This window comes from Dermochelys coriacea, chromosome 5 (genome assembly GCF_009764565.3).
Source record: "Dermochelys coriacea isolate rDerCor1 chromosome 5, rDerCor1.pri.v4, whole genome shotgun sequence".
In the NCBI taxonomy this organism is placed as follows: Eukaryota; Metazoa; Chordata; order Testudines; family Dermochelyidae; genus Dermochelys; species Dermochelys coriacea.
The window spans coordinates 121,118,705-121,226,371 of NC_050072.1; the positions used below are offsets into that span (position 1 = coordinate 121,118,705).

The 107,667-nt window shown below is 42.0% G+C and overlaps 1 protein-coding gene across 1 annotated transcript; it reads right to left on the reverse strand.

Moving 5' to 3' along the window:
- Positions 1 to 5,586: 5,586 nt before the first annotated feature.
- Positions 5,587 to 98,442, reverse strand: MUSK (muscle associated receptor tyrosine kinase). The gene is made up of 17 exons (XM_043515032.1): positions 98,267 to 98,442; positions 93,563 to 93,689; positions 85,110 to 85,261; positions 78,099 to 78,226; positions 77,379 to 77,520; positions 49,762 to 49,886; positions 40,707 to 40,866; positions 38,942 to 38,948; positions 36,327 to 36,593; positions 30,915 to 31,090; positions 29,898 to 29,921; positions 26,447 to 26,535; positions 25,423 to 25,582; positions 24,325 to 24,508; positions 22,105 to 22,296; positions 13,270 to 13,418; positions 5,587 to 10,830 (listed from the first exon to the last, which is right to left on the reverse strand). The coding sequence occupies exons 1-17, from the start codon at positions 98,343 to 98,345 to the stop codon at positions 10,148 to 10,150; spliced, it is 2,844 nt and encodes a 947-aa protein (XP_043370967.1). The 5' UTR covers positions 98,346 to 98,442; the 3' UTR covers positions 5,587 to 10,147.
- Positions 98,443 to 107,667: the final 9,225 nt, after the last annotated feature.

Below are 107,667 nucleotides of genomic sequence, written 5' to 3' on the forward strand. Positions count from 1 at the left end.
ATGTGCAGTTACTGCTGGTGGACAGTGCTGGATTGACAGCTCTTGAGATCTATGTCCTGCCTCAATCTGGCCTAGAGGACCTACTTCTAGGGATGAGCAAATAGCACACCCCCCCATGCTCCTTTTGTCCTTGATTTCCCTTCTGAGACCACCAGTCAGCATTCCAGTAGCGCTGTTGCTGGGTTTGAGGTGGAAATTGTCTGCTGGACACTGAACTGAGCCAGCAATACTCATTTCACATAAGCCACTACAGTCATTAGATGATAACAACTTTGAGTCACTAGTGAATGGTGCTGTGTTCTCACACCAACTAGATAGTATTGATTTCCCACTGGGAAAATCCCAGCTCTCTTTTCATAATCCTAGAAAGGAGCAAAATCGGAGAACCAGGCAGACAAGAAGAACCAGTTGCCAGTCAAATTGCATCTATGTCCTTCACCAAATCATCCAATTAACTCACCAGACCAACCCAGCACAATAGACTCCTTATTCCCCCGCCTTACAAAATGTATGTCTGTATTCACTGTAATGTTAATATAATACCATAACCTTCCGTAGTGGACAAAGGTTATTTGAATAATCCAACAATGGGGGAGTTCTGATCCAGATCCAAATTTTGTATGTTAGGCCAACTTGGACTTAAATAGCACCTTCCATGTATGCATTTCACAATAGCATGAACCAGTGAACATTTGAGGACTTATTCTCCAAAGTCAGTTGAATAAAATCAGAGTAATGTTGTGGTGACTCAGGTCTAGAGAACTACATTAACCTACTGAGAATGAACTATGTGTAAATTTTTTTCTCATAGTCAACATATAGTTATCTTATCCGTAAAGTGTTATCAAAAATTATTTTTAAACCTGTCAAACCTTTTGTGCTCATTTAAAGTCTAGGATGGCATAAAAAGGCAAATTGTTTAGTAGCAACTACTTAATTGTATGGTGGCATTCCAAGAAAAATATTTGTACAAAGTCATGTGAGTCAATGTATGTTTCAGAATAAAGAGTGTTCTTTTCGTGTACATGATTTAAGTCATGCAAGTCGCAAGGTGGGGGGGGGGGAAGGTTGTGATCAAATCCAAAATGCTGTTGACCTGCACGCTTGGAGAGTTTCCAGCACCAGGCTTGCAAAATAGACAGGGACCCTGTTTGTTTAGCACAATTTACCAGTCTGAGAGTGCCATGTACGCATAGGGGGCTTTATACTGGGAAAATCAGAAGAAAACTTACTGTCATATCTAGAATGGTGCCACCTAGTGACCATACATTAAACAGCAGTTTTTACCTTCCTTAGAAACCTGAAGGAAGCAATCATTAGAGATTTGCCATTGACTTCAATGGAGCCAGCATTTCACCAGGAAAACCTATGAATATTAGATCATCTAGTCCAGTGGTTCCCACACTGCTTGCTAAAATAATCCACCAACTGCACGTCTCTTTTTTTCTCTTTTTTTCTCTTTTTTTCTCTTTTTTTCTTTCTTCCCACCATTACATAAAATGCACCCTATGCCCCAGGACCTCAGCCCTGATCCCGGACCAGTGCGGAGGGGAGAGGAGATGTTGCAGAGTGAGTCCACCCCACAGAGATGTCTCTCAGTCTGGCTCTTCGCTCTGGGCTTTGTGACCTGGCACACAGGGTCACAGCCCCACTCAGGTTTGGCCCAGCCACTCCTCTGTCATGATGGGCCCAATTGGAGTGAGTGGCATTGCGCCATCTCACAATGCCCAGAGCGAGAAGCCAGGCCAAGCCCCGCAGGACAGGAACTGCGTCTGCCTGGTGACGACAGGGCAGGCTTGCTCTCTAAAACACCTCCATCTGCACCAGGCCAGGAGTGCATGTTTACATAGGCCAAAGCCCACTGATGGTTTAATCCATCCCTGGATATGGGGACCCATCTATGACCTTTCCCCAATATGCTGGCTGTTGCTAGTGTGTTACTGTGGCAAATCCATAAATCATAGAATTGGAAGGGACTGCGAGAGGTCTAGTCCAGTCCCCTGCACTCAAGGCAGGACTAAGTATTATCTAGACCATCCCTTAAAAGTCCCCAATGATGGAGATTCCACAACCTCCCTAGGCAATTTATTTGAGTGCTTAACCACTCTTACAGTTAGGAAGCTTTTCCTAATGTCCAACCTAAACGTCCCTTGTTGCTATTTATCCCATTGCTTCTTGTCCTGTCCTCAGAGATTAAGAACAACAACTTTTCTCCCTCCTCCTTGTAACAACCTTTTATGTACTTGAAAACTGTTATCGTGTCTCCCCTCGTCTTCTCTTTTCCAGACTAAACAAACCCAGTTTTTTTCAATCTTCCCTCATAGGTCAGGTTTTCTAGACCTTTAATCATTTTTGTTGCTCTTCTCTGGACTTTCTCCAGTTTGTCCACATCTTTCCTGAAATGTGGCGCCCAGAACTGGACACAATACTTCAGTTGAGGCCTAATCAGTGCAGAGTAGAGTCGAAGAATTACTTCTCATGTCTTGCTTACAACACTCCTGCGAATACACCCCAGAATGATGTTTGCTTTTTTTGCAACAGCATTACTTTGTTGACTCATATTTAGCTTGTGGTCCACTATGCACCCCAGACGCCTTTCTCCAATATTCCTTCCTAGGCAGTCATTTCCCATTTTGTATGTGTGCAACTGATTATTCCTTCCTAGGTGGAGTACTTTGCATTTGTCCTTATTGAATTTCATCCTATTTACTTCAGACCATTTCTCCAGTTTGTCCAGATCATTTCGAATTTTAATCCTATCCTCCAAAGCATTTGCAACCCCTCCCAGCTTGGTATCCTCCGCAAACTTTATAAGTGTACTCTCTATACCATGATCTAAATCCTTGATGAAGATATTGAACAGAACTGGACCCAGAAACAATTCCTGCGGGACCCCACTTGTTATGCCCTTCCAGCATGACTGTGAACCACTGATAACTACTCTCTGGAAAAGATTTTCCTACCAGTTATTTACCCACCTGATAGTAGCTCCATCTAGGTGGTATTTCCCTAATTTGTTTGAGACTGTCATGCAAGACTGTATCAAAACCTTACTAAAGACAAGATTATACCACATCTGCTGCTCCCCCCCCCCCCCAAGGCTTGTTACCCTATCAAAGAAAGCTATCAGGTTGGTTTGACATGATTTGTTCTTGACAAATCCATGCTGACTGTTACTTATCACCTTATTATCTTCTAGGTGTTTGCAAATTGACTTGCAAATCAGCCCAGTTTCACTTGAAGTGGAGCCTAGGTCCAGCTGAAAGGCTCCCAAAAACCTTTTAATGAACTGCTCTGAGCTAGTAATGACACCCACAAGCAGGCGACTTGGTGTGGTTTCAGGTTTTGTTCCGAACAGTTTGTACAGTTCTAGTCAGGAGTACTTTCCAAATGAGGAGGAGCCATGCAAACCCACTGAGAGCTATAACTCTGTTATGCGATATGCATAGTCAGACACCACAGTGAGATGGGAATTCCTGTTTCACAACCCATAACTGAATAAGAACTGAGCAGAACCCTATCCTTTAGCATGTAAATTCATTCAGGGGGGGACCATCTTTTTGTTGTGTGTGCATACAGACCTTGCACAATGGGATTGGGGCCTCTCGGGTCTACTGCAATACAAATAATTCATCATGACAATAACAAACAATGAACTATAAGCAGAAGCTACTAGACTCCAAATAAACTTGGAGTTCTGGCTGCTTTTAGGCTGGGGGTGAGTATGTTTGGCATTTCATCCATGAAGAAAATGTCATGTTCCTCACGTGCAGAACTTCCAGTTCCCTGATGTTCCTTCCTCACAGGAATACTGTGTCATCCTCCTGCTTTTCAGCAGGACCCTAGAAGCTCCCCCGTCTTTGCTGTAACTAAAGTCTGCCTGTTCTCTAATATCATTGCTCTGAAGTTAATATACCTTTACATAAGCAGATAAATTTAGCCCTGAGTGAGCTCACCATCCCAGAGAGTGAATAACCCTCTTTCATTCATCCAGTGATTCTCAATTCAATGCAGTCCCACTCTTCCATGGAGTTGTTTGTTTACGTAAAAGTTTTCTTGCCTAAATAAATTCATGTGCTATCGCATCTCATTTACATGAGTCCTGGGGGACAGCAGATAAACATACAAAGTTGCATGCATGCTCACTTACACACATTCAGTGCTTGCACGCATGCTGCAGGATAAATTTATTGGTCTATAAATCGTATTTGATTTACAATACATCAGTAAAAAGATGCCTGGTTTTCAAATATTTGTAATTTTTATTTATTTTTTAATAAATGGCTCTCTGGTGTGTTTTTAGTTGATTTATTCTGGCTGTTGGATGCTGATACAATGTTTGTTTACTTAGTCCTACATTTTGGAAAGGGTTACAAAATAAGGCATTAGCAACACAAATGTACCCTAAATATAAAGTGTGACCTTTATTTCAGATAGTACCTCTGTGTACTGGATACGGGTTTTTAGCTCTATCATTAGTGTCCTACATTAACACTGAACTATAGTTTAATATGAACGTAATAAACCCTCTGTTCTGACATGAAATAGATCCTGTTTCAATAACTTAACCAGTATCAAAACTCCAAAGCCATGAATTTAGGAGGAGGGGTGAAAAAAAGAGTGCCCCATGTGCTTCCCCTCCCGCCCCCATGATATACCTTTTATTTTATTAAATACTACACACCAGAATGACACAGGCTGTGCCAGTGTGCAAAATTTGCTGTGAAATATACATTGCTGCTTGGGATGTCATTCAGAAGCATCATTCATGAAATGCACATCAGATAATTACAGGAAATTATAAAAACAGAACATGTGTATATAGCCCGTTAGAAATAATCTGATTTAGATTAACCAATCAGGTTTAGTCCATGGATATGTTTGAGGCACTTCTTCTTGGCCAAGATTGCATCATGTTACTGACTGAAAGACCATTACAAATATGAATCCAAGCATGCAAAATGTATTTTAATCATACTTTTTAAAAAAAAATCTATAAAAATATGAATAGGTGGATTTCTGTATCCCTTGGATTTTCTGGTTAGTCACTTCACACTACATGTCCTCAGTGGTATAGCTTCATATATGCTCTGAATGTTTTTGTCAAATGTGCTGTGAAATCAAATCTACTTTATTTTACTACCCTCTTCATGAACACTTAAATCCAAACAAGAAACAGCAAAAAAAAAAAAAAAAAAAATTTCAATTTTTTTAAACAAGAGACTACCCCCCCTTCAACCCACATGAAAAACAATTTGACTTTAAGTAAATTAACAGAACACTCTATATCCCTCTTGGTAGCAAACATACAGTAACAAAGTTGTAATCTCAAACAAAGGGGAAATACAATTTCTGTACAGCAAGCTGAAAAATATACAACAGCCGGGAATCCTCAGGATAAAATTCACCCACGTGCACAACACCAATGCTAGGTCTATGCACCACTTACATCCCCAAAATAGGGAATCATTTAAATGGCCTATGTGCTGGTGGCCCTCTACACAAGGGTGAGTTCTACCCATGTCGTGAGAAGTTTTGCTAGGAAAAGATCTTTTCTTTTCTTTCCCCATGCAAAAAGGTGGAAACATTCTTTGTTTCATTTAAAAGAACAACTGCTAACTACCATAGATTTCAGGCTCACACTTATTTTACAAAGGCTGGAATGCTGGACAAGGACAACCAAATTCTCCTCTTATTCGCACCGGTACATCCCTATTGACCTTAATGGGTCTGAAACGGTGTCGCTGAGTGAAGGACTTGGTCAGGAAAGTGCAACAAAAAGGGGTATTATTCCAGTGAGAAGGCGCTTTCTCACTTGTGGGGTGAGGAAAGATTATAGCACGTGCCATTATGAGCTTTTAACTGGACGGGCTGGAAATATCATTAAGCAGCATGGAAACAGCTGTCAGGGTTGGAGGACTTCCTATGACAGGTGAGGGGAAAGGAGGAGGGGTGATTAGCTGAAGGCAGCACTGGAATCATAGAAAGAGAAAAATGCAAGTTCAATCTCTCAAGCTTTACATGTATTTATTTGTTTAGAGTTCAGCCGCTCTGTAAATCTAAATCCGCTCTTGAGACCTTTAGGGAGGAGTTGCACCTGGGATAGAAAGAGGGGCTTGCTTCACAGAAGTATTTACTTAGAAGAGAGGATACTGACTGTCACGCAGGAAGTATATAACAGAGCCAGGGACTGAAATTAGATTACCCGAGTCCCTGGTCAGTGCCTCCACCACAAGACTTCTCCTTCCTGTTTAGAGCAGGAAGGATGGTCCAGCGGGCGGGGTGCCAGGATGGGACTCGGCAGACCTTGGCACTAGTCCCTGCTCTGCAGCAGACATCCTGTGCAACTTGGAGTAAGTCACTTAGTCTCTTTGTGGAGTCTGTGCCTCAGTTACTCTACTATAAAATGGGATAATAGTATTTCCCTAGCCTCAAATACTATGGTAATGAAGACCATGCAAGTAGCAGAGATCGTTCTTCTAGTGGAGCGGTGATACTTGAGATTATATCAGTGTTCCAAGCTATGTAAACAGTTCTCGGTCAACAGGGTGGCTGTGAGACTTCTGAGCATACACACTGCTGCGTTGGTAACTGTATACAATTTACATGTGCCCTCGCACACTTATCACAACATCCCCTAGCATGGACTGCAGCTCCCTACTGTGGCCAGAGGAAGCAGCTTATTTCTTTTCACTGTTTCTGGTAATGGTGAGCTCCTGGGTTAGGTGAAATAAGCAGCAGTGGTTTATAAACACTAAGCCATGCTCTTGTGGCTGTATCCAAAATGTTTTGAGTGATGGTTATGTGAGAAAATATGTGACTACAGCACAAAGCAGAGCTGAAACCGCAGTTTATAAAAACCTAGCACATTGCATTGCTTTTCTTATTGCTGGCTTTATTTCTGGTTATTTTTCCAACTAATAAATCCCACTTTTGAGACCTGACTTCTGTGGTGACTCCTAGATGAAAGCAAACAGCTTGACAAAACACAGAAGTCACGCTGGCCCATTAATGGCTACTCTAAAGCTTCCATATTGCTGGGATGAACCATGGATTGCTTTCTGATTACATATTAGATATAACTATGGGATCCCGGATTCTAAGCTGGATAACTTTCCTCTCTCTCTCTCTCTCCTCTGGAAACCAAGAAATTAAAAAACTGGTTCAGAAAATATTAAATTTTCCTCATGAAAAACACCACGTGCAGGGATCTTGAGCAGCTTTACCAGAGAAGGAATTCTAGGGCTATGTTTATGCTAGCACTTACTGTGCTATAACTTATGTCGCTCAGGGGTGTGAAAAAGCCACCCCCATGGGCGACGTAAGTTACACTGACTAAGTGCTGTCCACACTGGCACTTGTGTCTGTGGGAGAGCTTCTCCCGCCAACACAGCTACCGCCACTCAGGGGGCTAGAGTAGTTCAGCTGACAGGAGAGAGCTCTCCCATTAGCTTAGGGCGGTTACTTTAGAGAGCTTATAGTGGTGCTGCTGTAAACTTTCTAGTGTAGCCGTAGCCTATGGCAGAGATGTCTGCAGGCTGGATCTGACCCACAAATAACTGATGCAGTGTTGTCTTCCTGAGTGTGCAGACAGCCTGAAACAATAGCTGCCTTGTGCCCCAATTCGTCTGTAGTCTCCCAATGACACTCTGCATATCAGCACTATTTCCTTGCTGATAACTTTAGCACAAGGAATGTGGGGTTGGGAGTGAAGCCTACATATGGGAACTGGGATCTCTGGCACAGAAGGAAGGAGAGAAAACACATGGGGATGAGAAAGCAAGAGGAAACAGTGGCATTGCTAAAGGAGAGGGTATTTTCTTACAGAGTGATGCTGGATGTGACAAGAAGGCTCTGAAGCAGTAACAAATGATAAGTAAGAGTTTAGTTACTACATTGCCACATTTTACTCTTGGTGCAATCTATGAAGTCAGTGGGAGCTGTGCTGTGGATTGAGGGGTGTATTTAGGCCTAAACGTACACCCCAGCCCTTGTACCATAATTTAAAATTGAATTTGTCCCTCTCCGCAGGATGACACTCTTGCTCTATAGGTGCTTCCACTAACGGTGAAATTCACCACTATGCACAAGACATGTGAATCTGGGCTGTGATTTTTTTCACAAGTGGTTAGCATTTGCCTAACTGCTGTCATTGTGATCAATGAGAATTGCGTCATTGACATCAACAGGAGCAAAATCAGGCAAAAAACTGAGTGCTTGTGAAAATTCTCCCGCCCCCTCAACAACCCCTTGTTCTTGGAGATTAGATTTGAACACCATCATTTTTGATCGAAGGCATTTAAAAACGTATGGTGAGCACCTCTAGTGTATAGGTACAATTTTCAATCGGAGTGTAAAACTAGTAAATAACTGACTGGGAACAGGTTTAGAACCTAATCATGCCCTTTCTGCATGTAGAACTCCTGAACTCCTATTGAGGTGTATAAAAGCATGACTCAACCTTTTTGAGTTATAAACTCATTCTAACACAAATTATACAACCATCCAGTATGCATTGACAAAGATTGTAACATCATCAGAATAATATTTCAGTGTTACTTGTACACATAACAAAATGGACATGTTGTGAAACTAATGAAGCAGGGTTTTAAAAAAAGTGTTCAATTTCTTTGTGAATTCTCAGATAAACAGAGTATTTCATAAGGTCATACCAGGGCCCACTGGGACAAAGAGCGAATAGAAAATTTCCATCCTCCGCTCCCGAGTCTAACTATTTTTCTGTTTGAGCTATCATCCAAGCTGTTTCATCATATTGTCTGCCAAGGGCAATCTGGAAGTTCATTTTAAACTCTTTCCTTTGCTGAAATAGCCCAGCCGGCTAAAGTGTTCATCATTAGATAAATTTGATGTTAGCAAAATTTTGAAGGGCCAAATACTAAAGTCTTTATTGAGGGCTCAATTGAGCCTGTGAGGCCCAGTCCTTAGTTGGAGGCTATGTAGACCCATTTTGCCCTACCTGGAGCACAAAGAGGAATTTCACCTTGGAGATGCAGCACTCCTCCCAAAGCAACCCAGCATGCAGGAGAAGTGCTCCCACTGCTGGATCCCTTCAGGGGAGGCAGCCTACTCTCTGCTGTGTATCTGGCCTGTTCCCTCGCCAGTGCATAGGGGTAGGGGAGGGACCCTACCTCTTGAGGGGTTTCTTATCTGGGAGGTACAGAGCGGGGAGCAATCCCTGTGCTCCAAGAACTGCAGTGGTGTTGTGCTGTGCAGGGGCAGAGATTTATACCCTTCCTCACCCTGCCTCACACAGCCCCACACACCTATGGAGCAGCAGGCCCAATCTGGCCCTCCCTTTTTATGTTCAGCTTTACTCAGGCAAGCTCCCATTGACTTCAGTGGCAGCTCTCAGTGCCCATTATGGGAGTTTACCTTCCTCTGTAGCATCCATGTATTGGCCATTGCTCGGGACAGATGTGACAGGCTAATGGTCTGATCTTGTGCGACAAATATTATCTCAGAGTGTGAGAGAAGAAGGAAATTAAAGGGGAAAAAAAGGGATACATTTTTTTAAAGAAAGTGAATATGTACAAAAAAATTTAAAGGAAACAAAGATTTTAAAAAGAGATTTGAAAGCAGAAAGGGAAGAGGAAAAGAGGGAAAGCTAAACGCATGAAAATGGGATAAGGAGAGAATGGGAAGACAGGGAAATTAAGGTCAACAGAAAGTTTTGCTTTGAGGGGAGTGTTTTGTTTGTCCTTAGAAATCATAAACGGTAACTTTTGAACTAATTTGTAGTAATAAGGACTGGACTCACTGGTTTTCGAGGGAGTCTAGGCCTTGACTCAACTGCAAATTTAGTTCACTAGTTCAGAAGCTAAATCCGGTTTATAAAGATAAAATGAGAACTTGCCCCTTGATTGATCAGCAAGATGCTTCTGCTCTCAGCAAAACTGTCCTCCTCTAATGTAGCCACTACTCCCAAACATCCCACCTGGCACATACAGTCTCTCCCCTTTACCTTTTCGTTTTAGCAGATTAACCATACAGATTAACCATGCAGCCCGACCCTGCAGCCCTCACTCAGAAAACTCCCCTTGAGTTCAGCTTGGGTGTTGTGGCTGAGGAGTGGGCCAGCTGCACTGGGCATAGGATGGGGGTGAAATGTCATGCCGCAGTACACGCCTCACACATAGATAGCAGCCACTGCCCTCTCGTAAATACGCTCCAGGATGCGATGGATGCTGGCAAAACTGGGCCGGTCAGCAGGCAGCTTGCTCCAGCAAAGGCGCATCAGGTTGTAGAGCTCCAAAGGGCAGTCGTCGGGGCAAGAAAGGACGTTGCCATCTCTGACGTAGTAAATCACCTCCTCGTGAGCCATCCCATAATAGGGTTGCATGCCATAGGAGAAAATCTCCCACAGGACCACGCCGTAGGCCCACACATCGGACTCAGTGGTGTAGCGGTTGTAGAAGATGGATTCGGGGGGCATCCAGCGAATGGGAATGGCATCATTCTCATTGGCTTTGTAATAGTCTGCTGAATAGATATTCCTCGAGAGGCCAAAGTCAGCGATTTTTACCACTCTATTCTCGCCCACCAAACAATTTCTGGTGGCCAAATCCCGATGCACAAACTTGCGCTCGGAGAGATACGCCATGCCCGCTGCCACCTGCTTGGCAATGCCGAGCTGATCAGTGCAGCACAGAGCGAGGGGATTGGGATTGGAGAGCCTGATCCTGGTGTCAAGGTTACTGTGGCTCAGGCCGCAGAGGTTGTGCGGCGAACGGGTGCGCAGGTACTCATTGAGATCCCCGTAAGCCATGTATTCGAACAGCAGGCACATGGGTTTCCCAACAGCACAAACCCCTGAAAGAGAGAAAATACACCGTCAGTCTTGTCTTTTTTTTTTTTTTTTTTTGTATGAGGAAGATTTTTTTTAAAAAGCACACATACAAATTAGGCTCTCAAATCCCCCTGACTTTCCTTGTGCCTTTGTTAATCTTCTAATGTTGAACTCCAAGAGGAGGGAAAAAATGTAATGTTCTTGGCTGATTTACTCTGATTCCCCAAAATAAAAAAATCGGATGCCTTCATTTGACTACGAACCAAATCTTGGTCACATTCATGTTAACAAGGAGTTTGCCATGGACCCCATCATGCTATAGGTACCGTACAAAGGCAAAACAGACAGCCCCTCCCTCTAAGAATTTACAACCAATATAGCGGAACTCTCATAAACCAAGCTTCCGTGTGCCTTGCAAAAATTCTAATTTTTCCTTGACATTTCTTTATAAACTACTATATTTTTGCCCAACTCAGGTACACCTAACAAATTTCTACCGTTTTACCAACTATCTTATGTTGTCTATCCTGGAATAAAAGCAAGTCTCCCATGTTAAGACAAATATCTGCGAACCATTTAATATTTTAATTTTGCGTGTTTTCCCTTGGGAGTTATAACGAATTTCAAACAAATTTATAACCAGCTGAATGACATGGAGACAAGTACCCAGTACATTTTGATCGTATATCTTTTGTATCTTAAAGAAAAAAGCATTATGATTATGACAAGAGCCAGGTGTCAGATGCAAGAAATGATCAGCAAATATTCCTTTGAATTTGAAAGTGAATTATTTAAGGAGGCCAGGTTTCCTAAAAGGCTATTATTCTCAATTGGAACTACTGGATGCTGGGCACTTTTGAAGATCTGGCTCCAGATTCTTTATTGTGTGTGTGTGTGTGTGTGTGTGTGTGTGTGTGTTTTTCAACATTCAATGAATGAAAGAATTATTCAATTAATAGATTTCCAAATTATTCACAGTTTTACCAAATAAATAACAATATTAAACCAATTTTAGAGCTGGGCAAAAAGACACAAACATTACCAGTATTCCACTGCTTGCCAGGCACTGAAAACCAGTGCAACCGGCATTCAAATCATACACACTTTGCTTTCTTATAATTGCCATTCAGCACAGTCAATGATATGGCTTATTGTGAAATATGAAATTCTTGCCAATGACCTAACACTTGTCTCTCGGAGAAAGAACAGACATTTCTCAACGTGATAACATCTGGTTCTAGCAAGAACAAGCAATGTGAAAGGTTTATAGGTCAAATAGTGTTCATTTCCTCACACCCTTGCAATATAAAACCAGTTAATTCCTGTATCTTTGGCCTTTCCAAATTTATCCAATGTGTTAACAATAAACAAAAAGTTGATTCTAGTTTAGGGCACTTCCTGTTCTTCTTTTCTGTTGCTGAAGTACATACGCCAGGTCAGCTTTCATGAAACCAGATTGTCTACAGAATTCCCTGATGATGATCCTATTGATATGACAAAGGCCAAATCTACCTCCAGGGAGTTTACAGAAGAACCCGAATTGGTTAATGACCTCTACCACTGCTGAAAGATGACGTTTGCAGGGCCAAAATTCTTGTGGTCAGATTTCTTGATGGAAGAATGACATGGGGGCCCACCATGGAGGTGGTGCCCTCTAAGAAGCCCAATAAACTTATCAAGCTATTTTCAGACTGTCTGCTAATGGGAAGGAGGAGAGAGAGATTATTCTTGTTCTTTCTATTTTTAAAGACTCAATGAGTTATTCAGGCAATACAGTGATGGGAGCCATATGAGTAACAGACACAATCTGTGTGCTCAAAATTTGCACCCACCGTTTTGCGCCTGCAAAATGAATAGCAATTCTGAGTTACTGCATCTCTAGCCAGTTCATTTGTACGTACAGCAAAGTGGAGGTGTAAGCAATAAGATTTTCACCCACATCTTTCAACTGCAGGCTAGAAAAACGTGTATGTACTGACCTGTAGTCTCCCTGAGTTTCATCCTGAGTGAATTGACTCAGTGGCTTCAGTTCAGTTCTTATTGCAAAAATCACCAAAATTTGGAACTAACTGGTGTCTATGTTAAGAGTCTTAGTAAAGAGAGACTGATGTAAGTGATGCAGGAACCCCAGTGCAGGATTTGGATCTTATTTACATGGCCATATATAAAAACTAGTCTGCCTCGGTGTAATGAAAATGGCATTAGCACTAAATATTCAAATGTGTGCCAATAGAGAATGCAAAAAAAAATGCAGTGGCATGTACAAAAAGCCCCCAACAACTAGGGCCTTACCAAAAGCAAATTTCAGTTGCCCATTCCTTAATTTGCAATTTCCACATAACTGCAAATCCTGTGTATGCAACCTTAGGTGTGTTACATTTTTGAAAATTTAGACCCAAAATGACAACAAATGGATTGCTGGAAAGATCATACCCCAAGAGCTTAGCATTTTGTTTTTGTACCTAACAGTTTGACAATATTTGGGTTATCAAATTCTGCCATGAGAGCCGCCTCCCTCTGGAAATCAGCCTGCATGTCTGCCGAAGCTTCTTCCTTTAGCATTTTCACTGCCACCATTGTGAATGACTCAGAAGGAAGCAATCCAGGAGCCCTAGGAGAAAGAGAGAATTTCTAAATAGGACTAGAGGTTTTGCATGCACGCACACGCACACAATGTTAGCCCCATATCCGGTTAGAAACCACAGACCAAAAAAAGCAGGGATTGGGGGAGGAGTCTCAAAGCGGTGACCTGCAACTGGAATTATTTTGCAGCCTTTTTGGGCAATCTCCGGAGAGGGCAAGCACTGAAGGAGAATGAAAATCAAACCCACCTCAACTTTAGAGATGACTCCTCCTTGGCAGGAGTGTAAGACACATGGTCAGTGTGTGGGAAAGGTGACGCTATTGCTGCCCTTGTTGTGTCTGTTCTGTGGGTGTCTGAGGACTTTAAACCCCCTTTAGTCAGTCCTGCATATTTTGCCACCTCTACCTTTTTGAATATTTTTGAGAGGACAGTAGCATCTGCTGAGCTTTGCTTGCTTCCATGCCTACCCAGGAGCAGCTGCTGTAACATACTATAAATTGAAGATTTCTACAGCTTAGAATCATAGAACTGAAAGGGACCTCGAGAGGTTATCTAGTCAAGTCCCCTGCATTCAAGGCAGGACTAAGTATTATCTAGACCACCCCGACAGGTGTTTGTCTAACCTGCTCTTAAAATCCCCAACGATGGAGATTCCACAACCTCCCTAGGCAATTTATTCCAGTGCTTCACCAACCTAACAGTTAGGAAGTTTTTCCTAATGTCCAACCTAAACTGCCCTTGCTGCAATTTAAGCCCATTGCTTCTTGTCCTATCCTCAGATGTTAAGAACAATTTTTCTCCCTCCTCCTTGTAACAATCTTTTATGTACTTGAAAATTGTTATCATGTCCCCTCTGTCTTCTCTTTTCCAGACTAAACAAACCCAATTTTTTCAATCTTCCCTCATAGGTCATGTTTTCTAGACATTTAATCATTTTTGTTGCTCTTCTCTGGACTTTCTCCAATTTGTCCATATCCTTCCTGAAATATGGCACCCAGAACTGGACACAATACTCCAGTTGAGGCCTAATCAGCGCAGAGTAGAGCGGAAGAATGACTTCTTGTGTCTTGCTTTCAACACTCCTGCGAATACACACCAGGCTGAGCTTTGCTTGGGAGGCTGCATGGCCTAGCAGATAGATCATGAGGCTGGGAGTCAGAGTTGGGCTCCATTCCCAGTTCTGTCACTGACCTGCTTTGGCACTTACGGAAAATCGCTGTCTTGTCAGCTTAGTAAAGCTACAGTAATAATATTTCAGAGTAGCAGCCGTGTTAGTCTGTATTCGCAAAAAGAAAAGGAGTACTTGTGGCACCTTAGAGACTAACAAATTTATTAGAGCATAAGCTTTCGTGAGCTACAGCTCACTTCATCGGATGCATTTGGTGGAAAAAACAGAGGAGAGATTTATATACACACACACAGAGAACATGAAACAATGGGTTTATCATACACACTGTAAGGAGAGTGATCACTTAAGATAAGCCATCACCAGCAGCGGAGGGGGGGGGGAAAGGAGGAAAACCTTTCATGGTGACAAGCAAGGTAGGCTAATTCCAGCAGTTAACAAGAATATCAGAGGAACAGTGGGGGGTGGGGTGGGGGGGAGAAATACCATGGGGAAATAGTTTACTTTGTGTAATGACTCATCCATTCCCAGTCTCTATTCAAGCCTAAGTTAATTGTATCCAGTTTGCAAATTAATTCCAATTCAGCAGTCTCTCGTTGGAGTCTGTTTTTGAAGCTTTTTTGTTGAAGTATAGCCACTCTTAGGTCTGTGATCGAGTGACCAGAGAGATTGAAGTGTTCTCCAACTGGTTTTTGAATGTTATAATTCTTGACGTCTGATTTGTGTCCATTCATTCTTTTACGTAGAGACTGTCCAGTTTGGCCAATGTACATGGCAGAGGGGCATTGCTGGCACATGATGGCATATATCACATTGGTAGATGCGCAGGTGAACGAGCCTCTGATAGTGTGGCTGATGTGATTAGGCCCTATGATGGTATCCCCTGAATAGATATGTGGACAGAGTTGGCAACGGGCTTTGTTGCAAGGATAGGTTCCTGGGTTAGTGGTTCTGTTGTGTGGTGTGTGGTTGCTGGTGAGTATTTGCTTCATGGAAAAGAAGCTCTTGAGGAATTCCACCATGATTTCAACAATTTCCATCCCACCATCAACCTCAGCCTGGACCAGTCCACACAAGAGATCCACTTCCTGGACACTACGGTGCTAATAAGCGATGGTCACATAAACACCACCCTATATCGGAAACCTACTGACCGCTATTCCTACCTACATGCCTCTAGCTTTCATCCAGATCATACCACTCGATCCATTGTCTACAGCCAAGCGCTACGATATAACCGCATTTGCTCCAACCCCTCAGACAGAGACAAACACCTACAAGATCTCTATCATGCATTCCTACAACTACAATACCCACCTGCTGAAGTGAAGAAACAGATTGACAGAGCCAGAAGAGTACCCAGAAGTCACCTACTACAGGACAGGCCCAACAAAGAAAATAACAGAACGCCACTAGCCATCACCTTCAGCCCCCAACTAAAACCTCTCCAACGCATCATCAAGGATCTACAACCTATCCTGAAGGACGAGCCATCGCTCTCTCAGATCTTGGGAGATAGACCAGTCCTTGCTTACAGACAGCCCCCCAATCTGAAGCAAATACTCACCAGCAACCACACACCACACAACAGAACCACTAACCCAGGAACCTATCCTTGCAACAAAGCCCGTTGCCAACTCTGTCCACATATCTATTCAGGGGATACCATCATAGGGCCTAATCACATCAGCCACACTATCAGAGGCTCGTCACCTGCGCATCTACCAATGTGATATATGCCATCATGTGCCAGCAATGCCCCTCTGCCATGTACATTGGCCAAACTGACAGTCTCTACGTAAAAGAATGAATGGACACAAATCAGACGTCAAGAATTATAACATTCAAAAACCAGTTGGAGAACACTTCAATCTCTCTGGTCCCTCGATCACAGACCTAAGAGTGGCTATACTTCAACAAAAAAGCTTCAAAAACAGACTCCAACGAGAGACTGCTGACTGGAATTAATTTGCAAACTGGCTACAATTAACTTGAGGCTTGAATAGAGACTGGGAATGGATGAGTCATTACACAAAGTAAAACTATTTCCCCATGGTATTTCTCCCCCCCACCCCACCCCCACTGTTCCTCTGATATTCTTGTTAACTGCTGGAATTAGCCTACCTGCTTGTCACCATGGAAGGTTTTCCTCCTTTCCCCCCCCCTGCTGTGGGTGATGGCTTATCTTAAGTGATCACTCTCCTTACAGTGTGTATGATAAACCCATTGTTTCATGTTCTCTCTGTGTGTGTATATAAATCTCTCCTCTGTTTTTTCCACCAAATGCATCCGATGAAGTGAGCTGTAGCTCACGAAAGCTTATGCTCTAATAAATTTGTTAGTCTCTAAGGTGCCACAAGTAATAATATTGTTACATAGCCCTTTTCATCTTCAGATCTCAAAGCACTTTATAAAGGAGGCCAGTATCATTAACCCCATTTCACAGATAGGGGAAACTGAGGCACATGGCAGTGATGTATCTTGCCTGGCAGAACCTGAGACCCCTGTCTCTTGAGTCCCAGTCCAGTGCTCAATCCACGAGGCTACATTGAGGCCTTTTTCTGAGTCAGCCTCTAGCCACCACTGTGATATAAATAATAATCATGAATATTTTTCTTATCCTTGGGGCACTCTTCCCTTAACACTTTTAATTATAGATGCTGGGTCCTGAGCTTGTCAAAGACTTAGGGATATCAATTCCCAAAGCACAGTAACTTTCCATTCTTTAAACACTGGTCAAACCTATGGGAATGGTGTACATTTTATTACTCAAGGTAATTCCTACCCATGGAGATATATGGAAGCCATGCCCTCAGTATTATGTTCCTGGATGTAGCCATCTAATGCCTATAAAAGGTAGCATCCATTTGTGAATTCTGTTACTACACCTGACCCGCTGATCCACCATTGCTTAAGTGTCAGGTTATTTTACTGTTCAGTAGCCATGAGAGGTTCTAGTTTCCAAAGCAAACTTCCAGTTTCCTTGTCACCTATTGCAGACTGATGGCATTGCAACAGATGCACTTGGCTACTGTAAATGTCACATCATTGTTAAATGTCGGAGAATGGCAAAACGCCCATCTAAAAAGAAATCTCCCAAGGCAAGCCAGTATTACAGCTGAAAAGTTTGTCTGTTGAGATCCAGAACGTAGGAGCAATAAAACTTATTCTTCTTTTTCGCTACAATTGCCTTCTTTAAAGCAAAATGCTATTTGTGTCTTCTGGTGGGTATCGGAACTTCCACTGTGCTATTTGGGACAATACTCTTTTCACGTACCAGTCAGTGGCATGTGTCTCAGTGCTTGAGAAAAGGAGAGTATGATCTGCAGTTACTGATAGATAATGTGAGTGTAAGAAAGATAAGGGGGCTCACCTCTTCTGATTAGCATCAAGGGTTCATTAAACCTGATCAAAAGCCTAGAAGGGTTTATTCGGAACAGAAATAAGAGACAACACGGGTTTCACATGGTGTTCTTTTGAGTGAGAAATTCACCCCTGTGCAGAGGCTGGCAAGAAGCCTAGGTACCTCTTAAATCCTGAAAGCATAAATTAAGTGGGATTTAAGCAGTGCATGAGTTTTTTGCACGAAGGTGAATTTCACACTGAGCAAGTTCTTAGCAGACAAGTCTCTATGTTGCAAAAATCACCATGATTTGGAACGAAGTAGTATCTTTAACAGTTTTAGCAGAGAGGTATAGAGACAGAGCCCTTTTAATCCACAGACTGATCTTTCCAGGGCAGTATTTGAAAACAACTTATTTTGATATTAAACAGGAGTTCAGTTTCCAGGGCTGAAAATTGGGGGGCCTCCTAACCAATAGATTATTTCCTACTGGGACCAGGTTGCATCAGCTGATATTTTTGCTAGTACATGTCTCTCCAGTGCTTGGATTAAATGTTATGCTGCCAATGCACGATGGCGTATGGGGTGGAGGAAGCTGTCTATGCCTTCTGCCCACTATGCATCTGAGCAGCACAGGATAGAATGTGGTTCTTAATGCAGAGTTTGGCTCATAGCTGACAACCAGCACAAAGGACTGACCAGTAATGCAAACAGAGTTACCCACAGATGGACCCAGGAGCTATGTCTGCCCTTATGGTAAAAGGTCTTTTGTGCCTGAGAAGTGCAGTTGCTGACTGCGGTCTTAATCCTAGAGTTTTAGGCAATCTGTTAGATATGCCGGCCCATGGCCGCCGAGCTCAAACTGAAGAAGGCAGCTGCATGCTGATCGATGTAGAATCATGTGGTTTGAGAGCTATAAAAAGAATATCAGCAATACATAAGATAATGCTCAAAACTACTTTTTATTAGGAGGTCTTGAGCTGGCCCTAGCTTTGCTTAAGTGGCTGATTTGAGCCGGCAACTGATCTTGTTCTTAAGACAGATGTGACGGTAACTTGTTACATCCTCAATTCCCACTGCAGGAGACAGTTCTTAATACAAATGGCAGTCTTTCAGAGGGAGCCAGTAAATAACAGCCAGTCACTTCCGGTCCTGACATGCTGCTTCACCCAAGAATAAGTAAACAGTGAATCAGAATTTTAAGGAAGCCAACTGGCAAAGAGATTATTGGCACTGTGTGTAGAATTTATGTTTACAGGGATGAAATATTATACAAGGAGAAATAAGAGGCTTACTAAATTTACTCTGAGACAGCCATTAACATACATAGGACAGTGAATTTAGTTTTCCTTCTGAGAACAGAAAAAGATTATTTCTCATGTGGTAGCTTGAGTGTTCCATCCAGGTATGGGTCTGGCAGTACTGGAAGCTAATAGAACCATTATTTTTTCTCCACCAACTCTGTGCAGCAATGCCAACTGCGAACCTTTGCCCAGGAAATGCTCGGCTTCTGAGGCATTCTTGATGAAGCTGCGAAGTGAGAGGATAACGCCAACAACAGGGAGGAAACCCATTCAGAAATCAGGATGGCTAGAGCTTCTCCATCAAGCCAAGTCGTTCCCATAGCACAGGATCTTTCTATTTTCTGTTCATACACATCATGCTCTTTTCTAGTTTTTTAAATATCGCTTAAAAACTTTCTATTAAAAGGAATTGCAAAATGCAGTGAAAATTACATGTGGGAATCTGGAGGGATGAGGATCGTTCAGAGGAAACTCACCGTGGATAGAATTCACCCAAGTCAACAGGGCCTATGTAAAGATCTATATACCATTTAAGGCTCACTTTAACCCATAGCTTAAGTAGGGTTTGAATTGCCTTGTATGTGCCATTCTGTTTGGGTCAACTTCACCACTGTGCAGAGGGACAGCCTATACCCTCAAAATAGAGCTCAAGTGGTCTTAAGTGGGGCATAGTCCTTGTGTTGCCTGTCTGCATAGATGTGAATTTTACCCAGTATGAAATAAAAGTGAATATAGCCCATCACAGTGTGTCCCAGATGCTTGGTTTAGCTAGGCAGATACACTGGGTGTAGGGCTGCTTTGCCTCATCAGAGTGGCACTTGGCATCCAGCACACAGTTATGAATCTGGTCCCATGTGCTTTGTTGCTTCAAGCTCAACTCCTCTCGTTTAGCCAACAAAGCTAACAGTCAATCATAAGCTAAGCATCTGTGATTTTGCTGTGTGCCCTTTAAACTGTTATTTTTAACACTGTCTATATAAATAAATGTGCACTTCCTCCACATCCCTTCAGGGGGACAAAAAAATGCCTCATCCATGAGAAGTATTTCCTCGCTCTAATAACAAATTTAACCTACTACATAATTCATTTCCTAATAAAGTTGTCCATGGTATAACTGACCATGCCAGGGCAGAGTATTACCACGCTATTAAACTTTTAAATGTCTGCTCTTGTAACCACGACTTGCAAGAGGAGTGCTTTGACTTAGCAATCAATGAGACTAGTCCCACAAGTAAGGTTTGTGGCCGCATGCCCATGCTGAGGAGCATGTACGTTTTATGTTCATTTTGTTTCTCTCATACAATTCTACATATAACCTCATTAACCAGTCATGTTCCATCCTGCAGAGGCGTCCCAAGTAACAAGCACATCACTGAAACGAACCATGAAAAGAGGAAAGGGAGCCAAAATAAATACACACTGCAGCCTTTCTACTTCCTTTCAGCAATTCTGGGGTAGGACTTTCAAAACTTCTCATCGCTGACCTAATCTTACCCCACTGATGGCAAAGGGGGTGTTACCACAAACTCCACTGCAGCCAATGGAGGTGGAGCAAATTCGGAGTTCTTTTGAAAATCCCACCCATAAATTCTTGAAAACATTTAGAGAAACCAATACTGGAAAACACTTCAGAGTAATTAATATCCATGAGAACTGGCACTGGGGTACTATTTCTATCCTTTTATCTTCCCTGATTCACTTGTAACTTACATGAGCCTTTACCTCACTGCTCATGATTTATGGTCTTTCACCTGCAAAGTAGTGACTGCCCTCTCCTCCCATCGGAGTCAATAGAAACAGGATTGGTTCTTAATTCCTTGAATTCAGAATAGTGCCAGGAGTAAGACCCTGCAGCTGCACCTGCTCAGTGTTCCTGGCACCCTGATGAGCCAGCTAGAATGCCTGACGGACCACCCTGCCTGTCTGGCTGAGGAAGCCAGCAGGCCAGTTCTTAAACCCAGCAGCAGCAGTAGCTTGCTGGCTGCTCAAATCACATGCTCGGGGACTCTCTGCCTCCCTCTGCTTGTGTCTCACCAAGCCCTGCTCCTGATCTACTCTTCCATGGCTTCAGTCCAGATCCTACCCTGCACCTAGCCTTGTTCCCATCCTGTCCCAGCCTTGTCCTGCCTCAGAACCAGCCCTGCTCCTGCTTTCCCTGATTCCTGGTAACCCATTTCTGAGCCTCGGCTCCAATTCCTGACTCCAGTTCTGTCTTGATCCTTGTCTATGGCATTCAGACTCTGATTCTGGTTCTGACCCTCAGCTCTGATTCCTGATTCTGTCTTGGGCATGTGAACTCTGACCACTAGGCCTGATTCCTGCTCTGACCATCTATGACCTGGTCTCCTGGCAAATAAGAAAAACTGTTGTCAATTTCAGGAATAAGGACCCGCTAAGCAAGTAAGGGTATTTTTGCAGGATCAGGCCTAACTGCAAATACAGTAGGGGGGTAACCACCAGCAAATGTTGGGGGTTTTTTGTTTTTGTTTTGTTTTTTTAAATGCTGGCTGCCATGTACCAACATCTTAAACAAACATGAAATCCTGGGAAAATTTGAAAATTTCACAATGGACTAGTCACAGGAAAAACAAGCAAAATTCTTACTGTTCTGAATGCATCATAAACTTAGCTGCCACATTCAGTTGGATTAACAGGAATAAGTGAGATACTCTCTCTAATATATAGAAGATGACTATGGACATTTGTGACATTGTTTTACCAAATAACAATTGAAAGTGGGAAACAGGATTAAATTAGCCTACTTTTTATCATTAGTTTTGCCATACTTTCACACACACACTTCATTCTAGTTAGAACAATTAATTTCTCCATGACAGTTAGAATAAATGAACAAACATTTTCCTTCTACCAGAACTCTAGCCAGATGTTAATGTCTTCCAGGTATCAGTATTAAGGAGCACTTGCTAGCAGGACACTTACCTTGCTTGAAAGACCCTTCCAAATGCTCCTTCTCCAATATCTCTCACGTATTCAATATTGTTTCTCGGATATTCTAGGCTGAGTAATTTAGGATTCAGGAGAAGGGGTATGCGCTGATACATGGGGTTAGGATGAAGTCTGTCCAGTAGGAGCTCTGATGGAAGAGTGGTTAGCGTTGGTGCTTGTGACTCCCTGAAATGATAGATAAGGAAATGATCAGTGGGTTAGAGCATGTAGGGTACTATGTCAAGAGTGAACATTTTGTTCACCTCATTTGCAGTTTGACTCTGCAAGGCTGAAAAAGGGAAGTGCAGAAAGACTGTCCACAGGGCCTCTTCACACCATAAAGAGTGGTTTGCCAGCCTTGCACAGACAGCCCACCTGCCCTGCTGCTGGAGTAGTGATTATCTACGCAAATGGCTGCCAGGCCATAGCATGCCCTGAATACATGTTCTGCCTCTTTGCTCCCACCATGCCAACACCCTCATTTTCAGCCCTGTTTGCCCTTGTGGAACTACGTGTAGGAAGGGTCTCAGATGGGTGAGTGTGAATGAGCTCCTTAACACGGGGATATGTGCCTTCAAAGTGTACAATGTGCCTGCCTGGGCATTTTGCTACCTGCCTCCTTCTTACCAGTTGTGCACTACCGTGTGTCTCATGACATTGTATTGTTGTTTCTGGACATTTCCAGTTTGCCTGTTGTTTCTAGGGATCTAGGCTAAGTACGTTGGTCTGCCAGGTCGGGAGCCAATCCAGCAGGCCATTGGGTACAGAGTAGTCCTTCGATGAGCAGTTGCAACAGAACTACCCATGTGAGCCAGGATTACTCATGTGATTAAGAGTTTGCAGGGCCTCAGTCAGTAATCTGGGGCAACAATATATAGAGAAAGGAGATCTAACATGAGAACCTACAGCAAAAAAAGGAATGATGCCCTGGAAACATTATTCTCACCCCTCAGCCGAGCACTCTGCAAAGTTACACTTTTCAAAAACCAGCGTCCTTTTCAGTTTTTGAAAATTGAAGGAATTTAGTGGCTGGAAAAATTCTCTTCTGGCCTGTTCCACAAACTGTTCAGGCTGTTAACCATAAACAGTAGGGTTGGGGCTAAGGAATTTGCTTTAACGGCATGAGGGTTTTGAGGAGGGAGAAAACCCACAAATATTATTTTCAACCACATTCATGTCCAGATAACTTCTTATATATTGACTAAAGTCTCACCATTAAGAGTTTGTAGGGTAATGCTTGGGAACAGAAGAAATTTCATTAAGAGTCTCCTTTTGTTTCGTTTTTGTTTTATTGGAAGTGGGTGGGGCTGGAGTTGCTCCTTCTTAATTCCCTTTGACCATTCAATTCTTAACAATGTCTAAATATCTACTGAATACTTCACATCTAATCTCCCCAAGGAGGAAAGTTTCCTACATCTAGATTGTCTAGTAATGGCCTACCATAGTATGTCCTTACATTCTAAGCTAAACTTGAACTCATTCTCAAATCTGTTAATTGCCTGAGAAACCAGAACAATTGTTTGCTATTCAGAATGAAAGCAATTGACCTGCTTAATTGTGCGCACACACGTTTCCAGATGTCTGTCAAGTGATTCCTCAGGTTACATGAGGTCCTATGTAGTTATGAACTTTGCTGATATTCGTGTGACTTAGTCATACAGTATATAAATCACCAGTACCTTGGTTTAGTGTGATGAGAATTCAAAATGAAACATTGCTATCCTCAACTGGAAATGTGAAGGAAAGGACAAGCACCAACGTTTTGTCCTGATTTCTAGGTCTCATGGAAGAACATGAGAATTTTTGGCCTGCATTATGTGGTGTTAATGTATGAATAGTGCCCAGAGGGTCCAGTTAGGATTGGAGCCCCAGGGTGCTAAATACTGAACAGACATATAAAGAGACCTCCCTGTTCCAAAGAGTTTGTTATCTAATATTTCCCATTGCCCTATCGGCCTTAAGAGTTGAAACAGACATTGAACGAAAAATACAAGCTGTCAGCCAAGAAGAAATGATCCAAGATGAATTTAATCAATTTAATCTAATCTTTTCTGCCCATATAATGGGAAACCTGACCTTCCCTGTGGTCAATTTAAGTTCCCTCCTTAAATTTGAATTTAGTGAGTACTGGAATGTCCATTCCAAGCCCATGTCAAAGCTGTATTTGCTGGAACAAATCCTACATGGTTTTATTTATAGATCTCTAGGTCTTACCTCTTTTTGTTTTTCCATTGTTTTCGCCTTCGGCAGCAAACAAGAGCAATGATAATGAGAATCACTATCAATGCAAAGCTGGAGATGATGGAAATGATGACAGTCATCGAGTATGTAGGGGAGAAAGAAGAAGGGAGATTCGGAGTCTCTGCACTTGTTTTTTTTGTTCCTGGTGATATGGATGCTGCAATGAAAACAAAAACAATTATTCCATCCCTCTTAAATTCTACAGAACTTTTTGTTAAAGGATATTTCTGACATCACCCCGTTGTCACGGTAATTACTGTGATGTCTACAAATTCCGCAGAATGACTTCACAGCAGGATCATACAGGAGAAGGTCGTTTGGAAGGAAGAAACCCCTTTTTTATGCCAATAACTTTGGTAAGAATCAAAGTGATTTGAAAAAAATCTGATAGGTACAAATGTATTTAAACTTTTTAGTTTAATTATCTCTCTCAAAAAGCATCATAAATATAAATGTAAGCATTGGTTTAGCTCTTTCAGGGCTATGCTAGCAATCTGTTGGTTTGTATGTGTAATGGCCAAGACTAAAAGGAAAGCTAAATCAGGCTGTTCCCTTCATTCCTTTTCAAGTGCAGCTATGGTGACATATCTTTGGTTCTCTAGAGCCTTACAATGCTTCTGATCTCTGCTTAGTGAAAGTGGAAGTAGTGAAAAGGACTTTTGCTAAGGTATATTTTGAATAGTACAGTATTTCTGTAATGGACATTTAAAATCCTGACATCTGTGAATAAGAGAAATGTGTGCCTGGGCACCAAACTGGGAGGCAGAAACTCTAAAATTCTTATCCTGCCTCTGACCTGGATTTCCTACGGCCTTGGGCAAGAAGTCACTTAGCTTCTTTTCTATCTTCATCTTCCCTTATCTTTTTATGAGAACTTGCTAGTTTGTAAGGCGCTCTGAACATTAAGGCCAAATCCTGTTCCCACTAAAGTCCAAAGAAACTGGCACGACTGTTGGAATTATCATGGTGGCTATTAGGATATGACAGTCCTGAACGGTTATGTGGATCAATGTTTAATGATGATCTAAAACTAACAGCTACTGTGCGAAGTAGTTAGCTGCTGTCTCTTACCCTCTCCACAAAGAGGCACACTGCAGTATTCCCAATTTACAGAATGGTCCTTTGTGTAACACCAGGGACGTTCATTTTCCCCTCCTGGATTACGGCAAGAATTCTCAGCATTTGACAGCTCTGGGAAAACCTGAGGGGTCCTTCTGTGCAAATGGGGTACCTGGTGGGAAGGAATAAGTTAGCATTAGTGTTTCTAGAGTGCACTTCTTCCTGATGTTTTTAGAAACGGCTGATGGCTGCAAGTCTGCAACAGCTTGCCAAGAAACATATGACATCCGCATCTTGTGAGGGGGCAGCCATGAGGGTGAAATGCTAACATACCTGACCTTTTAACCACACTTTCCCTGGCTTTCTGTCTCTGAGGCCCTGATCCTCCAAGGTATTTAGGCACATAGCTCCTGTTGATTTCAATGAGAATTGTGTCTAAATAGGGCCTGAGTAATTTGCTGGCCATCTCGGTATCGTTTTCAATAGGTGGGATTTTATTCCAGTTACTTGTACATATTACAAGAAAACACAATCGCTTAAATGGATGGCTCCTGTGTCGTGTGACCGTTGTGCTTCTGGGGGATTCCTGCACTAAGCCTGAGGTGCCAGCCAGGGAATGATTGCCCCAGTGTAGGCAGATCTTTCAGCAACGTGCAGCTAGCTTTGTGGCTTCTGTGCTACCATCCTCCCTTTCTTGATGCTGATAGAGGGACCCAGGAAGATCTACCCAGTTGATCTGCAGCTGCCATAACACCCCTTTGGGGTCATTGGCCTTTGGCACTATTTAAACCAGTTTTCAGGTTGCTCTAACACAGGGGAGATGCCTAGCACATGGCTGGCTCCTCAGATGCCAACTTTGCCCCCACTACCCTCTGGACTTGTACACCCAAGATAGTGTACTTAGGCTAGGATTTTCAGGGGATTTTCAAGAGCAGAGGCCCAACTTCCACTGAGTTTCTGTTCGACTCCTTTGGATACCCCAGCATTAGACTATAAATCCAACCCCGACTGTAGATCTGAATAAACTGATGCTCACCTGTTCACTCCACTTCTGGCAAGGAATGCCTGAGGTTGTGACATTGACAAAACCCTGGTAGAACCTGCCATTGCCTTTGTAGCAACTTGCTGTGGGGAAAAGGCCATTTAAACAAGTAAAGTGAGACAATGGACTGCAGCACAGTGAATCAAAAATATGTAAACTATTTAATAAAGTAGGAGTAAATGACCACAGTTGCAGATTAGAAGCAAAAAAAACCACCCTTGAGAACATTAACACTAGTCCACACGGCTAGTCTGCCATCAAGAAACTATCTAGACTTCTGTTCACACCATTGAATAGATTCTGAACTCCGCTACACAAAGGTAAAGATGGTGTAACTCCAAAGGAGCTAGTGGAGTTATTCCAGGTTTACATCATTGTAACATGGCTTCAGATTCCAGTCTAGCCATTCTGCCCATCATCCATGCATCCATCCATCCATCCATCCAATTCACTCCTCCTGTTACAGAAAATGCAGCACAGAACCCCTCTAAACAGCCAAGGAGTATCTTTCTACTTTTTTCATATGCAGATATGGTAAGTAAAGCTGTATGGAATATACAATTAGTTATTCCTTTTTTCCTGTAAAATTGAGAATAAAAAGAGGGACAGCTCTTAGAACTGTACAATTAAATACCATTCTGTTCATCAAAAGGTTTGCCGATCTGATTGGAAGGAGTTGGTTCTAAGGAATGAAGGGGAAGATTTTCAAAAATACATAAGGAATTAAGCACACAAGCCCCCCTAATAGTCAGTGAGACTATTCTGAATTCCAGGGCCAGATCATGCCAATTGGAGGCCCTAACACAGGACCCCCGTGGATCAGCCTCACACCCACTTAAACTGGCAGCGACCTAGGGCAGTCTTCTCCCCTCAGGACTTGCAACAGATGTCCCCACAAGCCCCTGGAGAGGCAGGGTAGCAGCAGAGTGTCCATTGGCTTCAGAGGGGAGAATCAGGCTCTGTGACTGTGCCCCTCTTCTCCAACCTCCATGTGGTACTTGTCTTATGAGAGTGTAAGCTCTTCAGGGCATAATGTGTGTGCACAGTGCCTAGACACTGTAGGTGGTACCTGCACACACTGATACTGAGAATAATAAATAACAGTTTAGATAGATCCAAAGCTTATTCACGCTCGAGTTAAACTGAGCAAGAAATTTGTGAGAATAGGCTTAAATGCAAGATTTCTTAAACTAGTTGCTTCTGGGAGGGCTGGAAGTGCCACAAGTGTCACCTCTCACACTATTTCAGTACCATTTCTTTCATTCCTGGCCAGACACCAGAAGTGCCAAGAAAGGACAACATTAGGAAACAGTGTGAAAAGTTACACTAATGGTTTTGAACTTCGGGAAAGATTTGTTTGGGGTTCAGTTTGAGTTTGGGGCAAAAGGTTTGGCCTCTTATTTTGTCTGAATAGATTTTTATCCATTCCTCGTCTGTAGGGTAAATGTAGTTCATGCAGGCCTAGGTTGCAGATGTAAATATTTAGGGTGGACATCTATAGTACAAGTTCAAAAGGACCAATGGAAGTAGTGCTATTAGAGTAAATCAAACGCATCATAGATCATGTATCCCTTAATCTGTTGCATCCCATGCCTCAATTACTACAATAGTTTCTTTTCTATAGTCCCTGAACACCTCATACAGGGCTCCCTGCATTACACACTTGGCAAAGGAAAGAAAACACACGCCAGACCCGACAATGACAATGTCCTGGTAGCACAGAATGAATATTTTAGGAGCTTCCCTTTCAAAGGCAAGGTGAATAATATCTGAAACTTGTTTAATGATTGATCTGGCACCCAGATGCCACTAAAGCATTAGCCTGTTTCTTGACAAAAATAAAAGCCTTGCACAGTGACCAGTGCCCTCCAATTTGGTACTATCACCACATGTCTGAAATAAACATCCATATATACAATATAATGTCTGAGAGACACTTTCTAGTGACCTTTTGGAGTCAGAAACAATTACCAAAAAAGTAGCCCCTGCTTTCTGTCTAAGGGCGATGAGAAACTGGGAAACAAAGATGCCACTCGCATGGCAATCTTCCCATAGGAAGGAGCAAGGAGTAACAGAGATTCTATATTTGGGATTTAGTTAATAGTAACTCTGTTGATTATGCATGAGTTGGAATACAATCCAGCTCACTTTCCCATAGATGTATGGATTGGCAATAGTATTGTAATAATAAAGCTTTAAAATCGTACTTTTGTCCCTAAAGCCAGAAGATATGACTAAATGGACATTGCGGAGGGTTATCAGCTGAATAAGAAGGTGTCCTTTGGTAAAATGCCATTGATATTAGACAGAAAGGTAGCATTTTTACATAGTCTCTCTTCTGACCTGCCACAGCATTTACAACCCCTGTGGCCCAAAAATGATCAGGAAAGGGTTAATGCTTACACACACACACACACACCCTTCCTCTGAGAAGGACTACAGCTGTATGCTTTAAATGCAAAGATTTGTGTCAAAGCAGCACAACTGGAGCAGCTGTAATGAATTAAGCTGTTTCTCGCAGCACACTATGATAGGGAAGTGCTCTGGGGATTTGGATGGCTACTTCTGGAAGCCAAACCCTGAGAGAAGCAAGAGATTATTATCTGGAAAAGCTTATTTTTGTCTCCCGGATTTTTCCTCTGTTTCCTGCTGGGCACCCAGTGCATAGTATCTGAGCACCTCCCACGGGTGGAAGCAAAAGTACACAAGATTAGACCTCTGGGTTTTGTTTGTTTTGTTTTTCTCTCTCTCTCTCCCCCCACCCTTCTACAGCTCCTTTCTTCTCCCTTCCTCTCCTTTGCCCTTCCATATTCTTTCTTCCTCCTGGCTGTGTTTAGTTTGTCTGTGGGAATGCTAAACAGTCAAAGAAGAGAGTTTAACTCAGCCTTTAAGAAGAGTTTTTGGCATCACACTGAGGAGTTGCATACACACATTTCAACCTGTGCAAAGGCCAGACCATCATGATTTATCAAATCAAAAGCTCCACAGAAGGTATGAACCACCAAAGAGTTGTCATGCTGCAAAATCTTGTCTTATCATAATGAAAAAGTATATTGCAAATATTTTAAACGTGAAACATCTTTGGATTTAACCAACCCCCCCACCCCCAATTGTTCAAAAACCATGAGTCAAGGCCACCCAAATCATGAGACTGGCTTTAAAAAAAAAAACCCACAAGATTTAAAAATGAATTATTTGTTTTGTTCTTTTTATTTGCGTCCTGATGTTGAAAAGTTTGGGGATCACATTTTCTCCCCAAGCCTGAGAGCTATTTTTTTTAAAATGAAAGCTGAGATTTTCAGGTAATTACCTGATTCCAGTAGGTAGGTAGGGCTGAAAGAACCCCCCTCTCCTCCCAAATATCATGAGAGTTGGCAACATGGCATCTTAAATAACTAGATCAAGTAAAGGATTCTAGTTCTAAACTGCAAGGGAATCTACTTACTGGTTGTATTTTCTGTCTTAATATCTGGAGGGGAAAAAAGACAAACAACAAGTAAGCAACAGATATTCTAACTGAAATCTTTGTTCAATGGTTCAGCTACTATCAGTTCTTGCATGTGTTGTGGGAAAACATTCTTTCCCAGAAGCGCTCTGGGAAGTTTCTCTGTGAATACACCAGTTCTTCAAGTGGCAACACTATCATTAACGAAACTGGTTTTAGGTTTTGAGACCAGTGGTTCTAAAATAGGGTGGTTTGTGTTTTGGGTGGGTTGTACGTTGGAATCAGACCAGATAAAGGCTGTTGTTGCTATTGTTCTTTAATGCACAGAATTTGGCATTTCAAACACAGGGTAAAGTAGAACTAAAGATGTTGCAAGGCTACAATTTACTTCAAGAGCCTCTTCCAACTATATAGACTGATACGTAGGAAGCTGATTTCCTACCAGTTCTTATTTTATTTGTAAATTTTATATTTTACAATCGTCGTCTTCCTTGTCAGAGGGCATTTGACATGCCACAGTCTAATAAATACTTAAAGGTACCATGGGCCAAATCCAGTGTACCTGTGTGTCTCCAGTGATGTGAGTGGGATTCTTTTAGCTGGCCCCTCGCCCTTGGAGTCACACTGCCAAGGACTCCCCAGCCTCCTCCTGCCCCTTGTATCTCTCTTTAAAGGGGTTCCCCAGCAGAGAGGGTTTCCTTAGGAAAGCTATTACAGCTCCTGGGTGTATTTGGGTTTACTGCTGGGCGCAAGGGGGATGTGCTCTCCCTCCTCCATCCAATCCACAGATCCCCAAAACTCTGGAGAATCCACCAGGGAGTCCAAGGAAAGGGGGCAGGATCAACATGTCTGATTTTCCCCCTTTCCCTGGCAAAGAAGAGAGCCACATCTTCAGGGCATAATCTGGCCCACACTTTGGTCCTGATCACTCACTGGCCTCAGGCCTTCCCCTCTTCCCCAAACACTTGCTAAGCCTTGACTCCATTTAGCACAACAGCAAGCAGAATTCTCAGTTACCAAAATATGGAATCCTGGTGCAGGCCTTTGCGTCCTTGTGCAAGCTGGGAAGTCTGTTGCATTCAGGTAGAGCGAGCAGCATTAATCCTGGTTTGTAAATCCCTTTCTGGGAGTTCTCCTCCATTGAGAGCCATTCCTTAAAGCAGTAGAGATCCTTTACCGCAAGGCAATGCTCTCTACATTATTTTACAAAGAACAGTGAAATACACAGTCAATGGCTTGCTGACAAACACTGCATTAACAATGGTGTGCAAAAGTTAAGCAGATAGATCCTTAGCTTGTGGAAATCGGCGTGGCTCCACTGATTTCCATGGGGCCACGCTGATTTATACGAGCTGAGAATCTGGCTCATATACTGTAATGGAAACATTGCATGAAATTTAACAATTTGCTCTAGAGAAAGCCTTGAAGCTGCATTTTTTTTTTTTTTTTTTTTTTTTTTTTTTTGTAAAGCAGTATTCTGTTCAAAGCAGCACACAGGTCATTCTGTATCATGGGTTCACACCAACTAATGACAATGTGTCATGCCTGTGGGTCACCTTAACCTCCTCAACACTCACCTCTCTGTTGTAATACAGACAGAAAGCTGCAATCTGATACCAGGCAGTGAGCTGCCATTACTACTCCTGATTGGCTGAGAATTGTGCATATTCTATTTTTTTTTTTTTAAATCTCCTCTCCCCGCTCTGATCTCCTTCTCTCCTCCACCTGCTATGTCTTGTCTTTTTCACTGTAATCTCTTTGCGGCAGAGACCTCTATATAGCACCTAGTACAATGAAACGCCAGCATGGATGAGATCTCTAGGTGCTAAGTCAATAGAAATATTTATTATTAATAATAATAATAATGTTTTTCATCCCAGGTTACTCTTTTTGAAAGTAATTGATAGATAAATTATTTGAAATTCATTTACATTTTAAATAATGCTTATGGCTTTTCAGTTTCAGGAATCGTGTGCCGTCAGGAAAAGCTGTCTGCTTTATAAGAAAACCAGAACTGTCATACCCAGAATATTGGGAACAATTTTGATGGTGGTAATTAGTTAATTACCAGCCATTCATTTTTTCGAAACCTGGTCTGGAATACTGGCTTTGCAGTTACAAGTGGAGATGATTTTGGCAGACTCAGTCAAGTCTGTGGGACAGGCTTGCCTACTATTGAAAACTAGCACAGGCTTTGGCATAATTAGGAGTTGAGCAGTTGGCACATGATGATAGTAACTGAATCAGTCACCCCTAGAAATGTGTAACCTAAAGCACCACATTGCAATTTTGTTGCCACCAGTTTCCCTACTACTCAGTGAGGATTAATGTTAATAAGAGCTGGGGACATTGCAAATCTTTATAAAACGTTCTGCCCCTGTGGAGTCACAACTGTTCAGTGACAGCACAACTGAGGTGGAGTGTATTTTACCAAGGGATGGGGCAGCTGCTCTTCTGCAGCTGCAGGGAGTGCACTATCAGGACTCTATTTAGGAGCAAAGCTGTGTAAGAAGAATGCACAGATCCTGCCTGCACTGTGCTTGCCTTTAGCCAGTGCTCTCTCCTTGCTAACTCCCATAAGCACCAAGTTCAGCCACACCATATCAATTTTAATTAAACAGCACATTCCACAGGAGTGAGAGACGCACCCTAAGCTGGGGAAGATTGATGATCTTGGGGAACTGGGCAGGGAGTTGGGAGATGCGGGTTCAAGACCTACCTCTACCACAAACATCTCGCATGTCCCTGAACAAGTCAATTTAAGCTGTTTGTGCCTGTGAAATGGGGATGAACATCCTTGTTGAGGAGTATTGTGAGGCTAAAATCATTCATGTTTCTGAAGTTTTCTGATTCCCTGGTGAGGAGGCTATGTGAGCAGCAGTCCTTTGTACAAAACCTAATACTGAGGAGCAGGAGCTTGATGAGATCATATATAAAGATAGATGACATCAGACCATTGTTAGAATCCTTGTAATGTAAATGGGAGAGACACAAAATCAGCAGGCGGACAGATGGGCCGGTAACCTCTTACTGACCATTCGGACTAGGAAGAAAAGAACCTTAATTTAGAGAAGAAGCAGAGATGCCACCTGGTCATTCCAGATAATTTTTTAACATACAAATATTATTTACTGCGTGATCCACTAAGTACTAAGAACAGCAATGTCTCAAAAGGAATGAACTCATTCTTTTCCGGCCTGAGCTACTTGTCATACCCAGCCACCAAGACAGGGAGAAGGATGGCTCCAATCAATAACTATGTAAAATGAGAAGTTACTTTCCCTCAAAATATGGCAATTCACCAGTTCTCCCAGTGCTTCTTATCCAGGGACTCCAGAGTCAATTGGAAAGAATGAGAGACTCCCTGTCATTCATGATGTTTGCTGTTTTTTGCAACAAGTCATCCTTTTTGTAAACTACAAGATAAGTACCTGTACCTGGTAAACAAACATTAAACCAAGACTGCCTACTTGTTCTGAACGGATATCCGTGATGATCATCTAGTCCCATGGGAACCTAATCCTATGAAAATAAACTGTATAATGGATTTGGGGTTTATGGTTTTAGAATGACCTATGATTCCACAAAGAAGCATGACAACTGCCAACATTCATGACAGAGGATGACCAAAAGAGTAAGGATGAGGTTTTCCAAGCAGTCTAAACAAGTCAAGCACTCCAATCTCATTGAAAGAGAATGGTGGTTGGGTTTGAGACTCCCAGGCTAAGGTTTCAGTTCTGTCCTCGTTTACCTGAGTGTGATTTGTACTGAAGTTAACAAGAGTTGCACCCCTGTCACTGGGGTAGAGTTGGGCCTCATTAATTTTCTCTGTTACGCCTTCTACTTGTGAGATGACTTTTTCAGAGAAAGATGCCTGCTTTCTATCTTTCAGTTGAAAAGATAGAAAGCAGGTACCCACAATACTCAAATGCCCTAGTCAGTGAACCAGAGAGACTCTATATCCTGAACCTCAGAGGGGAAGAAAGAGTTCAAGACCCAGTTATTGGCAGAATTGCATTTCCATTCTTAACTGGCCAAGTATCACAAAGTGAGCTGTAGTTCACGAAAGCTTAATGCTCAAATAAATTTGTTAGTCTCTAAGGTGCCACAAGTACTCCTTTTTCTTTTTGTACTTGCAAAGGTATAAGTAGTTTTGGATAGGTCCTGAAGCTATATTTTAATCTAACTGAAGTGAGACAGAGCACACATTTTTGTTTCACACTAATTTATTCTACGTATCTATTGCTTCCATAAATGTGTAATGCTTCTGATATATTCAGAATATAAGCAAGTAATAGCTCAAGCCTGCTAGTGCCCAGCTGCAAAGAGTACAATTATAGGCCGATTTATTTCTAATGTCCCAATTCTACCATCAACTCCAGGCCCCTGGGACACTGTGGAAAAGAAGAAGTTGAGATGAAACCAATAAGATGGCACAGAAAGAGGAAAATATAAAAGCTGCAAGAGAGTCATGTAAGCTAACGCTCACCAAAAAGTAAAGGAAATAAGGAATGAGAGGTATTTTTTAAAAAAAAAAAAGATGGTAAAAATACTAGAGAGAAAGTAGTCTCTTAATAAAAGAGTAGGCTGGTGAAATATGTTTTAAAATGTTTGAGCTACTGAATTTCTTATTTAAAAATGGAATTTAACAAGATTTCAAAAGTGGTGAGGCCTGGCCAATTGCTATAGAAAGATAAACTGTTGATGAAGAGCAGACAATATAACTGGAAAAATTAATATATACAAATCCACAAGACCGTCTGAAATGCATCCAAGGGCTCGGAACCATTGACAATCACATTTCAGAAATCAAAGACCACAGAAGTAGTACTGGTATTGCAGTGCTGGAGAAAATCATTGTGGTATGGCTCCTTGATCTTTAGAACAGGAAGAGGGAGTAGTCTCAGGAATTGTCATTAATTGACTTCAATCCCTATTAAAATAAAAGTGTGTGTGTGGGGAGAGAGAGAGATAAAATTGTGTGTGAATCTACAGAGTGGATAATGAAACCACTGGTGGTAAGCAGCTGGGATTTTAAAATAGATCATTCCAGACAAATCTATTAATCTTGAATTCTCTTGCAAACCCTTAGGCCCACTGGGCCAGGGCCTCAGTTGGTGCAGGAACTAGGTTGGTTTACACAGCTTAGGCTGTGGCCCATCATTTTTCAAGCCCTCTAGGCATAGAACTTCCATTGAGTCACAGGGAGCTCTGTCCCACAGAGGACCACTTGTGGATGGGGGGGGAGAGGGGGGAAGGGAATGCAGTAGGTGTAATATTTAATACAGCGCCTCAGAAAGCCTCACTTGACAAATACATGGTGACTGGCTTGGATATAAATACTGTCTCATAGACTGAAAATAGGCTGAGAGGCTACTGTGTGGATTGGCAAATCTAGTATACAGTATATTCACTAAATTTAAGGCACACTACATCATCTTAATTCATACAGAGACTTCCCCTAAATGACTGACTTGTTTTTAGAGATGCTGAGGGAGTTGCACTGAAAGAGGTGAATGATTTTGGTAGGATGTCTCATTGACTGGGATAGTGGACCCCTATATAACAATAGAGGTAATAGTGATTAGAGAGACTGCTTGATTCGGTTTGGTTTGAGTTCAGTGGATCCAGTCCTGATCTCTCTACTTGCCATTTCTGCCAATCGGAGATTTGGTTGAGGCAAGACATTGGCCCACTGCTCTGATAAATGTTCATTTGAACCACCTGGGAGTCATTATCCCCTTGCCCCAAAAAACCTAGGTGCTATATGAACAAACAGTTACACCGGCATTAGCACGGATGCACCAATGGGCACTGATGCATGGTTCTCCATCAGAGCATGCAAATACGTATGTTGGCATTTGTGCCGTCATACCTGTTGTATTGTGTTTTGACATTTTTCTTTTACATGGTTAAAATAATTGTTTATTTTACTGGGTTGGCCAAATCCTGCAGTCCATACTCTGTCCTTACTTTGAATAATGACTTCATGATATGACCCAATGATAATAAAATACTTAGCATTTACATAATATAGCATGATTCTTCTTCAGATCACTTTACAAACATTAACTCATTCATTCATTAAACCTCTAGTGCAATTCAGATGGAAACCAATGGCATATTTTTGAAAGTGCTTTTGCTCTTTAATGCTGCCTTCCCTCCATATTACAAAGAGCTCTGGGCTGGATCCTATCCTCAGTACAGTCTAAGTAAGCTTTGTGATTGTGTTCAGTGGGCTGGGTTTGGAACCTCCATGAGCAGATGAACAAAGCTGAAACTGGGGCAAAGAAAAATGCCATACATGTATACTGTTTTAAACATTAAAATAATTTTCTTGTTCTTCCTTACAACCCCCACTTCTTTTCTGGACAAACTCCCCCTGCCCCACCCTCTCTGAAATCCCCCCAGCTGGTCAATGTTTTTTACCTGCACACGGGCTTTGGAGCTGGTCCAACTCCTGAGGGATTGCACTCCTGGAAGATGTAGTTACACAGCAGAGACTCAGCGGCCGGGTGGCAGAATGAACTCGCCGTTTTAAGTTCAGTCCAGGCAGTGTGAACAAGCAGCTCTTGGGTCTCCTCTGGGTCAGCATAGGAGGAGTTGAAGAAAACAAGAGCATCCTTCACCAAGATAGCACTACACACCTCACCTCTGTATGTGCTGCAGTAGCCTGTATCACCCTTGTACAGTTTGCTGGTGGGGGGAATTTACACAGGAGTAAGTGTATAGCGGTAATCTGTGCTAAAGTGCAAAGTTTCATCAGTAAGACAGTATTTATAAGGCTAATTAGACAGTGAAAAAGGAGCATAAATATAAGCATTGAAACAATCAGGTGCTATCCAAACATGGAACCAGGTGCAACTTACACAAGATTTCCGCTCTCTCTGGAGAGTGAGTGCAATGTACTGCAGGAGACATCTGTGCATGTGTAACCCATGTGCCTAATAGGGAGATATCTCTTTAAGAGACCCATTGGTGGGGGAGGTAGGAGTGAGTTGTGTCTGGGTCATTGTTGCTAGGGAACCTATTGGAGCAGACCCAGAACTACCACACCCAATTCCAGAAGCTTCTGGATGTGGAGTGCTAAATCAGCCTAGCAACGGTGACCCACACACAACTTGCTCCTACCTCCCTGCAATGGGTCTCTTAAAGAGATATCTCCTTATTAGGCACATGGGTTACACATGGAAGCCCTAGTATAGAAGTTCAAATTAGGCATGGGCAAAATGATTTGGGTATGATAAGAACCAATCTCAACCATAGCCCAACATTCAAACCGAACCCTAGTCCAATATTTTCTCAGATCAGGAAAAAATTGTTCTCTCTCTCTCTCTGATGCAGTTCTGGGTTCCAGTGCGGACGACAGGCAGAAGGGGCTAACCTAGTACAGAATAAGTGTAATAAGAAAGCATGACAATTTAAGGGGTTTATAATTATTATTACAAACAGCTTTATTTAAAAAGAATTAATTGAGCAGCTGCCAGATAGGCTGGGATTGCTGTCAGAAACTGCAAACGTGGAGTTTTGTTTTCATGTCAAGACATCCACACCCCCATGAGTCATCCAGCCAAGAGTGGTTAGCCAGCAGGAGGGGTGTATGAGCATGCACCTAGGAGCGTCTGCCTTGACTTTAACCAGAGAGCGTTCAAAATGCAGAGGGATTGGGCATGGCTGCAGCTGTCCTGGTTGCTCATTCAGTCAGTTTAACAGAGGTCAATGGGGTTCAATTCGCAACATGCTAACCATTTGGAAAAGCCAGTAGAGCTATTTGTATATTTTCCTTTTATTTCTTTCCCCTCCACAAATTACCCATTGTCAGTACAGCTTCAGGTTCCTCAAGGGAAAAGAAAAAGAAGCATACCGACAAGGGAATAAACAAGACAAATGAATAAGCCTTTCCCAACTGTAATTTCAGTGATTTTTCAGGTGATATTTTCGTAGCAATCTAAGGACATTTTCTGGCCATGTTATATTTCTAATTACACGGCTTTGGGGTCAATATCAAGCTTTTTTTAAAAAAATGTCTAAAAGAAAAGGAAGTAAAGGAATGATGGCAACACTGAACATTGCCACCCATAACATTCCTATGCATGCTCCATGGGCTAACCAGGAGACTTCTGCTTGCATGAGTCAGCCTTGTCCCATGAATACGCCATCTGCTGGTAAGCTGTTGCCCCTCCAAGAAACACGTTTCGGAGGGTAGGTTTCCTAACCAGCACTGTGATGTCAGAGGCTACGCTGAAGCAATGCTTGTCAGAATGAGAAATGTGGCAGGGTCTGCTCCTTTTTGGAGTACTTGTATTATTTTTTATAAAATGTTGTTTAGTGGGTGAGGGATGTCCTCCACACCCTTAACCAGAGAAAATTGAAAGCAATAAGTGCATGAATAGGATTGCATTGGTCAGCTGTGAAACCAGCAACTATTCTGGCAGGCGGCCCACAGGACTAGCTTGATAGCAACAATCAGTGCTACTATCATGTTTCCCTTGTGTTCAGAGACCTCAGAAGAATGTGTATGTGCCATCATCTTAAAACTAAATTAAAGAACCACAGACAGTAATCTAATCGTAAGCAAAAGCATGGTCATTTGGTGACTAGTCATGCAGTACAAAAAGTGAATTCTAAACAGCAAATGCTGAAAGGAACAGTTGCTGCAAAGAATTTGTGCGGCAACATGGACTAAAAGATGCACTCCTAAAATCTGCATCAAATAGCAGCACTGAATGACAAACGCTAACAACTGAACTCTGCTCATAGATTACTTGTGAAGAGAATACGAGGGCTGAATTCACAGAGTAAATGATCAGCTATGAATAACTTCCCCAATTCTGTGGTCAGTGACAGAGGGACCGAAATAGGTTTCAGTCAAATGTGATGAAGGAATTTAAAAAGGCTCACCGAATATATTCAAAAAATTTTCATTCTGGAAATCAGAGGGGAAATCTCAAATGAGGTTCTCCTATTACTTTCATAATTCATCTCCTCTCACAGCCTCCTTGGCCCAAACAAACACCTCAACAGACAAGAAAACATAGTCTTACCTCCATTCTATTGGAAAAGCACGTGAGCCAGCCGCAACAGGAGCCAGGTTTGGGAGAGAAAGGGAAATGTTTGTCAGTGACCTTTTACCCATTCTTGTTGAGGGCAAAACTTAAAGGTTCATATAGGAAATGAACTGCCATTCTCTTTTGTCACTGAGTTGTATTTTTCTAAGGGAAAGGGAGGCCAAGACTTTCCTTCCTGGATGTGTTTTGGGAAAAGGAAGGAGAATGAATTAGGAACAGAAAGGTGTGTTCTATGAAATTCTTGCTGAAATGGGGGATCGTGGTGATCCACGTGCCAATGGTGCTGGTTCTAGCAGGCCAGCAGATCAGCAGTTGGTGCCCACATAATGTAGCGCCTTGAATAGAGGCGTCAGCTTTCTAATTTCCTGGGGGATGCTTGACCCCTGCTCTGCCCTGGGTCTCACCCCTGCTCTGCCCTGGGTCTCACCCCCACTCTGCCCCTTCCCCCAAGGCCCCACCCCCCTTTCCTGCTCCCCGTTCCATCCTCACCCCATGTCTTCCCGCCCTGTTCCTCCCCCTCCCCCAAGTCCACCATGCCCTCGCTCCATCCTCTCCCCCCAGCTCCTCCAGCACATTGCTGAACAGCATCTGTGGCAGGTAGGAGGTGCTGGGAGGGAGGGGGAGGAGCTGATTGGCATGGCCACCAGTGGGGGGCTGAGCACCCACTATTTTTTTCCCATGGGTGCTGCAGCCCTGGAGCCCCCACTGAGTCAGCACTTAGGCTGAGCCACAATTTAATCTTCAAGGCCTATGTGCCTGTGCAGGACACCAGCACAGCATATGGGGAAGAGCATGAACAGCTGGGCAGAGAGTTAACAGGCAGAGGTCAAGAATGACTGGAGCACTATCTTTACCCCCCACAATATGCCAGCAAGCACAGCTGAGCTGGCAGAGAGAAAAGTAATTTGCTCCTGATAAGAGACTGACACAGATTACTTCCCTCCTGGAGCCAGGGGGAACCGTGGAGTGAATTGTGACTGGCTTTTTCCTTGGGCAGTACAGCTACAAACTGCCCTTTACTTGGGACTTATGATAACTCTGTCATCAAGCCTGAAGCGTTCTCTTTTAAGAAAGTCTAGGTCTTTTTGGGGTGATGGGAAAACAAACCAACTCCTGAATAGGGGAGGGGCAAACTGTCTTATTTTGGTCACTGTGTTAGTGCAAGAATGAATTGGGCCCTCAGTTTATCCTGCAATAATCAACAGTTCCTCCCTGGTTTATCGTACCCCAAATTTTCCAGTTCACAGCACAGGTCTCCCCCCAAAAGCACAGTTCAGTTAACAAACAGAGAGGTCACCTAAGGATCAGTAGCTGCATGGCCCTGCAATCTCACTCTGTGAGGAGGGGAACCTGTTCTGCCACAAAGCTCCATGGTTTCTTTCATATAACATAAGATGCTAGTCGCTCATTGAGGTTATTTTCATTTTGCACTTAGGTGATATTAATACTGTGACTTCCTCCACAAGGATGAACTTACACACCACTTCTAGGACACAGCATGCAAGACAACAGCAAGTAAGCAGAAAATGACAGCTATGCCAATCTCTGAAGCATAATGACATATAAGTAAATAGCCCAGAAGGGGGTTGCACTTATGGTCAAATTTAACCCACTGTAAATTATTATTAAATAGAGCCCCTCACATTCTCCAAAGGTCCTTCCCCTACTCTTTCCTCCTGACAGGAGAAAGTTAATGCTGGGTGGCAAGATGCTTAGTAAAAGCCTTTTCTTTTCAGCATACCTGACACACTGATAGTCGCTGCAGCTTTTGCAGTGCCAAAGGTTTTGCTGTGTTTGTTGGTGGCAATGCAAGTGAACAAGCCCGGCCTGCTGACGTACACTTGCAGTCTGGAGTCGATCACTCTGTCCTTCACGCTTTCGACTATAGATCCTGTAGAAACCTAAAAGATCAAAAAACAGAACAATGGCTTGGGAGTTGATTGAGGGGTTTTTTTTTTTTAAGACAAATTTTAAAATAACAAACAAAGCTGAACCAGGTGGATTAAAGTGGCAGTGAGTTAAAGTATAGCACGTCGGAAAAGGGACTGCATGGAAATGGCACCTTCGTAACTGCTGACTTTACGGGCAAAAGCAAGTTTTAATAGTCTGGATTTTCAAATCACTGGTGATTTTGGGTGCTTCCATTTTGGGATGCCCAATGTGAGACATCTTTAATGAGCCTTTTTCAGAAAGTGGGTGCTCCACACTTTCTAAAAGCAGAGCCTAGGATGTTTTATCCCTGTTAGCAGTGCAACACCAACGCAGGGGGAGTCTGATTCCTTTCTGTTTCATGCTATATCAATAACTATTAACTAAACTGCAACGTCACAGAGTCATACTGAATTTTGTAATTGAGTTGAGGATTTGGTCCAGGATCTGTCTTTATAGGTGATAATACATGAGCCACAAAGAACATAGCAGGGCTTTGAGATTGCAGGGCTCGCTGCTTGGGGAAAAAATCTTGTTACATGTAAACTGAGCAAATTTCCCTTTGAATTCACTGAATATCATTAAATATGGCAGCCAAGGATTAGGGCTGGGTGGAAAATGGTTCTCCTTCCCTGTGAGAATTGTAGAGATTTTGAAAATTTTCTTGTCCCAAATTAGGACAAAAAATCAAGACCTCAAATTTTCACAATCCATTTTCACACTTTTCAGAGTAGACCCATCCTTTAAGGTGGTGTTTGAACAGAGCAAGTGCTCTGGCTCCAATATAAGGAAAGGTCTGATAGACTTTTTGACTTCTAACCCCCAGTAACATGTGAAAGAGTTCAGACTTGGTGCTTCTCTTTGCCCATTTCAGAAATCCACGAGTGAGCTGGGAGCGATGTGATTTTAGGCTGGGATAATTTTATAGTCAGTCTTTCCTTGTTGATACAGCATTGGCACTCACTGCAATTGTAGATGACAATCCATTATAGCTCCTGCAAAGTCGGATCACAAAGTTAAAGCTGAGCAGTTAGCCTACTCCACCACTGAGAGCCAGAGACAGTGTCAAACCATCAGGAATAATTCAAGTGAGAGTGTTGTTTCTGGATCCCTAGTAGTGCTACCTGACCATGGGAATTAGGGCTAGTGATCTGAAACATCTTTTCACGGGCCCCAATTCAGCAAGGTACTTAAGCACATGTCTAACATGAAAGACAGGAGTAGTTCTACTGAAGACAATGGGACAATGCCCATGCTTAAAGTAACAAGTACCATACAGTGGAATATATGCTAATAATTCCTGAATCTTAAAAGGTTGTGTATTCCAGTGTAAATGCTTATTCAAAGCTAAGTTATACTGTCTGAATACTTCTGTCTGCAAAATTATGATCCACTACCCTAAACTCCCATTGAACTTCACTCTTCAACTGGATATCTCATGAGAAGAGACTTACTTGGGAGATTCCTAATATCTCCTGATTGCGATCAGGATGGAAACATTGTGGGTGAAATCCTGGTCCCACTGAAACTATTGGGAAACTTGCCATCAACATCAATGACGCCAGGATTTCACCCATCTTTGTGCTTTGTTAGCACTTGCACTTCTAGAGTTGGCCTAAAGAATTAAATGACTCTTTAAAGGTTGAGGTGTTTGGGTTAGGATTTTGAGTTGGTGCTTATTTTATCTGCCCCACCTCCCTAATCTGTACTGGTTTCTGAGGTGTGCAGATCAGCACTGGATCATCAGGAAATCCCTTCTTTACAGTTGGCATTTTGGGCCAGATTCACCATCAGGCTCTGGATACTTTGTGATACTCCAGTGACACAAAGCAGCTGTAAACTCACTTTAGCTGGGTGGTTAAGACAGGCTTATGGCTTCTTTTTATTGCTTGTGGATCTAGTCTATCACATTTTGTACCAAATTTTTAAATCAAGTGAAAAATAACAAACTTCAAACTGGTTTTGGATCCATTCTGATTCGAGGCGTGCAGCATCCATGTTTTTAGGATTCATTGGCTAATGGCTAGTGGCTCTGTTTCTGGTGTAAACCCATATATGCACAGGTTACTGAAAGCTGTTATGGGGAGGGAGTCAGGAAGCAGGAAGGACAAGTGAGGCGGCCTCTGGAGCCGGAATCAAACTGGAGAGGCAACTGGGCCAGGGAAGGTGTTGGGCCATATTTAGAATGGTTGCTGCCAGACGGCAAGAATAATTTTTACTATCAGTTATCCAGTGTGGTGATAGGAGTAAGATTTCTATTAACAGGAATCAGTTCTGGTTCAAGAATTCCTGTCATCCCAATCAGAGGTCTTGCCTGTAGAAAATATCTGGCAATAGCTTTAAGTAAATGTGCGTCTTCCAAATAGCACAATACTATTGAAACTTAATTGAGTCAGACACATTCAGTTTGGTTGCGCATTGTACTGCGTTCAAAATCAGCAGAAAGGAGGACTGCGGCAGGGGTTACTCACACCCAGAGCACCTTCTTGCATTGGTGCATGATGTAGCTGCTATCTTCAGCTCTAGCACCTCCTGCTGGTCACCTGACTCTGGCCCCAGTCTTCTGTGTCTCAGCCCTTTGTCCAAGTCACCTAAGTTCTAACCTCCTTCTGGGGTATTATAAACAAGCCCAAACAAAACTGAATAGTTCTTCTGCCCTTTTGGGCTACTCAAGTCTTCTCTACTTTACAGACACCATCTCAGAGCTTCCCTTGCAGGAATCTATGCTACCCTTGTACTGTGCTGGCACCCGTTGTCTCTGTCTGTGCACCCTAGCCTTCTCTCAGTCAGAAAGACCTGTCTTATCTGCCATCTCTTCCTCCTCCCCCAACTAAATTCCTTCAGTTTGTTTATTAGGGCTTATCTCCATCCCTTTTGGCAATGAGCCGATTAGCTGCTCACCTCCCCGGGAGGAAAGCATGACTAATAAGGTGCATTTTCTAGCCTTGCAGATGATGGGGGTATTAAGCCCTATCACACAGATGCATACAATTATTATCTATTTTTACTGCAGTAGTGGCTAGGGGCCCAAATTCTGGACCAGGACCCCACTGTGCTAGTAGAGGAACAAACACAGAACCAAAAGACATTCCCGCCCCTTACATCCATGACATCAGCTTCAGAGGAAAGGAATGCATTCTTTCTTAAACATTTACCTTTGTTCATGATTAGATAATTGAGCAAAGAGAGTTTGTCCTGCCCCTACTTTTTTGGATGCAAAACTGCAATCATTCTTGCTGGTATGGAAAAGGAATTTCTTCAGAGCCTGAACCCAGGTCTCCTGGATTTCAACCAGGTGCAATAATAGTTGAGCTAGTACACCGGGCTGACTGGGCTTTAATATGTTTCTTCCTTGAAATGCTTCTCTTACATTTTAGACTTCATCCTTAGACCGTGCTGTTAGCTTCTCTGCAAGCATGGAGCCTGTCAGTCATTTTATTTTTCACTGAAACTTCTGATCCATGGATCACTGTCTCGAAATAAGCCTCTCTCCCTTCCTCTGAACTCTTCTTCCTGTGTATCCAATCAGTGCCAAAACCATGAAAGGGTCTGAGTCAAGTCTGGGATCTTCTGTGGAGTTTTACTCAGCGTAATGGGCTTCAGAAAGGAAATCTGAGAACAGTGAGTCAGGACTGTTCCTTCTCAGCCTGGATCACACAATGCAAAATGCTTTGCTTGCCAGGTCAGTTGATAGAAATTTCAGGAACAGGGGAAGATGCTACAGTTGAAAATAATCCTATGACCAATTTCAGCTCAAGGCCTCTTTGTGTGAAAACGATCCCCTTTGACTTTGCTTGCAAACAGCAAGAGCATTACGAACTGTCTTTTGCATTATGTAAAACAGCATGAGAGAGCCTGGGGTAGCTTTTGCTGTGTTGTTGTAGCCATGTTGGTCCCAGGGTAGTAAAGAGACCAGATGGGTGAGGTAATATCTTTTACTGGACCTAAGTCTGTGGTCCAGATCTGAAGAAGCATTCTGTGTAAGCTTGAACACTTGACTCTCTCACCGACCGAAGTTGGTCCAAAAAAAGATATTACCTCACCCACCTTGTCTTTCTGATGTAGCTCTTGAAAATTTTAGGTAATTGTATTTTTAGACCTTACAAATTGTCTGTTAATTTTTCTACTTGGAACCTGAGATTGTCTTCATTAAATGTATTGATTCCCTTTACTTGTTAAAGACATTTTTTTTTCTTCCCCCGGTAGGATTTTCTTTAACTTTTTAAAATTCCATTTTGGAATCTAAGAAGGAAGAGGCTTTTACCATATCTTTGTGTTTAGCTTAATTCTCCTTGCAGTACAACAGAGAGCTATACTTCAGTCCCTTGATGTCTTGCAATGGCTAACGAGGGGAAACGGGATTGGTATTTTTGTTTGTTTGTTCATTGGGAAGTCAAGACAGCTGCTGTTTAGAGGAACTTTCATCTTTCTGTTCCATGGCAGTTTAATGACTACAGTGCTTTCATCTCTTTAAACTTCAGGACAATTACAGGTCAGCATTCAGAGACTATAACAACACAGACACTGCAGGGATCATAGCCTCAAATTACTCGCTGTTGCTTGCTTGCAAGTCAGTCTTTAAATACATGTGCTCGATTCCACCTGTTTCCTGGTTTAACTTTCCTAAAGGCAGGCACTCATTAAAGAAAGGTCTCCTTACCATATTTAAAGCTATGTGGTCGGGAAGGCATTCCTCTTGATTTTACTGATTGACTGATTTTACCTTGGAGGCATAGAGGCTGGAGTGGATCTGACCCCAGCCCAAACTGCCCAGTTAAGAAATGGATTGAGTATACAAAGTTCAGTCCTTGGCTGGTGGCCAGGTGTATTGATCAGACCCTCTTTTCTCTGGGATAAGTTTGTAGTGACTGGAACTACTCAGAACAAAGGCTACAGTAAATCACCAGGTCAGGCAAAGGAGCTGGAAGTTGATGTGGGAGAAGATATTGATACTACAGACAACAGGCATTTAGGATCCTGTGCTGAGAGATTCTTTGATATATTGAGGCCTATTTAGTGGTAAGGGGAGGGGAGATCTTGCTTTTTTGGAAGGCTCCTGCAAAGAAGGCAGAGAATTCTGTGGTTCTACTGTTTTCTCAGCTGTTCCGCCTCTCTTCCATAGGAGTGTGATCTCAGATATAAGAGCAGCAGAGAGTGGCCATGAAAGAATATAAGAACACACATTGCCCAGCACCCAGGAGAACACAACACAGAAATCTGGAGAGTGAATGTGAATGATGGGGACTGCATGAGATTCATACTGAATGCATGAATCGCAAGGCAAGCACATGGGAGTATAATGCCCCAAAGATGCTACAACTAGAAAGATAATGTAGGAGTCGTCAGTTAGTGCTGTTACACATGGTCTTACAAGTTCTCTTTTTTTTAGCATTTGGCCCCTGTTCAGTCTTGGACGCATTGTTGCTAGTTTGTTATATCAGTACCTTTTGGTGGAGCAGTTGCAAGCAGCAGGAGTGTTTGCTCTCTGTCTTAATCTCTGTAACTCATGTTAATCCTTGGTACAAATTTTCTTCCCAGGAACCAGGTCTTGGCATTTGAGCTGTGATTCCTGAGAGAGGAGATTGCCTTGCCTGGTGTTTGTGACCGCCTGTTTTCAAGGGCTGTTGTTAATTTTACACTGACTACAAGTTTTACTAAAAAATACCCAGACTCCACCTCATTGATTTCTCCTCCAACGGAAAACTGATCTGCAAGGCCCAGCATCTGCTAGCGTACTGCAGAAGGGCGAAGATGATGCCTACCTTTCTAGGTCATTACACAGTGCTCACTTCCAAAAGCTTATGCCATCAGAAAGATACACTGTCAGAAATAGGTCCCAATAACATTTGTCCCTGCAAAATGATATTAAACCCAGCTATAAAAAACAGTTGTGCTATACGGTCCAGAAACTGAATGCAGAAAGAGTCTGATTTTCATTCGGACCTCAAGCAAGCTTCCTCATGTAATATGTTCATCCACTTGGGTTCTCAAATATGTGTCCCTGCAGATGACAAAGTCTGCACATACTGAACCCAAATGGATAGAGGGGATCAATAGAAAAGAATATGAGGGTGAAAAGTACAGTGTCCCTAAAGATTTTCTACCAGGGTTACTAAAGGTGAATTAAAGGAATTGAGGATGCACAGAAAAGGCCATTTGACTACTCGTAAGATGATATACAAGTAGCCAACTAACAAAGCAGTTAAGGCAACATTCTGCACTTGCCATCCCTAAGCAGTGGGGTAATGGAGAGCAGAAGGTTCCTTAGCCATTCTGCCTGGAGACAGCAAGTTCGGTAGCATTCCTTGTGTATCAGCAGTTGTCATAAATATAAAGGGAAGGGTAACCACCTTTCTGTCCACAGTGCTATAAAATCCCTCCTGGCCAGAGGCAAAACCCTTTCACCTGTAAAGGGTTAAGAAGTTAAGATAACCTCGCTGGCACCTGACCAAAATGACCAATATGGAGACAAGATACTTTCAAAGCTGGAATTGGGGGGGAACAAAGGGTCTGTCTGTCTGTCTGTGTGATGCTTTTTCTGGGAACAGATCAGGAATGCAGCTCAGAACTCCTGTAAAAAGTTAGTAAGTAATCTAACTAGAAATGCGTTAGATTTCCTTTTGTTTAAATGGCTGGTAAAATAGCTGTGCTGGATGGAATGTATATTCCTGTTTGTGTCTTTTTGTAACTTAAGGTTCTGCCTAGAGGGATTCTCTATGTTTTGAATCTGATTACCCTGTAAGGGATTTACCATCCTGATTTTTACAGAGGTAATTTTTACCTTTTCTTTAATTAAAATTCTTCTTTTAAGAACCTGATTGATTTTTCATTGTTCTTAAGATCAAAGGGTTTGGGTCTGTGTTCACCTGTACAACTTGGTGAGGATTTTTATCAAGCCTTTCCCAGGAAAGGGGGTGTAGGGCTTAGGGGGATATTTTGGGGGGAAGACGTCTCCAAGTGGGCTCTTTCCCTTTTCTTTGTTTAATACGCTTGGTGGTGGCAGCATAGGGTTCAAGGACAAGGCAAAGTTTGTACCTTGAGGAAGTTTTTAACCTAAGCTGATAAGTATAAGCTTCGGGGGGGTTTCATGCAGGTCCCCACATCTGTACCGTAGAGTTCAGAGTGGGGAAGGAACCTTGACAGCAGTCTTGGGGCATCACTCATAAACCAGCAGAACATGTTTCCTTGGAGTTATGTCTAATACTCAGTGGAGCTGCTGGTCCATTGCTTGTTTTAATTTTCACAGTAGAGGACATTGCTCCCCATGCCCTTGTCCGGCTGTGTGCAGCCATTCTGGGCAGGCAAAAATTCTGTCCTTAATGCAGAACATGAGTGGGGGCAGTTCACAAATTTGGAAAGCATTTTAGGCAGGGTTTTTTGCAGGTTCTAGTGTACCTGCATTAATACTGACAGATTATAAAAGTTATTGTCAATGAGGAATCATCAAATAGGGCTGCTTCTAAAGGGATCGGTACTGGGTCTGATGCTATTCAATATTTCTATCAGTGATCTGAAATTAACTATTAAATCACTGCAGATCAAATTTGCAGATGACACAAGGATTGGTAGAGTGGTAAATAAGGATGAGGACAAGACAGTCATGCAGCGCGATCTGGATTGCTTGATAAGCTGGGCCCATTCAAACAAAATGCATTTTAATACAGCCAAAGGACATTCAGCTATGAACAAAGAATATAGGTCATACTTACAAAATGGGGGACTGTGTCCTGGAAAGCAGTGACTCTAAAAAGGATTTAGGGGATATAGTGGACAAGTAACTCAATATGTGTGATGCTATGGCAAAAAAAGGTCTGATGAGCTCCTTGGAGGGTCGTGAGTAGGTTTACAGAGGTGATTTTACCTCTGTATATGGCATTGGTGAGACTGGTAATAGAATCCTGTCTTCTGGTGCCCAAATTTTAAAAAGTATGTTGAAAGGCTTCTCAATCAATGTAGAAAGGCAGAACAAGAAACAAGACATTAAAACCAGACAAATTCAAATTAGAAATAAGGCACGCTTTTTTAATGGTGAGGGAGATTAAGCATTGGACCATATTACCAAGGGACGTGGTGGATTCTCCAACTCAGAATGTTTTCAGATCAAGATTAGGTGCCTTTCCAGAAGACATGCTTTAGCAAAACACAAGTTATTGGGCTTATTACAGGGGTAACTGGGTGAAATTTAAGGTTCTGTGTTATACAGGAGGTCAGACTAGATGACCCAATGGCTCTTTCTGGTCTTAAAGTCAATGAACCTATAAATATTCTGTGTGGGCAGATTGTTATAAAGATATCTTGCCCTAATATATCCTGGCACATACCCTCCTCACAATCTGTAGCTACAAGAACATCAACCTGGTACTAACATCTCACAGCAGTCCCATGCTCTGGTTCTCTCTGTAAACAGAGTCAGCATGTCATCTTTTTGCCCTATTATTATTGATATATTTCGCTACCTATCAAAGGGATCATTAAAAGGAAAGTCAGAAAAGATGGTGAGAAAAGCCCCATAAAACACTAAATCAAACCTGCAGATCTATTGACGTAGAGCACTATTACTAATAACCATATTTCACACTTTTACAATGCTTTGAATCTAAGGATTACCAAGCACTTTGCAATCATTAACAGGTCACTCAACACGACATCTCAACGAAGCAGGTAAGCACTGTACAATTATCCGCAGTTTACAGATGGGGAAAATGAGACTCAGCAAGGTTCGATGATTTGTCCAAGGTGGCACGCCACATCGTTTCAGACAGGAATAGAACCCAACTTCCTGACTCCCAGTTCTGTGTTTCGTTCATTAGATCATGCTTCTTCCTGATGCCAGCCCTCATGAGTCAGAGGTAAAAAAGAGCACTTACAGCTTTTCCATTTTCAAGCCACGTGACAGTGGGAACGGGAATTCCTGTTGCTGTGCACCGCAGAGTCACCACAGACCCAAAGGTGACATTGTGGGATTCTGGAGCCTTCAGGATTCTGGCAAAAACTGTTCAGAAGACAAAGGTACTAGTTAAGTGACTATTTAAAGATGAAGCCTCGGACACTCTTCCTCTTCAGTAAATCTTGAAAGAGGTGGCAGTCCAAGCCCTGCAGTGAATAAAAACATTGCACAAATTCACTAGTAAATGAGAGACCCTTTTCCCCCCAAGACTGTCATCTTTATATATACACTACACAATACTAGCCAAATTTTGCCTTCCGATTTTTGTGGGCAACTCCAACAAACTGCAGAGGTGCATGTGCAAGAATTTGGAGGGCAGAGTTTGGTGTAGGGAGATAAACCCATGTACAGTGCATTGATATGGGGCAATTTACAATAAATGCACAACAAGCTATGTTTCTGCACGGCATAACCTGATCTCTTGTCTACAAATAGTGAAACCTATTTTAAGCTATTGCCCAAGGAACCAGCAGAAATCAGTCATGCACACCATTAACAAGGCATGGGGGAGGTGCCTTTCATTAAAGTTCAGACAGAATTGTACTGGGAACCTCGGAGATAAGGTCTTACCACAGAAGATCCCTAGATCCTGAAATTCTCCACTCCCATCGTATTATCCTCCAAGGGAGGAGGGGCTGGCATTGCACCAAGAGGCAGAACTTGCAGAGGTCAAGGTTCTGTGGGAAAGCAGGGTCGAACCACATGGATCCAAGAGCAATCATGAGCTGTCTCTCTGTCCCCACACAGCTCTATACACCTGTGCACACCCAGCGCTGGCAGCATATCAGCTAGTGGTCACAAAATAGGCATTTTTCTGCAGTAATTTTTTACCTTTTTTGGAAAAAAATCCAAATTGAAATGTTTAAATTTTGAAATGCTACCCCATTGCCTCATGATCTCCTTGATTGGCCAGGCTCCCTCATCAGATTAATCTCCCCTGATGCACTACGGGCACCTCTCTTGGCAAGGGGAAGTAGTGCATCATGGGGGTCCCTGAACCTTGTGCATAATGGGAGAAGTAGTTTGGCTGGGGAGCCCAGTCCAGAGAGGAGAATGGGCTCATGAGATGTTTCCCAGATGAAATATTTTGGGTTTTGGCCCCAAATTGAGAATATTTTGAAGATCACTCCAATAGGCATCAAGGAACCCACAGGTAAAGAACTGCTCACAGGAGACTGTGTCGTACTATCAGGTTTTAAGTAGAAATCTCCACTGAAATCATCAGGAACTTCTACTTAAGAACTGATGGCATGAAATCATTAACTTGGGGTGCTTTTAGTAGAGTAGGATTCACAGTATGAGACAAAGTTCCCCAACAACCTTACGCACCCCAGACTCCCAGAAGCTTGCCAGACGTCCACCTCTTCCCCCTAATAGCACCAAGTTCTCTCCTGCCATTATGACCCAACAAAGTCTTAATGTCAACTGACAAGGGGGTGCAAAGGGGTACAGGTATCTCCTAGTTCTGGTAAGTACATTCAGATTCATCAAAGAATGCCACGTGAGGTCTCCAATGAAAGCCAGTGTCATGCTGGTCACCGGTCTCATTGTGAAATGTATGTACATGCACTATGCAAGGAGTTACCTATCGGTACCAGAAAATTGTTCTTAAGCATGTAAGTTAAGAACAGATCACCAAAAGGTGATATGCCTGAGTCTGGTTCCTCCAGACAAGAGGTAGGAAACATGTCTCTCCATCAGGATGTCAATGAAGCACTGTAAGCTAGCACAGCAAAGGCACATTTACATACAAAGTCAAATGTTAACGGAGATATGTGAACTCAATGAGAAAGGAGCTCACAGGAATAAACAAGCCATGGGGGTATCATGTCTAACAGTACAGACAATGAACTTTGGCGGCCTTACGAAAAGGCAAAGAAGACTCTGTCATCCAGCACCAAGGAAGTAACCAGACAGTGTGCTTGAATTCATGAAAGTGGGGTCTCAGCCTGCCTTGGTTGGAAATGCTGCATAGGACTTCCATTATCCTCACTCACCATCTCTTGAATCTCTGTCTTTGACCATAAACTTATTTGTGTATTCACTATAAACATATCCCAGTGCTGTGGTATTAAGCAAATTGCTGGTCCTGAATTTAATCTTACAAGCCAGTACGTTCTGCTCTTTTGGGAACAGCAGGCCTGTTAATTCTGTGAGTTGGATAAGGGGCTGGACCCTGCAGGGAACAGAGAGCGAGGCCTGTGGAGGTCTGAAAGGCAGAGGGTGGTGGTTTCAGGGAGCTGATCCACAATCAGGACAAGACTGATTCATGTTAAGGGCAGGTGATGGTGAGTAGCCTCACAACCCTGGGTACTCCTGGGGCAGAGGGAAACAGGACAAAGCTAATGGGAAAGGGGGATTGGGGAGGCTAAGGGGGAAAAGGGCAAAATGAGGGAATGTTCCCCACCGATCATATAGACTCCCTACTCCCATCTCCTGCAAGTCCTTCCTCCTTCTACCCCTAAGAACACCAATTTTCTCCTCCCCCTTCCCCAACAATCCCTGTTCCAGACTCTGCCCACGCACCCATCCCAGCAGCTCCTGGCTCCTTCCAATACCCTGGTCCCTGCTGGTTTCCTGAATGCTTATTATGGGGGGAGTTGTAATGAGGCTCTGAGTTCCTCCCAGATCCCTTTGCTTTGAGGTGAGCTGGAATAGGTTCCTGCTTCTTCCCCCTGTTGCTGCCACTTACTGAAGGACCCAGAGAGGGAAATCAGTGGCTCTCTCTCACCATGAAGGAATGTCACACATGGATCGAACCTGCAAGTATTTCAGACTCTGGGAGCACTGGCACACAAGATTACCAGACTGGATCAAACCGTCTAGTTCAGTATCCTGTCACCAAGAGTGGCCAGGAGTATGGTACCAGAAACCCCACAGAAGTCAATTATGAGATAACTTGCCCTCAGGGAAAGTTTTCTCCTAGTCCCCCATAGTAAGAGTCTGGCTTATGCCCTGAAGCATGAGGGTTTACAGCTGTTCTTGTTTATTTTTAAACAATATTTACTATAAAAGCTCTGGGTATTCCAGTTAGTCACAGAAATGTCTGCGCCTATGTGAACCCCGCTGAGCTCTGCAGAGTAGGAGACAGGCATGGAACTTGTGGGGATTCCAATGCATTCAGGCTGTGCTTGCAGGCCTTGCAAACTCTGCTGCTATTGAGATGGGGTTGATGGACACAGAACACTGAATGAGTAATGTTTGAACATGGTCTAAGGTCTTGATAATGGCAGTTATGCTCTGGGTTGCATCTGGAGGAAAAACCCCCTGCCCTAGGCAGAGCTCAGGAAAGCTTGGTGCCAACCCTCCCAATAGCATAGTCATACACGGAGACTGTGAGCCAGCTCTGCTAATCATCATGGATGCGGGAAGATATGGCCAAGGCTTCGTCTCTTCCTTGCCCTTTCTCCTCCAAGAGGGCACTAGCAAGAAGTTGTCACTATATACAGGAGACTTGGACACTCCCCTAGTCTTATGCACATGGTCATGGTCCAACAAGAGTACGTCTACATTGCAACGGTGAGCGAACCTCCCAGCCCGGGTAGACAGACTCATGATAGCGGGGCTTAAGCTAGTGCTAGTAGGGTTCAAGCTAGCATGCTAAAAATAGCAACATGGATGTTCTGGCTCAGGCTGGAGCTTGGGCTCTCAAGCCTAGGTACTTGGGTGGGATTGAGAGCCTGAGCTTCCTCCCGAGCTGGAATGGCCAGATTGCTATTTTTAGCACACTAGCTTGAGCCTGGCTTGTAGAAGTCTCACTACCTGGGCAGAGAGACTCGCTCCCAGCTGTCCTGTAGACATATCCCAACAGTCTGGCCCTTTCCTATATAGTCACTAGTGTGCCTCCATCTTCTACAAACTCTCTTCAGTGAGTGTTGTAGGGGTCTTTTCTTCTGAAAGACCACATACATACAAGACTAGCATTTACATGAAAACCATTTCCTTATTCATTGTCTTGGGAAGGTAATTTGAACGCATTGTCTTCCTATATCCTTGAACCTGGTTGCACTGAATATAGAAATAAGTACTTGTAATACACAGGTTTCATCTAGTTTCACAGGACCTAAGTTAGCTATTTACATTTTACTCTGGTTATGCAGGCTTGGCAGAATTGGATTTCTTTATTTGTATAATTTTGATGGATAATATTGATGATTATTTTTAAGTATTAAGATTTCTGTCGATTTTAAATTTTCACAGTCGTGCAAAATAGTTATTAAGCACTTTTTTACATTTTTATTGATTTAAGTTTTCACAGTTATGGGAAGTAATGAGGGGGGTGTCAGACAATTATTTAATGACAGTGTATACACAGAGATTTAAAAGCTTTATAATTTTTAGGACTGTTGATTAATTGCAGCTAGCTCACGCGATTAACTCAAAAAAATTAATCGTGATTAATCGCAGTTTTAATCGCACCATTAAACAATAGAATACCAATTGAAATTTATTAAATATTTGTGGATGTTTTCTACATTTTCAAATATATTAATTTCAATTACAACACAGAATACAAAGTGTATAGTGCTCACTTTATATTTATTTTTTATTACAAATATTTGCATTGTAAAAATGACAAACAAAAGAAATAGTATTTTTCAATTCACCTCCTACAAGTACTGTAGTGCAATCTCTTTATTGTGGAAAGTTCATTTTACAAATGTAGATTTTTTTTTTTGTTAAATAACTGCACTGAATAACCAACCAATCTAAAACTTTAGAGCCTACAAGTCCACTCATTCCTACTTCTTGTTCAGCCAATCGCTAAGACAAACAAGTTTGTTTACATTTACGGGAGATAATGCTGCCCACTTCTTATTACAATGTCATCTAAGAGTGAGAAAAGGCATTTACATGGTACTTTTGTAGCCAGCATTGCAAGGTATTTATGGGCCAGACATGCTAAACATTCATATGCCTCTTCACGCTTCGATCACCATTCCAGAGGACATGCTTCCATGCTGATGATGCTTGTTTAAAAATGTGTTAACTAAATTGTGACTGAACTCCTTGGAGGAGAATTGTATGTCTCCTGCTCCATGGTTTTACCCACATTCTACCATTTTTTTTTGTGTGTTATGGTCATCTAGGATGATGACCCAGCATATGTTGTTTGATTTAAGAACAGTTTCACTCAGATTTGACAAAACATAAAGATTTCTAAAGATAGCTATAGCACTCAACCCAAGGTTTAAGAAAATGAAGTGCCATCCAAAATCTGAGAGGGATGAGGTCTGGAACATACTTTCAGAAATCTTAAAAGAGCAACACTCGGAAGCAGAAACTACAGAACCCAAACCACCAAAAAAGAAAATCAACTTTCTCCTGGTGACATCTGACTCAAATGATGAAAATGAACATGCGTTGGTCTGCACTGCTTTGGATCGTTATTGAGCAGAACCCATTATCAGCATGGATGCATGTCCTCTGGGATGGTGGTTGAAGAATGAAGGGACATATGAATCTTTAGTGCATCTGGCACATAAATATCTTGTGGTGCTGGCTACAATAATGCCATGAGAATGCCTGTTCTCACTTTCAGGTGACACTATAAACAAGAAGTGGGCTGCATTATCTCCTGCACATATAACCAAGCATTTGTCTGAGTGATTGGCTGATCAAGAAGTAGGACTGAATGGACTTGTAGACTCTAAAGTTTTACATTTTTATTTTTGAATGCAGTTATTTTTGTACGTAATTCTCCATTTATAAATTCAACTTTCATGATAAAGAGATTGGACTACAGTATTTGTATTAGGTGAATTGAAAAATACAATTTGGTTTTTTACAGTGCAAATATTTGTAATCAGAAATAAATATAAAGTGAGCATTGTACACTTTATTCTGTGTTGTAACTGAAATCAATATATTTCAAAATGTAGAAAATGTCCAAAATACTTAAATAAATGGTATTCTATTATTGTTTAACAGCACAATTGTGCAATTAATCACAATTAATTTTTTAATCACGTGATTAATGGCTATTGGTTTTTTAATCGCTTTTCAGCCCTAATAATCGTTAAAACATCACATGTCAAAATATACAGTGTAAATATCATTAAATCAAACTCAAATAAGTTCTCAAGAAGCATTTTTCTTACTTTGCCTATCTGTAAGCGTAGATTATCATCTATGAAAATACTTTTTGTCGGTTTGTGTGTGTATGGTATGAAATTGGCATTTATTGACATTGACCTATAAAAATCTAATCCTCCCAAGGCTATACTAATTGCAGCTTTACATATCGGCAGTCTTTTTTTTTTTTTTAGGATTCCATGGCAATCTATATGGGATACAAAAGTCTCTTCACAGTGGAGAAATTCCTTTGCAAGCTGGAGCATTTAACTTGCAGTCAGATATTCCATTGATGCAGTTTGTCCTACTATTACCTGGGGTTCCTTCATCTCCCCGTTCACTACTATCCATAAATCTTGGAGCTCTCCCTAGAATACGGTTATTTTGAAAAGCTATTACTTTGCTAAGAAAAAACATGCTTTGATATTAGACACTGTAACTTAGAAGATGAAGGCTTATTCCTCTAGATGAGCATGCTGTGGTTTTATCCCTTCTTCCTACACAGAAATGGAATTGTCTGATATTCATCTCAGAGGGATGCTGTACCAGTACTGACTCCAGATTGTACCCACCCACAACGCCACACATCCTGATTGACTCAGGGGGGGTCCATTTGCGTAATGACAGTACAGTCACACTATTGCCAACCCTAAATATTCATAAACCATGAGGTCAGGAGCCAAAAAATCATGAATCAATCTTTAAAAGTGTGAGATTTTAATAAAAAGAATAGTTGGATTCTTTTATATCCTGTCTAGTTTCTGAACTTTTCAGGTGTGCTTGTGTCACATTTTCAAGCTTTGCTTTGCAACCAGGAAGGCTTACTTTTAAAAAGTAAGAAACTTACTTTTTAAATAAATGAAAGCTGAGATTCTCATATAGTCTCACATGGTCGCCTGCCTCCAGGAACTGAGGCTGTAAGAAAAACACCAAATATCACAAGACGCATAATAAAATCACGAGAGCTGGCAACACTGATTAATAAAACCCTGTACTCTGACTGGCTGCATGACATTATTGGTGGTGGTGTGTGTGTGTAAGAGAGAGAAAGATCAAGCAGATTCCATATGGAATCCATATGATCCATGTTTAATCAGAGTCCACCTCTGTTGCTACGAGTCCCTGCTCTCGCTTTACTGAAGAATCCATTTGGACTGTGAGCGGGATCTACTCCCCTAGTGTCAGCTGCAGATTGTGCTTCACTTGACCAGATCTGGAGATTGGCATGAAATTAATGACTACATGCAGTTCTACACGGCAGTTGTGGTGAAGCATGTCAATACAACATAATGTCTGATGTTTTTTCAGACATGGTATTTGGAGAATTATTGGGATTTTATGCAGATTAATTGGAAATGTCGGAGGGTAAAAATGTCATAGTTTACATAGTTCTTGACCTTTCAAGAAAAAGCTAACCCCAGGTCTCATTGTCTGTGACCCATCTCAGTTTAAATTCATCAGAAAGAATTAATGAATGTGATGGATCGGGATCTAGATGACTGTACTACTTATTGTCAAGAAGAGTGACTGACTTTGCACAATATTTGTATGCTTTTATGAAGCATCTTGTGGGGCTTGCACAAACAAACCCAAACCAAAGTCCTCAGTGGAAAGGAGGTGCTTTCAATCTATTTATTGCACTTTGGGTATAAAACGATTGGTGAAAAATATGTGGACATAAGCCAAGATTTTTAAAAAATCAGTGCCTAAAGTTAGGCTCTTAAATCTTGTTAGTCATCCAAATAAACAGCCCCCATATTGTCACCTCTCGTGATTTTATCCTGAGTCTCTTGATAGTTGATGTTTTTTCTTAAAGCCCCAGCTGCTGGAGTCAAGTGATTACATGAGACTCTCAGCTTTCATTTTTTATAAAAGAGTAAAGTCTTAGCCCTTGTGGCTGCAGACTGAAACCTGAAACCAATCAAGCCCTATATTAACAAAGGGCCAGATCCTGTAGCCTTTACTCATGCAAAACTCCCATTGATGACAGTAGCAGCGTTCTGTTTTAAAGGATTGGGGGGTCAGGTGCCCCACTTGGGGAAAAAAACAGAACTAATTAAAAGGAAAAGAAAATCAGTCCACATATCTATTCAAGGGACACCATCATAGGACCTAACCACATCAGCCACACCATCAGGGGCTCGTTCACCTGCACATCTACCAATGTGATATATGCCATCATGTGCCAGAAATGCCCCTCTGCCATGTACATTGGCCAAACCAGACAGTCTCTACCCAAAAGAATAAATGGACACAAATCTGACATCAGGAACTATAACATTCAAAAACCAGTAGGAGAACACTTTAATCTCCCTGGTCACTCAATAACAGACCTAAAAGTGGCAATTCTTGAACAACAAAACTTCAAAAACAGACTCCACCATGAAACTGCAGAACTGGAATTAATTTGCAAACTGGACGCTATCAAATTAGGCCTGAATAAAGACTGGGAGTGGTTGGGTCATTACAAAACCTAATTTCCCCCATATTAATTTCCCCCTACTGTTACTCACACCTTCTTGTCAACTGTTTGAAATGGGCCACTCTCATTACCACTACAAAAGTGATTTTTCCTCCCTTGGTATGCTACTGTTAATTGAATTGTCTTGTTAGACTGACCTCCCACTTGATATGGAAACTCCTGTCTTTTCATGTGCTGTGTAATGATACCTGCTACTGTATTTTCCACTCCATGCATCTGATAAAGTGGGTTCTAGCCCATGAAAGACTTATGCCCAAATAAATTTGTTAATCTCTAAGGTGCCACAAGGATTCCTTGTTGTTTTTGCAAGGAGTTTAGTCATTCAAATTTGGGAAAAATCTTTTCATGACGTAAAAATTTTTGTGGCTGTATTAAAATCCTATTGTTCGGACTGGATGATATTACTTCATTTTCAGAAATGAGAGCAGCTGGCCTAAGAACAGATGTCTCCTAGTAAGCCTGTAGTGATATAGTACATCATTTAGCATTGCTGTAAAACAAAGGAGGACATTTATTAGGGGGCTTAGGATGAAGCTTAGTATGCTGGCCTGGCTTATGACTGGCCAGATTTCATTTCTAGTTAATACAAGTAAGGAATTCAGTATTTTCCATTTTTAACTAAATATGAGAAGTCCTCAAATTAGCACCCCCAGCTTGGCAAATCTTAATGTCGATCCCCTCTATCTAACTACAGACTTGGTACAGCATGGGGACCAGGCAGTGCCAGATTCTCCACCAGTACAATAGGAAAAATTCATCCCTGACTTGCCTTCAGTGGCATTGTACCCCATTATACCAGGACTGAGTGTGAGAGGGTAGTTCAGTCTCCATGATCTATTGTGCCCTTGGCTTCCCAGCTGCCCACCAGGGTGTCAGTTACTTCCAGAGCAGTGATGTGTCCACTGTGATCCGGACTGAGATATATCTAAGGATGTTCATTATTTATTACACTAGATTTTCACAGCAGCTCCCATTTAGGTACCCAAGTGAAACTGCTCAGTGCTTGAAAATCTGGCTTCATTTGGCAGCCTAAATGGGAACTGAGCCCTTTTGAAGATCTGTCCTAGTACGTGTATTTCAGTACTGCTCAGAGACCCCAATCAGGATCAAATCTGCACTGAAGAAATATAGACACAGCCCCTGCCCCAAGGCGCTTACAGGTTAAGAAATATAAAGATTTTCTCCATCAATCCATCTCCTGCTTTGCCTTGGAATAAAGTCATATTCTTCTGGTTATATATTATATTATATTACATTATATTTCATTTATTAAACTCCCTAGTTTATTGCCATGGAAATAGTTTTGCTCTCACCACTGTGGGCCTTATTTTGAAATATACCTCAGGTTTCATGCTCCCAGTTTTGTCTCTGTACATAATTAAAGGAAACTTTTTATGGTTATAAATAATTGCAGGTACATTCTTTGGCACGGGGAGGTCTAGGGCAAAATTTTCAAACCTGGTACCTAAATCCATACATAAGTAGAAAAATAAGTGGCCTAATTTTCAAAGGTATTGAGCTCCCATCCATTATAGCTCTTGAAATTAGTGTTAGCACAACATTTCTGAAAATCAGGCTTCTTATTTAGATGCCTAGGTATGGATTTAGTTGCCTAACTTCAAGCACCCACTTTTGAAAACCTGCCCATAACTACCTTGTTGCTAGAAAATGTACCTGCAAGATTTTGCGCACACAAAATTTTCTATGGCAGAAAAAAAAATTTTGCTGAAGGAACACTAAGAGGAGAAACTCTACTGGGAGGGAAAATCCCTCTTTGAACAGGAATATATCTCATTTGTTCTAACAGAAATGAGAATAGTATGAAAGATATGTAACTGTTTATGAAGTATGTTTATTTGTGGTATATTTTTAAAGCTCTCTCTATTTTGGTAGCTTATCTTTAAGGGCCTGCTTCCCTGCCATTCCATACACAGTCAAAACTGTTACTGAAGCCAATGTAATATTCTGGAAGAAGTTTTGGCAGAGCTAGTGCTGTGGTGGGGTACAGATTGGGAATCAGGAGATCTGGGTTCAGTTCCCACAGACTTCACACATGATCTTCAGCAAATCACTTACTCTCTCCCTGCCACTGTTCCCCCATCCGATTGCTGCAGAGGAGCACGTGGATCGGACAGAGACTTCTCTTAGAGGAGAGTCTATTGATAGAGATTCTCTAGGTTTTCATCAGGAGGAGAGGACGGAAGAGGATAAAGTATGGGCCAGATCAGATAAGAAACATTCACATAAAGAATGTGACCTATCAGAAAGGGCAGACAAATAAACAGTGACAAGTTTTTAAAGTGCTTGTACACAAATGCTATAAGTCTAAGTAATAAGATGGGTGAAATAGAGTGTCTCGTGCTAAAGGAGGATATTGATATAATAGGCATCACAGAAACCTGGTGAAGTGAGGATAATCAATGGGACACAATCATTCTAGAGTACAAAATATATCAGAAAGACAGAACAGGTTGTGCGGGGCGAGGGGGGTGAGTGGTACTATATGTGAAAGACAATATAGAATCAAATGAAATAAAAATCTTAAATGAATCCACATGTTCCATAGAATCTCTATGGATAGTAATTCCATGCTCTAATAAGAATATAACAATAGGGATCTATTATTGACCACCTGACCAGGATAGTGATAGTGACTGTCAAGATTCCTTCCCCACTCTGAACTCTAGGGTACAGATGTGGGGACCTGCATGAAAAACCCTCTAAGCTTATTTTTACCAGCTTAGGTTAAAACTTCCCCAAGATGCAAACTATTTTACCTTCTGCTCCTGGACTTTATTGCTGCTACCACCAAGCATCTAACAAATATATAACAGGGAAAGAGCCCACTTGGAAACATCTTTCCCACCCAAAAATCCTCCCAAACCCTACACCCCCTTTCTTGGGGAAGGCTTGATAAAAATCCTCACCAATTTGCATAGGTGACCACAGACCCAAACCCTTGGATCTTAAGAACAATGAAAAAGCAATCAGGTTCTTAAAAGAAGAATTTTAATTGAAGAAAAAGTAAAAGAATCACCTCTGAAAAATCAGGATGGTAAATACCTTACAGGGCAATCAGATTCAAAACATAGAGAATCCCTCTAGGCTAAACCTTAAGTTACAAAAAGACACAAAAACAGGAATATACATGCCATTCAGCACAGCTATTTTATCAGCCATTTAAACGAAACAGAATCTAACGCATATCCAACTAGATTGCTTATTAGCCCTTTACAGGAGTTCTGACCTGCATTCCTGCTCTGGTCCCGGCACACAGACAGAGAGAACCTTTGTTTCTCTCCCCCACTCTAGCTTTGAAAGTATCTTGTCTCCTCATTGGCCATTTTGGTCAGGTGCCAGCGAGGTTATCCTAGCTTCTTAACCCTTTACAGGTGAAAGGGTTTTTCCTCTGGCCAGGAGGAATTTAAAGGTGTTTACTCTTCCCTTTATATTTATGACAGTGACAATGAAATGCTAAGGGAGATTAGAGAGGCTATCAAAATAAAGAACTCAATAATAGTGGGGGATTTCAATTATCCCCATATTGACTGGGTACATGTCACCTCAGGACCAAATGCAGAGACAAAGTTTCTCGATACTTTAAATGACTGCTTCTTGGAGCAGCTGGTATAGGAACCCACAAAGGGAGAGGCAACTCTTGATCTAGTCCTTAGTGGAGCACAGGATTGGGTCCAAGAAGTAACTATAACAGGACCGCTTGGAAATAATGTCCATAATATAATAACATTTAGCACTCCTGTGGTGGGAAGAACACCTCAACAGCCCAATACTGTGGCATTTAATTTCAGAAAGGGGAACTATGCAAAAATGAGGAGGTTAGTTCAACAGAAATTAAAAGGTACTGTGACTAGAGTGAAATCCCTGCAAGCTGCATGGACACTTTTCAAAGACACCATAATTGAAGCTCAACTTAAATGTATAACCCAAATTAAAAAACACAGTAAAAGAACTAAAAAAGAGCCACTGTGGCTTAACAACCATGTAAAAAAAGCAGTGAGAGATAAAAAGGCATCTTTTAAAAAGTGGAAGTCAAATCCTAGTGAGGTAAATAGAAAGGAGCATAAACACTGCCAAATTAAATGTAAAAATATAATAAGAAAAGCCAAAAAGGAGTTTGAAGAACAGCTAGCCAAAAACTCAAAAGGTAATAACAAAATGTTTTTTAAGTACATCAGAAACAGGAAGCTTGCTAAAAACCAGTCCGGCCCCTGGACGATCAAGATACAAAAGGAGCACTTGAAGACGATAAAGTCATCTCAGAGAAACTAAATGAATTCTTTGCTTCAGTCTTCACGGCTGAGGATGTTAGGGAGATTCCCAAACCTGAGCCGTCTTTTGTAGGTGACAAATCTGAGGAATTGTCACAGATTGAAGTGTCACTAAAGGAGGTTTTGGAATTAATTGAGCAACTTAACAGTAACAAGTCACCAGGACCAGATGGCATTCACCCAAGAGTTCTGAAAGAACTCAAATGTGAAATTGCGGAACTATTAACTATGGTTTGTAACCTGTCCTTTAAATCAACTACTGTACCCAATGACTGGAAGATAGCTAATGTAACACCAATATTTAAGAAGGGCTCTAGTGGTGATCCTGGCAATTACAGACCGGTAAGTTTAACATCAGTACCAGGCAAATTAGTTGAAACAATAGTAAAGAATAAAATTGTCAGAGACATAGAAGAACATAAATTGTTGTGCAAAAGTCAACATAGCTTCTGTAAAGGGAGATCATGTCTTACTAATCTATTAGAGTTCTTTGAGGGGGATCAACAAACGTGTGGACAAAGGGGATCCAGTGGACATAGTATACTTAGATTTCCAGAAAGCCTTTGACAAGGTCCCTCACCAAAGGCTCTTAGGTAAATTAAGTTGTCATGGGATAAGAGGGAAGATCCTTTCATAGGTTGAGAACTGGTTAAAAGACAGGGAACAAAGGGTAGGAATAAATGGTAAATTTTCAGAATGGAGGGGGTAACTAGTGGTGTTCCCCAAGGGTCAGTCCTAGGACCAATCCTATTCAACTTATTCCTAAGTGATCTGGAGAAAGGGGTAAATGGTCAGGTGGCAAAGTTTGCAGATGATACTAAACTACTCAAGATAGTTAAGACCAAAGCAGACTGTGAAGAACTTCAAAAAGATCTCACAAAACTAAGTGATTGGGCAACAAAATGGCAAATGAAATTGAATGTGGATAAATGTAAACTAATGCACATTGGAAAAAATAATCCCAACTATACACACAATATGATGGGAGCTAATTTAGCTACAACTAATCAGGAAAAAGATCTTGGAGTCATCCTGGCTGGTTCTCTGAAGACGTCCACGCAGTGTGCAGTGGCAGTCAAAAAAGCAAACAGGATGATAGGAATCATTAAAAAAGGGATAGAGAATAAGACGGAGAATATCTTATTGCCCTTATATAAATCCATGGTATGCCCACATCTTGAATACTGCATACAGATGTTGTCCCCTCAACTCAAAAAAGATATACTGGCATTAGAAAAGTTTCAGAAAAGGGCAACTAAAATGATTAAGGGTTTGGAACGGGTCCCATATGAGGAGAGATTAAAGAGGCTAGGACTTTTCAGCTTGGAAAAGAGGAGACTAAGGGGGGATATGATAGAGGTATATAAAATCATGAGTGGTGTGGAGAAAGTGAATAAGGAAAAGTTATTTACTTGTTCCCATAATATAAGAACTAGGGGCCATCAAATGAAATTAATGGGCAGCAGGTTTAAAACAAATAAAAGGAAGTTCTTCTTCACACAGCGCAGTCAACCTGTGGAACTCCTTGCCTGAGGAGGTTGTGAAGGCTAGGACTATAACAGGGTTTAAGAGAGAACTGGATAAATTCATGGAGGTTAAGTCCATTAATGGCTATTAGCCAGGATGGGTAAGGAATGGTGTCTCTAGCCTCTGTTTGTCAGAGGGTGGAGATGGATGGCAGGAGAGAGATCACTTGATCATTACCTGTTAGGTTCACTCCCTCTGGTATTGGTCACTGTCAGTAGACAGGAAACTGGGCTGGATGGACCTTTGGTCTGACCCAGTATGGCAATTCTTATGTTCGTCTGTACAATGGAGATGATCATACTTTCTCCTATCCTTTCTCTGTCTCGGTTGTCTTTTTTAAAAAATATTCCCTTGCTCAAAAATAATTTATGGATTTGATGCAGAAATTATTGAGTAAGGTTCTCTGATCTGTGTCATACAGGATGTCAGACTCAATCTTAATGGTTCCTTCCAGCCTTAAAATCTATTAAACTTGTCTATTTACATTGTGAGGTCTTTAGGGCATAGATTGCTTCTTACTATGTTTTTGTGGAGTGTGATAGATGTGAATTCTGGGAAGTGTAAGGAGTTCAGAAGACTACTGAAATGTGCCAGAGAGACATGGAGTTTTGGGACAATAAGTGTTAAGTGAGGGGAATCCCTGAGGAACAGTTAATCCAAATTCCACAACTCTGACTGTACAAAAGCACAGCCTATTTTGTATCTAGGGCCTGAGGAGAGAGCCATCAACTGGCGATTGATTATCTGGTCCTGGAGACTGGAGATAAAAGGCCCAAACTGTATCAAGAAACAGCTGAACTGTCCAGTCAGGGTTCTGGTTCCTGATCCAAAAACTGACATGAACTTGTAATCAAGTGGGCACACCCAGTTGTGGAATTGGAAAGAGTGACACCTACCAGACCCTTCAGTTGGAGCTGAGGTGGGCTCTGGTAAGCTTTTAGCACGCGTGTAGGCTCTTTTATTGTTCTTAATATGTTTTCTCTGTAATGCTTTTACCTTAAGAATCAATGTGCTTGCTAAGAACGAGCTATGTGGTAACTTTTAACTGTGCAATACACTGGTTAGAGCCTCAGAGAGAAAGCAAAGCACAATGTTGGCCTTCAGTCTGACTGGCTGGCTGGGGCTATCACAGTGTTAGGCAGCCTTAAAACCTGTCAGGAGGGAGAAAGACGTGGGTTGCCATACAAGAGAGATGATGGCTGAGGAGCCAGAAACCATAAGTGGATGCCCTTCAGGGACCACAGAGGGAAAATACAGGTGCAATTACCCTGAAACTGAAACAAAAAATTTCTAGTACAATGGGGCAGTGCCTATAGCCACTACTGCAATACAAATAAATAAATAATCAAATGTCATAAGAGAAGGTGAATTGTGCCTTTATAACCCACCTCCAAAGACAAAAAATGTTTTTCCAGCACTTTAAGTCTTTTCTACCATCTCCAGTACATTTGACCAAAGAAAGAGGATAAAGGAAGTAAAATAAGGTCATTAATTTGAGAGAAAGCGCTTCTTGCATTACTTGCATTACTATTGGGGTCTGATCTCTTACCGAATGTCCCTTTGGAACATAGGTAGTTCTTTTTCTTTTCGGCAACAGAAAAAAGTGAACCTGTGCAAGATACACGTGGTATTTGTGTTGACACAATCAGTTTATTTAGCACAATACATTCGCATCAACTTTATCTGTCCTTCTGATTAAAAATTAGTTCTTCCTCTTGCCACCATCTCCCCTTTGATAAGTGGATAATTCCTGAACACTGCCTTTTTTCCTGGCTGGAAGCACTTTGCAGACTATGGGAAAATAAAAGGTACAAAGAAATGAACATATGCTTGTAGTTGGTGCTATTTGATGGGATGCTATTAATTCACTGCTTGAGTACTAAATGAGCTGTAAAGGCCCAGATCAGCAGAAATGTCATTCAAGCGCAGTCCCAGTGGCACTCTGAAAAAATAACAGCAACGTGAGAAACACATTAAGATCCATAGTCTGGCTTTGGAAGTGAACGTGCAGCCCTGTCTTGGCTTTAGTGGGAGCCATATGTGCACATTCAGAGCCAGTGTATAACCCTGTAAATTTAGTATTCCTCTGAAGAAACTATAAAAGCAATTCTTAGCTTGGCCCACTGCAGTTTGTGTGGGATTCATAAATGACCGGTGTTAATGGCCTAAAATAAGGTCCAGGGCAGCAGCTGGACCTTTCTAAGCTAGTCATTATTCTTTAGAATAATGTGTCTTGGGCTACAGCTGTGATGGTTTCTCCAGTTAACGGCTATGGCATGTACCAGCTATGTTTATAAGTTTGTTTATATATATGTTTATGTTTATAAGTACACCATGTGTGTCTCTGAACATGCCATACCTGGCCCATCCTGATACTCATTTGTTTCCTATTTAAATAAATATCACTGTCGTACAACACTGAGGGAGGGCCTGGAGTGGGTCCAGGAGTGAAGGGATGCTCCTATCCTTTTTATTGCCATGTTTATACTTCATACATAGGGCTTGCCTAAGGAGTAGCTGTGCTCTAGGGATGGACAGCTTTCTCAACTGAAATTTATTTCAGATGTGACCTTTTAATGACTGGTTTCAGAATAGCAGCCAAGTTAGTCTGTATTCACAAAAAGAAAAGGAGTACTTGTGGCACCTTAGAGACGAACAAATTTATTTGAGCATAAGTTTTCGTGAGCTACAGCTCACTTAATTGGATGTAGCTCACAAAAGCTTATGCTCAAATAAATTTGTTCGTCTCTAAGGTGCCACAAGTACTCCTTTTCTTTTTAATGACTGGTGACTATTGGTCATTCATTATGATGATGCTTGTCATAGTTTTGTTTCTCAGGCCAGCAGGGGTTAGGAGCCCTGGGTGGAGAATGTACCTTTTGGCCCAGGCAACATTATCTGGACAAAGCTTCTAAGCAGCCAGAAAAGGATGACCTGGGATATAGGAGACCTATGTTCACATCCTTGCTCTGCCACTGGCTTCCTGTGTGACCTTGGACAGGTCGCTTAGCCTCTCTGTGCCTCAGTTCCCCATCTGTAAAATGGGGATAATAGAAGTTCCCTGCCTCCCATGGATGTTGTGAGGATAAACACATTAAAGACTGTGAGGTGCTCAGATAGGGGACATATAAATATGTGAATAAAGACAGATAGCTAGGCTACGAAGCCTGAATGAGAACCCCCGATAGAAGCCCCATCCATCCCACCTCAGTAGACAGTTCCTCTTCCTAGTCACCATGGTCCCCACAGCTGTGTAGCACTGAAGAGAACAGAGTGCTGTGATCACGCAGACATTGGGTGAAGGAAGAGTGTCACGGGCTGCACTCTACGCCCCCAATACAGACTTGCAGGTGGCCCTCTGAACCACTCCCATCTGAAACCCTGCCATGCATTCTGCTCCAGCAACCATATTGTACACACACAACTATCTGCACTTCCACTGTGCATCTTTTTCACACTTATTTTTGACAGTAATTTCTTGTGTCAGCCAACTTATCTATAATGCAAATTTGTGCAAAATGCACAAGACTCGGCTTTTCTGAGACCAGGAAGTAATGGAAGCAAAAGAACATTGTTACAACATGTGTCCTCAACCTGTCTGTCAAATTGAAAAGTGACTGTCTGTTGTATCTGTAAGTTCTCAGCCCCCTTAGTGCCTTGGTTAATGAAGGGGAAAGGGGAGAAATTCTCTGCAAATATAGAAATAGCATAATTTTTTTTTAATCTCCATTTCAGCTTCTTGTTGATCATTCTCCCTGAAGGAATGATTCACAGAGCAAGCCCTTCCTATTTTTAAGGGCAATGCAGGTCTCACAAGTGGCTTGTGGGGGAACATTTCTGTGGGCTGTGGCAGGGCACTATTTTAGTAGCTATAAATAAGCAATAAACGGCGAGCACCAAAGGGCTTCTGTCTACAAGGGATGGAACTTTTTAAAAAAGTACCTTCCAAGTAACAGGATGTGAGGCATACTGCTCCTCCCGGTATGTTGATTGGTTTGCCTTTTATCATATCAAATAGCAGCAGAGCAAGAAGTGGATTAGGACCATTTTGAATTAGGGATGAATGAATCTGCTTGGATCATGTCTGAGTGAACCTGAACTTTGCCCATCCTTCAAAATGAAACATTTTCAGCCTGACCGGAAATAGCCTGTTCTCATGAGATTTTCAGCCCAATCCTTAGAGATCAAAGAAATTTAGGTACACAGCAAGAGCCTGATACCTATTAATAGTATTAATTATTTGTATTGTCGTAGCACCTATGAACCCAGGACCTCATTGTGCTAGACACAAAGTTCTACTGAAGTCTCCACTGAGTTTTCAGTCTGGCCCCTGGACCTTTCAGTGCTTGTTCCAGCTGAAACATACCTTTAAGCCTAGCGAGTTCTGCTGATCACTGAGGCCTGGTCTGCACTAGGAAATTAGGTCAATATAACTACGTTGCTCAGGGGTGTGAAAAATCCACACCCCATAGCAACTCCATTGAATCAACCTAACCCCTGGTGTAGACAGTGTGAGGTCGATGGGAGAATTCTTCCGTCGACCCAGATGCAGCATTTTATAAGCGTAGACAAGCCCTGATTAACACAGGCAAGCCCTCCATGTCATGCCACCATATGAACAATGGTTCTACACCTATAACCACAGTCCCCCAGGCTCTATGGCAACCTTGAAATAATTCTATGACAAGGCCCCTGAATTCTGCAGCACTGTGGTCCCATAGACAGGAGATTCTGTCTGATTAATGAAAAAAATGGAGGCTTTTATTGAGTTAAATGCAAATGGAATAACAGAATCGGCACAGTATTCCTTGTGCTATTTCATGTGATATTAAATTCCATTTACATGACCTTTCCCTATATTTTTAATATTCAGTGTGTTGTACTGAAACCACACAGCTACACTGTATGTGAAGGGGGAATGCTAGAGGTTTGGCAGATGGATGGGAGACAGGTAGGTCTTTTGGCACCTGAGAAGATATGGGAGACAGTTTGGGTTAAGCACGGGTATGTCGTTCAGGGATTTTACACATTAATTTGTTTTCAAGGAAATACTCTCTTCATAGGCAGTGCTCAGCATATACTGTAAAAATAAATTGGCCCAATATAAAAATATAACAGCAGGTTTGATAGACAGATAGATAGATTAGACTGATACTTCTGTAAACAGTTACTTCAACACTGTATTGAGTCCTTAGGCTTTTGTTTTTTTCATGTTCATGGAAATTTTTTTTTAGAGTGCGAGATATACAGCACAAGGGCAGAGTACTTGAACCATCTTCTCTTTATACCTTGTCTGTGTGTCTAAAGAGGTACTTATTTTTCCATAGAGGATTTTGAATCTATACAGAAAACGATACTCAAAAAATGTAACTATAGCCATACCAAATGCAAGTACAGCTGTTCTGAATGTGTAATTAGCAGATGCAGGAGCTAAGTGGCTATATCTATCATACTAGGTTTACTTCTGTAATGCATAAGGTTCAAATCCTGCAGCTCTATGGATGACTCATCATTTTTAAAGATTAAAATGACCAAGGGTTTTTTTTTAATTTGTTGAATTTATTTGAACATGTGAGTGCACCATTAATTCCAGAAATATGGGACTAAAATGGCTGTACAGACAGGATTAAATGGATTAAACCCAAATGAGGCCTGGATCAACTCAAATAGCATGACCTAAAACGTCCTTGCAAAAATAAAAAGAAAGTTCCTGTTGCCTTTTCTGTCAACCTCTCCCTACATTGTGTGGGACCAAGGGAGTCCTTCCTCTCCATCCATGGCCTGGGAAAGAAAAAAAAGTCCAACAGCCCCTACAACCCTGTGATCCTGATTCTTTGGTCCACGTGGCATGGGACCTGGGTGAGGGAAGGAAAGGAGGCTATTCATCACCACAGTGCCCCCTGATACTCAGGGCAGATGGAACTAGTTTGGTTTCTGATGTAAATTAAAGCAGTCTTTGGGCTACCCAAATTTATTCTGGCTTGCTGCAATTTCTGGGGACCATTAGATCAGCTGGGAATTGTTGAAATGTAGCATACTCTGACACACACAGGATGACCATGCCACTCTGCACTGCCGGAGATCTTCTGTGCTGTGCTGTATTGGCAGCTTTAAGGTTTCTTTGTTGCATCAGGGCAAAACAAAACAATCTCATCAGAGGCCACAGTCTGTCCCTGGATCTTTTGGGCTGAGAACCAATGATGAAAAGTCTCTGAGACACACAGAGATCAGACAAAAAGAAAAGGAGTACTTGTGGCACCTTAGAGACTAACACATTTATTAGAGCATAAGCTTTCATGAGCTACAGCTCACTTCATCCGAATACAGACTAACACGGCTGCTACTATGAAAAGAGATCAGACAGAGCAGGGAGCATGGCTCTGAGTGGCAGCTGATACTGTGGTCTACTGAAAGCAGAAGATGGCAACAATTTAGGAGCAGGAAGTTCAGTCACAATATGTGGCCCAGATCATGTGATAAGCTGGCCCTGGCCTGAATCCACCAAAGTAACTGTACTGCTCCATTTTGGTGTTGCCACATCAGCTATTATTTACAGCAGATGTCATGTATTCTATGAATATCAACTATCAGCATCATGTTCAGTGGAACCAGAACATGAGCTGGAAAGTCTTTAGAGGGATTTATTTTTCATAAAAATATTTTTGCTGGCCAACTTCAATGCATGCTTTTAATAGAAAGGGCTACATTTATCCTTGGTGGATCCCCATTGATTTCAATGGGCTTGCACCAGGAATGAATTTGGCTTATGGCTTTTATCTGATCCCGTGTATCTAATACATTTGGTACATCCCAACTGTGGTGAATATCATTGTTAAAATCACCTTCTTAAGAACATGCCCCCTGTTAAACAATGTAAAATGCATGCTCGCAAGATCAGCCTTTAGGACTGCAGAAGGTGTGTGTGCTGTTTTCAACTGTATGCAACAATGTGCGCCTGCAGTGTGCTCTACCATCACGTTTTTTTCTGGACCCACCCTATTAGCTGCATCAGCAATGTAGGACTGATGCCTGGAAAAGTATCTCTGCAAATATTAACAGTGCAGTCACTGAGAATACAGCACACACAGTCTGCAAATACTTCTGTTGCATTTGTCACATCCAGGACTGCACAACAAATAAAGGAACAGGCAGGTGAATATTGCATTTTTTAACAATTTTTTTGGCCTATGCAAGTGCCACGTTTATCCAATTATCAGAAAAGGGTTAAGGATTGCGTTCTTGACACAACCAAGGGCCATGCCCTGCCCTCGATCTGCACTGATATAAATGTGAAAGCCATGCACACAAGGACGCAATGCCTGTGTATGCATGTAGAGCCCCTCAAAGTTCTGGGCTGTTTGAAAATGAGATTCTCCTTTGGGACCATCTCTACTGTCCCTGGAATGAAACAATAAAAATAAGCTCCAGTGTGCCATGACATCTCTAAAGAGAGACACAATTCCAGCCCCCTTGCAGTGTGATTTTATTACTACTGGCCATGCTCAAATTGTAAAAATAGTTTCTGCCCTTCTAGTTACTATTTCAGTTTATCTAGCATTGTTACTTCCAACACTCTCCTAACAAATGCTTGTCACTTGTGTTCCTTCCCCCCCCCCCCCGGAGAAGATCAATTCCTGTATCTCCTTTGTTCAAACCCATCTATACAGTTTTTGCTGCATTTAGATGTTTTCCTTTAAGTTGGGTGGCAAGGGGGAAGGGGAGGTTGAATTCTGCAAGCCCTACTTTAGTGAACTGATTTGCATGCCTGTACTGAGTATTCCAGCTGTGGCCTTTGGATCTGAATGTGATCTTTCATTGTATTAGCATGATTCACGATTAAAATCCTGCGTGTTCTTGTGGCTGTACCATGCAGTTCCATGGGGGAATTCCATCATTGCTTATCATTAGTCAATCTCCAACTATTATGAAAACTACTGAATTGTGTTATGATGAACCAGATGTATGGCTGTACACTAATATTGATGGTACAACATCCACAGAATATCAAAGCCAGTAGAATAACATTTGTGGAATTACTTATTTGTCCAATTTCATGGTATTTTTCAAACAAATTATTCAGTTAACATTCTTCCCTCTTATTCACCCAGTTCTACAAACTAGGATGAATTTCAAATTTTGTGAAATTCTTCAAATAAAATCAGCACAATTAATTTCATCTGAAGTCAGTGAGCCAAATTCTGCTTTCAGTTGCATAAATGTAAATCTGGAAATCCCCATTTATTTAAATGTAACTAGTTTGGATTTATGCTAGTGTAAATGACTGCAGAATCTGGCCCAATGAAATAAATTATAATCAGTGCCTGAATCAGGGTTTTCAAGCTATGTGCAAGAAATGTAACATGTTATATTGTATTATACATGCATTAGTTTATTCTACTATTGAAAGCAATGCATTCATGATATATCAAAATATATTTATACTGTTGTCAGAGAAGTAGCAAGAGCTATTGTTAAGGTTCCATAAGCATTTCCATTCTAAAGCTCTGTATTTAGTGGTTCAATAACTTTAGGAAAGTTTGATCCTTGGGGGCTTGGATTCAGAAAGCAGGTGGATTATTCTTCAAAAGTTTGAGTGAAAACTATTCAGCCAGTTTTGAAAATAAGAAAAATAAATTAAAAAAATAGACTTTTTATCTTGTAAAAAAAAATCTTCTTCAAACATTTTTTGAATATGTCTAGTGCTGAAATGTCCAGGGGAAGAAAGCTGAAATTTGACAGCAAGCTAGTCCTTAGAAAGGAAAAATATCTTTGTGTGTTCTGGTGAAAACTAGGTTTGACTTGCCTTTGATTTTGGGGTGGGGAGTTCTTGCGAGCACAGTGCAAATGATCTGGGTTTTTTAATCATTTTTATAAAAATTATGGGTGAGATGCTGGCCCCACTGAAATTAACGGCAAAACTCCTATTGACTTGAAGAGGGAGGTATTTCACCTACAAAATAAAAGTGGGTTGCACTGAAAATGCACAGGCTATGCAGTAAGGCACAGACAGAATGAGGAAGGGTTCCAGAGGAACTCTACCTCATTTAGGCCCTTATCCTACTCTAGAGCTGGCTGACTTTTTTCACTGAAATGTTTTTGATGAAAATAGGCCAAAAAATTAACAATGCGGGGGGCGGGGGTGGCAGCAAAATCATTATTTTGGGGGAGGGAGGCTGACAAAAAATTAGAAACCAACATTTTGGGTGGGGGGGAGGGTTAGGTTCTGGTTTGTGTCAAGAAACAGAAAAAACTTCCATAGGTTATTTTTAGAAATAATGGTTTTATTTTACATTTCTTGCAAAAAATATTTGGTATTTTTTGACCAACTCTATCCATTGTCATTCATTCCAATGGGGGCAGAATCAGGCTCTAAATTCACATCAGCTCATGCCCCCGAACATGGAAGTGCAAAGAACATAGTGTTTTCAGTTTTAATTTAATTTAATTCTTTAACCATCAAGCACTAAAAGTTTTCTGCAACTTTGAGAACCTGATGTTCCTTGGTGCTGATTCAGCAGGGTACTTAAGGATGTGCCTAATTTTAAGCAATGAATACTCCCATTGAATTCAATGGGCACTAGATTAATCCCTCAAGCAGTTAGAAATTTATATGTTGCGAATTGTGCCTGAAACTAATTCCAGGCCAAAGACTGAACCCATAAAATTAGAAGCTCAAGAGGAGCCTCTTTTCAAAATCAGGACCTGCATGATCTATATTTAGCATGGTATTAAACATATTTGTATTACTTTTGGAATGTGCATTTGTTCTGGGATTAAATGTTGACAGTATTCCAATCGTTCTTGGTAACTACATTTTAATATTAATGAATAATATACAGTCCAGTAATTTCAGTGAATGGTTGTATCAAGATATCAGCTAAGAAAAACTATTTTATTTCTGTTAAGAAAAGGTAATCTAGAAAAAGTATTTTCATTAGTTTTCTTACATTAGCTCCAATGGACTGTAGTGAATACACCCAAATGACCTAGTTGAGGACTGACTGCCTGCACCATGGCATTTTAGATTATTATTCACCTGACGCTATTTTAAAATTGTGACATCTGGGGAAAATACTAAAAATAGTGACAACTAGTGTGTGGGCCAGGCCATAAATCAGTCTACTGAATGCTTAAGGGGGTGTGGTCTGTGCACATGCATCTCTTATTAATGTGTGCTGGAGTTACACCCAAACACTGGAATGAGAAACAGATTCTTATGCACTGCAGGATTTTTATTTTCAGATTTTGGTAGCTGAAAAGTAAAACAAAACTAAGGTCTGAAATAGGGTTGCCAGGTGTCCAGTTTTCTACCAGAATGACCAGTCGAAAAGGGACCCTGGCGGCCAGTGCTGACTGGACTGGTAAAAGTCTGGTCGACAATGCAGCGGGGCTAAGGCAGGCTCCCTGCCTACCTTGTCTCCACGCGGCTCCCAAAGCAGCGGCATGTCCCCGTTCCGGCTCCTACGCATAGGGGCAGTCATGCACGCTGCCCCCGCCCCAAGCGCCAGCTCTGTAGCTCCCATTGGGTGGGAACCATGATCAATGGGAGCTTTAGGGGTGGCGCCTGTGGACGGGTCAGTGCACAGAGCTGCCTGGAACACGCCTCCACCTAGGAGCCAGAGCGAGGACATGCCACTGCTTCCGGGAATTGCTTGAGGTAAGCGCCACCTGGAGCCTGCACACATGACCCCCTCCAGTGCTCCAACCTCCTGCCCTAGCCTTGTTCCCCTTCCTGCCCTCGAAACCCCGTGGCCCTAGCCCGGAGCCACCTCTTGCATCCAAAACCCCTCATCCCCAGCCCCATCCCAGAGCCCGCACACGCAGCCAGAGCCCTCAAACCCCCAGTGCCCCAAACCCCTCCCCCAGCCCTGATCCCCCTGCCGCATCTTGAACCCCTCAGTCCCAGCCCAGAGCACCCTCCTGCACCCCAAACCCCTTATCCCCAGCTCCACCCCAGAGCCCACACCCCCAACCGGAGCCTGCACTCCCTCCAGTGCCCCAGGCCCCTGCCCCAGCCCTGTTCCCCCTCCTGCCCTCCAAACCCCTCGGTCCCAGCCTGGAGCCCCCTCCTGCACCCTAAATCCCTCATTCTCAGCCCCACACCAGCAGGACCCCTCACCCCCACACACACCCCAACCCCCTGCCACAGCCCGGTAAAAATGAGCGAGTGAGTGAGGGTGGGGAGAGCGAGTGATGTGGGTGGGGTCTTGGAGAAGGGGCGGGGCAGGGGCGGGACCTCAGAGGAGGGGTAGGGCAGGGGCGGAGCATGGGTGTTCGGTTTTGACCGAGTAGAAAGTTGGCAACCCTACCCTGAAATGAGGTATATTACATGGGTACCTGGTCAGAAGAACCCAAGCAAGAGTAATGAACAGCATTACTTTGTTAGTATAACATACATTAATGGAATATGAAGGAATAGTTTGTGCACGAGCACTGAGCTTTCATTAATTAACTAAGCACTATTTTTTCTTGTTTTAGAGAATGGATGCATGCAGAGTTCTTCGCAATGTGATTTTGCTGATTAATTCTCCACTGGTTGAATTAACAGGCACAAAACAAAATATAATCCAAGCACCCCAACACAGATTCAGACTCTGCAGCTGGCTCCTGTGGTCCTGGAGCTTTACAGTTTAAAACAGGCTGGTCCTGCCCTGTAGGGGAAGTTCCACTGAATGGCACTGTGTTCCTGGAATCAATCAATTCTTCATAGGACCTCGTGGACTTTATTGCTACAAAGGGCCCAAACCAAACAGCCCCAAACACTGGAGAAATTTAGACCTAGATCCAAATATGCTGGGTGGCCACATGTCTGTCATGGTTTCAGATCAAAACGCCAGATATGAACCCTGCGGCAGTCTGGGTCTCTAGTTATAACAAAACACTTTTATCTCTGATTCAGTGTACTGCAAGATCTTTTGATATACAAGCAACTTGTCCGGTGAAATATTAATTGCAAATGTGTTTGCTAAGCAAACAACAAACCTACGTTAACTTGTAATTCCGTGCAATGAGCCACATCCTGCTCCCAATGAAGTCAGTGGGAGTTTGCAAGTAGGATTGCACCCTATTTATGGGAAAATGTCATCATAAGGCTAAATATAGCCTGCCCTGATGAAAACCATGATATAGCCTGCACTGATCAAAACCAATCAGCCCCAAAACTAGAGTTACTGGAAAAATGGACAGCCGCTTTGCAGCATGGGGGTTCCATTCAGAATGGGAAATGCAAACTGGCTCATCTATCGGATTAATCCTTCCTCCACCATTGACTACCATAAAGCACTGCTTGACCTAACTTTCGTTATAGTATCCAAGAAATCAGAATGTTATTAGCTCTTTCAATCTCTCTCTACTGCAGTCTGTTGCTCTCAGCACACTGAAATTGGTGATAATTTATACCAGAGGGAAAACACCCTGTATATGAGTAACTAAACACCACAACAAACAAAATCAATCCGGTATCCAATTGAGCAGGAGGAAAATGTACAAAGAACTGTTCCTTGAAGAGAACTGTTCTGTATTCCTGAAGACTCAACCAATTCAAATAAAAAACAGGAGAAAAGGATGGAAATGGCAGTAATAATAATCATGCTGCAATCCTTTATAGTAAGCTCAGAAGCAGTGCTGCAACATTTTGAACTGAAGACAGCCCTGAATGAGCACTTTCCAGCAGCCCAGTTTCTGGAATCAATATGGAGCTCCAACATTCCCCACCCTGGCCAAGCTAGAAAGATATAGGGTAGAATCACAGTGAGGCTTTACAAACCAATATATGGGAATGGCTAGACAAAGAAAAGGGAGATACATCAATTACTTATTTCTCTGTAAGGCAAGTCCTGTAGTCTTTACATAGCCAAAATTCCCACTGAAGTCAAAGGGTCTGCAGGAGTTGGCCCTCATAAATCATCACTTTCACCATCAACAAGCAATGGAAAAACATACTTGCTGATTTGTGTTTCCTTTGCTTTTCCTTCACTCCTGGACACAGAGCCAATGCTCTCAACTTGAGTTTTTCTTTGCTTGCCCTTCTCTAGCCTTTTGCACCCACTTTAACATATGCTTTTCAATAACAAAATGTAGGTCCCATTTATTTCACTGGAAATTGGATCATGTATGACTGAAAGATCTTTAAATGCTGATAGTCTGGGTATGAGGGTCACTCACCTTCCACATCCATTGTGACAGGTTTCGAATAGGCTATGCCCAGGCTGTTCTTTGCTACACAGCGATAATGTCCTTCATCTTCTCTTTGAACATTATGGATCCTTAAACTCCCTGATTCCAGAACAGCAATCCGAGCATTTTCCTGCCAGAGATGGGAAGGTGGGAGATGGGAAATAGAAAAATGAATATACTTTAACGTGTTGCGTCAAACAATTAGAAACTTTCATTTACAAATGTGGACTCTCCTACAGGAATTATTAAGTGAATTCCAAAATACCTTTTAACAGTGCTAGAAGTAAATGTTCACCTTTGAACAAGACTTACGAATTAAGGAATTTATAGCTAGATCCTCCAGTCTAATAAGTTCAGTTCATACTGTTCAAGCCATTCACGCACCCAATTTTTTACAAATAAGGGAACAATAACTTCAAAGGCTTGTGAATTAATATCTGCAAAGTAGATGAGTACATTTTATTCACAATTAGACTCACAAACTCTTTTTGGGTTAGTTCAGATCTACTATTAATTGAAAAATGAGATAGAGAAAAAAAATTCTATACCGGTAGAATTACCCCTAACCAAAAATCTTGTTTTGACATTTTCAACCTGATATCTGTGTCTCTTTAAATGCTTCTCTGGCAGAATTTACAAATACTTGGACTGATTATGTCATCATATTTTTAGCATGCAAGTGATATTTTAATTTCATTCTCTACTCACCTTTAGAACAGTTTCTCCCTTGATCCAAGAGACAGAAGGTTTGGGATTCCCCATTGTAGTGCAAGGAAGAACAGCCTTTAATCCTTCTATTATTTTTACATTTACAGGAGGACGAGTTATTTTAGGTTCTAAAACAAAAAGGCCAAAATTAAATCTGAACAGCAGACAAGAGACACAGTTCAGATACACTCAATAGTATTCTTTGTCATCAAAAATCCCCTGTCTGCATCTCTGTACAAATAGCCTTTATTGCTGTCACCAAGGCCCAGCCTGCAAAGGTATTTAGGCACTTAAAGTCTTGGAAGATCTGGGCCTAAATGACAGAAGAACCAAGAGAGTTCTTGATAGGCATGTAATTCCATTGAAAGAAATAATTATAAACTATATCTACACCCTAAAATGTTAAATTCAGGTAAACGACACCAAATCAGATACCCTAGTATAAATGATTCATTTTCAGGAAGAGTGAAATTTGACACTGATCTGAATTAGTCAGATCTTGGGTAGAGATCCAGATAACAATCTCTCCGATGCTCAAGAATATTTGTCTTCAGGGTTTTTGCTTTGTCCATTGTAAAGAGAGCATTTACTGTGAGAGTTTGGATCTGGATTCTGACTTCCTCAGTGTGTCCAAATGCAGAGTTTTAGATCAGGTCCATCTGTAATCCAAGAAGAAGGGTGTGTGACAGGAGTATTAACATTTGGATAATCTGAGCAGGCCCGCCATGGGGGGCAAAGAGGGCAATTGCCCAGGGGCCCAGGAGATTTAAAAGGGCCTGGGGGCCCCCGGCTGTCACCGCTGGCAGCGCAATGGAGCTAAGGCAGGCTTTCTGCCTGCCCTCACTCCACGCTGCTCCCAGAAGCAGCAGAACAGCCCTACAGCCCCTGGATGGGGCAGGAGGTCTCTGTTGCGCTGCCCCCCCCTACCCCGAGCACCAACTCCACAACTCCCATGGGCTGGAGACGTTGCCAGAGGGGTCTGCCAGATACTTTTGGGAGCCACCCGAGGTAAGCGCCAACCCCCTGACCCCCTCCTGCACCTAAACTCCCTCCCAGAGCCTGCACCCTGCACCCCCTCCCGCACTCCAACTCCCTCCGAAAGCCCGACTCTGTACCATCTCCCGCACCCAACTCCCTCCCAGAGCCCGCACTCCGCACCCCCTCCAGCACCCAAACTCCCTCCCAGAGCCTGACTCTGCACCCCCTCCCACACCCAAACGCCCTCCCAGAGCCCGCACTCCGCACCCCCTCCCACACCAAGCTCCCTCTGAGCCCAACCCCTCAGCCCCTCTCACACCCAAACTCCCTCCCAGAGCCTGCCCCCCCTCCTACACCCCAACCCCCTGCCCCAGCCTGGTGAAAGTGAGTGAGGGTGGGGGAGAGAGAGCAAGAGAGGGAGGGGAGATGGAGTGAGCAGAGGGCATAGCCTCGGTGAAGGGGTGGGACAGGGGGCAGGGCAAGGGTCTTTGGGTTTTCACAGTTAGACAGTTGGCAACCCTACCAGGCCGGCATGTGGAAGCCCTGGCCATGCCAGAAGAGCACGCCCATCAGCACAGCCGGCAGCTCACTGGGCATCAGCCAGCACAGGTGCAGCACCGCCCAAATGTCAGGCGGACCGCGTCTGCGTGGACATGGCTTGTGCGTACCTGGGGGCCCATTGACTCTCCCATTGATGTCAGTAGGCACTGGATTAGACCAATAGTTAGCAAACCTGGAGCCCAATTTTGCAACCGTCCCATGCCTAAAACTCCTGTTAATGTTAATGTGTTGTCTGCATGGAGACAGTCTTCAGGATCCGGCCCATTAACTCACAGATGCCCATTCATACTCGTATATGTAATAGCAGTTACAAATCTAGCTTCAGATTTTGCAAACACATGTAAACCACTGTAGGCACCTGATTATTCCCACTGAGTTCAACAGGGCTATTCAAGTGTATAAGTATTTGCAGGAACCAGGCCCTAGTTATGAAGAAGGGACAACTACACGCATAGACCAATGCTCAAGACTTTTTGAGATTGTGGATAAAAAAGTCTGTGGTCACATAGTACGATGCGGGCTTATTTTTACTTTGCTCTGAAATAAATCTGGTTACTAAAATACAAAGGAAGATTATGTTTAAAGGATCAGCACTTGAAGGATTGATGCACAACATTGCTAAGAGGGGCTACTTTATTGTTTTACCAAGGGTTTTTTTAATCCCTCATATAAAGCAGCTTCTGGTCCTCATACTCATGTGGAGTAGTACGTCACTACACAAATAGCCACTTTGATTGCAACATGGGCATAGTGCTACTCAAGGTGAACAAGTGTGGGGGAATCGGCCACACTGAATAAATCAGGGCCAGATCCTCAAGGTTATTTAGTTAACTTCCCTTGATTTCAATGGAATTTCGGAGTTTAAGTCCCTGTGAGGACCTGGGCCATGCTATCTGATATGCTGTACTCACATAGCATATAGTACTCAAATAGAACATACTTGTGAGTGCCATATAATTATCTTGTGGAACTCAGGGCTGAAGGATATTCAGCACCATGTATACTAATGGCATCAATAACTAAAGCGCATGCTAACATTAAATAATAAGACAAATGAGATGTAGTAACTTCAGAAAGGAAGATGTGCTTATGGACCAAAGTGTGGCTGGCTGCCCCTGCACAGATGCACTTGTGGGGGACAGCAAAGAAGGGAGACTTTGTCTTCCCTCCAAGCATGCTGACACAGGAGGCAGTCAAACTATATCCCCAGCGTGCCCTTGAGCGCTGGACCATTTAGCTAGTAAAGGCTCGTCATCTTAAAGGGCTCTGAGGCCCGATGGCACACAGAGGCAGTGACAGGGAGAATGCATGCTGTCCCTTTCACCATAAGTACTGCTGCTCAGTGGGCTCATTCCCAGTTCTCCCTCTCTGTGTACAGCTGCACTTGGGCAAAATGCTTTAGGGGACTGCCACTTTGCCCTCATACCTCCCTCCCAGTCCTCCCACAGTGTGCTTCTCACCGCAAGAGCCAAAATGCGGCCCTGCATGAATAAGAATAGCATCGTAGTTACAATAGTTAGACATGCTGTCTGTTGCAAAGGCTAGCAATCCTTGTGCTTCAGGGCACAAACTGATTCATAGATTCATAGATACTAAGGTCAGAAGGGACCATTCTGATCATCTAGTCCGACCTCCTGCACAGCGCAGGCCACAGAATCTCACCCACCCACTCCTACGAAAAACCTCACTTATGTTTGAGCTACTGAAGTCCTCAAATCGTGGTTTAAAGACTTCAAGGAACAGAGAAGCCTCCCTCAAGACAACCATGCCCCATGCTACAGAGGAAGGCGAAAAACCTCCAGGGCCTCTCCAATCTGCCCTGGAGGAAAATTCCTTCCCGACCCCAAATATGGCGATCAGCTGACCCCTGAGCATATGGGCAAGATTCACCAGCCAGATACTACAGAAAATTCTTTCCTGGGTAACTCAGATCCCATCCATCTAATATCCCATCTCAGGGGATTAGGCCTATTTTCCCTGAATATTTAAAGATCAATTAATTACCAAAATCACATTATCCCATCATACCATCTCCTCCATAAACTTATTGAGTTGAATCTTAAAGCCAGATAGATCTTTTGCCGCCACTGCTTCCCTTGGAAGGCTATTCCAAAACTTCACTCCTCTGATGGTTAGAAACCTTCGTCTGATTTCAAGTCTAAACTTCCTGGTGGCCAGTTTATACCCATTTGTTCTTGTGTCCACATTGGTGCTGAGCTTAAATAATTCCTCTCCCTCTCCTGTATTTATCCCTCTGATATATTTATAGAGAGCAATCATATCTCCCCTCAACCTTCTTTTAGTTAGGCTAAACAAGCAGAGCTCCTTAAGTCTCCTTTCATAAGACAAGCTTTCCATTCCTCAGATCATCCTGATCTCCAGATGGGGACAGGAAGACATTTTCACAGCAATGCACAGTTAGGTTTATTATGAAGGTTTTATGCCTTCCTCTTCTAAAGCATCCGGTAGCAGACTCTTAGTGGATGGACTCTTGGCCTATTAGGTTTGAGAGTGTGTATGATCCTCTACATAAAGCAAGAACAGGAAACTGAAGAATATGGCTGTATGCTGTGTAGTCTCTCCTGAGGCTTCACTGATTGTCATGTCTGGGTCTCATTCTCACATTTACGTGATTATTTTTAATAGCAGTGGGTGGGTTTCCTACGAGGTGATTAACCAGTTGGGTTTTCACCTCTAGGTGCCTGGTTTGCATCTAATCAACATATTTTTTTCAAAAATAAAAGATAGTGGCTTTGACTGAAACTCCTTTGGGCAATATTCTATACATATTTCAAGGCCTCCATAGCTTGTTTGGTACGGTTTGGCTGTATTCTGCTTAGAAAAGTCACAAAATTTATCTAACTTGGGGACTGGAGTAGTTCCTGGTAGTGGACATGACTAACTGTAGAAAGACTCTATGATCCCACAGAAAACAATGCCTCATGCATACAGTCTCTTCCTTCCAATCTCTTTTCTCCTGTAGGCTGCCGGTTTCCCACCCCCAATTCTCAAATAGACTCTTCCTCTCAGTCCCTCTCTACTTCCCCTTTACACTAGCTAAAGATTTGGTCCATGACTTTTTTTTTAATCTGCTATTGTCCCTTCAGACTAGAACTATGCACAATCTTTCCATGAGTACAATATATTTCAGGTATTTACAGTAATAAGCTGCTTCAAATTTTTTGTCAGGGGATATAGCTAAATGTGAATTCACACGCCAGTATGAAGGGAAATGATAAACAAGGCCCAGCCTTCTGATTAATACAAAGGTTGCTGAAATGGGGGCAGCTGTTTGGATTTCTTTGAAGTCAATTTTAAAAAAAAAATCTAACCTGCCACCTTGGGGGCTGGGGAATGGTGGGTTACGCCATTCAGTGGGGAATAGGGCACTCCTGTCCCCATCCATAGTGGGTGGAAGGACTGTCATCACATTGCTGTTGTGTTATGGAGATGCACCACAGTGGTAGGGGCATCATTCTGTCCATTGGGGGGTGGATCTTAAGACTAGTCCTCAGCAATTTCCTAGAAAAGCTCCACAGTGAAAATGTCAGCCGGGGAGGAATAGCCTTTTTGATCTGTGAAGCATTATAACAGTCTTCCATGGTTGTCAATCAGGAAAGATAAATCTACCCTACCTTACGGTTTTGAGAGTCACAGCAACATATCATGGAAATTTCATTTGGTGTCTGAAGTTTGGACAGCTAATTTTTTTTCTCTCACGTTTTCCGGCCAGGTACTGTAAGGATTTCTATTATTGTCTGTCAAGAAATAGCTGGGGAACTCATTAAGGATTGGATGGTCAGAACAAAGAACATGGTCAACACATATGCATAAGCAAAGACCCAAACATGGTCATTTATATGCAAGAAACACTGACTACATTTGCCAGATGTAGAAACCCCATGGAAAACCAGAGGTGTGCATACAGATATGCAAAAATCAAAAGTGCATCATGTGAGACTGTAAATTGTCTGTATTGTGCAAAGAAAGCTTCCCCCCCCCCGAAATGTAAGCGGGGGAATAGTCCCGCTATTGTGGGGAATTTTCCTGGCTTCTGTACTACCCCGGTGAAGTGGGCTAGCGAAAGGATCTGAGTCCTCGCTCCCACTTCCTTTACCCAGAGGCCTCCCTGCTGTCGAGGACTCCCCTTCCACTCTCCTGTCTGGCCAGAGTCCTCGTAACCCCAAGAAGGCTGGGCCAGGATTCCTGGGGGGCTCGACCCCCAACCCTGCTGTGGTCACCTAGGACAGGGGCTAGGGTGTCCCCACTCCAGAGTACTCTCTCTGCACTGGGCACTTCTCTGACCCGCTGATCATTACATGAAATTTAAAGCAAATGCAAGTTATTTAATCAATAATTAGTTTTAAAAAGAATAAGGAAAAATGGGAAAGGTTAAAGGAAACACATCACCCCGCTCTGTGGCAGGGAACATCACAGTGTCTCTGGAACGTCAGGGCAATTCTCTGTTCCTTGTAAGTCCCAGGCCTTCTTCTCGGGCCCTGGCTGTGCTGCAGGGATGCTGTGGGTTGAACACTTGCTCTGGTGGTGGCCATACGCTCTCAGGCTCTAAGTGGTAGGACCCTTCTTCCCAGTGTCGCCCCCGCCCTGTCAGGGTTACAATTCAAGCCTGGCCTGCAGAGCCTCTTGGCTGAGGTGTCTCCCTGTGCTGGGTCTGCTGCCCAGGGTCCCCCTTGCTCTCCCCAGCTGCTCACCGCATCCAGCCCCGGACTGCTTCAGCCCCAGCTCCACCACTGTCTCAGCACTGCTGCTGCTCTGCCTCCAGCTCTCTGGGCTGCTTCTTTGGCCCCTCTGCCTCTGGTTGCTACAGCTCTGCTCCCAGGACAGGTCTGTTCTGCAGGATGCTTCCGTGACTCTGCTCCCATCACTGGCCTGCTTCATGGGCTGCTTTTCTGGCCCTTCTGGCTCTGGTTGCTGCAGCTCTGCTCCCAGAGCAAGTCTGCTCTCTCTGGGCTGTGCCTCTAGCTTTGGAGCTGCAGCTCAGCTCCCAGGACAGGGTCTGCTCTCCCTGGGCTGCTTTTCTGGTCCCTCTGGATCTGGCACAGCTCTGCTCCCCAGCTTAACTTAGGCCCCTGCTTTCTCCTTAGCTCGGCCCCACTCTGTCTGACCCAGGCAATTCCAGCTCACACAGAGGACGGGACCTCCCTGGCCGCCTGACTCCCTGATTACCTGCCCACCCTGTCATTCAGGTTGACCTGGAGCATTGGCCTCTCCCCACTGTTCCTAGGGACTATCAGTCTCAGGATCCTGATTCCCTATAGCCCCTTCTCCTTTTAGTACTGGGAGCTAGCCAACCAAAACACCCCCACTGAATGTTAGTAAGGGGGCAACAGTCCCCTTACACAATTAGCAGCAGAATGGAGTCCTAAGTGTCTGCTAGATTAATTCAAAAGGAGAGATCAGTTTTTATCATCTACTCAGTTTAATTGCTTTGAAAGGGCTCCTCCCACTTACTCATTTTCACCTGTAAAGCCCCACAGCTTCTTGCAGGCACTCCAACTCCATTGTCAGCTGAGCAGCAATATACTCCGTCATCGCTGTCCTCTACGCTGAGAATGGTCAGGAGCTGCCCATTTTCTTGTATGCTGTATCGTGTATCAAACAGCCTGCAGGATACAGTGACATGCTGGTAAGAGCAGAAGGTGTACAGTATAAATCTGAACTCATTGCAAGTCATCAAACCCACTTCAAGTTTAGCTTTGTCTCGTGGTTCCTAAAATGGTTAAACTTCTAAATATAACGATACCAATTTAGTAGCAGTTCTGAACACTCTTCTATCTAATCTGTGGTATTTCTATGTCAATCACTGTGAAATATAGGTGTTGAGTATCTAGGACTATTATCTGAAGTGGATACACAAGCACAGAACCTTGCATCCACTTGAATCTCCAGTAGTCTTCACCAAACTGAGTCATATTTTGAGTGTAGTTGAGGTGCATTTGACTTCAATGAGGATTTGTCTGTATAAGACCTACACCTGGTTGAAAATATTTCATCACAGCTTTTGGACAAACAATGTCTTTTCAACTAAATGGAAATTTTTGTGAAAAGATGTTTGTTTGGTCAAAATTGTTCAGGTTTTGAGTAAGAAAAAGCCAAGCAATTTTAAGTTTCTGGCATCCAAAACAGTTTTTTATTTTGTTTTAAACCAGAAAAAAAAATTTTGGTAATTTTTCATGAGGAAAAAAAATTTGCTATCCATCTCTAATAAGGACTACAAGATCTGAATGTGGTTATAACTTAAATGACAACTGGATCTGGCCCATCGGTCTTAGCGAAGAAAAGGAAATTCCTAAGGCCACCACAAAGCTGTGAAGATTTCCATGTTTTGGAAGGAGAAGTGGTCTGCTAGACTAAGTATTGTGTAGCAATGCAAAATTCCTAGGGGAAAGGAAGGGGCTGTTTTGTGGTTTTCCTTGCAAAACTGCAAAATATAACAAACTTTGCAGTCATTTTAATGGTGCAAGATTTCTCCAGATTGCATCAAATATCCTATAGCCATCAGTTTATGAGTTTTCCATCTTTCTGTGACCTTTTACAACTGCGTTCATGAAAACAGCCTTTTGCTTCTGCCAAATGTCACTGAAAGAGGGGTTTTTCTGCCAAGCAGGCTTAAACCCCCAAAGCCTTATTTGCCCTGTTTTCTTTTAATGTTTAAAACATTTTGCATCATAAGTCTAAATTCACCATTTAAGATTTTATAGGCTCAGCTTTCCAAAGTGAAGTTAGATACCGCTAAACCTACCTTTAAGCATAAGGAGCCATATCTGGTCTCAGTTGCACCTGTGTAAATCCAGATTAACTCTGTTGAAGTGAATGAAGCCCAGGAGTGAACTTTGGACCCCACTGAAAGCAATGGGAGTTTTACTACAGATTTCAAAGGGATCAAGATTGGATCCTCAGTTTGTAGCTCTGTAAGAGCCTGATCTTATTGAAATCAGCGTAAGCTTTGCCATTTATTTCAATAGGCTCAGGATCAGAATCTAAATGAGAGCAAAATATAAAATAAGTTTACCAGTAGCATATAGGAGACACAATTGGGATGGTTGTCACTGCATATATAATTATTTATAATTAGGGCTGTCAAGCGATTAAAAAATTAATTGTGATTAATTGCACAATTAATCACACTGTTAATAATATAATACCATTTATTTAACTATTTTTGGATGTTTTCTACATTTTCAAATATATTTCAATTACAACACAGAATACAAAGTGTACTGTGCTCACTTTATATTTATTTTTATTACAAATATTTGCACTGTAAAAAAACAAAAGAAATGTATATTTCAATTAACCTAATACAAGTACTGTAGTGCAATCTCTTTATAATGAAAGTTGAACTTACAAATGTAGAATTATGTACAAAAAATAACTGCATTCAAAATAAAACAATGTAAAACTTTAGAACCTACAAGTCCACTCAGTCCTACTTCAGCCAATCGCTCAGACAAACAAGTCTGTTTACAATATGCAGGAGATAATGCTGCCCACGTCTTGTTTACAATGTCACCTTAAAGTGATAACAGGTGTTCACATGGCACTGTTGTAGCTGGCATCGCAAGATATTTACGTGCCAGATGCACTAAAGATTCATATGTCCCTTCATGCTTCAACCACCATTCCAGAATATACGGGTTCTGCTTGATAATGATCCAAAGCAGAGCAGACCGACACATGTTTATTTTCATATTCTGAGTCAGGTGCCACCAGAAGAAGGTTGATTTTCTTTGGTTCGGTTCTGTAGTTTCTGCATTGGAGCGTTGCTCTTTTAAGACATCTGAAAGCATTCTCCACACCTTCATCCCTCTCACATTTTGGAAGGCCCTTCAGATTCTTAAACCTTGGTTAGAGTGCTGTAGCTATCTATAGAAATCTCACATTGATACCTTCTTTGCATTTTGTCAAATCTGCTGTGAAAGTGTTCTTAAAATGAACAACATGTACTGGGTCATCATCTGAGACTGCTATAACATGAAATATATGGCAGAATGCAGGTGAAACAGAACAGGAGACATACAGTTCTCCCCCAAGGAGTTCAGTCACAAATTTAGTTAATACATTATTTTTTTACCGAGCATCATCAGCATGGAAGCATGTCCTCTGGAATGGTGGCCGAAGCATGAAGAGGCAAATGAATGTTTTGCATATCTGGCACATAAATACCTTGCAACACAGGCAACAAAAGTGCCATGCAAAGGCCTGTTCTCACTGTCAGGTGACATTGTAAATAAGAAGCAGTCAGCAGTATCTCCCATAAATGTAAACAAACTTTTTTGTCTTAGCAATTGGCTGAACAAGAATTGGGACTGAATGGACTTGTAGACTCTAAAGTTTTACATTGTTTTGTTTTTGAGTGCAGTTATGTGACAAAAAAAATCTACATTTGTAAGTTACACTTTTATAATAAAGAGATTGCACTACATTACTTGTATGAGATGAATTGAAAAATACAATTTCTTTTGTTTATCATTTTACAGTGCAAATATTTGTAATTTGTAAAAAATAATAATATAAAGTGAGCACTGTACACTTTGTATTCTGTGTTGTAATAGAAATCAATATAATTGAAAATGTAGAAAAATATCCAAAAATATTTAATAAATTTCAATTGGTATTCTATTGTTTAACAGTGCTATTAGGTTTTTTAATCGCAGTTAATTTTTTTAGTTAATCACGAGTTAATTGTGATTAATCAACAGCACTAAATGTAATATATAATACTATATAATTATATGAATACATAATATATGAATAATTTATTTTTGATAATTTTCCCTTTTTACTGCATCCCTTATGGCTGTCACAGAACAATGGTACATCACAGATTTTTGTACTTATTTTTATTAATCATTCACACAGTGCCATTAGTGCACATGATGCAGTACAGCCAGAGAGCTGAGTTGAGCAAGTAATCAAACCCGTATCACGAGGGCTTAAAATCAGTGGGCACAAGCTGCCCCTGTATGGGACGGTAAAGTACAAAGCAGAAATATAACAGAGTCTGATGCAGTCAATACAGATGCATTGTAGAATAGGTGTGATTTAGTGTATATGTCTTGGAGACTGTGCCAGCCATAGTAGAAGATGCTGTGAGACTAAAGCAGTATTTTTCAAGGATAGCAATTTCATCAAACTAAGCTTTGCAGTATGATCTGTATGCTGGCCAGATACATGTCGTGAGTAGCTACACTTCAGTGGGTTTACTGAGAATTAGACATGTTACCAGAACTGCCCTGGCAGCATTATAAAACTATCTTGGCTGTCTGAATACCAGGAAAGCTTCCACACTACTGCTTCGGTTGGACAATGAAGCAGGAGGTGAGCAAATGGAAAGTTTTTATGCTCAGCTGTTCTGTGTAACCACAATTTAAATAAACCCATCTAGCACACAGTGACATGTCATAACTGCCAATAAATAGTTTCAGGATGTTGATTAGTTGCCTTTCCTAGTTCTTCCTAGGAAAATGTAGGAGTTTACAAAGTAGGGTGAAAGATACAAACCCTAAATAGTGCTCAGGAAGGATGGTTTTATGGCTAAAGCACAGCAATAAAAGTCAGGAGATCTGGTTCTGTATGCCTGTTATTGACTTCCTATGTGACTTTACGTCCGCTTAAATTTAAGTCACGTCCGCTTAAATCCTCAGAGATATTTAGGCACCTAACTCCCATTTGAAATCAGTTGAAATGACCTAGATGCCTTTGAGGATGTGGGCATTAGGCCCTAATTTTCAAGGACATGATTTTCAGAGGTGCTGAGTAGCCACAAAGCCACTGGGTACTCAACGGTACCTCTGATAATCAGGCCCCATTTGTTGCAGAGTGGGCCTCCAATAATTAAGGCAATGTCTTTCAAAAACATAATCTTACCTGCTCAGAGCTTCACTTTCCTTAAGCATAGAAAGGAAATAATGACACTTCCTTACCTCACGGGATTGTTGTGAGACTGAATTCAGTGCTGTTTGTAAAGCCCATCCTGATTCTTGGAGTGAAAGTGCTATAGAAACACGGGGCATAGCTCTCCGCTGGCTGGCACCTTGTATCATCATTTACACATGGGCAAGGGGAGTGGGAAAATACTACAAAATCAGAATGGGAGCATTCTACACTCACCCAGATGTAAACAACCACACAGGGTGCAAAGCAGTGGATTCCTGTTATTCAGGATTCTAACCTATGACCCTAGTCTATCGAGTTTTCTGTTGGAAATGCTACCCAAGTAATGTCTGCATAGTTGAAGTTTTATTGCAGGTCCTAAAGCAAACATGTGTGGCTTTACACTGTGCTTTACGAATGTATTAGCTACCTTGAGTTAGTCGGCCAGCAGCTAACTAAAGGCAGAAAACTCTACTATATATGTCAATGTTCTGTGACCCTAGAAAACAAGGAATACATAAGGAGCTGCATGCAATCTAATTTCATCAGTCCTTATTCTGGCTTTGTTCCCATTGCATTCAATTGTTTACATATTGTTTTGTTTTGAAGTTATCTGTCTGTCCAGTGTCCTTGAACCTTGGCAAGGGAAGAAGCTATCAAAAATAAAATAATTAATATGTATTGTGTGTAACAATTAGCCTCTGTGATGTTTGATTTTTTTACAGATCCATTGATTTGGTTCTTTTCCATTTAGCAAATATTTCTCCCTCCCTGTGTTTGGAGTGTAGTTGAAATAGTTTCAGTTTATATAATGCCCTGTCTTCATGCCAAAACTTTGTATCCACCAGCATCGACCCTGAATGTCAGGACTGCTCTAGAGAAAGCTATTTTGTTTCTGCTGCAGAAACACCAGGAGAAGAACAAAGCAATTGATGTGCTTGGTCACACAAAAATAGGCTTTTTGGCAGTTGTGTAAAACAGGCATGCTCTGTCTGATTTAGTATCAAAGTGATACACCTTTTGGGAAGGTGATTTGAGTTGTTGGAGAAGGAGATAGTGTACCACTTAGTGGGCTTGAAAAGAGTCTGCTTTTCTGTATATTCTCAGAGAGGACCTGTAAGGATTGGGGGTTGGGGATGATGTGACCCCAGTCCTGATGTATAAATGGCATCCCCCAGGCTGTTTCTCCCTTCAATGTTAGTTTTATTGATAGAGAAGGAACTAGAAGATAGGTGGTTTGATCTGAAGATTCTATTCAGGCGGATTTAGGCCCTTGTTCTGCAAGATGCTTGGCACAGCTTGGGGGCTTTAGTACAATTTTTGCAGGATTGAGATTTGGGCTAAAGAGGACAGTTCTCCTGAAGTCACTGAAGCATGAATTCTAAAATCTTTTGTGTGGATATACATATGAAGTTTTAAACAAATTGATAGGGCTTTTTTTAAATATTCTAAAATGGTCACACAGTCAAATCTGCCTGCAATAATGACCTGTCTGGAGTCTCGTGAGTGTTTCTCAGAAGTCATCCTCAAGCAGATCCTGACTAATGTACAAATTATACAATTAAAACAGGTCTCACTTTATTTATATACAGATTATTTTTAAACAAAGTGAAATTTCCCATCGCTGAAAGAGAATCAAGGGAGGATCAAGAATGTGAAACAGAGAATGTAAAGGAATTTGCCTGATCCAAGGTTAAAAGTGGATGGACTATTTTTTACCTTTGCAAGAGATTGTCCACAAAACGTAACCATAGCAAGAACAGTAATATTCCCTACCATCCTGAAATGAACAGTTTCCAAAGCACAGCACATCATTCTTCTTTAGATGATGCTTTGGTAGGTAGTGAATAATGTGTGACAGTGTACAATACAAAGAAACCTTGTTTTAATCTACTACTATGTTCACAAGGCAGGAATAATACTACTTTGCTATTACAGGACATTTTCCATGTAAGGTTCACAAAGTACTTTGAAAACACAAAAGAATGAAGTCTTGCAACACTCCCTTTCATCAGAGAAATGCCATCCCTGTTCTGTAAATGGGTAAACTGAGGAACAGAGTTAATTGCTTTGTTAGAAGTTATACAAGAAATCTGTGGTGGCATAGCCAGCAATAGACTCCAAGTCATGTGACTGCTCCTTCAAATTCAAATGTGTAGGGCTGTATAGGGAAATTAGTTCTAACATATACAGAAATGAGACCTAAAGAATAACAAGGATCAAATTCTGCTCTGATATACACCCACATGACCACATTGAAAATAACTCCAATATGGCTACGAATAAGATCACCCAAGTTCAGGCAAGAAGCTCATAGCAGAGATGGGAACAGAACACCGATTTCCTGACTCCCTGTCCAACATCTCTTCCACCACTATTAAGCATCAGTGCGTGGTACTGTGGCATAGCACTCTTGGCACGTTCTGTGTGCTGTACAGTGCCAAGCACTCTGTGAGCACTAAATAATAAATAATAATCCCTGAATAAAACCAGTCAGTCATAGTTTTACCCTCCCCTTAACTAGCTCACCCCAATGAAGCAAAACTGTTTTCTTAAAATGTAGAATCTTGGGTCACGCCCAAAAACCTGACACACAGTAATACCCTGACATGCAGCCAGGACCCTTAGAGTGCTCCACCTCCAGTACTCACTAGTCCACAAAGTTACCAGTCAGCATTGGGTCTAGTGCAGTTTTCCCACTGAAGTCAGTGGGAGTTTCATGTGAAAATATTTTAACAAGCTCTATGCCTAAGTAAGCTTCTCTCTCTGGGCCAGACTCGGCTTGGCCCTTACCTGAGTATACAGAGTGGGGGAGAATGCAGGGACACTTTCCTTCTCAACATGGCTTGAGCAGTGGGAGTGCTGTGACTGCATGATGCCCCAAAAGGAGAAGAAAGGACTCTACACAGGCTCTTAGAGCAGGACCAGTGAGTTGAGAAGAACAGGCTGTACCACATAAAGGGGCATAGTCACAGGCTCTGAGCAGACCTCAGAGAGACATCCTGCCTCCCTCCTTGAGACAGAAACCATCCCAGTGCTCCCCCATTGGCTGATGCTGCTCAAACACTTGTTTCCCCCTGAAAAAAAACTGACTCCTCCCAAAATGGTGGCACAAGGATACACAACAAATCTCACACTGACTTGTGCATAAAATCTGAAAGCATTGGCACAGGTAGCTGGCTGTCTGCAAATATATTTAATGGAGATATGGCTCCAGGAACCTACATAACAACCCTATGAAGCATATACGAATACCTAGGCACTTTATTTCTCCCATCTGTTACCACAAAGTGGAATAGTGTACTCAGCTACTATGCTCCGAGCACTCTGTGACTATCTTAAAAAGCATCTGCTAATGCATCCCATCTGTGCCGTGTTCTAACATACAGAACTCCTGCACATGTGTTTCTGCTCATTTTTCCCCCCATGACAGATTTTCACCAAAATGCACCTAGGCAACGGTTCTTTCTGCTGTCACAAATGTCTTTTTCATAGGAAAACACATGTGATTCTGCTGCCAAAAAATCTGATCCAGTAATTTGTCTGGAATCACAACAGGTAACATCATTTATTTCCCTATTACAGGATCACATCTTGTGACATTGCTGTTCTATCAAGGACATGCTAAAGAGGGACATACTTGGCACTCTGCTAGTGCTTTTCATCCATAGTTTTCAATTCAGCCCTACAAATTTTACATCCTGCTGTGTTCCTCGGTATTACATTTTAGTAGAGCTGGTGGGAAATCAGAATTTCCATCCTGCAGAAAATTCTGGTATTTCAAAATTTGTTTTAATCCTGACTGGGATAAGAAGTCGAAATATCCACACATTTTATGGAATGGAAATAGCCTAAAAATTGTGATTCAAAACATTTTGTTTCAACATTTCCTAACAAATGAAATGGTTTGACATTCTGGAATCAAAATATTTCGGTTTGGACGGTTGAACTGAATTGAAAATTTTAGTTTTGGTTTGATTCTAGATTAATCTGCATCTCCTTGAGCTGTAATAGTACTTCATACTTACCTGATGGGAATGTTGTTACGTGTCCAGGTAATCTCTGGCTCGGGGTAGGAGTCCACTACACACATGAATTTAGTGACCTCTTCTACTAATGCGTCCACGGTTTCCAGAGGAGTGTTGATAAGGGGAGCTACAGAAAGAAGGGGAGAAAACTTGCAATTTCAATCCTGGGTTTCTTCTGAGCAATGACTGCAAAATCATCAGATTGCCTGTTGACTTCAAGGGCACAAACCAATGGGACTCTGCTGCGGTGCAGAGTCAATGTAAGTGGGGTCACCTCCCAACCCCTTCCCTGGAATTCAGTAATTCTCTGACACAGAACTAGGCCACTTATAACTGGCTAGTGGGGCTGGCAATTCTCTGCACCCCCATCACTCTCAAATCTGCACACTCTTCCAATACACACTGGGCCTCCTACACTAGCATAGCTGAACTGAGGTTTCCATGGGCATTTATTACCTGGTCCATTTATCATGGGTTTTTTTTCTTAAACTCTCTAAGGGATAGTCCATGAAGTTACCCCAAACCTGGTGTGATTCAAAGAGTCACCGTTCAGTTCCTGCTTCCCCCTCCATGCCTGCTCAACAGCAGTGGTTGGCATGTTGAGGTGTGGGGGGCAGATCCTCGGCTTTGCACACTACTTGCCTACACAAGGAGAACTAGTGGCTCCTACAGCAGCTGCTCATCCTTGCATGGACCAGCAATGCTGGATCGATATGTGGGAATAAGGGGGCTCCTTGGCACCCTAGCGTAAGTGTGTAAGGTGGTGCACCATTGATGTCAAAATATGTGAGCTTCAGGAATCCTTGTCATTAATGCAGTCTGTTTCAGTTCTTCTGTATTTATTTTTTTTTAAATGTGTAATACTAATTACTGGCATAGGGATAGTTTATAAATTCCCCTGAGGTACGGCAATACTACAGCCTGACTGACACACAACCTTTTGTTTCTTTTTCCTTAATCAGCTAGTGCCCAGTGTGATGTAGATAATAAATAACTATCCCTTACATTTATTATTGGGCACCCATCATCAACTGAAATGCTGCTTTATCTTTGGAAAGGTATTTTCCATGCCACTTGGTAAAAGCTGAAGCATAGTTGGTAGAGATCAAACGGTACCTCTCGTAATTATTTTCCCTCCCCAGGGTGATCCCTGCAACCAAAGATACAAAACCAGTAACTCTTAATGTATGACTGCTAGAGACGTACATCCAGTACTTGGTACACTGGATTTCATTGACAGCTGTGCATATATTTGAACTAGCCATCTGCTTCTCTGTGAAATACTGCAGTGAACATGAAGGAGCAACAAGAGAAATTCCAGTGACCTTTAAACAGTACAAAGAAAATTACCTTGCCTGCACATACATTACTAAATAGATATACTGTGTTTACTGCAGAGATGTCTGCTACATTTTGATGTCTCTTGGTGGAAAAAATTTTGCCTACGCTATGTCTGCTTCCTCTCTAGCCAATACACTCAAACCTAAATATTCCTGAGCACTAAAATGCACCAAAAACATATGGCAATGTGAGGCACTCCAGTACGAATGAGACCGAATATTTAGATGATATAGTACAGAATTTGTGCCTGATTCTTTTCTCACTTACCTGGGTGTAACTTAGGATTGCATTGGTGTTATGGAGTCCAACTGGAGTAAAATTGAGGAGAATCAGGCCCTTCGTGCTAACTATATCTTTCAAGTTCATGTTATTGTACAGTATTTTTGAAAATTGCTACTAAAACATGTCTATGCTAATAACACTTCTTTTCAATGTGACTGCAAACTGCTCATAGTAATCAGTAATTACATATATGTGAAAAACAAATCATAATTCTGCAGCTAAAAAAAACAAGATAGTTGCATCAGGTTATCACTGCTTTAAAGTATGCAGGGTGTGTGTTTATTACAAGTCTCTTCCTCCTTGTTCGCAAGTGTTACAACTGGGGTAAAATCCTGTCCCCATTGAGGTCAATGGGAGTTTTATCACTGACTTCAGTGAAGCCAGGATTTCACTCCAGGTCCTATTGAAAAAGATGCCAAGAAAATAACTGTGTTGAAATGTTAGAGAAAACACACTATAGGCACTTTTTGAAGTCATTTACTATTGCTAGTACATTTTCTGCCCTAAGTCTGTTCATTTTAAAGAGGATTTAGTTATTTTGTGAATCAGATTTTATAGCTGGGTTCTATTATGGGATGGATTGGTTGCAATGGCTGTCTTGTATGTGACATTTTAATTTATATTGGCGTGCCTAGAGCTGTGGAAAGGTGCATTTTGATCTCAAGCTACTTTAATTAATGAATTAACTCAAATGCATATTGTATATTGCATACTGATTGTATTCATGAGCTAAATGTAGCTATGTTGAGGGAGAATGCAGTAACAGCTGATCTACTGGATGTATTATTGATAGTATTTTGCTCATCAGGCAAAACAAGATCCCTAAGAGTCAGGGAGTAAACAGATATAATGGGCACAATTAAAGAGTTTTATTTTACCTTTTTATTGGTAGATAAGATACCATTGGCTCTAGCACTATTCTGCTTTATGGGCCTAATCCAGCTCCCATTCAAATTAATGGCATAACTCTCAGAGCAGGATTAACCCTTATATGTAAAGGGAATGGCATCCATACAACTAATATTTTACCAATCAGAAAAACAGTTAAAGGAAAACTTGTTAACAGTGCCCTCTGTTGCTTTCTAAGCCTTTATAACAATAATGTTAATAACTGGGAGTATCCTGCACTTTCCTTCCTATCTTTTTATTTTCCCATATTAAAATTTAATGTTGGGATAATAGAGAAGATTGAGTAAATATTATTTTGCTAGGATGAGAGAAAAGAAGGACACAGGTCCAAGAAGTACTTGTTGTGTTTGTGTGACCCAGTAATTTGTGGGCTGTGCCACCATTTTGTTTCTGTCCAGAGAAAGATCTCCAAAATGGCAGTGACTGGTGCTTATTTAGAGATTGACATAAAAAAAGTCCTGATTTTGATGAGAACCAATGCTTTCCCAGACAGAAAATCACATCAAATCCAGTGGTGTCCATATTGCCAATATTTAAATTAATTGAGAAAAATGCATAGTACCTTGTGCCTAGGTTTGAGAAACCGGCCAAGACTTTTGCGTGCTGCAGCACACAGGTCAGTCAAGACTATGCTCTGATATTTTTAGATAACAATTATAACTTTAACTAGCATAACAAGACATATAACTGCTCCATCCTTAAGGCCATTCAGGTGCCATTTTCCTGGGCATCAACTGTAAGTTTAGGAAGTAGTAAAAGGATTCATGGTCAATATTAAAAGTTGTTAGTGTTTGTTACTTTCAGTGAGAAGATAGTAACCCTGTTTGAAGTTCAGTCCATCAGTTAGAACTGGGTTGTTTTTTATTTTTAAATTTAAACTTTTTTAAGTGAACAAATGAAACAGAAAAATAAAATTTACCCCCATTCCAGAATTGTAGACTCTTGGAAATAGTCAAACTTCTCTAGCTATGAACTGCTCTTGTGCGTATTTCTGACCATTGCTGATCCAGCTTTGCTGCAAAACCTATCAAAAATATTACTTTGTGGTCTTTTCAGCACACTTGGTTACATTCACATGTTCAGACTCTCTCATGAAACATGACAATTGACATGAACAGGATGTTTAGCTTTCTTAAAGAGAAAATCCAATGCAGATGTTTCATGAAAGGGCAGATGTCTCTTCATTGCATGATGGTATCAGAAAAATCACTTCTATCTCTTTTTTTGGTTTTCTTGTCTCTCCAGTCTTGCTACTATCTACCATGCTCTTCCCAAGCCTTATCTAGTGTTGCTGCCTTAATACAAAACCTTGGGGCCAATTTCCATGTCAATAAATTTGGAAAGCAAGGAAAACAGTCTGATCACCGGTTATAGGTATTCATCTTGACTTGGGAAGAGCTATTGCCATAATAAGTGACTAGCAGCTTCCTCTTGGGTTAAATTTCTTTTTCCAGAGAGAGTGTAGTTTATGGTATATTTTGATCCAGTCCTAATAATCAATATGGAAAAATAAAAAGGTTACATTTACCTAGCTGACAGTTCCCATATGGTAAATCTTCAGTTCCCATTATAATAAAGTTGCATTTGCGTCTCACAGAATTTTCTGAACAGATTTTTGGAATCTCATAATGGTGTGTGTGTGTGTGTGTGTAATATAAATGACATATGATATTAATATATGATACATGTGTATGTGTGTGTATATATATATATACGTGCATTTTGTAGGCATTTTATATATACACATGTATATGCATTATATATACAAATATGATTTATACATATACATACATAGATGCACAAGAATATCATAAAACTTTTGACCCTAACACATAGTATACCAGTCAGCAGCTAAGTCTTAGGAGCTTCCTTTAACATGACAACACCCATCCCACGCAAACTGGACCCAAAGAACATCCTTGCCCATTACAGTGACACTAAATGCTATTTGTAAATAAACAACCTTCAGTTTTAGGTAGAAATGCAGGATTATTCCATTGTTATCCTCTAAAGACAATAGAGAAATGACCAGACTAGTAAAACTGAAAGCCTTACATTTGTACAATTTTCAGTAATGACACAAGGTTCCCCCCTTCAAGCCTGGCCTGTCCTTATAAAAACTCCTTAACCAGTCACAAAAGCTAGGAGAAGATGAAGGCTGTTTAAACAAACCTTTTGGAAGTTTTTCAGCTAAGCTGAAGGCCGCCAGGGTGAAGATATGTATGAGTGGAATGTTCATTAAGTCTTTCATGGTTAATCCAGAATCATACAAGGCTCCTTTAGGCAAAGTGCACTGAGTTCCCTGCCGGTTTCATTTTAAACCATGGTTTGTTACAAAGTGCCTCAGTTAATGACTGTCTCTGCTGCGGAGTGTATGGGATCTAACTATAATCAGGAATTCTCAGACGTGGCTGCAGTGATGGACATGGCCAGCTGGTGTGCATCCACTTAGGTCAGTATGAAAATGTGAGGCTCATGAAACGAGAAAGCAAATCCCTTTAGAATTCCTTTTGAGCAAAGAGTGTGGAATACAATGGCCAAATGCCTTTCCAAACCAATAACCTGACCCAGTACAGCACAAATTGCCATGCCTTTACCCCAGCCGAAGGTAAATACACTAGTAATACGTATATTTGTCAGTGACACTGGATTTTCTTTCAACTTGGTCCTCTCTTTCTTTTTCTCCTTCTCTCTCTCTCTTTTGTCATAATCCCTGGTGAGTAGCTGAAATATACCACCTGTTCCACTTCAGATAGCACTTTTCTTTTGCTTAGTATATACATCTGCTAGAGCACAATATGTTTGAACCTGTGAACTGAAAGCTTGTCTTGTTTATCAAGGAGACTGTCAGTTCTCCAGATTTGTTGCAGCAAAATGACAAAGCAGTGTCATGTCCTGCAAATAGACTCTTGAACCCATACAAGCTTTGGGAAAGTGAAAGATTAATTGCTATCAGGGGAAGTTTCTTAATTTGTGCTCTGGAGGACCAAGTGTATTTTATTATAATCTCAGCAACAGCATGGTCAATTCAGGCAACAGTTGATGTATTCATTTTATGAAATATACATGTTAAATCTAGGCATGATTATCTCTGTGATTTCTTATTATTTGCCAAATCTATATTGAAAAACAAAGCACATTTTCAAGGGAACCTCAAAACAATACCTACATATGCACCCAATTTTTATTTATTCTATATTTATTTGTGTGTGCAGATGCCCAGCATTTGCATGTGTCCCAACAATGCCAGCAGTGCAGATTGGAAAGTTAGAGTCAAAATTGTCAAAAGTGGCCACTAATTTTAGGTGCCTGCTTTTTTTTAATGTACTTCATTGTATCTTCACTTCCTGAAGATGGGCACTGAAAAATTGAGGATCCCAAGATTAGTGACAACATTTGAAACTATAGGCCTAAACAACTATTTGAATTGCAACGACTAAATATCTGGGCTCTTCCCACATCCCCCACCTTGTGTGCCTGCTGTAGACAAGGAGTAACTTGTAGTGAATGTGCTAAAGCGCTGGTCAAGGAAGGAAGAAAAGTCCTACCTATCCACGGAGAACTAGCAGGGGCAGTAGCAGTCCTGAAACATCTCATAAAGTGAAGAGCTCAAAGGGGCTAGATGGAGGAGTAGGTGAGAAGGGGGGATATGTGAGGCTTGGATTCAGAGCACAGATATTGGAAAAACATTAACAAAAGTAGGGGACTGCCTTTTTGTTGTGGGAATGGGTGACGGGGATGGATCATTTGATGATTACCTGTTCTGTTCATTCCCTCTCGGGCACCTGGCATTGGCCACTGTCAGAAGACAGGATACTGTCCTAGATGGACCTTTGATCTGACCCAGTATGGCCGTTCTTATGTTCTTATTTCAAATAACAGGATTATGATTTAGTGCCACATGAAATCTTGGGTCTTTAAAAGTATTTCAGCCAAAACTCTGGATTGGTCCTAAAGATTAGTTGATGGCTGGCAGCCTCTTCAGCTATTGTTATGCTTAGCTAAATCTGCTTTATGGAGATAATTTGATGTCCCGTAAAGTCTATTTAAAAATTTGTTTATGAAAAAGTGTAGTGATCATGAATTGGATGTATTTCTAACATTCTGTCATAAAGCTTCCCAGTCTTCTTCTACCAATGAGTTATGTAACACAGATTTTAACCTTCAAAGTTAGGATGTATTACAAAAAGTTGAGGGTGGATTTTCAAAAGCAACCAGTGATAGTCTAACTACTCTGCTCCCATTGGAGTCAGTGGTAGATGCATCAGAGACTTCCATGGGAGCAGAGAGGAGTCAATGAAAATTTCACCCCATGCCCTTCGTGAATATTGTCTGCAAGGTGTAATTCCTGATATCAGTAATAACAAGTACTGTCTTAATTTAAACATATGGCTTGTAGTGTTGCGGGGTAGTGTTAGTCTGTATTTTCCTTTTTTTCCCTTGACATGTCAATAAAGAAAAACATATATATTTTAAAATATTTTAATGAAAAATGGGTCCAAATCAAAACAATGTCTCAAATCTGGACATTATTGGCTTTGCGTCTGAACTCAGCAGCCTGGCCCAATCTCTTATTTCAACATAGTATCTCAACTTTTTCTGCGTTATAACGCTAGACAAATATCTCCTTTGTCAGGAGCCTAGAGGAAGAATCTAAGACAGGGGTCTCAAACTCAATGTACCTTAGGGCCAGGGCCAGTCCTCAAATCCTCCCAGCGGGCCAATCATGTCACTAAAGATGGTGTTCAGAAAAGAACACCATTTTTTTAACTTTGAATTTCTTAGAAATAATAAAACTGTCGTGCAACTTTATACAGTTCTTCGCCTGCCAGAGATATTTTAGTCTTTGCTTCAATTCTGTCCGTTGGTTGATGTTTGGCCTCAGTGACTGAGCAGTTGAAACCTTCAGGATTGTGGCAAGGTGCGCCTCAGACAGTTGTGTTTGGTATTTTGACTTGTTTATATTCATTGTGGGAAAAAAGTGATGCTGCCTCCATGGCTGACTCTGCCCGGTGACCAGTGATGGTATCTCTGTCCCTCTCCCCCAGCCAATAGGAGCTGCAGGGAGTGGTGCCTGCAGCAGACATTGCCGGCAGCGTGGCTGCATGTGTCTTTGCTCCGCAGGCCGCAGTGGGGAGGTTCTCGGGCCACAGATGGCCTGCGGGCCAGGACTTTGAGACCCCCGATCTAAGACTTCCATTATTCTCATAACACTCTCTTGCTATATATTGTGCTGGATTTTTTAAATTACAGGCTCTGCCATAGTGGATGTGATCATTGACCAATCTAATCCAATATCCTATGTTGGACTGTGGCCATTACTTGACACGTTAATGAAATATGCAAACCTCCCTTGTAAGGCATCTAGCTAACTGCTATGATGTGTGCAGGGGGCAGGGAAATTCCTTGTCAATAATTGAAGGCAATCAGTTTGCATAGTAAAGCATGATATTTATTTGCCCTTATGTTCTTAACTCATATAGCTACAAATGTTTTTAATGATCATAAAATTATCCAGCTTTTAAACCCAGCCCCATGGCATTACTATTAATTAGGCTCAACAGCCTCCTGCAGCACTGAATTCCAATCTCATCTGTGTAAAGAAGTATTTCCATTAAATTTATTCTAAACTTGCTTCCCTTTAGTTCAATCATCCCACTTGTTCTGTAATTACATGAAGGGATGAATTCATTTTCACTCTGCCATTCATAATGCTGAATAATTCTGTCAAGTCCTTCTTAATCTTCTCATTTTGAGACTAAATTATCTCAGACTTTTATTTATTTCATTATATTTAGTGGTACCATAGTTCAGGTGCCTCAGGTTCACAGTCTCTCTTGTGGCCGGGGCTCTCTGGCCAGACTACATCCCCCATGCTACAATGCAGTCTCCCCTCTGATGTGGCGGCTCATTGGAGTCACAAGTGGGGGTGTATCATGGGAGTTGTAGTCCAGTCAGAGAGACTAGCCCATGTGGGAAGATAGGGGCATCAGTCACCCAAACTACAACTGCCCAATCTCTTTTCTCCTATTGTGGAAGTGCAGAGAAAGGAGCAGCTATTTCAGCCCTGTGGCCTGCATGTGGCTTGGTGGGTTTGGGGGGGTGTTCCCTACACAAAAGCCCAATACCTTAGGCTTTAAATGTATATGGTAAGTCTTGGTCTCAGATAACGCAATACTGCTGTATGAGAATCACTTCAAAGCTAAAGTCAGTTCAGTCCCTACAGAGCCCCCTACCCTGAAACATTTCCACTTTATTGGTATAATTTGGGAGAGAACCATCTTTCATTTACTTCCACACTTTCTCCATCCACCACGTTCACACAGACATGCAAGCTGACACCGAGCCATGCACTGCCTTCTGTTACACAGGTCACTGGAGTTACAGGATGTAACTGAGTTTTCATAGGGATATCTGAGGGAAGAAGATTCACACATTACATTTGAGTTTTGCTAGCAGTGCCCTTTTTCTACAAAGCATACAGCTAAGATGTGGCTATCTTTGTTCCCTAGCTGATCACTACGGATTAATCCTTTACTATACATGGGCCTCCCTCAACTGGGAGACCTCACTTTTCTTCTCAGTGAAGTACCAGCTTGCCAGTGCTTCACCTCGCTGATGAAAATCTTACAGACTAGTTATCCTCAGCAACAGTGCCACAAGAAATCCTGTTGCTGTGTTTCTGAGCCTGGTGGTGGTTTTGATTTCTCTACAGAGTGACACCCCAGGCAGGTGCATAAAGTCTTGGTGTTCACTGTTCTCTAGTTTCAGCCCCTCTGACTCTAAATGTAATAAGAGGACTGTAAACTCCTGGGCCACTATGCCCATTGATTTATGAAACTCTCACTCTATCACATGGTGCAACAGCTCAATGAGTGAGAAATCAGAGACACATTTAGAAACATTTAGCAGAGCCTGCATGGAAATCAGGTGAATATACCAACCCCTTTAACTTTTGGTGGGGATAGAGAACTTCCCAGTGCATTTCCATTTGGCAAAATTGGCTCTTACACAGAAATGCACAGTTACGTGGTCCCTTACAAAGCGATGTAGAGTGCATTTTATTATGTGGAATCTTAGATTAGAAGATGGAACCTGATGCATGTGATACCAAGGCATAAAAAGAAAATCACTTATTAAAGCTTGAAGTAAGATTGAAAATTCACATAAAATCTGTCATTGTAAAGCAGAATGGTCTCATATCTAAAGCATCATATGGGAAGATCTAGACAATCTAGATTCCATTCCCAGCTGCACTACAGACTTCTCCTGTGACTTAGGCCAAACTTCTCAAATTCGGATACCCAAATCTATTTTTAGCTATTTAAACAGGGGACCTGATTTTTCAGATGTGCCGAGTGCTAGCAGCTTCCATAGACTTCAATGGTAATTGGGGTTATCTATGCAAAATGTAATAAAGACTATGATGAGGTGTGTAATGGACTGGGATGCGTAAGGATATACATCATGTTGAGACAGATCCCAGTGTGGTACCATGTAGCATTGAGAAATAAAGTAAACCTGAACTTGACCAGATGGTGAAAGTAGATGTTATTGAGTGAATACTGCACCAATGAACAGGAGCCAGGAAATAAAGTTCCGTTGTCTCTTCCCAGAACTCGTGCGTCACACGTTAATTACTCTCAGCACCTCTGATAATCCCCCCCCCCCCCCCCCCCCACACACACACACAACTCTTACGTAGGTGCCTCAGTATGGATTCATGTGTCTAACATTAGGCAGCAGGTTTAAAATGTTGCTCTGTTACTATTTTTAATAGTCCTTATTTGTATTGTGGTAGTGCCTGGGGACCCACAGTGCTAGGTATTGTGTGAACAAATAAGTTCCTCAGTTTCATATGCATTTGAACAGCATGTAGCATAGAGGGTCCTGGCCTATGACAGTGGTCCTTAGGCACTACTGCAACATGAAAATAATAGTAGTTAGTTTCCTTGCTAGTCAATATTCAGAAACATATTTACCTTTCAGCAGGAAAGCACCCAGAAACAACTAGGTGTCATTGCTGAAATATCGTAATGTCACTGGAGTCAAATGGGACCTGGGAGCTGTTGCAACATTTGAACATCATGTGAGGAAATTCTATAGCTTGAAAAGTACCATCAACAATATGGCAGTTTCCTGCTATATCTGGCTGCAGATGAAGGGTAATGGAAATGGCACAAGAAATGCTACACCTGAACTGTGGCTGCCCTGTGCTATCATGCTGTCACCTTTGCCATGTTACATCTATCTGGTTGCAGGTGACTTATCTCAAACCCAAATCGGGGGTATCCCCTCCCCTTCTCACTTCACTGATATCGACGCAAGTTGCCACACAATGCTACAGCCTGTAATGCATTCTGCTAGTGACAGTAAGCATGCCTTGATGGCAGCCTAGCGCAGGAGCTACAGTGCAGTCCTTTTGGGTTATGTGCAGCACTTTTAAAAACCGTCAGCAGAGCTAAGGATATTTGCATTAAAACAGATGCTCTAAGTTACCCCTGTGCAACCCCTTGACTTCAATGGGCTTGTGCAAGTGTAACTGAGAGCAGAATATAACCTGTGATCTTTATTCCTTAATAATTCATCTGCTTCTCATTTGAAGCCATAATCCTTTGTGATATCCCAATTATTTCCACTAGAGAGAGGCTTGTGCGGTAAAGTTTAGATCCAGCTCTGCCCTTCACTAGAGTGTAGGGGTTCTTAGCTCTGGGGTTTTGGTTTAGCTCCATCTCTAATTTCTACAGCAGTCATGTTCTGTAGTACAGAGAGAGTGCACAGAAACACTTATACACAGCCACTCTGTCTGGACAGTCCCTGTGTGAGCAGGTTTCAGAGTAGCAGCCGTGTTAGTCTGTATTCGCAAAAAGAAAAGGAGTACTTGTGGCACCTTAGAGACTAACAAATTTATTAGAGCATAAGCTTTCGTGAGCTACAGCTCACTTCATTGGATGCATTACCTGTGTGAGCAGTAAATGGGGAGGAGAACCCTGTGCTGGCTCTGCATCCTGGGTGAATTTCAGTCCCTCAGAAGAAGCATTATGAGTGCAGAAGCACTGGCAGCTGAACACCAATGGCACACAACTGGAGGAGCCTGGCATAATAACACTTTTCGTATTGAAAAACTGAGATAGTCCGTGCATAAGTGATAGAAGAACAGCACCCAAGTACAGGAAACAATGAATTAGGGTGAGGTCGACTAGACTTTTTTTTAATGATATCCTATATTTGGAGCCTACTGTCTCCTGTCCTGCATCAAGGCTTTATAGAATGCTCTTTGCCATGTCTTTTCAGCAAAACCATGCAAAGGAAAATACACTGATGCAAATGTACGATTTTGCACTATGAATAAAACATTATGCACTCCTGTCCCTTATTCATAAACTTTGTCCTGGCTTTTCCATTCATTACTTGTTTATTTCCTTAAGATGCTCACTCTCAGGTAAGATACTTCATTTTCAACAGTTTCATTCCATGTAGCTGTCAATTAGGTTTCCTACACACCTGTACAGCATGTAGGACCTGATCTAAACCCCAGTGAAGTCAATAGGAGCCTTTCTATTAATGTCAGTGGGTTTTGCATAAGGTCTTTGTAGCTTGGCTATTGTAAACTAACTTCACTTAACTGATTTTAATGCAGCTAAGCCTCTTTACATCAGTGGTGGATCTGGCCCTGCAAGGTCCATTGTCTCTTGCGAGAGTGTCATGCTTCAGACCTTTAAGCATGATGGGTGTACAAACCCCATAGTAGACGGGAAGGGGATTACTGCAACCCCTGCACATTATGTAAAGAGTGGTGGAAGAGTTCAAAAGGGGAGCAGTCAGTAGGCGGCAGCCCTGGGAGCAGAGCAGAGTGTTTATCTTCCCGGTGCCTAGGGGGCAGGCCTGGTGAAAGGCAGTAGAGCCTGCCTCCTTTCCTATGGATGATCCAAGTTCCCTGAAATGAAGGCAGGTTCTTTGTGGACATTGAGCTGAATTGTAGCTTGCCCAGGGCCTCTTGGAAGGAAGAGAGGCCAGTGGCTTGTCTGTCTGGGACTGTCTATTTGTTGCCTTTTCTTTTTTCCAATGTCTTTGCTCTTTTCTTTCTTCCCTCGTACCCTAGAAGGGGTAAACTCCAGAGGAACTCAGCCAGAGGGCTCATATTCAGTTCCTGGGTGACCAGCTGCCCCAGTCTGAGTGACCAGAAACCAAGTGAGTGTATAACCTGCCACACCTCAAGGGGGTGCCGCAGGGGAACTAGGATGGTGACATTAAAGGTATTGTGAATGTTTACGTGACGGATCCAACAAGGCTGGTTGGAAAATAGGCTTTTTCATGGAAAGTTTTGACAACAATGGAATAAATGGTCTTTTCTGCAAATTTCCGATGGAAAACATCTGTTTGGTAAAAAATTCATATAGAAAAAAACCCAAAACCTGAAAACCAAAACATTTTGGCCACAAAGCCATAATATTTTGATTCAAAAAACCTGCTATGGTGCCTCAGGGAGTTTTAGTTCAGACACCTGATGCCCCTGTTCTGCTAGATAGGCTGGACTTCCTGGTCAGCGTGTGTCCCATGAGGCACCATAATCTCCTCTCTTGGAGTCGGGAGGCAGTTTATCATGGGAGTCCCTGGCCATGTGCATGGTGGGCAGACGTAGACTGTCCCAAGAGCCTAGCTCATAGAAGAAAATGGAGCCAGGAGGCAACTGAACTACAACTCCCATGAGACACTGCAACAGCATTTCCAAATGGAAATATTTCTGGTTTCAGATGTTTGTGGGGGAGGGGAGGGTTGACCAAAAAAATGTAAATGTTCTGTTGAAAGCAGACACTTTTTAGTTTAACTGACATTACAGTTTTGTTGGCAAATTTTCAACTAGCCCTAGTCAACTATATAATAAAAGCAAAACATAGCTCCTTTTGTACTTATTGTACTGTTTCGCACGTCAAATTTAGCTCCAGCACAGGAAAATGCAACTGACCTGAATGGGCTGAGTTTCGCCCTGTAGGTTCGTCCTGTTTGCTGTCATTCACTATCAAGACATCAACCAGAACTGTGCAAAATATTCACAGTCAGCATGAAAGCTCATACAAGTCACAGGATTTGTTACAACCTGTACATCCAGACCAGGTCTTTCAAAAAGTTACCTGACGCACACAGGGCTAGTTTTTTAAATGTATTTGGGTGCCTAAAGATGTAGATAGGTGTAGTGGGATTTTCTAAAGTGCCAGCCTCCCACAATGAGAGTTAGGCACCTAAGCACTTTTTTGTAAACTCTCTTAGGCATCTATCTGCATCTTTAGGAGCCAAGTATCTTAAAATTCTGCCCCTTTGGAGGAAGTTTGTGCACAGTTTTGAGAGAACATGGGCTGATTTATGGGGCTGCATCAGAATCTGGTGAAATTTGCAAGTTTCTTGAGGTGAAACGCTCTCATTTTGACTGAGTTTCACTTTGAGATTTTGAGTTCATCCAAACTCAAACCAAAACATGGGCTTTGTGAATCCTCACGAAACAAAACCAGAGAAAAAAATTAACACAGACCCCTGTAGAGGGAAACCACCAGGATTTGCACAGCTCTGTTTGTAGT

What these genes read in the sequence shown, in the direction of transcription:
- MUSK (XM_043515032.1), bottom strand. Translation starts at nt 98,345, where the DNA reads ATGAAAGACTTAATGAACATTCCACTCATACATATCTTCACCCTGGCG. An exon ending in CACCAGGATTCCATATTTTG is followed by an intron (nt 29,922 to 30,914) that starts GTAACTGAGAAT and finishes TTTCCCCTCCAG; the next exon opens with ATATTAAGACAGAAAATACA. An exon ending in TAAGACAGAAAATACAACCA is followed by an intron (nt 26,536 to 29,897) that starts GTAAGTAGATTC and finishes TTTTCCCCACAG; the next exon opens with CAAGTTGCTACAAAGGCAAT.